The sequence below is a fragment of the Pyrus communis genome, chromosome 12, assembly GCF_963583255.1.
Source record: "Pyrus communis chromosome 12, drPyrComm1.1, whole genome shotgun sequence".
Lineage (NCBI taxonomy): Eukaryota > Viridiplantae > Streptophyta > Magnoliopsida > Rosales > Rosaceae > Pyrus > Pyrus communis.
In genome coordinates this window covers 1,118,661-1,260,850 of record NC_084814.1, presented here as the reverse complement: position 1 = coordinate 1,260,850, position 142,190 = coordinate 1,118,661, and the positions used below count along the sequence as shown (strand labels likewise).

Sequence of the window (142,190 nt, the reverse complement as noted above, 5' to 3'; positions counted from 1 at the left end):
GCTTTGAACTTTATTTTTCACACTTACGCTTGCACATGTATGTTATTTACTTTGTGTATAGCTAGGTTCATTTTTATTCGTACTTTTATTATTATTTCTTAGCTTCTGCACTGTGCACATGGTTACGTCACTTCCACGTGACGGCCAGCATGCCCTGATCTCGATTAACCGTGAGGGAATGGTAAGCCCAAAGCGGACAATATCATGCTACGGTGGTAGAGTGGGCCTGGGAAGTGATCCGCCTCGGGCCGGGATGTGACAATTGGTATCAAAGCCTAACCCTGGCCGCGTGCGTGCTGACAAAGATGTCGGGCCCCTAAGGGGGTGGATTGTGACATCCCACATCGCCCAGGGGAGTGATCCTTATATGTATATTCCCATCTCTACCTAGTACGAGACCTTTTGGGAGGTCACTGGCTTCTTGTTCCATCGGAACTCTGAAGTTAAGCAAGTAGCGCGCGAGAGCAATCCCATGATGGGTGACCCACTGGGAAGTTGCTCGTGAGTTCCCAAAAACAAAACCGTGAGGGAATGGTAAGCCCAAAGCGGACAATATCATGCTACGGTGGTGGAGTGGGCCCGGGAAGTGATCTGCCCCGGGCCGGGATGTGACAAATAATTATATATATATATATATATATATATATATATATTAATTTAACAATTTTATACCGCTAAAAACTATAATAATTATATATATTAAATATTAAAAATTGGTGACCATTTGATCGGCTTAAATATAAATACCATTCAATTTCTTAAATGTTATACGTACAAAATAAATAAATTTAAATCTACTTAATATATATATACACATACACCATTGAACTTGATGGGATACAAATTCTACAAAACTAATTTCAACGATCCAACCGTCAAGCTTGTTTGTATATGCTTCGAGATCGCATCAACAAAAAATCGCAAAAATAAAATATTTAGAGATCAAGTAACGGGACAAAACTTTTCAACTATTATCAACGAATAATCACGATTTAACGGTTATTTTAACTCCAATTGTGATGATTTTTTACAGCTACACTCCTTGACCCTATATGAATACAATTAATGAACTCGATCTTCAATTTAAAATATTTACACTAGTGGATACCACAAAATCTTATGTTATACTTAATAAAAGTATGAATAAACTCTTAAGTGTAAGTGAATCTATCGTTTTGATGGGATATGCATTCTACAAAACTAATTTTAACGATCCAACCGTCAAACTTGTTTGTATATGCTTCAAGATCGCATACGCTAAAAATCACAAAAAAAAAAACATTCAAAGATCAAGTAATGGGATAAAACTTTTCGACGGTTATCAACGAAAAATCACGATTTAACGGTTATTTTAACTCAGATTTTGATGATTTTTTATAGCTACACTCCTTGACCCTATACAAATACAATGAATGAACTTGATCTTCAATTTAAAATATTTACGCTGGTGGATACCACAAAATCTTATGTTATACTTAATGAAAGTATGAATAAACTCTTTAAGTGTTAGTGAATCTATTGTTTTGATGGAATACGCATTCTACGAAACTAGTTTCAATGATCCAACCATCAAACATGTTTGTACATACTTCGAGATCGCATACGCCAAAAATTGCAAAAAACAAACATTTAGAGATCAAGTAACGGGACAAAACTTTTCAACGGTTATCAAAGAAAAATCATTATTTAACAGTTATTTTAACTTCGATTTTGATGATTTTTTACAGCTACACTCCTTGACCTTATATGAATACGATGAATGAACTTGATCTTCAATTTAAAATATTTACACTAGTGGATACCACAAAATCTTATGTTATACTTAATGAAAGCATGAATAAATTCTTAAAGTGTTAGTGAATCTATTGTTTTGATGGGATACGCATTCTACGAAACTAGTTTCAACGATCCAACCGTCAAACATGTTTGTATATACTTCGAGATCACATACACCAAAAATTGCAAAAGATAAACATTCAGAGATGAAGTAATGGGACAAAACTTTTCGACGGTTATCAACAAAAAATCACAATTTAACGGTTATTTTAACTCTGATTTTGATGATTTGTTACAGCTACATTCCTTGACCCTATATAAATACAATGAATGAATTCAATCTTCAATTTAAAATATTTACACTAGTAGATACCACAAAATCTTAATTATGTCATGATGATCGATGAAAATTGAGGATTTTGTAAAAGGAATAGCATGCAAGTTTTGAGTTCCATTGGCAAGGTTTAAACTTTTGGGAAAGGCTTCATAACCTTGCAAATAAAAACTCTTTCATTTTGCATATCCTTGCACATTTAATATTTTGTAATAGACTAGTAATGTATGGATGTTTGTTAATTAGGCTCTTATTTTCGAGTGTAGATGTAGTACTTAAATGACAAATGTGTTTTAATGTTTTGAAGTAATATTTATGTGGCAATGTGTGGCATGTGCAAATTTAAGAAAAATATATATATTTTTCTTAACGAGTCATAACGGGTCGGGTCACTTTACCCGTTGGGTAAAATGACCCGACCTGTTAAGGACCCGTTAAGATAACAGGTGTGACACGACACGACCCGTTAAGATAACATGTGTTACATGAAAATGACACGACATGACAGACATGACCGTTTGCCAGGCCTAGAGAATAGGGTTAATTAGAGGGTGTGATTGAATCCAAATTGGACTACCAACACATCTCTTGAGTGGAGAATCAAATCATTGGTGTAATTCTAAGAAATAATGGTGTGATGTGAAATACATCGTGATCCATCATTGACAAATAACCTAGTGTTAAGGACTTCTCCATACATGTGTTTATTCATAGAAGGCAGCGTATTTGAGAGACGAGTCTCTGCTAGGCAATGGAGAATATAAGAGAAATGTATCTTTACTTGTGATTGATCAAAGAATCCAGAGGAATGTCCCTTAATAGATACTCAGGCTATAGTATTTATAGAGATCTTGAGAATCTTTATAGAGAGAATGATCCTAATTAAATTGGGAGACTATCTAGGAGATATAAGGATAAGATATCCCATCCTCCTAGGATTACGTTATCTGATCTCCAAGAGATTCTAATTTGACTTGAATTAGGGTTTCCTTAGTTGGGAAACAAGTAATATCTATAATAGGCTTAAGCCTAAATCGTCGGACTATGCTTCATGGGCTATGGGCATTCTGGTTCTTCTTGCCACTCAAGGTGCCACGTGTTATGGTCTCAAAAAATTATGGTCCTATAGTTGCCCCTAACTATGCTTCTGAGATTGCGCTCTGCTTTGAAGATGGATAGTTACCAATGAACCATGAGTGAAACATCCTAGAATAACTTTTCTAAAATACGCATTTGAATGACCTTCAAAATTCTTGTTGATCTGGATATGGCCAAGTTCGGTTAATCCTACTTTCTTATCTCTCAAATATTCGATCTTTCAGAATTCTATACCATATTGTAAACATTGGTCGAAGTTCTGGATGCATAGCTAAACACCTAGGTGCGAGGTGGAACGTGCATATATATTCTTAGAAGAACTTAGATGACTTAAGGAATGTTTTGCTAAGTGTATTTTACTCAAGTCATTAAGCCTACTAGATTCAAACACTTAGAACTTTTTATCCTTTACTTCCTAAACGCGAAATGTAGTTTAATCTAACAATCTTTTCGAAGTAAACCAACTTAGGAGTAACAAGTACTAGAGCAAAATACAAGTAGAATTGTAAGCCTAGGGGACAGAACTCGAAGATCCCTTAGTAATGTTGATTCGAAAAAGCATCATTTCCCAAGCTTAGCGTTTATAAACATTTTATGGGGTAATCGGAGTACCACTTTACTCCGACACCTAGTACTAAACCCATGAGAAATCTTTTCCCATGCTTGCTTTTATGTATTGATCGAACAAATGATGAGAAAGTGACGAATCATATTTAGAATGACCTTCATATCTCAATGTCAGTCTAACATGCTTAAGCTACCTTGTTTGTTTATAACACTTTCAAAAGATTAATCAAGTGTTGTGAAAGATTGAACATAACTCTAATTTTGTTTGTTCTTTCACCTTGCCCAATTCTAGGTCTAAGTATTTTACGTGTCACCAAGAAGGGGTTTCCTTCCCAGTTCGAATCGTGTGTCCGTCCCTAGTGAATCTTAAACAAAAGTTTGTTCGTGACTTGGTCGCTTGTATACAGGCCAGAAACACTTATGAAATCCTTTTGTCGGATCCTATGTATCGAACCTGAGCATTTCCGATCAAACTACACTTAGCTGACTTGCATAAACATTTATGTGCATCGGAGCTGCGTTGGAATAAAATCTTCTTGAAGATTTCTTAGTTTGGATGCCTCCTCCAAACTTGCATTAGACACATGGTGCCGCTAAACGTACTTGACTTAGTGCATTGGTTGGAGATAGAAGTAATCGTAATCAGGGTCGGAGTTTAAAGCCACCCCTCAAATAATTTCTAGATCACCTTTGATTATTCCCTTGAATTATGTAGAGCCCATGTTTGAATATTAGAAGCCACAACCCTTAGGTTGTATAAACTTTTCAGATGCCAAATGGTGGGTTGGACTTCTAGAATTGGTGCCCATGTCCTTGTGTTTGTAGCCCACCTATCGTAATCGCACTTAATATAGCTCGAGACTTCCAAGCTGTTAACTGAACACTAGGGAATGGGAAAAATAAGACTCTTCCGACACGATCACTTTGAATTATTGGACTTTCAATTATGAAGTGTGTTATTCTAGAATTTAGGGTATTCAATGTACCAAAAGGAATGGTGTAAGAAAGAACAAACAAAGTCACGCAAGAATCTAAACAGATCATTGCGGTATCCGATCCTAAATATGCATTTAATCATATATACAATTAAAAATAATCAAAAGTATTTATCTTTTGGAGTACTACCATGGTTTGGACCAAGGTTTTTCATCCGTCGGATGGACCTTCAAGTTATTTTTCTCGTTCAATTTCGATGAAGCATTATGTGAGACCCTAAAATTTTAGAAGTGTTTTTATGAACTTTGGAGTACCTACGAATTTTACAATTTATAGTTCATTTTAAATGGGTGATAATTTTACTTGAGTTCAAAGATTATTTTGAGGTAAAAAGATGAAAGTGGACGTCATTAACGGTTTGTAGCATTTTTCGGATTACCTTTTAGAACTAAGATGAATTTTTAAGATGATTTACATGTTGGACCAATGAGTAAGGGACACATGGCAGCCACAAGTGATGGAATTAGCCACGTGTAGATCAATTTGACGGCCATCTTCCGCAAGAGAACCTAGTAGCTTATTCATGGTTATATATTGATAAGCTCCACCATGTTGCTAATTTATAAGAATTATCAAGAAGCCTTGTTGCCAACTTTGCATGGCATGCTGATGACTAAGCTATGGACCATTTCAATACGTGCTGCATGCATGGAATAAGTTTCTCCAAACCTACACGCAGGAGCTTGTTGAAGAACTAGATAGGTCCATTGGTTTTATCCTTGCCGTCACACCATCCAGTCGAATTACATTGGTAGCCGCCTTTTTACCCTATAAATAGGGACTTCATTCCTTTGGTTTTGGTTACCAACTGGTGCACGGGTTGGACCATGTGGTGAGATACATGGTTACATGCAAGCATGCATGTTAAGCCTTTGCAGAGAAGAAAATTTCTATTAATCTTTTGAAATTCGTAATTTTCAATCCGGGTTTCCGATTGAGGAACGGTTTTCACCTACATGTTCAGTGAATCGAACTCAACATTCTAAGGTAAATTTTGAGGAATTATTATTTAGGTTTGAATAATTCGTTCAGATTGGGTTTATGACTAATTAGGTTTAAATCTTCAATTCAAGCTTGTATTGGTGAGGAATATTGCTTGCTTGGCTTGGAGACCAAGTAGGGGGATCCTCACTTACCCTAGTTATGGAATTTTGTGCATGTATGTATATGTAAATATACCAATGCCTGTGAAAGCTGCATATATTTGAAGTGATAGAACCATGAGGAAAAATGGTTTTATTTTATATCATGATATGCATGATTGTTTTATGCTACAAATTAAAGTGATGACTTGAGAGTGAAGGGGGCATAACGACCACCTTGGGTTTCGATCCCCTAAACCTTCGGAGGGGCTACTATGAAGGGATTAGTACCGCTACCTTTCTAGGAGAGGTACTAGGATATCTAAGAGTAGAGCATTAAAGGACACTATCGTTACACCTTACCATAAGTATGTTCGTTCGGAATTGGTCCAGGTAAGGGGGTAGTTGGTCATTAGACCGGTCATCAAGCATGTAGCGATTTATTGGGATCCCTATTTTCTTTTTAAAAGGAAATTGTGTGAGCATACAATCTATATTCAAAACTAAACAAAGCTTTTGTTGTGCATCAATCATTTTCCTATAGTATATGAAGTGTCATATACTATTTTCAAATCTAGCTGGGGTGGATTCCCTGAGTGGGAGCGATGAACGTTTGTGATGCTCACCCTTACTTTATTACAAGACCAGTGCACCTACAAATAGACATTCTGGACTAAAGTCGGGACAAGCGTTGTTTGTTACTTGTCAACTTCTCGGTCATTCATTGCCTCACCGTCTTGAAGGGATTTTTGTAGCCAAACTCAACGTTTTGCATTTTCAAATTGTACCAAAGAGTTGGTTTAGTACGATAATTACCTTAAACTCTTTGGTTTTGTTGTAGATTGTGAAGTTCTTTTCCTATGTAAAAATTTTATCCAAATTCAGTTGCCCCTTTATTCTTCGTTTTACCAAAATGATTTCCGCTTCCATACTGCTTAAAAATATATTATTTTATTCCCCTCAAATAGCTTTACGTTCTATTAGGAATGTAGTGCTATAGTGTTGGATTTTAACATTATAGTATTGCGTTAATAATAGAGCGTGGTACTGTTACCTGCCCCTTTTTAGGGTGTGACACATTCAAGAATCTCATAAGATATCTAGGAATAGATATTGCATGGGAATCCAGATCAAACTTCTTCATGTATAGGAATCCAGATCCATAACCGTCATGTGGTGTAGGAGTCATTTGGATTCATGAAATTTTTCTTCTTACTCCAGATAGCATGCCCTCTATCCTTTTCCTTTACAAGCTAGTAGTAGAGGAGGACAAGTGTGGAGTTGTCACGCAGTGCTTTGCTGGTGACATTAGTTTTTAGCTTGTCAGAGCGGACTTGCATTGGTTGGAACCCTTAGGTTAACTGTTAACTTGATCATGATTGTGTATATTTTGAACTCATAGGTTGTTACGGTGTGTTGTACATCGTTTGATATGAGTTAGGAGGAACAACTTGAGGAATTAGCAGAGAATTCCAATCTCCACTATAAGTGGTAAAACGACTTTTCACGTAACTCAGAATTGAGTTCTGCAAAATTCTACATAAAGTTTTCATGCGTATCTTCAATATGGTGTACGGAAAAAAATAAAAATAAATAAAAAATAAAAAATCTAACTCACTCTAAGGAATTACAGTTTAGCCTATCACTTGGAAAATTTTGTAAAAATAAGAAGCTTATAGCTCTACTTCTTAGCTTTCTAGGCATATATGGCATGTCACTGGACAAAACCATGAAGGCTCTGAAATCTTCGTTTCATCACAACTATGCAATTCTGACAGGTATGCATTGCCTCCAGAGCTTTGTGAGCACTTGACCCAGTCGAAATGTTCGAAGGACTTGGGATAGGTTGCATGAAAAGTTGATTGTAGACTTCAGATGAGAGGTCTACGAGTCAAACTTGCGATAAGGTGTTGGTTCGCATTTTGAACTCTTTATCTTGAAGTCGTGGGTGTTCCACCTATTTGCTTCATTGATGTCTACCTCCTCGACCTTTCTTTGCAAAAAGGGAAGAGTCCTATGGCGATGAAAAAAGGTGTTGCCATAAGTTGTTTTGAAAAATAACATAAATACAACTTCTTCTATGTTATTTTGGGCAAGCATAAGTAGAAACCCGACTTTGCTTCTTGGCTTGGAAGTATGATCGTTACTCTATTTTGAATTGATGTTTGTGCTTTTTCTATGGGTGCTTTGCCCCCTAGTGAATTTCTTCTCATGCTGGAGCTTTGTTATATTCGTCATAGCAGTTGTGTTGTTGTCGGAATTACTAGCTCCACCATAGTGGTGTTAAAATGAGTTAGTCCAACGATGCAGGATCTGAAAAGAAGGGATGTGCGATCGGTATATATCTCTTTCGAAAAATGGTAGCAAATAGTCAAATTGTATTCTTAAATGTTTCACACTAAAGTGATTTAAACTTTTCAAAGCAATAACATATTGGAAGAAATAACTAAGGACATTAGAAACCGTCTTTTTTAGTGTATTTCTGAAAAGCCACGGTCATTGATTACAGACAATAGTAACAACAAGTCTACTAAAAAAGCATTCTTCATGTGAGTCGTCAAAATAGGTGGCTATTACAAACTATGAGAGATTTGTTCTCTAGAGCTAAGTCAAAGCTTCGTTCAGGATCTTATAGTTTTCTTCATCACTCATGGAAAATGTCGCTAACCGGGGAAATATAAGTTCACTCTCAATAAAAGCACAACTTGTTGGAACCAAATTTACCCACATCCGCGGACAGAGGCGAAATCCAGACATAATTGCCCATGATATCCAATGAGGAGAGAATGGGGTTGACTAGGGGTGTGATTGAATCCGAATTGGACTACCTATATATCTCCAGATGTAGTAATTCTAAGAAAGAATGATGTGATGCGCAATACATCGTGATCCATCCTTGATGAATAGTCTATGATGGGGGTGTTAAGAAGATGAGTTCTCCGTGACTGTTTTCACGTAGATGGCGGTTATATGAGAGGCAAGTCTCTATTAGATGTAGAGAGAATGTAAGAAAGATGTATCTTCAATTGTGATTGATTAGAGAATCTAGAGATGAGTCCCTTGATAAATCCTCAAGCTAGAGAATTTATATAGATCTTGAGAATACTTGTAGGGAGAGTAATCCTAATTAAATCGGGAGACTATCTAGAAGTGAGTTTTGGCTAAGATATCCAATCCTCTTAGAATTACGTTGCCTAATATAAAGACACCCTAATTTGACTTGAATTAGGGTTTCCTTACTTAGGAGACAAGTAATATCTTTAGTGGGCTTAAGCCTAGCATGTCAAACGAATGTTTTCAAACTATGCTTATGGGCTATGAGCATTTGGTCCTTCTTGCCACCCGAAGTGCCACGTGTCATAGTTCCAAAAAATCATGGTCCCACGGTTTCTCTTAAATGCGGCATCATAGAACTGATTAATATTGAATTGAGTACAACCTGGCGTATTTTAGCAATAATTAATTTAAGCATCCAAAGACCACTTTTCAAGAAGTTTTTTTATTTTATCATTTCTCTCTAATTCATATCTATTTTTAAAACTTGGAATACCCTAAAATTTATATTTGAATCTAAAAAAAAATTGTTCTATTGGTGACCAAAGAATGCATTGTGATTCATTATTAACTTCGATATTAAGGGTGGAAATAAATTTATGTGCATGATATATTTGAACTAAAAATTAACCATTAACAAAATCAGGAAACAACTGGAATGCACAAATATTAATGATACAACAATGAGGACTCCCCTTTCCTCCATTTCCCTCTTGCCTGATGTGATGCCGATTAGTTTATGTCGAGGCGTTAAGAAGATGATTTCGCCATGGATGTTCTGCACATATACGTAGCGTGGTGCATATGGAAGATGATCCTCTATTAGGTGTAGAAAGAATATTAGAGAGATGTATGTTCAGTTGTGATTGATTAGAGAATCTAGAGAAAATACTCATGCAAGAGTATTTGTAGAGATCTTGAGAATCCTTGTAGAAGAGTAATTCTAATTAAATCGAGAAACTATCTAGGAGAGAATCAATGATAAGATATCCAATCCTTTTAGAATTACATTGCCTAATCCCATGATATCCTAATTTGACTTGAATTAGGATTTTCTTATTTGAAAGACAAGTAATATCCTTAATGAGCTTAACCCTAGGCTGTCAGATTATGTTTCACAGACCATGAGCATTCCAATCCTTCTAGCCACCCAAGATGCCACATGTCATGGTCCCAATAAATCAAAATCCAACAATTTCTCTTAAAATGCGGCAGCATGAAACTAATCGATATCAATTGAGTGCAACTCATATTTTAGTAATTATTAATTTAAGCCTCCAAGGAAAGTAGCTGCCATTTTTACAGAGTAGTTTTTTGTTTTCGTCCTCGCTCTAATTCATATCTGTTTTGTTAACTCTGAACACCCTAAAACCTAATGTGGATCTAAAACAATGTTCTCTTGGTAATCTGGAGACCAAGGAAGGCATTGTCATTCACCGTTGAATTCGATATCAAAGGTGAAAAGAAATTCATGTGCCTGATATATTTCCACTGCAAATTCACCAATAACAAAATCAGGAATCAAACGGAATGCACAGAATTTGGGATACAACAATAGGGACTCTCATTTCCTCCCTTTCCCTCTTGCCGGAGGTGATGCCGGTTACAAGTAGTTCAGTCCATTTCTACATTTGCAATGAGTGCAATTAATGGCGGGCAGAAAAGGACTGAACTTCCTCAAATATGATACAAACAAACATTTCTTAAAGTTGCCTCGGAAAGCTTTGCTCCGCATTTGTCTGTCCATAGGCCTCCAGAAGAAGAGTGAAAAATCACCGTCTCAGTTCTCTGCCGGCAATTCATCAGATCTACAGATATCCCTGCGACAGAGCGGGCATACCCTTCACACAACATACAAGTTAGACTTTTCCATTCGAAGAAGCACCAAAATATATGAATACAAACTGAAAATGTCAGCAACTAGTAGCACTGATACTTCAGGCACCATCAGTTAGCTTATCAGTTCGTACTTGTATTAGTTAGAGCGGTGGCACGAAGAAACAAATGGCTCTTGTAATATCTATGGTGTTCGATAAAATCAAATGCAGAAATAAAATACAATCCCAAGGCATCTTTTGAATGTACTACATTTAAACTTCCATTCTATATTGTTAGGCCAAACAAGGAAAACTGGCTGCTGCGGCATGTATGAGAATCAATGACCAAGAATTGGGCAGATGGTGCTTTACCGCAATGGCGGAAAGCAATCATGCCTATGCATCCTAGTGCGGGTTCATCCCAATCCCCCTAAAGACTAATAATTTAACTCAATAACGCTATCATTTGTCAAAATTGGGAGGACTACAAAACTTTTCATGGAAACCAAATAATGCAGCTAATCAGTGTTTCATTAGTTGCGATCAACAATCAGACAATCAGTGGCAGTGAGATACATAGGACTTGTGTTTCCAAGAAAATTATTTGAGCGCCGAGTTCAAGTACAGCTAAAAGAGGGAAATGAAAAAGTAAATCAAGAAAGAAGTTATCTCCAACTATAAAACATATGAAAGAAAGACCCATTGGAAAGGAAAGAGATGTTAATTAGAAAGCCGCCAGATCAAACTAGTGTTTTAAAAACCGAGCCTATGCAGCATTGGAGGTGGGCGACAATGAAAACGCCTCTGTCCAGCAAGAGTAGGCTTAAACTTGCCTACACGTGGTCGAGGCGCACCTGAGGCCGTTGACTGGGCATCATTTTTGTTTAAAAGTTGCTGAAATCTAAAAGTTTTAATTGCAGAGACGTTGCACTTTAAGAACATGAAGAAGACGGCCTCGTTTTTTTTTTTTTTTGGCTGATTTTTCATTTTCTTTATTATTTTTTGGCTGAATTTTTGGTTTTCTTTAAACTGATCCACTGACAGTTATTCAACACATTCCCCAAGTAGTCCAGCATATTCCTTTCATTAGACTTTTTCTTTTTAATATTATTTTATAGATCAAACTCAAAATAAGACATTTCTATAAAAGCATTTTATATCCTTAAATTATTCTTTCCTTAAAACAAGACAAAAAATATCTTTTTGTTTTTATTTTTTGTTTTGTAGCTATATATTATTCTTCTTTTTTAAGTTGTATTATCCTTGTTATTCTCTTTTTAAGACTACGTTACAAGGATAATTTAACATTTTTTTTTTTAAAAAGAATAATATATAATGTCACATAAAAATAAGTATCGACCACGTTTGTAAGGAAAGAATAATATAAGGTCATCAAATGCTTTTATAAAAATGTCTTATTCTGAGTCTCTTAAGATCTATACAATAATATTAAAAACAAAAAGTCTAAGAAAAAGGAATATGCTGGAGAATATACTGGGGAATATGCTGAACAACTTGGAACAACTGTCAATGCGACAGTTTAAAGAGATAAAAAAAAAAGATAATAAAGAAAACGAAAAAATCAGCAAAAGAAATCATTCCAAACAAGGCTCTCTTCTTCATGTTCTTCAAAGTACAGCGACTTTGCAACTAAAACTTTTCGGCAACTTTTAAACAAAAAGGACGCCCAGTCAAACACCTCGACCACGTCTAGGCGAGTTTAAGCCTACTCCCGCTGGGCAGAGGTTTTCATGGTCACCCACCTTAAGCCTCCTAGGTGCGTCTTAAGACGCGCTTTTTAAAACACTGGCAGCTCCTCAACAAGAAAAGAAGTCAAAAACCCATTTGGCTGTGCAAAGCCTGAAAACCTCATGAAGAATACACTCACCTAGAAGAGCTAAGGGTTTGTTTGAACCATTTGGTTTTTGGTCAATAGTATTCTTTTTTTTTTTTTTTTTTTTGGGCTATAGAAAGGGGAAAAGTATGGAGGAGAAAATATGAATGAAGAAGTTGAAGAATAGTTGAAGGAATGTATATGGAATGACACACAAATGAATAAAGAAATAATTAATGTAAGCTAAAATTGGAGCGTTAATGGTCCGTTTAACATATCAAAACAATTTGTTCAAAAAAAAAAAAGAGAACATATCAAATCAAACAAAATGGCCATTCCAGCAACAACTGAAAGGAATTTTCATTTTTATTACGACAAGATTTGAACCTAGGACCTAAACATTTCCCCATCCTCCCAATGCCACTTGAGCTAAAGGTCTTGGGCATAATATGCGTTCTCATCATCGTCAGGTTAACTTCAACATATTACCATGAATAACCACCATTTCCAAATTCAAGCTTATGTTACCAAGACCAGCATGTATCAGATCACCAAGCACCAACTACCATGCAAGCACTACTAATTTACTAAACACGCAAAAAGCCAGAAGGACAATTTATCCAATGATTTATTCTTTTCCAACCCAACTAGTACAATAAATTTAGCAAAACCCCCTTCAACATTATCATGGCCAGAACATATAAAAGTATACTTCAATAGCACTCATCACAACATGTTATTCAGGTTAATAAAGAACGTGTCTGTCTAAACTGGTCATATTAGAATATTCAAAAGCAGAAAATGTATTTGAACCTGTGAATCTCCTTGAGCCACTTGTCGATACAAGTTTTATGAAATTCATGATGGCAAGGCAGTATTCTCATTCTGTCTCCTTCTTCATACTCCACAAGGCATATGTAGCATCTGTTGCATTAAAGGATACACAAAGCAAAAGTTATTAAACTCTTTCTATATTAAAGGGATGCAACTTACATTCCTTTTCTTAACCTAAAAAAATGCCATTTTGGAAACAAAAAATCAAACAGAGATATCGAAACCATGTTATAATCAGCCCATAAAAATCGTCTTTCTAAAGACACTTCATTTTGCTAACAATAGAGAGATAATGTACCTACAACAACACACATATCAGATTATAAATGTAATACCAACATCCACATGTTTACACAAGTTACTAACTATTTTTGGGTACCATTTTCTAAAAACTAATGTTAAGTCAAGTAGAGACGAGCAAGGAAAGATAAAGATAAGTTCATAACCTAAAATATATAAACCATTGCATTAGGAACGTCCTCTCAATCCACTAATTGACAGTCATCTGGATGCTCCATAGGGATTGCAAATGAATTTGTACTATTTTTGGCTTGCTTGAAAAGCTTATCCATTATGGCAGTTTATTTCTTGTAAAAAAAAATGAGAATAATCTAAAACAAGGAAGTAGAACTCGACTCAGGAGGTTCAAGTATTAATTGCAAGACGATATGCTTCTTGTGATTTAGAATGCTTTTTCAAATGGACATATACTGAGATTCCATATATTTTTAGGCACTCAGAAGCCACACAGCACTAAACAATGCTGTGATAATAGCCGTTTTCATGCTTCTAGTGATTTAGAATGCTTTTCAAATATGGATAGAAACTACTGAGGTTCTACATATGGTTGGGCACGTAAGAGCTGCTCAGCAATGAATAATGCTGTGAAAATCTACTCTTATTTTAAATTTTTATATATACACAAGCTCTACTCTTATGAACTAGCACTATGAAAATCTATGTAAAATTCTTAAATATTTTGTTCAGTGATTAAAGAAAGTAGTGGAACAGATTTCCTTAGCTAAACATTCATTGCATCTCAAAAACGGAAGCAGATAGATTCTTTTACTCTGTCAACAAACTGAATCAGGCCAGCCACATCCTTAAAAGATATACAGTGAACTGAATGTTGAACATCAGATAGACTTAGATACTTACTGTGCAGCCTCCTCATACTCATTTTTTTGCAACTTCGAAAACAATTTGACAGGCAAAGATTCCACAACTTCATTAGGAGCAGGAACAGATCCAATTGATGATACAGAAGGTCGGGAAGATAAAACCACGGATTGCTGGTGAATTTCATCCAGAACCTATTTAAATTACGTTCAAACGGTTCAAGTTATATAATTAGTAAGGAAACACAACGACAAAAAGGTAATCACATATTAACATTACCTCAAACAAAGCCTCAGCTAACATAACTATTCTTGATATGCTAGCCCTAGCACTGTTGTCATCATTTGGACCGGCATCTCGATTACTCGTACGACATGTACAACGACCTGTTCTCTGTTGACCAGATAAGATACAAGACCTCTCATGTCCAGGCACGTTTTCAAAGCGGCTCCCCAACCGCTGAAGTGCACGAACCTACAACATATACATGTGCATCAGCAAACCAAAATGTTACAGAAAAAATAAAAGAGTGAGGAAAATGTATCAAGAACAGATTGTAAGAAGTTTATATGGTCCCTTTAACAAAGTTATGAACAAGTTATACCTATAAACTAACCACCAGGAACATTGGGCATAATAATGTCCATAAAAGGGCAGCCAACTGGTTGGTGCATTGGATTAGCAATAAGCGTAAGGTTGCAATTATTAAACATCCGTTTAGAAGATCATGAGCCCAATTACTATTCATTGTTCCATTGAATCTCACTCAAAGCAGCAAAAATTACTGTGTGAAAAAGAAACAAACCTGAGATCGTATTCTTCTCCTCCGCTCTAGGAAATTTGATCTGTGTTCAAGTAGATCATGATACCTAGCCTCTCTTGGTCTTGATGTTTCCACTCCATAGTCTTGAATGCCAAACAATGAACTAGAAATATTAGATGGATAACCAGACCCATTTTCGGAGTTTACAACATTACCTTCAGGTTCCAAACTCCGTGTATCATCTCCCTGATTTGTATCTCTCACTTCTTGTTGCAAAGAAGAAAATGTTAAATCAGATAATGATGATCGACGAAGTACCCTGTCACGAAGTCTTCCAACACTTAAGGTTCTGCTGAAACGAACATTCCGTTCAACAGGTTCCCGAGCCCCCGAACGTCTATCAGAAGGTCTAGTTCTGCTGCTTCCTGTTTCATTATGAATTCTAGGAGAACACGAGTTTACACCAACGCCCATTATTGAACCATTAGCATTTCTACCAGCATCACGTCTTGAAGGATTTGTTTGGTTAGCTTGCAAGAGGCCAGAAAAACCAGATCCCAGAGTATTTAATCGTGCATTGCCAGAAGTGTCGTTATAAATATGTGCTGGCATCCTATTAACCTGTGATTCTGGAAGAAAGTCATTGGTTTGTTGGCTTTCATCTGTATCTATCAAACTGTTAGCGGGCCTTGCATGTAGATGAAGCTCATCCTCATTGTTCGTGACACTTGTCGAAGATAGAGGATAAGACCTGGATGACCCTAAACTTGTTGCCCGGCTTAACCTGAAGCTTACATTACCTGGAATGAAGCTAAAGCGAGAAAGGAAACGACTTGAAGGGTTCATAGTTGAAGAAGCAGAAGGTTGGGCAGAGCTGCTAGCAGTTCTGGAAGCAGTATCAGTGATACTAGCCTGACCCCATTCATTCAGCTGAACATTTGGAGATATACAAGGCATTTCATCAGGTTGTTCAACTTTAACCTTCCTGAAATATTCAATGTTTGCATGATCTGGCACTGTGTCATTCAGGCTTCCACATGGAGCATTATCCCTGATTTCTTTGTTCCGATGATCACAAACCTAAAGCATGAGTCCCCTTTAGTTCCTTAAATAATTTGTGGCCAATTAACACCAGCCATATAAAAAAGATTAAAATTTCAAATGACAACATATCAGAAACATTTCCAAATACCAATGTTTGGTAGCAGGGAAAAGATAGAAGTCTTGTATAGGAAAACAGAAGCAACCATGAATAAAGAAAGTCCCACGTGAAAAGCCAGCTACTTTTTTTAACAGTTAAAGGTTTACAAGTAAAATGCGATTGCTGCTGGTTTATAAAATACCCTATATGTACGGCAGGCATGCTTCTCTTTGAAATACATCTTTGGTGAGAAACTTTACATAGTACCCATGGATATTGGGATTCAATATGTATTTGGATTTCATTCCGTAGTTTCTTCGCTTGCTAACAAGATAGAAAAGCTAAAAGCTTTGATGTCGGTGAACTTTGTTTAAGGGTTTGGAGGTGTAACGTTTAATAGATTTCCAATCATCACATCTGAAGGTTACTAACTACAAATTTATTCTTTAAGGTTTGGGTTAGCATTGGTAAGCTATTAAATTTTTCCTCACAATCCTAATTTATACTTCAGAAAATAAATTCAAATGTCTTGTTTCCTGAGGTTGAGTACAACCTATAAGAACTGTTCTCAGATTGTTTATAACAGGTGAGGTTAAGGAGATGACTGTAAGTTCTTACACAGGTTGTTTACAGGGACGGTGGTGGGGAGGAAGGATGACCCAGGTTGGAATAGAAAGGACTGCTAGGTTCTATACAGATTCTCATCACGAGGAGAGAATCTCTCATGCAAACAACATGTAGTCCTACTAGCGTCACCGTCCAATAAATTGGTTACATGAGAGAACCACTCCATCATGAGACCTAAATACATCCGAGAGTAGATGTGTTTTCTTACTACAAGAATGGAACGTTGCTAAAAAGGGTAGCCACCTTTCACAACGCAGCCTTGGAAGAGATTGCTACATTATTGATTTTGGAAGGAACTTTCTACATGGGAAAAGTTAATTCAGCTTCACAAGAGCTGAGGCAACATAACAAGGCTAAATTAGAAAGAAAAATAAAAAACAAAACCCTCCTTTTACTTCCATATTTTGACTTTATACCAAAACAAAACCAAAAATGGTTTAACAATAACAGTGGAATACATTTCTTAAAGCGAAACGCAACTCTCCGATCTTCTTTTCCACCATTTTAATACTCTTATCCAAACCTTGACACCGGTCCAGAACCAAAAGTACAACTAAAGCTTTATTTAATTAACATGTATATAATTAAAAATAATAGTTCAAAAACTAGTACTTTTAGGCAGCATTTTACAAACCAAGAACAAAAAAAATATTTTTTTTTGTCTTCTGTTGCTAATAAAATAGGAAGTAAAATTAAAGATTGTGCTCCAAAATCCCAATGAAAATTCAGACATGGATGCTCAAACTCAAAGAAAATTAAATAAAATTTCAAATGCAGGGGTAAAACAGGAATCAAATTTAAATCGAAAAACAAAGAGGAGGGACCTGGTGTTCGTCGTCGCTGTCGTGAGATCGAGATTTGGTTCCGAGTCCCAAACAAGAATACGATTTGAACAGTCTGCGGCATTTGGATTTGGATCGACACCTCCGGCTCCGGCCATTTCCACCAAACGACGACGTCGAGGAAGATAATGCCGCCGCCGACGACGACGTCGCTTTGCTGCCACTCGATCCCATCTTCTTCCCTCCGTCCGGCCAGGCGGGTCCACTAGTCCAATGCCCTTAAGACTTGACCCTCCAAATGTGATTCAAATTACATCATGAACCACGCATTTGAGATCTGGAATCATGGAGCGGGGGAAGCTGCGGGGAGGAGAAGATTTGGTTTTCAATAACATTTTCACCTTTTTATCGATATAACAAAAAGTGATAAAATTTAGAGAGAGAGAGAGAGAAGAAGTTATACTTTCTTGCAGAGGAGGGGAGAGAGAGAGGGAGGAGGAGGAGGAGGAGGAGGACAGAGAGAGAGAGAGAGAGAGAGAGATGGCAGATGTGGAAATGGAGGTTTCTGGCTTTTTTTGGGTGTGAGTGACTGACGACTGACTCGTCTTTTTGAGAGGACGACATGAAAGCAGAGAGAGTGGCGTTCCCTCTGCCTCTTTTTGCGGGATTCAAAATTGGTTTTCACCCCGTCTTCGTCCTTGGGCCTTGGGCCTTGGGTCGAGCCCGACTTCTTTCTATTATATTTTGCACAACTCAAAAACCGTCCATCTAAACTCAAACGTGAAAATTAAGAAATAGAAAGAACAAAAGACATGTGCACCAATTTGATCTCCTAAAATTTATAGTCTTTCTTACGTTCATGACGTGACAAGTGCCAACATCACATTAAACCTCAATCCCACATTGACCAACTCTACAAAGTTGGGCTAAAGTAAATGAGCATGATCAAAGGTGTGGGAGCTAAAAAAATTACTCTTCCACTAAACAAGCAACTAGCATGTTAAACATGGGGAGTGAGGCTAAAGTAAATGAGCATGATCAAATACATCCACGAATGTGAAACATGGAGAAATATAAGGAAAGCGGGACTTCGAGCCCAAGGCTTGAATGCATACAAAAGGCCAACAACTCCATCAGCATGGAGGAGGGAAGAGGAAAGTATCAGATCGCTTTACAATGTACTACAACCATTTTGAATAAAGACTGACTTGAGGTCGGAATGTTTTCTTACAGGTTCCCCTCCTCCCTTATTGATGGTGAGCAAAGATGGTGTCTAAAGCTTCTCAACATGGTTATAAGGTTTACTTGTTAGAGGATTGGAGGAACCAAATTTTTTCACTCCAACCTAGGATACCAAATTTTGAAATCAAATTTGCAAACCAAGTGATGTGTCACAAATAGGAAACAAACACATTAATCAACACTTAAGTAATAGTTCAATCATCAACATCCACATCATTTGATTCACAAAATTTGGTTTAGAAATTTGGTCTCCTTGACATTACCCTTTATAAAAGGAACTGAAAACTCATTCTTACAGGGGGTAATGATGGGGGGCCAAAATTTTCAAACTAAATATGCAAACCATATGATGTCCAATTAATTAAGTGCCGGTTAACATACTTATCTCTAATTAGTGACACATCATTTGGTTTGCAAATTTGGTCTCTCTAGCATTATCTTTTTACAGGTAATCATTCATTCTCAAACACCACCTTATTACCACTAAACACTGCTCATGCCCATGTGACACCCTACGCAAACTTTGCTAATGTTGACGCTAAAAACTGTTATGGTTATCAAAAGATTATGATGGTCAAATAATGTTACATGATCGTTGTAAACGAGAAATTTAACACTAAGAGCAGTTCCACCCCTAACACAAATGCGCCAGCACCCAGCGCATTTATCCACTCAGTGAACAGTGATAAACCCCAATGAACAGTAATAGGCCAAATGTATCTTCACCCCTAACAAAAAATAGCCTAGTCAATTTTATTAAAATATTATTATTTTTTATTATAAAATCGCAAAGCACACCATCCCAAAAAAGTGGAAGTTCCCCTTCCCGATTCCGGGAAATTTTCTTTGTAATTTTGTTGCATTTCTTTCCTCCTTCTCTTTTTGTTCCTTTGATGCGTCCTTACCTCCTCAGCTTTTGTAAATGGAGTCGGAGCAACACAATCCTATCACAAGCTGAAATTTGAAAAAAAAACAAAAATAAAAACTCAATTCAAATTTTCCAGTTTGCCAATCAGGTGTTAAACTTAGAAAGAAATGATGTGGATGATGGGATTGAGCATTCAGAGCTTACTGGATTTGGCAGTGGTCGAAGTTTCAGCGATGGTTGGTTTGGGGATCTTTGCATTTATTACTTCTATTCTTTGCTCTGCCACTTTCTTCCACACCGCCGAGGACATTTCTTCTTGATCCACCCCTCGTGCCACCGGGCAATCCACTCCCGGTGTTCGAGTCCTCCTGTTGGAGGTTGAAGGTTGTGGGAAGAGCTAGCGTCAGCATGGCGTCATACAGGCCAGTCCCAAGGTCTGTCAATTTTGGGATGGCCTGGAGACCAACCTAGGCTAAGTGCCGGGCCCTTTTTTTGGCTGTGTGCCGGCCTATCCCACCTTCAGTGGAACTGCTCTAAAAGATTACGTGATTCACCTAAAAATTGGGGATACGTCAACTGAGAAGCTATAAATAGTTACAAAGTATCAAATGGAGAGGGGTTGGGGGACCTTAATAGATGTTAATAGCCAATGAAATATTAGGTCTCTCTCTCTATGTAAAACACAAACTTTCTCATAAAGTCTCTTGCTCTTTTATATGCCGGCGGGCGCCTTTTTTTTACCAGAATTTCTTTGCCGTGTTTTTAAAGATTGAAAAAAAAACAAGATAGAGAACCATATTTAAAGAATAAACAATGCTAGAAACTAAAATGGTGTGACCAAAGAAGAATTTGGTATTCTTAGTACTATGGGCTAGTGATATTCATCTTCACTAATAAGTAAGAGGTATTAGGTTCGATTCTTACCAAAAACGAATTTAAACCACATTATTGCTAACTCATCGTAAAGCTAAGCCTCGTTTGTTCAAAAAAAAAAAATTGGTGCGGCCTTATCCACAACTCGAAAAAGCTTCAGCATATCCCGTCCAAATGACCACAAGACCCGCAGAAAGCAAATCCCACATATTCGGGCAACAAATTCGTAGGACTTCTAAACTGATTTTAGAAAACTAAGCAGTACTGGTGATGATGATGATGGTAAAATAGACATACTCAGCCGTCAAACACTCCCAATTAATCACATCAAAAGCCATATGGCTCACAAAAAATTAAGGTCCAATGATTGTGCGACACGACAATGCCATGGTTAAAAAGCATGTTTAAAGTGTAAAAGAACTAAAAAATTATGAATTTTAAGCACGAACTGGTGGCCCAGTGGTAAATGGCAGATTACGAGGCTTCCTTAAAAATTAGAGGTCTTGGGTTCGAAACCAGCTGCTAGTGTGGAAGCCAGACTTGTGGGTAAGGGAGGTTGAAATGCCTCTATGAGTCTTTCCGGTCCTCAGAAAAAATGAATAATCGTGATTTGCCACCAGTTGTCTTCCTTTTTAAGAAAAAAAACTTAGAGCAGCAAATTGATCAAAAAAACAAGAAGTTTTATTTGCCAATAAGATCCTCTTCGGATCCTTTTGGTGGGAATCCTGAGAATCTGTAAATCGTGTCCGTTCATTGTACATCATGCGATCAATTTTTATCAGGTATTGTTTGTATTTAATTTTAACTAAAAATATTTAAAATGATTTCTGATCGCACGATGTATGATAAACGGATATAATTCACGGATCTTCGGGATCCTCACAAAGAGGATGCCACAAGGAACCGGATTCTTTTATTTGAACTCAAATATTATCTCAAATTAAAAGTTTGCCTGTTAAACTTCCCATTTTACCCTAAAATGTAACTTTAAGAAACAGACGAAGAAACTCCACTGAGCACGATAGCAACAACCGCCGTCGACCTTCTATCCTCTCTCGTTGTTGTTCAGTTTTTCTAAGCAACCTCCATAGGGCTGGATCTTGTTCCGATCTATTTTCTTTTCTTCAATGAACTAATAATTAAGCTCGCTAATTGTTATCTAAAATTGCCTTTTTCTATTAGGGTTCATGGTTACAACGAGAGACCAAAATTGAGAGAGAAAGAGTGGTGACCTGCTACTCGACCGTGGCCGACAAGGAGGAGGTGGAGGCTAAATTCTAAGACCAGCATTCCATTCAATGGAAAACAATCAATTCATGCTTATACACTACAATTAACTACCAATTTATGCTCATACACCAAAATCGAACGACGACCAGCAGCAGCCATGTAAAATTGGAAAGCCAAGGAGGTGCGCGAAAATCAGGAGCAGCCATGGAAATTCCTTCTGCAATTAACAACAGCAGCCAGTTCAAAATTAATTCAATCCTTTCCTGTCCACGGAATTCAATCCTACCCTTAATATCAACTAAATTTAATCTGGTATTAATAACAAAAATCCCCATAAACCAATTTAATCTGCCCAAAAACCCATCGAATTGATGCCAAATTCATCAAAACCCACCAAAACCCAATACCCGAATCCTAAAAACAACTACAATTTCAAATCTTGGATTCAATTTGAGGAGAGGATGACGCTGGACTTAGCTTCCGTCGGCGACGGAGACGGCGGCGTCAATTAAATGTGAGATCTCCACTTGTGACTGCGAGGGTGAGATGCAGTCATGCAGAGCAGAGAGTTAAGAGTTAGAGAGAGACGAGAGATTGAGACGCGAGAGGAACACGAGGGATTTCCCAAAATTTCTCAAGTTTACCCGTGAATTATATGGGTTTTTACTTTTTAGGACCCGGAATTCAGTTTTATTGTGACACTAAGCTTGCTTTGATTGAATTGTTTTCAGCCGTTGAAATCAGATCCAACGGTCCGAATTTGGTCGGCAAGCAAGGTCTGGAAAAGGTAGTCCGCACTCAGAAATGGCGGTAGGTGAGAGACCCTACTTTTTTTTTGGAGAAACTGGAAAGGTTCGTAACCAAGGCCGGAGCCAAAAACACAGGGAGGCCAACCAGAAGGAAACAACCAAGGAAACAAACATAAAGCAGAGAAGAGGGGTACAAAGGCTAAAGACGCTGCAGAGAAGAGGTGACAGACCCTACTTTTGGCGGCTGGCCTTGAACGATTTTCAAGCCCAAAATTAAAAGAAATGACCTTGCTTACGGTCCCGCAAAAGTTACACTCATAAGTCGTATTTCATTGAATTGCCCTATAAATTGTCTTTTGATACTGAATCAAAGGTGGAAGAATGTGGATACAACCGAGATTTAATGACCAATTACATAAACAATGAGGGAAGACACACCCGGCACACAAGCTTCTGTGCCGTGGTGGCCTTGCCGTTATTTTCGTACTACTTGATCAATGACAATTTTCTTTTCTTTCGTATTCGACATAATTAACTTGACCTATAAATCTAGCTAGTAAAAATGAATATATATGTGTCTCACAAATTGATAAATCTATTTTCTACGTTTGATATACCTTTCTCGACATTTTGGCGAAATTACTGTGTTGGTGGTGATTTGGATCAAAGTTACGGTTATGGCAAGTGGGATTGCAAGGGTAAGGACAATCAATCTTTTGAAAGGGAGTTCGGTCATAGAACCAGTCTCCAACTGCCTTTGCAATCGTCTGCAGATGAAAATACAGTTTTAACAACAAATTAGAACTAATGTATAGCAGTAAGTCATGGAAGATGCATGAATGAAAGCTGTGTTTGATGTTTACCGTCTTGTTCAGTACCGGAGAGTCGGGCATTAACCATGTCTCCTGCAGTTCAGTTTGGCAGTGTGCATAGCAAGAGTCTATGAACATTCCTTTTGATCGAGAGCCGCTCACACCACCAATTGCACTTAAAAACTGCGCCCTGAAATCTGAAAACGAGACAAAGTATTCAACCAGGATCAACTAATTTCTGTTTCGGCTTGAAAACTTCTGAAGGCCGGATGGCCTTGGCCTGTCCGTTGATACTGGCTTAGTTTTCTGGCGTTTATAATTACGCACCTTGCATGGTTTTGAGTTGAGTGGGTTTACAATGCGTTATGTCAAGCTTGCAGTTCTGCCAAGTCCCATGGGGATCGGCAACTCCAGGTGCCAAGATGTTCTTTATCTGGATGGACACAATCAGATCAAGTAATAAGAGGAAATCAAAAGGAAAAATAGACGACGAACTGAAATTCAAGGGAAGCAACTTAGCAGAGTTCGTAACAGAAAGAATAAGCTAACCTGCCATGAATCGTAGGCTGCATTTACATAGAACATTGGCGTCCGGATTTGTGAGGCAAAATATTGCGGGAAAAAGCACTAGATTATTGTTTCAAAAGTATCATTAGAATTTACAAATGAAAAGGATATAGTTGCAATTGAAAATCTTTACAAATATCAAATACTTACCAAACCTGGACTCAATTTTGAAGTGCAAGATGGAGGCAAATTCTTCCCCGAACCCTACACAAAGATTGACAATGAGAAGCAACGTGGATTAATATTTGAACCACATTAGGAAGGGCTGACAAATAAGGGAAACTCTCTTTTCGCATCTTATATAGAGAGAAGGAGAGAGGGAATACATGTGTTGCAACCACTTGACTAAAAAACTGTTCAACGTGTCGTGCTCCAGAAACATCCTTCCTGCAATTCATTACCAGGTGGATAAGCAACTCTCGTGTAGTTTGGGAATCAGAATACAAGGTACTAAGCGTGAGCTTACGCATTAATGAAGTAACCAGCGTCTGAAACACATTTCACTTTAGCTCCAACAGGTAAGAGGGCATGGAAGTTGTCACAGTGAAGAATGGACGCCAATCCACCAGCAGAACAACCAGAGAGAATAGCCTGCAGTAAAATGTGCTAGCAAGTCATCAGAGCTGATGACAACAGAGCTGAAATGGTTGACAGTTAAGGGGTCATACATTTTTAGCCTTCCCCATTCCTTTTGCTAATAGATCTTCAATGACAGCACGAAAAATCCTTGCTCCTCTGAAGAAAAGACCGGTGGCCTGCTCAAATTGTTATTTCATTGATAATCCCACAATCAGAAATGAAATAAGAGATCCAGATTCAGGACAAATGGTGTCTGCAAACTCGGACTGCTACTTGGAAGGTAACTTACTAGGTTTACAGCTGCAACATCACCAGTGAATGATGCCCCGTCGCAATACCTAACTTTGACTCTATTCCAGTTGTAAAAGTCTGGCATGGAATATGGACTTTTAGTTCTACTGGTAAAAAGCAAGGAACTCAACAGACAAAAGAAGAATGAAAGCTATATCGATCAACTATACTACTAAGCTTTTCATCGTAAAAAAAGAAAATTGTTTAAACAATGGCAAGAAGTACTAAATCTTGATTAGCGAAAATAGATATCAAACCCGGATTAAACATATGCCTGCCGTTCAGAATCCCTGAAAATGCAATTTCCTTGAGCATTTTCTTAGATGAACCTAAACGGTTGTTTTTACGGACAAGACAAGTTGTGATATTGTTACACCATCCTCCTCCCTAAGAACAAAACATAAGGAAGAAGAATTACGGCATCAGAAATTCACGAGCTATCAAATACACAGATTTCATGAAAACTGTCGATATACCTTCTTCTTTTTGTTCCTCTTATCTTGTGAAAGAAACTGTACTGGGAGCTGAGAGAAAAGGACAAACCTCAATGTGAACCAACCAATTGTTAATTCCTGAACCATATCCCTTATCAAGGTGGTAGGCTGGGGGACTCCCATCCAAGCAAACTGCACAACATGTCAAATTCCAAATCCTAAATCAAATATTTGTTTTGAAAATGAAACTCGAAAAAAAGGAAATTACTCTCATCAGCGTATTTGCACAAGAGTTTCTCACCGGCTCCTTTGGCAACCGCACTATGAACGTAAGTTATTCCCACAGGTAATCCGGCTGCTTTCAGCAGCATGACTGCACATACTAGAACAAACAACCATTGGCCTAATCTTGCACCAGCCATCTGCCTATACGAATAAAGAAATCAATATACTAAAAACAAAATCGAAGGAAAAAAGAAAACACCAACGACACCAGAGAAATTCATTTAGAGGCATAACCAATTGACAAAATCAATCAAGAATCTACATCTACTGGGACAATCATCGATATATTGTGTCTACAACATGCATACATACATACATACATACATACATACATACGTAAGTAAAAGAAAGGGAATCTAGTTTGCAGGTTTTCCACCATAACAAAAAATAAAAAAAATCCCAGAATATCTAACTAGAACCGATCCTCCTTGAATGATCCAAACCAGTTTAATTCTCAGCTTTCGTATTGCTTAATGGTCAAGGATAAGCATTAGCAACAAAGAGCTTTTTCCAACTTTTGCAAGGTATCAAGATTTCAAGGCCATAAAGTTGGTTCTTTTCAAAACTAGGTGGCTCCTTTTACATCAAGCCAACATTATACACTCGGAAAAGGTAAAGTTACCAAAATAATAATAAATTATATTAAAGAAAAATAATAAAAACAGACTCATCGATCATATTATATATGCAAACATTTCTAAATCTAAATGCTAACAAAATCATTCAGAAATCTATTGGCTGACATAAACAAATGGATTTTTCTCAGAAAAAAGCAGAAACCCAAATGGAAGCATTGCAATCCAATCTAACCCAACAAAAAAAAAAAAACCCATCTTTGATATTGCTTCAAAGTACCCAACTCACCCGTGGCCTTGGTTCAGTGGAAAATCCAAGTTCAACTTCAACCACACAAAGAAATACACATATATTTTGATATACACACAGAAGAATTATTAATAGCTCACTTAAACACTCTCTTAAACTCTCTTAAAAAGGAGAGTGCTAACTGAAAAAATAAAGACGGCAATGCCAACGTGCTGACTGACATTAATGAATATACACACACACACAGACATATATAAATATATAATGTGGGTTGTTGATGCTGTTAAGCATAAAAACAAGGAAAAAGTGGATCCAAATTTATGAAATAAAAACGTTGTTTACAACAGAAACAAAATAGCTTATTATTATGGCAAAACCAGAAACGGCATAATGTACCTGAAATGAAATAAAGAAAGAAAACCTCCCAGTTGATCAGTTTCAGTAAATGGATGTCGAAACTCGAAAGTCGAAACAAAAGATCGAAATTGATGGGTTGGAGGAGTGATGCAATGGTAGCCAAAGGAAAAGGATGGAGAGAGTGATGAGAGTTCGTTTGCAAAGTTTTTGTATATATATGCAGAGAGAGAGAGAGAGTTTTCTATTGAGTTTTTGGAGCAGCGAACCCGAGAGCCGACACTTATTTTCGTTCCCTCCCAACCATTCCCCTAAGAAAAGGGTTAATGATTGGATATGGACTCGGGTTTGGGCCTTTCCTCATCGAGTATGACCCGACCCAGATGACAAGGAAAGCCTCCACTGGCGACTGCTTACATCTGCTGCTGCAACGAACCTTATCGTATTACGCTGTGTTTTATTTGAGACAGAGATAGTGTCTATAGGGCGGAGAATCCTCTACCTGTTTCTTATGAGAAGAACCCTCTACTTGTTTCTCAGTGAATGACAAGAAAATGAAAGTTTAGGGCGGTTGGTGAGGTTATAATTTTCTCTCGAAAGAAAACGAAAAGCCACGACAACAAATTCCACTAAAGAAGAGATTTGTCAACACGTTTTCTTGAATATAAAATAGTACATCATATATTATTATACAAGTGAAGAGTTATTTAGAAAATAAAACTCTCATCTGCTTATATAATTACATATGATGTACTATCTATATGCCTGCATACTGAGCCAGACTGCCAGGCATATAAAGCTTTCATGAGGCAAAACATTAATTCAAACTTGCAAATCGGGTTTTTTACGCTTTTTTTTCTTTTTGAGTACCTAATTCATCATATTTGGTGACTTTTTAAGGAAGCAATTATAGTTAGGCTTTTTCCCCAATTAAAAGAAAAATTAAAGATCGCCACTACAACCATTGATATGAAGTTTCAAATTCTAGATGCACTAGTAGAAGGTAACACTCTATCTACTATAATATTAAACCACATGTCAAATAACCAAGTTTTTTGAGCGAACTGACTATTATCAATTGTCGTTGTAGTTTGAGTTTACTTTTGTAACACATTATCAACATTACATTATGTGTTAATTGCACATTTTTTTTCTCCTTGAGTTGGATTCTGGCATGACCAAGATTCGTAGCAACAATCTCAATCTTAATTCTACATGGTGCGGGTGTTGCAAGTTATATATTAGTTAAAGTGTAAATAGTAGTCTGTTGTCTCACATTGATGAAGTGCATATGTAAAATCAATTGTAACTCCTATATATACTTCACTTTGGAAATTAATGTATATATAAGAAATTCCCAAATATTGTCATATATATTGTTGGTACTTACCATGTTTAGTTTAATATGGCATCAAAGCAGTTCGCTCTTGGTGACTTGTGTGCTTTAATTTTGTATCCCACCTTGTCGTAATTTCCTTTGTTGGAAAAAATAAAAATAATAAAAAATAGGAAGCAAGTGAATAGTGTCGCGCTACAGTACAACCCTTGCTACAGTGTCATGAACGGTGGTCTGCTACAGTGTTCGTAAACAGTAATCTGTTATAGTGCCGTAAAACAATTATCTGCTACAGTATTGTGAACAATGATCTGCTATAGTGTTCTGATAAATTGTTTTCATTCCACTGCGTATCTTTTGTGCCTTTATTGTTCATGATTTAGTTCAATGGCTCAATATAATCATAGTGTTGTTATACATCTTGGTGGAACAAATAATTGGATAATTGATATTGGGGCCACTGATCATGTAACTAGTGACCTTAGAGTGTTTGATGAGTTATGTGACTATGTTCGTGATCTGTATATTATTAGTACAAATGGAGCACCTTCCCCTGTGAATGGTGAAGGCACTATCTCTCTTACTCCGACCTTATCATTGGTTCATGTTTTACTTGTTCCTGATGTTAAGTGCAATCTTTTGTCGGTAGGAAAACTACTTGATACCTTATATTGTTATGCTCACTTCTACTCTACGTATTGTTATTTTCAAGACATTCAAACTCAGAAAATAATTGGTCGTGGTAAAAGAATAGGAGGTTGGTACATCTTAATTATGGAGGATACTGTTGTTTCCGGTTCAAATAATCATCAAGTTTTAAGTGCTAAAGTGGATGACAAACATCAAATTTGGTTGTGGTATCGACGATTGGGACATCCATCATTCAATTATATGAAGCATCTATTTCCTTCTTTGTTTCGCACTTGTAGTGATTTAGAGTTCAAGTGTGAAACGTGTGTCATGACTAAGAGTCATCGTGCTTCCTTTCCCATAAGTGATTCTAAAGATACTTTGCCATTTGATTTAATACATTCTGATGTGTGGGGTCCGACGAAGGTTACTTCTAATGGATTCCATTGGTTTATTACTTTTATTGATGATTGTACTCGATTAACTTGGGTGTTCTTGATGAAGAATAAGATTGATGTTCCTTTGCTTCTTCAAGAATTTTATACAATGGTGTCTACTCAGTTTTAGACCAAAGTTAAAGTCTTTAGGTCTGATAACGGAGGAGAATATATGAATCACACTTTGGCATGTTTTTTTCGTGATTAGGGTATTATTCACCAGACGACTACTCCATTTACACCCCAACAAAATAGTGTGTCTGAACGAAAGAATCGTCAAATAATGGAGGTTGCTCGCTCCTTGATGTTGGATAAATGTGCTCCTAATCATTTGTGGGGTCTTGATGTTTTGGCTGCTGTGTATTTGATAAATCGTGTTCCAAGTAAGGTTCTTGATTTTCAGACACCTCTTGATGTGCTACAAAAATATGTTTCTCTTGTTTCTGTATCAAAACCTCCTCCGAAGCTGTTTGGGTGTATTGCGTATGTGCATGTCTACTCTTATCAGCGGAGTAAACTTGATGCATATGCTCTCTGATGTGTATTTATTGGGTATGCTAACAATCAGAACGAATATAAGTGTTATCATCCTCTGACTCATAAAACTTATATTACCATGGATGTCACCTTCCACGATGAAGTTTCGTATTTTGTGAAGCCATCTTCCGACTCTTCACTTCAAGGGGAGAGGGGGAGTAAAGTGCAGATTCGAAGATATAGTATGGATGATGTGTTGCAGGCATAGTTGGGGCTAGAACCTATTATATTGTGTGATATTGATCAGTCGGCTATAGATAGTGATCGGTCACCTGTCATTCCCAAAACTATTTCTACTGACGACAGATCAAATGTGCCCAACGAGTTGCCTGTTAGTATGTCTGATGAATTACCTTCTGATGATCGGTTGCATGCTTCTGGTATGTCTAACAAGTTGCCTAATGATGGTTCGTCCAATGACTTTGGTACAAGATAGTGACATACATGAGGTAAATTTTGATGATTCTTCTACTTATCAGTTGCCTCCACGAGCTAATCGTGGAAAACCTAAAGTACAATATAAGCCTGATATACATGCCAAAGCCAAATAGCCTATCAACAGTTATGTGTCTACTCATCGTTTGTCCAAACTATATGCATCTTATATGTGTCAGCTATCTAATGTATCAATCCCAACAAAATTGCACGATGCTTTGTCTAACCCTAAGTAGGTTATTGCCATGAGAGTTGAGATAGAAGCCTTAGAAAAGAATTCTACTTGGGACTTGGTTCCTTTACCAAACGAGAAGAAAGCTATAGGATGTAGATGGGTGCTCACTATTAAGCACAAGGCAGATGGTTCTATTGACCGGTATAAAGCCAAATTAGTTGCTAAGGGTTATACATGGACTATCATGAGACTTTTGCTCTTGTTGTCAAACTTAATATTGTGCGTGTTCTTCTGTCTTTAGCAGCAAACCAGGATTGGCCTTTGTTGCAGTTTGATGTTAAGAATGATTTCCTTCATGTTGATCTCAATGAGGAAGTTTATATGGATCTCTCACCTAGTATCGGACCATCTCCTGGAAAATGTGTTGTATGCAGGTTGTGAAAGGCTTTGTATGGTTTGAAACAATCTCTTAGAGCGTGGTTTGGAAGGTTTACAAGTTTAATGAAGAAGTTTGAGTATGTCCAGAGTCATTCAGATCATACTTTGTTTCTAAAGCGACAAAATGGTAAGCTAACTGCATTGATTATTTATGTTGATGACATGATAGTAACTGGTGATGATCAGAAGAAGATACAATGCCTTCAAAAGTACCTAGCTACTGAATTTGAGATGAAAGAATTGGGTGAATTGAAGTATTTTCTTGGAATCAAGGTTGCATGATCCAAGCATGGTATTTTTCTGTTAGAATGAAAGTATGTTCTTGATTTGTTAGCTGAAACAGGTATGTTAGATTGCAAACCTGTTGATACTCCGATTGAGCAGAATCATCGTCTGGGCTTATTTCCAGATCAAGTTCCTACTCATAAGGAATGGTATCAGATGCTTGAGGGGAGATTAATTTATTTGTCTCACACTTGCCCTGACATTGCTTATGCAGTTAGTGTGATAAGTCAGTTTATGCACTCACCTAATGAAGCTCATATGGATGCAGTAATCCGTATTTAAGGTACTTGAAGATGGCTCCTAGCAGAGGCTTGGTTTTCTCCAAGAATGGTCATTTGAATGTCGAAGGGTATATAGATGCAGATTAGGCAGGTCCTATCACTGATTGGCGATCTACATCTGGATACTTTACGTTTGTGGGTGGTAATCTAGTTACGTGGAGAAGCAAGAAACAAAAGGTGGTGACTAGGTCAAGTGCTGAAGCTGAGTTTTGTGGTATGTCTCATGGTGTATTTGAGTTGTTGTGGTTGAAAAAATTGTTGAGAGATCTTGGATTTAAACTTAAGGGTGCTATGAAACTCCATTGTGATAACAAGGCTACTATTGAGATTGCTCATAATCCAGTGCAACATGATTGAACAAAACATGTGGAGATTGATTGACATTTCATCAAGGAAAAATTGGGTCCTAGGATTATTATGTTTCTATTTGTGGGATATGAAGATCAACTCGCTGATGTACTTACTAAGACTGTGTGTAATAGTGTGTTTTCCAACTCGCTTGACAAGTTGGGCATGCATGACATCTTTGCTCCATCTTGAGGGGGAGTTGCGAGTTATATATTGGTTAAAGTGTAAATAGTAGTATGTTGTCGCACATTGATAAAATGCATATGTAATACCAATTGTAATTCCTATATATACTCCACTTTGGAGATTAATGTATATATAAGAAATTTCCAAATATTGTCATATATATTTTTGGTATTTACCAAGTTTAGTTTAATAGCGGGTGTGGCTAAGCTCTTCAAAACTGGTTGGCTTAAAAGTCAATTTCTATGGTGCATTTTGTGAAACAAGCAAGAATGGTGGCTTTTAAGTAATGAAGTATGTTTTGATGATGATTATTAATTTCATCCTATTGCCTCTACTTAATTGGAGAATTGATAATTTATGTGTTAATTGTGATAGCTCGTCCCGGACTTTTCGTACCGTAAGGGTGAAATGACGATTTTGCCCCTAGCATGTTTGCTTCGTTGTGTGGTTGTTTTGGGTTTTGTTTGGCTGATTTTGGACCACACACACACTCCCTCACCCCTTTCCCTGTCCCTTTCCCTCTCTCTCTTCCTTTTTTATCCCCATATGTACGGACACACCCAAAAACCATTGAAACCTTCACAGATCGAGGAAACAAATTACATATTCGTGCTCGTGAGGTCCTTAGGAGTTCAACCATACCCATTTTAGGTAAGGATACCTTCGTTTTCACGTCGAACTCGGGATACCCCGATTTGGTCACTGTTCATGCACACGTTAATTCTTGTGTTTTTGGGAATTTCAAGCTTGTAGGAAGCTTGGTGAGGTCCTTAGGAGGCTCGGGGTGGTTCGTTTGAAGGTTTTGGGCGTCAGGATCATGAGTTACAAGCTTGGCCGGAGTTGGTGGTGTTTTCCCGACAAGTTTCCGTGGGTTTTAGTGCTTGAAAGTGGTATGGATTTGTTCCCCTTGTTGTAAGCTTCATTTTGGTACCAATTTTGTGAAATTTGGTTGAAAAACGAAGAAGATACAAGGTTTTAAAGTTTTCCCGGTTTTCCGGCGCCGACGACAGCGCTGGAATTTGGCCGGAGAAGATGACGGAATATTCCGTCAGTTTGGACGGAATATTCCTAACGGCGTTAACGGCATCAGTTAGATTTAACGGAATATTCCTGACGGCGTTAACTGACGCCGTCAGTGTGTCAGGCACGTGCGGTGTCGGAAAATTTTTCTAAAAATATGGGGATGTTCCTGAGGTTGAGTAGATCACGTTGGTGTATTCATACACCCCATTTGAGCATTGTATGAGAAGTTATTTCGTGATGTTGGTTATGTGCTTTCAAATTAACGTTTTTATAGTTGTTTCGCATATAGGTGAGACCTATCCCAAGGACGAGCGCGATCACTCAAGGCAAAGGGGTTACGACCCTTCTACATACCAGTGAGTTGGCTTTTGGTTTTCCGTATATACCTATATACTTACTTTTTCCCAGGAAGTGAATGGAAACGTTTATACATTTATATGCCATGCATTATGTTTGCCGTTTGTTATGTATTATTAGTAGCATATATATGTTTGTATGTTGGTGCTGCGGGCGCACAGGTAAGTGCCAGGTGAGTATGTTTTATGCTTATATTCAATAGTGGTTTAAGATGCATAGAGAGCTCATAACCTGCACCCCCGGTGTTAGTGCTCCCACCCAGAGTTGGGCACAGTCCTTCACGTGATGTTCACCTCCCGCACCACACGCTCATCTTGGATCCAAGTTAGGTGCACATTCCTGTCGTACAGACCACTTTAGGTGGTTCCGACTAGTGTGCAGGTATAGTTAGTGAGATGGAGATTTGAGCTCTAGATTCAGCTGTACAAGTCACGTTAGGTGACTCCGGCTAACAGATTACATGGCATTGATTTGACATTTCCTGAGCACTTGCATTTTATTTCGAGGCATTTGGCATGGCATATTTCTGAGCATGACTTATATATATATATATTCTATTTTTCTGGGAAGTATACAGGTTTTACGGCGAGGGGTTAGAATCTTGTTTATGAAATGGTTTTTGAAAAGTGTTGTTTTTGCCTACTCACGCTTTCTGTTTTGCGCCCCTCCAGGTTCTAGTTGACTAGCACTTGTGGTGGCTCCCCAGAGGATTTTCCCGGCATATCTGACAGATCATCACCAGTGTAGGACCACCTTTGGGTGTGTTTTTGTAGTGTTGTTTCTCCGGGACTGCATTAGGTCTTCGTGCTCTGAACTTTGTTTTCACATTTTCGCTTGCACATGTATGTTTCTACACTGTGTATAGCTGGTTTTTATTTATTCGTACTTTTATTATTTATTTTATTAGCTTCCGCACTGTACACATGGTTACGTCACTTCCACGTGATGGTCAGCATGCCCTGATCTCGGTCGGGGTGTGTCATTAATAGATTATATGCTACTGCTATATCTCAAAAGTGACTCTAAGGGTTTATAATGTTTCGACTATTATTTAATAAACATGAGTTTTCTCTCTATTTTCCTAGTGGACTCTAAGGCTTGCTAGTGGATTCTATCTAGAGAATTTCGTTCGATTTCCCTTGTTATATATCTTGCTGCATCAAAATAACAATTGGAATTATGATTGTCAGAATCATAACCCAAAAGCTTGACAATATTCAATATAGTACAATCAATACTAATATGACACAGTTTAGTCAATTCAATACGATATACCAATCAAAGCCTCGTGCTTCTTATTAAAAAAAGAAAAACAAAGAGTACTGCTTCAATATTCATACTTACATGAAGATGTAACATCATTTTGCTGTAAAAAAAATTAAAATCAAAATCATTCATTCTCTTTATCATCGTTTAAAGATCATCACTAGAATATTTCATTAAATTTGAAGACCTTTTAATAGTTGATATAAATCAAATGATTGTTATTCATGAATACCATAATCAAAATGAATTCCATGGGTGGTTCTAACTACTAATAGACCGGTGAATCGTTGGGGCGGGAGGGGACCCAGTGAGTTGATGAAATTTGAAGATAACACGTGATTGGCGGTGTTTAGTGGGTGAAGAATCCAAATCGTTGGGGTGTATGTTCACAATGCACAATTGCACATGATGAATCAGTGGGTCTTCTGCTGCTGCTGCTGCTGCTTCCTTAACTAGCACTTTTCATGGCTGCTTACTTCCAAAGCTGTCTGTCACCCAATCCAATCAGACCTTATATTATATAATTTCAACCATTAAATAAAATAAGTTTAATTAAATAAATATTAGTAAACAAGTGGTGGACTTGTCACTTGTACCATGTCCTCTATTTTGTAGTGCGTTTTTTATTTGTGAGATTATATTTATTTAGTTCAGTAGCAGGGATTAGGATTATTTCCTCTTCTCTTTCCATCATCTTCTATCCTCCTCTCTCACATTTTCTAATTTTGTTTTTCTCTTATCATAAAAAATTAATATAAGATGTTGACATGGTTTAACCGTGACCGTTCAAATATGAGGGGAGGAAAGGGAAGGGAAAAAAAGAGGGAAGAGAATCCTACTCCTAGTAGCAGACATTCGAACTTAGCATTTGGTAATTGGTACGAGATCCATGTTAAATCTAGGACTTCACACGTTGCTTAGTACTAATCATTTGTTAACTTGACACAAAAATAACTGGTTTCGTATTAACTTGTTAACAAGTCGAGTCATTCATCTGTTAAGAAATTGTTAACGAGTTAGGTCGTTATCAGATCACCTGTTAATAACCTAATAATATATCGTTTGTCAGATCTAGACATTAGGTATGATAATTTTTGTATGATTCGTTAACCCGACACAACCTGTTTACGAATCATGGTTGTTATTAGGTCACATGTTAAGAACTCATTACAATAGCGAGTTTGACATAACATAACCTGTTAAAATAACAAATATGACACGAACACAACTTGTTTGTTAGATCTAATTGGGAGAGTTGGAATCATTGATTCATTTACTAGAGGGACAAAAAGAGAAACGTAGAATTGGTGGGAGAAATTTTTTGAGAGCTGCTAGACTCACCCCGTTGTCTTATTTCTCCACCCACGTTATATTTACACCCATTATAAAAAGTTAAAAAATTAAAATATTAAAATATTATTTTCTCACCCACTATTATTCCTAAAATAACCCTATATATAATTAGAGATAAATTTCTCTTAAAAAAAAGAATATAAACAAATAATATTACTCCCTTCTAAAAGCCAAAAAAAAAAAAATACCATTTCCTTTCCAAATTCCAATTGGGGTGGGAATGAAGAATTATGGGTTTTCATTCTTTGCTTTTCCCCTTTTGCTTTCTTTTTCATATGCATTTTCCATTTTTGCCACATACGTTGGAGATTCTCTTACTTTGTCGCACATTTTTACTTTTTGGGTTCATTCTAGTTTTGTAAGTTCTTGGTTAATTTGTTCAAAGTGATATGTGAGCAATGGTTTCGAGCTTTTGGTCACACCTCCTCCTTCATGCCCTTCTTCTTCTCTCTCCTCTCCCCTCTATGTTTCTCACTCTAAAATACCAAAAACGAAATTAACCCACAAACCCCCAATGTTGTTGTTCCTCTACATGTAATCTCATCCTAAACCCTTTCTCTCTTCTCGATCTCCCCAAAACCATGTCTTTGGAATCTTCACTTCCTTCGATCCTAGCTGTCCGATCCTCGCCGGAGCCCAGCAGCAAGAACAACCCCTTTAGAACGATAACAAGGCATCGGCCCCAGCCCCCACGCCTCCTTTGTACAGGAGCAACCGCCCCTCCTATGCCTACACCCTACATTCCACCAATCGAATACAGCAGCAGTAGAACCACCCTGCAGAGAAACGGTGAGATGTTAGCAAAAAGGAATATCAGCAGCAGCAACAGAGAGACGACGAGCGGTCGTCGCCACAATGCAGCAGCGCCAGCAAGATTGTGACGCCACTGGTGTCCTCCGCCCTTGCTATTGCCTCGCTGGACCCTCCGCTCTATGTGGGAATTGGCTTCCGTAAACAAATTTACCCTAACTTAATGAAAACGAATTCTAGGAATTCTCATAGGAAAACGTGAAACAAATTGCACCCTAACCTAATGCAAATTCAAATAAAAAGTCACAAAGCTATGCTTCAATTGTACGATGTCGACAAATCAAGATGACCCACATAAAATTATCTTTGACCTCTTCAACGGAAACATAATCATCTACTTCTTCTATAGAAACGTCATCTTCTAAGTTCATTCTTTTTACTTTCTCTTAATGATTTTGCTTTCTCTAAATGAAGGAGATGGGAATGATGAGTTAGGGTTTAAGGGAAACAAATTTTCTAAACATAGCATGAGAGTTATCATGCCTAAACTTTTCTTTTTCTTTTTTATAAATAAAAATAAAAAAGTAATGCAAAAGGAGGTAACTAAGGTCCTTATTAGTCATTTTACAAATGGACAAATTTGTAATTAAAAAATTCATAAAAAGGTGGGTGGGAATAACACCTCTCAATTTTATTTTTTTTTATTTTTATTTTTTTTAAATCAGATGATGTTTAGGGTCGGAATTGGATCCGCTCCAGACCTTAGTGTTCGGAGTTAAATATCAATCCATTTGGGCCGATGATTGGTGTGTAAAAGAAATCAGAATTGTTGGTTTATGTGTGATGGGCCAGGAAAATGAGTTAATAGAAACTGTTGGATTCAATTTGTGCGATCCAAATTAGTTGATCCTCATGCTCTGGACACTAAAGTCTGGAGCGGATCCAATTCCTTTAGGGTCGCCTATGGATGAGACCTTAAAAAAAACTGTGAAATTTAGTTTTGTATGAATTTATTTTATTACCCATGATTTTATATTGTGGTAAAAGACTAAATTGTCTTTTCACCATCTTTTAGTTGACAAAGAGGGCTTTATTAATAGTAGTTCAGATTTATTACCATGTAGTTCAAATTTACGGATTCTATTACCTTACATAGCAAATAACAGTTCCAAAAACTGTAGTTGAGGAAATTAAATTACGTAATCAAATACAACATTCACTAACGATACCCTAGATTAGCAAAACCATCGAACCCTCAATCGTATAATTGAAGCATGAGCAAAGAAACAAACAAGTAGCTAGTCAGCCATTACTTTCGAATTATTGGTGGGATAAGATTCAACTTAAATTAGTGATGAGTAAGAATTTAACATATCCACTAGGGATATGAAAACGAAAGTTTAGAGACACAAATCATAGTTGGCTGGTCATGTAAATCTCATCTTTGCTGTTTTGGATGGAATTGAATGCGGACGCACAGCAGCACGGTGGCCAATTTTGAGTTTTGTGGTCGGACAAAGACATTTGAATTATTGGCTCCAATGGGGAGACATTTTCATCAACATAAAGCTCATGCATGTCTTGATATATAATAGGGGAAAATAATTAAATTTTTTTCTCAAAAGGGGACTAGTTGGTATCTTTGCCACGGCAACCTATCCTTCTGGAGGTCAAGAAAATTCACAGAGCCATTTTAGCCTCTCATGGCCACCCGTAGTGTGCTTCACCAGCGCCAATAATCGAATTCAAGACGTGCCGTGTAGAATATGGATCTGAAATGCTTTTCCAACCACAATTGGCTTAAATTTATTTCTTCCCACAAACTATTATACATAGAGAAATGTTTATACACACTTACTTTCACCATAAGAACATTTTTGTGTAGGGCGAGTAAATAGGATGTGGAAACCATTTTCTTCTGAATTTGGGAGATATCAAACGGAGCTAACGGACATAAGAAACATAGAAATACCAACCAGACCATATTTGCTTTTGCGCCATCACAGTCTCAAATTAATCAATGGACCTAGACACATTACTCCAGTATTAACCAAAGATGCAACGTTACGAGTCATATGATCATCATAATTATAAGGAATTTGTGATAAGCACGTAATTAAAGTATGGATAAGCTTGGACTAATGCCAATATGCCATTGCCACCAACATATCTTGTGAACCAGAATTTGCTACACGTTGTTATCTCAAAATCCATGACATGAAAAAACAAGACTAAATGATGTCGTATCAAAGTTTAATAGTTAGTAATGCACCTCTGGGCGTGGGCGGATGTATATTGGATCAAGGTGGTCTCAAGACTACATTGAGTTTGAAAAATATATGTGTGAAGGTTTTTTGAGTATTTTTTTAATGTTTGGTACAAGTCTTTTTTGTGATCAACAAGTGTTTGAGGTAATGCATGCTAGCATATCTTGACAGGTTGCGTTGACAGCAGTGGACATATTCTCTCGATATCACTCATTAGATTGCTTCGGCATATGTCGATATTTATTGACATATACCTAACAGTGTTGCTGACAACAATAGCTCACTAAATGTTCAACGAAACGCCTCACTGAATAAATTTTTTTTTTTTTTGCGTGCTTTCCGCTCTGTTTGTATTTAAAAACCTGGAACATTTAACAGTGAGATCCCAAGCATTGCAAAAGCATGTAGGAGGAATTTGCAAAATCCTACTTGGGGGTATCATCTACAAAGCACTCACACATGCTTTTGCATTGCTCATAGAGGGTTTCTCAAATTCCCTCTATATCACATTTTTGTGATCCATTTCTTCGTAACTTGACATCGATTCCTTAGGTCTTGTAAATCCTCGTCCAAACATACCCTAGGTCTAAGAAAAGGGCATATTAATTAATATGGGATACAACTGACTTTTAAATAAATATATTTGGGTTAATTTTATATTTTTCTCGGAACTTTTTTACTTTAATCCTTCAAAGAATCAAAGGTATTGAACTTTTGAAAGTGTGTTTAACGAGGGCAAAAGTCACATTAAATTTCCTTATTGCATGGTAGACTCTGGGGTGTAAAGTGGCACGAAAATGTCAGCCTTATTGAATTTCCCCGACCGCTTTCAACTTTTGTATATAGTGTCATTGTTGTCGTCGTTTAATGTATAGTGTACCACTGTTTATACGTGAGGTGGAGATCGAACGATGTGAAGTTATATTCGTACCTAAAAGCTTTGTACAATCGTATATCATGTGTTAGATGTAGTTTGAAAATGTTTTTAAAATGATTTAAAAGTGTTTTGATGAAAATGCTTTTAAAACCGATTCTCAGTAAAAATACAAGTGAGTTCTGAAAAAAAGCTCGAAGTGCTTCCTATAAGAAATACATTACTAGTACTTCTTCCAAAATACACTTCAAGTGCTTTTAAAATCTATAAACGATTTCATTAATTTTAAAAGTACTTCTACAAAATCCCAACCCTACTTCTTTAGTGGGGTAATTTTACTTAGCCTTGGGCTTTTTGGATGCTTTATTGGGGACTAGGCTTTATTTCGGCCTGCCATGCCTTTGCTGGCTTCCTTGTTAGGCCTTTCTTCTTGGGTTCCTTTCGTATTATACTTCTTGATACAAAGTGATTTTGTACCAGAACCGAGCACAGAACCTCAGGTGCATGCATCGAACGTAGAATCTCCGGTACAACCGAGCATAGAACCTCGATTACAGTTGCAAATGGCCGTAGTCGTTCGAACTGTATTGTATGTATGTATAGAATACTGCTAGATGAATTAAGCTAAATCAAAAAGGGAAAGAGTTGCCTCCCAGTAGTGACCATTTACAACTGCACTTTTAGGCGAATAAGAAGTGAAATACAGGAGAAATGTTAGGACGATAGTTCAAAAGACATTTCCATTCCATTAATTTGGAGTACACGCATCGCCGCCGATCTTTCTTTTCATACTAATATGCAGCGAGAGGAATTACAAACATAGCATTCATTACATCTGACTTTGAACTATATACCAACTACCCTTTTCATTTTCTAATCTGAAACTGCACCGGAATCATTCGACACACGTGTTGGACGACACCACACAATGAAGTTTATGTTGTTACATCTTTCTTTGGTCCGGTCCACAATTATATCAAACCTAAGGACATATTTATGAGACTTTTGAACCCTCTGCTGGTGCTTTTACCCCCGAAACCATCATGTTCACTATTTCATTTCACCTTGGAAGATATGAGCCATCAGCAGTTGAAAAGTCCATCCAGGTGTTCTAACAATCCCCCCATGGAATACTGAATTCTACCCTTAACACGATACTAGATCTTCAGCTCTCTCACCTGAAAAACACAATTGCAAAATCGTTGTAAGATTAACGCTGATCTTTTCTTTATGAAATTTATACGCCATTACAAGCTAACATAAGGGTTAAAAACCAGATACAGAGATTTACCCAAAAATAGGGAAATACAGATATTAGCAACTGCTGCTAAAGGTAAACTCAAACATGATCAGGGAAAAGATATAGCTAGGAAGAGCACTATCATGAAGTGTGTCCAATCATCCATATAATTGCTCAACAAGAAGATTATCGTAAATCAAGCCAAAAGCGTAATATGTGATGCATTTTAGGGGCAATCACGCCTTTTCCTTTCTGTATCTTTGGCAATCACAGAAAATTATGTAACAATGTTTGTAGGTCACAAAGTTGCCAATGCAAGTCATTACAAATCAAAGAAAAATGCTTCTTAGAATTTAGAATTGTCCACACTAGAAAATGGGCAATTTCAGTGCAGTCTAATTGGCAAGAAACCATAAAAAAACCATTACATGGTGTTCCTACAGCACATTTCGAATTCATGTTGTCAGCGCAGTATTTTGTTAATAATGATGCATTGAGTTAAGTATGGATAACTACCCAACCTTTTGGGGTGATTCCAAATTAGTCTCAACCTTTTAAAACATTCCAAATAACTACCTAACGTTTTGAAAATTAGACATGTTGGATCACCGGCATTAAGTGATGACTTTACCAACATTAAGTGATGACGTTACTAGCATTAAATGATGAGGTGGACAGATGATACAGTTGATTTTCACTAAGTGCTGTCTTTGGAGCTCTAATTCCTCAAATCGACCCCTTTTAACAAAGTTAAACCGTAAATTTGCTTAGCTAAAATGCGTCGATTTGGAGATTCAAAGCTCCATAGATGACTTGAGAGTTAAACAGGCTTTAATATTTGTCCATGTCATCAGTTAATTCAAAACGTTAGGCAGTCATTTGGAGTGTTTTAAAAGATTAGGATTTAGGCACCAATTTGGAATCACCCCTAAAGGTTGGGTAGTTATCTTGACTTAACCCACTCACTTTTGACATTATTATTTTAGGGCCGCAAGAAAGTATGAAAGGCATTTTCTAGTGTGAAGGAAGAAATAATGAATGAAAAAGCAAATAAAAACTAGAATATCTGAGTTTGATGCTAATATGCCCTGTTCAAACATTACCGTTCAAAAAAACTTATCAGAAAACACGAACACCCATCAAATTTATCAAGAAACACCACCAAATTGAATTTTTCTGACCAAATCTCTCATTGCTGTGTGAGAATACTTACCATGCATGCACTTAATGAAAAAATCCAACTCAGGAAAGCAAATTGTGCCTTGAACTAGAGGAGATGGCTGCTGGTATACGAAAAATGAAAAATGGTGGTGATCAGGATCATTTCTTGGCTTCACCATCTCAACTATTCTCATGCACCCTTCTCTATCATAACATGAAAGTGCATTTTCCCCAGCTACAGTCAATCCTCGATCCCAGGCTAAATTTAAAACCTGTAGAAACAAATGAGAATCTAGCATCACACAAATTGATTACAGACAAACATATCCACATAATCAAACATTATATTGAAAAACTGCCTACTTTAAAACTTAATATGTGCCTTTCAATTTTTCAAACACCAGGAAACTCTAGGGGTAATACTTAGAAACTGAAGATCAAGTAAAATGTGAATTCGACAGGTTGGTTTCCAATAATTTATGAAGGAGATTCTCATATTCTTACGATTCAATTAGACATTACATCTAAAAACATACGTTTTGTGGTTGACACTATAACAGTTAAAGAGCCCAAAGAGAAGGGATATCGGCAAGGGCCTTTACCTGCCAACTCAAACCTTCCGGATCAGCCAGTGCTTCATTATCCTGAATAGAAATATGCGGACCTGAGCAAACAAACTTCACCGTCGCTAAATGTTTCTTCAGAACTTCAAGAACGGGAGAGTACCCATCCTGGTTTGTTGGGTTATAGTACCCAGAAGTTACCTCCGCTGCATGGCTAGTAGTCTTATACCACCAAAAAACTGAAGGAACCTACCCATTGGCATATTTTAATTAATTTTTCATTATGTAACAAGTTCACCATAGAGCACTTTAAGAAAAACATCACAACCATGCACCCCTTGATTCAGTTCTAGGTACACATGATTATACGAAATAACAATGTTAATGAACATCAGACAATTTAAATATAACCAATCACTATACTACTTCCAGGTTTGATGCTGGGATTTCTCAATGTAACTAATCTTTATGGCCATTTCTAGGTGGGACGCTAGTGTAGGACTACACTGAACATAACAAATCTGTAAACCATTTAGGGTGCGTTTGTTGCACCAGACTATTTCGGACTAGACAAACTTTCGAGACTAAGCTGGACTGATTTAGTGAAGCATTTGGTGCAGTATCGGACTAACAAGCAGCATAACTAACAAACTCTAAAATTATATTATTTTAATGCATATCTAGAATTTTTTATAATTAATTATTCTTTTTTTTTTCCTTCTAGAAACCCATTTTCTAGAATGCTCCATCTTCTCTGCCTCTCAACTCCCCTTTTTTCTACATCCGTAACCTCAATCCTCTCTACCTCTTGATTGTTTCCTTCATCAAGCTTGGCCTGAACATCTGTTGCTTTCATGGAATCCGTTTGCAAAAAAATCAACCAACGAAACACCTTTCAAAATCCCATTTCCTTTCATGCAATTCCCCAGTTCTTACTAATTGCCATTCCATTTTCTTTTGTTTCCTTCTCTCAATTTTCTCACCAACCAAACAACTTTCAAAATCCCCAATTCCAAATAATTGCTCACCTTGTCTGGCGTATCGTATTCAGATCATGGTCCGCTGAAAACGACAGAGTCGGAAATTGAATTCCAGCAACGGAACGGGACTAGTGGGGGAAGAATCAGCAGAAGCGGGGTGGTTGGTAAGTGAGAAAATTAAGGGCGTTTCTGAGAGAGACAGAGAGCGATGTGGGTGTGTGCGAGATCTAAGATGCCAAAAGACCCAGATGGTGGAAGACCCCAAATCACCGACCCAGATGACAAAAAATCCTTATTTCCGAGGATTGAGATCTTGTAAGTTCGAACGAGGCACAAGGTTTGGACAAGCCAAATGAAGCAGCGCGGGGGTCTTCGCAGTCCTGGGATATTTGGGGGGTCTGGCTAAGAACTTTAGTGAGAGAGTCAGACTTAATCCCATTAAACCTAATCCTTCAGCCTAACAAACATGGGACTACAATAATAGCTAGTCCAGTCCAGTCCAATCCAAGGAGAGTTAGTGAGCCCAAACAAACGCACCCTTATAATACTAAAGGTATGATTTAACAAATCCTAATCATGCATAATCTGCATTTTATACCTAACATCATGTAGACAAACAGAAACCAGAGAGTTTTTTAAGGAATCATGAACCCAACAGCCTTTCAAGTTCTATCGTTTACATATCACTCTTTGTTTTTTGGTTTCAGTGTCCTGTGCTGGTCATAATCACATTCAAAGGAAGAGGAAGACGAATTCATTGTCCCATGAATGCATAACAAAATTATGGATTTTCTTTGGAACATAGATGGTGTCACAGAAGGATTACTTCATTTCACTGGATGTTATACAGAAACAGAAGGAATCAAAGTTTCTTGTAGTGATCAATATGTTATCCAACTTATTTACTTCTCTCTCGGAAGTTGATCGTTGAATTAGAAATTAGAAAATTTACAACAGATTTTACATTCTATCAACCCTTCCTTTCCACTTATAAGTTCTAACACAAAATTGGGGTCATAATGGAGTGCATATTCCTTTATAACCAATCAACTCCGCCCTATTAAACACTAAAACAAAGGAACCACAATGGTCCTGCCTATTTTTCCTTTCGATCTAAATGCACTGTTAGTATAATATTGCTAATCAGAGGAGCAAAACCAGAAGAAAAAAGAAATTTAGAAAGACGAGAAGTGAAGAGAACATAACACCATCTAGCACAGACAGTAAAGGGTGGGGCATAGACCAGATACATACCTTGACAATTAATTTGGTTTCATCAAAGGCAAGGCTTGCAAGAGACAGTACACTATCCGCGTGATCAATTAACGACTGTGCATACCAATGAAGGAAAAAGCGTCCATAATAACTATCATAATCACCACGTTCACAGAAAAAGCCAGTTTCATGTGGCCGAGAATTGTATTCCCCAGCATTCTCAGGTCCCCTGGCCCAGAATGAGTGCCCACGCAATTTAGCAGCTCTCTGCAGACTCTCTTGTAAATATTTATCATAACACTGCAAAGAAGTGATCAAATGTTATTCAGCACAATTGCAATGCGAGTCTACAATTTGAAGGAGCATGAAGGAGCAATCTTCTTCAAGAACAAAAGGTAAATAAATGCCACAAACTGTCTAAAAACATCGCCACTACAATATACGCAAAGAGGGAAATAGTTCGAGAAAAGAGAGAGTACTTTCAAATAATTATTTCTTTATCTCATCTATTTTAACCTGAAGAATATGGGGACAGAAAGACTCTAAATGGATATACAATTAGCTCCTCCAAGAAAAGAGACAAATGGATGGCATGGTTTAGATTTAATGGATACCTGAAACTCACCGATACCAGGATACCTCCACCCCATCCTTTCTGAAAAGGAAGGATACTTGAGCTCCCCAGATGCTCCAAGTCCAATTTCCACAGCAGAAATGAGACCCTCAGCAAACAAGTCGTCAAACTCAGTACGAAAACTTCTCATAAAATCAAAATAGACCTGCATAAAGAAACCAATTGAACAACACAGACAAAAGGTAAAGAAGTTTCAGCTTAAAACAAGGCCAGACAGAACAGGGATAAAAAAAAAAATATATATATATATACAGACAATTGAACAACACAGACAAAAGGTAAAGAAATTTCAACTTAAAACAAGGCCAGACAGAACAGGGATAAAAAAAAATATATATATATATATATATACACACATATATCAATTCACCATAAAAGAAGAAATGGTACAGAGGCACATAGTGGAGGACATAATATATGATGAAGTAAATCAAAACAAAATGTGGATGGAATAGTTTAATGTTCCAAGCTAAAAGGCAGCTCAACATTCTGTACATATTTTCATACCTCGACACCAGTTCTTCCTTGTAAAACTCTTTCTTTATCAATCCCCAGAGATAGACATTCAGTGTTCCTCCTTCCTTCTCGATCTGTAAAGAATATGTCTGGGTTTTTCTTACCAATCTCTAAGATCCATTGTGGAAGAGGGATGAGGGCGTCACCAGAGTCACTTCTTCCATACTCATGAAATGCCATTACAACCTTCAAAAGAATGATTTCAGAAACTACTCGTCAACAGAATGTCAGATGCTCTAATATAGCATATGAAGTGTTAAAATAAAAAATTCTTAAAGTTACAAGATTAGAAAGTAACAATAATGCATCTTAACAAAATACAATCTCCCTTGTTTGACACCACAGTAGATTGCGTAGGAAGACATAAAACTAAATGGTACAAATAGCGATGCATTTTCAACCACTCAATGTGTTCAAGAAAACTTGAGACAGCAATAAATAAGTTCATAAGGAAAGGCACTGAAAATAAAAAATATTTTCGTAGGTCTAGCCATAGCTTCATTAAGCTTAATTCAATCGTTTTTTATTCATAAAATTGTGCTTTCCTAAGCTTACTAATTTGAAATGTCTTGAACTCATAATCTAGCAGATACTATAGTTCTACATATGTCCTTAGAGCATCTCCAAATTCCAATGGAGTAGGCAAACTCATTTTAATGAGCCACGTAAGCAAAACCTAGCTCCAACGGTATAGGCTATAAAATGGGTAACATAAGTCAGGTAGAGGTACCTGCAATTTGAGCTTGAACTCCCGGACGATGTTAAAAAGAGCTCTGTAACCAGACCAGACATATTTCTGGGGGCTCCAGCCTTCGACAATCCCCCACCAACAATCCACAACAACACCATCTATATTCAGAGATTGCACATGAGCTAGCTCCTGTCTCAATCCTTCAGGATCAACCAACTGACAGTAACTGTTGATGAACCCAGTCTGCAAAACAAGCTCCAAGAATTGTATCACTTAAAAAACCAAATTTTACCAAAATATGAAAATACAGGGAACATGGGTTTCTCTTAGAATCAGACAATAAGCAACGAAAACAAAATGCAAAGGGAAAAAGAGACTGAAAATTTGGCTCACGGCAAGGGCAGCATAGAGAGGAACATAAGCCAAGGCAGTGGTGGGAATGCCATGGTCCCCGGAACTGATGGAATTGGAAAGGTGATGCATGAGCTGATCACCAGCCTCCATTTCCAAGCATTCAACGGAGTTGTTGGTGGCGGCAGTGACCGTGGCGGTGGCTGTGGCGTCTCTCTCTGCAATTACTACAGAATCAAGGGATGCCGGTGACAAGCTCTCATCAATTCTCGCCATTGATGATGAGTTCGTTGCTTTTACTCCTGATGAAACTGGGCTCTCCACCGACCTCATCCCCATGGGGTTCTGGTACGCCGCTGCCTGTCACCATTTTCTACAAACTTTGAGTCCTTTAAATTGACCCTAATTCCGAAAATAAAAAAATGAATTACTTAGAAATGGGATGTACGGACCATTTGAGAGGGAGGAGGAGTGTGGCGGTAAGTGGTGCCATCGGGCTCGACGACCCAGCCAGCCTCACGTGCGAGGGCTGCGAGCACATCGTTCATGTCCGCACGCGCAGGCAGCGGAAAGTTACCGTACTGGCGGAGGCCGGCGAGCATCCGGCTAGTGATGGATCGACGGAGGCGTTCTCGAAGCTTGGTGCGCTCCTTCTCCTTCTCCCTCTCCCTCTTGCCCTTGTTAGTGGTGGGGGTGGAGGAGGGACTGGTGGGACCCGCTGAGCCAGCCGCAGTAGCGGCGAAGCCACGGGGACGGCGGGGCTGGGGCTGGGGCTGAGGGTGGGATTGTTGGGGTTGGATAGGATGGGACGAATGGTGGGGGTGAGGGAGGTAATCGGAGCTGTGGTCGCTTTGTGGGTCCAGATCGTGGCGGAGACTGTCGTCGTCGTTCATGTTTTTGAGAGGTGAAGGCCGGAAAAGGGCATATAATTTGAATGTGCACTTCTCAACGCTAAAAGTTATGTTCGCTGCTCAGTCGCTGATCCAGCTTCTTCGTAATGTGCTTTTCTCCGAATTAACTCTCTTTTCACTCGAAGTGCTTCCATGTGTTTGTGCTTCTTGAACTGCTTCGAAGTTATTTTTCTAAAATTAATTTATATTTTTACTAAGAATTAACTTCAAAAATCACTTAAAGTATTTTTATAAGAATCATTAAATTTGTGTTTATTGCATGAAGCACAGTACTTTTGAACTCCAAAATATTTACTTTAAAAGTGTATTCAGTCATTTAAAAATAATTTTCAAACGGCCTTTAATAATGTGATCTTTTTCTTTTTTTTTTTTTTTGAAAAAATAGGTGAATTTCACTTTCGAAATATGGTTGCAGATATAATTAGCGTTTTTGCAATAGGATAATACTTGCATTCCTCTTTGGGGATGAGCTCATTCCACATTGAGAATAACACACCTTAATCGTAAATATTTGGTAATCAAAATCATTCAATTTTTTAATCTCATTTGAAGATCACTCATACAGAAAATCATTTGTAATCGGAGATCATTCCACATTGAGAATAACATACTTGCATTCCTCTCGGAGATCATTAGTCATACAAATGTATACAACAAATTGACGGTGTAGGTACCAAGTAACACATTCATGATAAACCGTCCATTTATCTGATGTTTTTGGATGATTAAATGATCTCTAGTTTTACTAATTTTTTTTAAGGGCTATCCTCGATGAAAATTGATAAATTGAACGGTTCCGATCTTTGATTTTATTCGGTCAAGATACCTTATTCGCAAATGAAAAGGCATGCGCATCTCTCACACAGAGGGATGCTATATTTTTAAGGTGAGAACCTAATGCTTTTCGAACGTCATTTTCTCATAATTCGAACATAAAATTTCGCACTTATAGGTTAACATATATAAACTTGATTGTCCCTCATCTCCTTTTTTGTATTGTCTTCACCCATCTCCCTTATTCTTTTCCCAACATAACCATTTCAACTGAACAAGGAAAAAAATGATGGTCGAAAAATTCAATGTCCTTCACGCTTCACCCTTCTCTAACCTAAACCTAATATGCCTTCACTATTCTTTTTCTTCATTTTGAAATGTCAAAGCGTCCAACACCCTAATTTCAACTAAAGACAACACAACCAAATTGTACCTAACCCCGATATATGGAGTGAATTTGAGTTTTATGGGATGTGTTGCTAAAGGTTTTGGGTCACCGAAGTGGGATCAAGTCTAGGTAAACAAGATTGTCACAATATTACACGTCCAAGTATCGTTTTATGTGGATGCAAATTGAGGTCTTAGTAACATTTATGTGGATGCAAATTGATGTCTTTGAGACCATGATTTTTTAGTTTCCTAACACGTGGTGCACAAGACAACCCGAAGGGCCATTGTATTCCAGAGTGACTTATGTGATATGAATTAGGTCTTCTGGATTGGGTTGTCGGAGCAAGGCATTTTGATAGGCTCCAAATTGGTAAGGGAGATTTGTCTCTTCAAGGAAGACTTGCTTGTCATCCAAGAAAGGGAAACCTAATCAAACCTTGATTAGGTATGCATCCTCAAATATCTTGGGAATCCTTGTTATGATAAGATTAGCATGTGTCTCATGCAATCATTATTCTAGGAGGAAAATTGTAACAACCCGTCCTAAAATAATTTTACAGACTTTGGAATAGAGGGCAATTTGGTAATTTCAGCTAAGTTGGAAGATATTTTTAAAATGGTTGCTTTATGGGGCTTATTTTGTGTGCCTTGTGGGACCCACTTGGGGATTTTTGTCACATCCCAAACTAACTCTGTTGTAGCATGATATTGTCTGCTTTGAGCTTACCATTCCCTCACGGTTTTGTTTATGGGAACTCACGAGCAACTTCCCAGTGGGTCACCACCCATCATGGGATTGCTCTAATCCAAACTCGCTTAACTAAGGAGTTTTGATGAACTCCGAAGCCAGTGAGCTCCCAAAAAAGCCTCGTGCTATAGGGAGGGGAGCATGTACATATAAGGCACATCACGCCCTCTCCGTTGGTTAATGTGGGATCTCATAATCCACCTCACTTAAGGGGAACCTGGCGTCCTCACCGGCACATCTGCTGAACGACAGAGTGGCTCTGATACCATTTTGTCATATCCCAGGCTCGACTCCGCCGTAGCACGATATCGTCCGCTTTGGACCCCAGTCACACCCTTATGGTTTTGTTTTGGGAAACTCACACAAGAATTTCCTAGTAGGTCATCCATCCTAAGAATACTCTTGCTCGAACTCACTTAACTTCGGAGTTATGATGGAACCCGAAGCCATTGAGTCCCCAAAATGCCTCGTGCTATAGGGAGGGGAACATGTACATATAAGGCACATCACCCCCTCTTTGTTGGTCTTAAGCGAGTTCGAGCGAAAGTAATCCTAGGATGGGTGACCCACTGGGAAGTTGCTCGTGAGTTCCCATAAACAAAACCGTGAGGGAATGGTAAGCCTAAAACACACAATATCGTGCTACTACAGAGCCGGTCTGGGATGTGACAATTTTGATTCGCTTATCCTTTCCTACCCATGACCCCCTCCCCTTTTTTCTGATTTTATAACACTTTCTCTCACAACTCCCTCACTTCTCGCCCATCTCATTCTCTCTATAAAAACCGGCCCTCACTACAAGCAACAACAATGACAACACTCCCACCATCGCCCAAACCAAAAGCACCACAAGCTTCATCTCGTCCTCGTGAGCCTAGAACACCCAAACTAACCTTGAACTTCCTTTGGGATCACTTGATTTCGTTGAGTATTGAAGAAGTTATGAACGCTTAAAATTTACCCATTTTCCGGTGAGCACCGCCACTTTTGAGGCGTTTTTTGGCCAATCCACAACGAGTTAGCCATAGTGCAAGGTACCATTTTCTTCATCTCATTGAGTACTACAACTTTGATTTTTGAATCACTCGATTTGGTTGAGTATCGATGAAGTTATGAGCATTTGAAGTTGTGCCCATAAACCGGCCAAACCTTGGCCTGAAGCCCAGATCCAAGATCCAATCTTGCAGCCGGCCTAACCTAGACCCTTTGGGCCAAGCTACTAAGCCCAAACCTATAATTATGACCCAATTACCCAGCCCAAGTGTAAACCCATTAAGCCTATGACTTTGATCGTTGACCTGTCAACGTTGACTTTAGGTTGACTTTTTCGTGTTTCGATCGAAAACCCTCCTAGACTAATTTCAGCATCTTGATTCCAAATTCATGCTCCGTTTTCCCAAATTCAATCGTTTGAATAGAGTTTTATTAATTGGTACCATTTACGTACATATGTGCGTTTGTTAGTGGTGTTTCCGTTCTTCCCATTTCGCACGGCTCTTCGACGACTGAGTATCTATGAGTAGATCCCTTCTAAATTGCATATTTTACTATTAGAAATGCATACATGAAAAACATGATTTTATGTCTACGTTTTATGAGTAAATTGGTTTCACGCTTTTATGAATTATCATGCTTTATCGACTTTATGTTCATTGTGGTATATATGATTGATGACTATATACATACTTGTTCACATAGCTTTATGATATGACGTTTTAGCTACTGAACTCCAATTAAGATAGATATATATATTAGAAATATTATGTACTTACTTAGTGGTTTTTTATATGATTTGCCTACAGACGAATATCATGCCTATGGGCGTATGTTACTGCCTACGGGTTAATGGTCCTGCCTACGGGCGAATGATACATTTATATTGGCTTCGGCTGGGAGATGTAGTGCCTTCGGGCGAATGAAGATATTTGTTTATATATATACCCTGTACTACTACTACTAAGCACATTATATATGATATATGTTTTATGAAAGGTTTTATGGCATGCTAAGGTTTTCGGAAAAACCTTTTACTTATGATGCTATACAAGTTTTATAAACCTGGGGGTTAGTACGTTAAAGATTAATTATTTTAGTATTACTTATATATCAACTTGGTCCACTCATGATTTGTTTTGCACCCCCTCAGGACTTAGATTCGAGGTGTACAATCTCGGCGTCAAGGCACTCCCGCATCGCCATCTTTAAGTCCTTTCGGTGTAGAACCCATCTCTTTGTTCATTCAATTTTATATTATTCATTTTTAGTGTCTCAGATTAGTTATATGCTCTGAATACGTCCCTCAATTACGTATTCATTATAATTAAATTTACAAGTTTTATTTATGTCGGTTAATTGTTTCTAGTTCTCATGCATCCTAATATGGCTTCGTCACTTTCGGGTGTCGCCTAGCACGTGCCTACCTTGATGTTTGGTGAATATCAAGGTCCGGCGTGTCAAAAATAAATCTCTCCCTATGTTCCCTCTAGGATTCCTTCAATTATTCATAGATTACTATCCTTACAAGGACTATTCTCTTATTAGTATAAGTATAAATACACCTTTTAGGGTTATCACCAAAGGTACGAGATACATACGCTCTCAAGTCTACTATTTGAATTCTAGACATTTATATTGACTTGATCATTAGAGAGTCCTTTAGTGGACCTTTTATTGATGAATAATGCTAGGAACACTCAATTTAGAGACTAAATTTTGGAGACTAAAGGAGATGGAAGTTGATGATTGATTTATTACTTAAGCATTGATAAAAGTGCTTATTTCTATTGGTGATACATCATTTAGTTTGCAATTTTAGTCTTCAAATTTAGTCTCCCTATCATTACTCTTTATTGATTGATTGATTAGTTAAAGATTGTGAGTGTTAAGAATTTACAAGTTTTGAGAATTGAGTTCCAAATCATAATTCCTAATAAGTGAAATCTAAAGAATTTAAAGTGTTTAATTTGGTAGCAAGTGACCATTTACCATAGTGATGGAAATGAGTTGAGCTTTTGCATGACAGTGTGAGTTCGAATTCTATCGGTGACTCATCTAACAAAATCTATCGTTTGTAAATAAAAAAAAAATGTTTAATTTGGTTCAATTAATCGAGAATAGCAAGAGAAAAATTGTGTATTGAATATTTACATCATCTCTTTCCATTTGCTATTATTTAGTTTTGTATGCCTATTGGCCAAATATGTTTATCTTGTGGTTTATAAGGCATTTCTCGATAGACTACAAAATTGAGTATGATACTAATTATAGAGGTATTAAATTTTTATAGTGAGCCAAAAAATATGAGATGAGTGTTATCATAATGATTCATATTTTTGAGTTAAGTATAACTCATGAATGTGATACACATACAATGACTACAAAAAAAAAAAAAAAAACAAAGGATGATAAAGCGTCATAAATACTAAAAATTCATCACATAATGATTATTTGTGTCGAATTTCTTTGTCACAAGGCCCGTCACCCAAAGTGTGATGAATTTGTAATTCGCCACCTGTACTTTTGGATGCATGACGTGATTCTAAGTTAGTTTATGATGACCTAGGCGTCAAAAATCCTAAAATTATGTGATGAATGCTTATATTCACTACTCTTTTGAATTTTTATTCATTTATTCTCGTACTCTCTCTCTCACTTTTATAATTTAGTCCCACAACATATTCTTAATATTATGAAGAAGATTCTTTTGTATTTAAATTTATTATGATAAAACTATTTAAATCATGAAAAGTGAGATTTGAATACAAAATTTTGAATGCATGAACGAATACTTTTAACAATCTGAATTACAAATCACTTACCAATTAACTTATGATTTAGTAAATACCATCATGTGGCCTTAGAAATAAAATAACAAATTCTTTTGAAAGGAAATATGACATAATTTGTATGTAATCAGGGCACTGGAGCAAACTGAATATAAGAAGCAAAATAAAAAAAATAATAAGCAAATTTAAAACTCACGTCTCTCTGTATTTTCCAAGAGTGTACTTTTCTAGGTCTGCACTACAGTTTCCTTAGGGCGGTGACTAGGTTTGACGACAGTGTTAGGGCATTGGACTGCGTTTCCATGGCCATATCATCTTCCCTCCCAAAATAATTACCGCACTCAAATCACAGGTTAAAATATCCCTCATGGGATTTTAGCTGTGGCGCCATTTTTTCAAAATTCCCCCGCCCTCCCTCCCCCTCTCTCTCTCCTCTCCCACCCACTGTTTTGTTTTGAAGTTTAAACTGAGGCACTGACCGACCCATCGTATCGGTACTTTCCACTCTCTCTCTCTCTCTCTCTCTCTCTCTCTCTCTCTCTCACCCCCATAACACCTTAATAACCGGGAGACATTTAAGGTTCCCATAAATAGGTTTCTTTGAGTTCTCCCACAAGCAAACAACACACTTTTTGCTTTCCTTTCCAGAGCCAGAGTAGAGAGAGTTGAGGATTTGGGTCTGTGATGGCGAGGGGAAGAGGGAGAGGCAGAGGGAGAGGAAGACCAAGAAGGGTGCCGGAAAATCATGGGTCCACCACCAGTGTCGAAAAGGATGGTGCTTTAGAGGCGGAGGAGGTGGGTTTGGAGAATCAGAGTGAAGGGTTGAAAAGGGAAGTGGCAGAGGTTGCTGCTGTAACTGAGAAGAAGAAGCGCGGTAGGAAAAGGAAGACTGATTTGGAGGCTGAGAAGGCCGCGGAAGGCGGCGACGGAGGTGCTTCTGTCGCCAAGGAGGAAGGGGAGGCGGAGGAGGAGGGGGTTTTGGGAAATCATAATGGAACACGAGGGGAAGAAGCTAAGGGAGTCGAATTGAATCAGAATGGAGCACAACGTCGAAGCAAGAGAAGCAGAAATATGGGGGTGGAGTATTTGGAGAAAGATGAGCAAGAAAGCGGGGACGAATGCAGACACAATGGCGGTGCTTCTGTGAAGAAGCGCGGCGGGAGAGGTCGGAAAAAGTTGAGATTTGTAGAGGGAAGGGGAAGAACTGTTGGTTTGGAAGAGAATGGTGTAGTTGATGAGTCGAAATCGGAGCGCAGAGGAGACAATGGAAATAGGGCCCCTAAAAAACGTGATAATGGGGATAGGGAGGATGCAGAAGATGAACAAGTGGGGCATTCTGATGACACCGATACGGGGAAAGAAGGTTTGCGAAGAAGCAAGAGAGCAGATTATTCAATTAGGGGCGTCAAGTATCCTATGAACCAGGGAGAAGGAAAAGTAAATAAGCAGTCCAAGAAAGTAAGAAATTTGTGCATTCTATGTTTATGTCATTTGTTGTCACTGTTGTGGTTTATAATGTAATTGTTGTTTTGGATTTTATCAGTTTGTTGAGGAGGTGTCGTTGATGTGCCATCAATGTCAGAGGAATGACAAAGGCCGGGTAGTTCGCTGCAAAGTGTGTAAGAGGAAGCGATTTTGTATTCCTTGCATACAGAACTGGTATGCATTTATCTGCTCTATATTTGTATTATTTCTGATCTACTAAAGATGCTGGGTTGTCTGAGTTCGTTTTGTCGAACTAGTCACCGTCTTTTGGAGTTTGTATGAGTAGAATGCAGTCAATGATGTTTGATTTGATTTCTAAAGGACAAAGGGGTTATAGTTTACATCTTAATTGATTGGTGATGGAATAATGTTTTCATTGCAAAAATAGTTATATAAGGCGAGTTTCAGAATAAACTTTTCTGTTAATATATTTATTTTTCTGTAATAAACATGAAGATCTGTTAACATGGGTTTTAAAATTGTATTTTAATGGATGAAACCTGGGGTGCATTTGGATTGGATCTGGAATTAGGGGTTTACGGGTATGTCTGGTTGTAAATCTCTAATTATTTTGAACTGAAATGCTAGCTTTCTCTTTGCATTAGTTTTTTCTTACTATTTATTGTGTTTTTTTGTGTTGTATAGGTACCCTTGTACATCAGAGGATGCCATTGCCGAATCTTGTCCAGTATGCCGAAAAAATTGCAATTGCAAAGCATGCTTGCGCTTGGATTATCAGTCTGAGAAGGTCAGCTACCTCTCCTTGTGCAAAGCTCCTGAGTTTTGGCTTTTTCAGTTGTTCAGTTTCATACACAAGTGAAGTTTTTATAAAATGTTTTGGTTTTTAATGCAGGATGTTTACCCTGAATTTGAAGTTACCAAGGAGGAGAAAGTTGAGCACTCTAAGTATTTGATCCATACTTTGCTTCCATTTTTGAAAAGACTTAATGCTGAACAAGTGACGGAGATGGAGATGGAGGCTACAAGACAAGGTATTTTCTTTCTGGTGCTTATTAGAGGAATAACTCTTGTTTCTAATCATCTTTTGTTATGATTTTAAGGCGAATAGTTTAAACTTACATTGTAGTCGTTAAAATATGTGTGCATACATGAATACAATCTGTTGTGCGCGCGTGTGTGTGTGTTTTTTTTGTGGGGTTGGGGGCTGGTTAGAAGATGAGCTCACACGGATACAAAAGTTATATCTTTTATTGGGCCAAGATAGGTAGTCTGCAGATAATGTTGCCACAGATTCAAAAGAGACTTATTACTCTCAATAGTTTGCAATCATTTATGAAATCAGGGATATTGGATGTTATTGCTGTCCTTGGCTGGGATTGTTTCTCATTGATGCCTGCGATTAGAAGTAATCACTGTCTCACTCATCCCATCTGAGACCTACCACACAATATTAATGGAACTTCTATTATTGTTTTAATTTGATCTTGGATGTTCTTTGGGACAGGGATATCCCCTTTGGAGCTAAAGACAGAAAAATCAGATGTAGATCCTGATGAGCGTGTGTTTTGGTAGAATCTTTACCAGGAACATATTACTGTGTTGCATATATTCTGTAGTTTTTTCACTCATTTGATAGTAACTTTGTTGTTTATTTTTCCTTTGTCAGCAACAACTGCAAAACTTCTATCTTTGACTTTCACAGAAGCTGTCCTGGATGTTCATATGACCTCTGCCTTATCTGTTGTGGGGAGATTCGAGATGGACGCTTGAAGGGAGGTGGGGAAGAAGTGATTATGGAATATGTGAGTCGAGGCCTAGACTATTTGCATGGGGGGGAGGGAAAAGTGAAACTGCCCTTGGAAGCTTGCCCCAAGTCTTCTGTTGGATCAACATTTGAGTGGAAACCAAATGACAATGGAAGTATTCCTTGTCCTCCGAAGGACATGGGTGGTTGTGGTGATGGTATATTAGAATTGAGATGTGTGTTTCCCGAAAATCACCTTATGGAGTTGGTAAAGAAAGCAGAAGAGATAGATGAAACTTACAAACTTATGAATGCAAGTGAAACTGCTGCAGGGATGTGTTCATGTCTCAAATCTGTTGATGATGTTAACTCAAGCACTAAAATAAGGAAAGCGGCTTCTAGAGACGCTTCGGATGATAACTACTTGTACTGTCCAAGGGCTGTAGATATCCAGCATGAGGATCTGAAGCATTTCCAGTGCCATTGGGTTAAGGGTGAGCCTGTAATTGTGAGCAATGTGCTCGAAACTACTTTAGGCTTAAGCTGGGAGCCATTCGTCATGTGGCGGGCTTGTCGTCAAATGCAACATATAAAGCATGGTCAACATTTGGATGTCAAGACTATCGACTGCTTGGATTGGTGTGAGGTTAGTTGTTCTTTGACTTTAAAAGTATAAATTTTATGGGGATTTTTTCATTACTTATTTCCTGCCTGAACGAGCAAGGATAGACATCTTACTGGTCAAGGGTCTAAAGTCTACCACAATTTCTTAGAATACGTTTTGCGTTGCCTATGGTTCATGAGTTTCAACCTTCAAGTATTTTTCGTTACTTATACATGCTGAACAGGAAATAGTGTTGGTCAGATGGTTTGAAAATTATGAACACCATTCTAGCATGGTCTCAGAAAATCTTGTTCTCTTCTCAAATGAATTTAATGTTCTCCGTTTGATGTGAAACAACTCATTTATAAACTTATCTACCCAACAAAACAAACCATGTATGAAATAAATATCATCTGAAATTGTGAGAAATGGAGATTAAAAATGGTGTCTTCCCTAAATGAAAATGCTAATTAACTAAATGATTAGGCAGGGGATCTAAATGTGTTCCTTTAGTTATAATTCTTCAGAAAAACTTCCATTCAGATCTTCTTAATCAGTTTTTAAAACGGTGCCTGATGTGGTGTTACTTTTTATATATATTGATTCAACTAATTACCATCTTGTAAAGATGACCTCGAATCTGGATCCATATTCTTTATTGAGTTTCAAGTGTCATCAAACATAGGAGTTGAATGAGTTTTCTTCCTCCATTGCATTTTAAACACAGGAATTTGTTAATTTAGCTGTGGAGAAATATCATATATATTTCAAAGGTAAAAACCCTGTTTTTGCAAGTTGTTAGAATCACAAACCTTCCTTAGATCAATGTTAAAGGGGATATGCCACTGGTTAATTGAGCCTTCTCAAACTGTTTCTTTTTAAGAGCCAAAAGGATTTGCACATTGTTTGTTGCTCATTAGTTTTCTCCACTTTTGTCCACCAATTATTGCCATTACTTTGTTCAAAAAACTGAAATGTTTTATGGTTATTGATTTGAGTTTGATAAGTGTTATGAACTTGTGATGGAATGCAGGCGGATATCAATATACACCAATTTTTTACTGGGTATTCGCAAGGTCGGTTTGACTGGAAAAAGTGGCCCCAGATTCTGAAACTGAAAGATTGGCCGCCATCTACTTTATTTGAGAAGCGCCTTCCTCGTCATGGTGCCGAGTTTATAAATTGTTTGCCATTCAAGGAATATACTCATCTTAGAAATGGTTATTTGAACATTGCTACCAAATTGCCTGATAAATGTGTAAAGCCAGACATGGGGCCTAAGACATATATAGCTTATGGTGTTGCACAGGAGCTTGGACGTGGAGATTCTGTTACAAAGCTTCATTGTGATATGTCGGATGCAGTATGTTTCCTTATCTTGGATTCTACTACTGTGCTTCATTTGTTTGTCATAGTTCAATTTTTGGATCTTTGATACTTTATTGCTTTTCTTTTTCTAGTTTGAGTCATTGTTGATTTTTTTTGGATCCAACTTTTAGCAGACTCATGTCTTTAACTTTTGTTCACCTTATAGTTTTAATCATATTTTTCCCACTAATAATCTGTTTCAGGTCAATGTCTTGACACATACCACTGAAGTGACTCTTAATCCTAAGCAGCTTGCCACTATAGAAGAGTTGAAGAAAAAACATTTTGAGCAAGACCAAAGGGAACTTTTTGGGAATTGTCAGACTCGGGTTGACTGTGTGGAGAGTGACAATCCAGATAGTGGTACATCAGTTCAGGAGTCGGATGAACCAACTGTTCGGCATGATGGAGAAATTTCAAAGGGGTCTCAGAGTGTGGAGGAAAAAATGGATCATGATGAAGGTGGTGAAAATTGTGAGGATTCGCGAAGCAGTGTGAATAAGTTGGAAGGGTCAATTGAAGCTGAGGGAGGTGCTTTGTGGGACATTTTCCGGAGACAGGATGTTCCTAAGCTGCAAGAATATCTCAGGAAGCACTTTAAGGAATTCAGGCATACACACTGTTGTCCGTTGCCTCAGGTAAATTGCTTAGCAACAGTTATTAATCAAGAAATTCTTCTATCTCTTGAAGGTGAAGCTGGGATAATCATGGTTTGGGCTTTTACATGATCAATATTTTTGTTTCAAATTATCAATTATGACATTATGTTGCAGTCTTTTGCATGCCCACAATTCACAGGACGTTGTCTTTAAGTTAAAACGGTTTTAGGTGAATTGCAGACAAATCGCGTTTAGTTTATTTTTTTGTGTTTTTTAGAATCTTTAGCCTTTCAAAGCTTTTGTCTTCGGGTTCTACAGCATTTATTGTCTTTTTTGGTGGTGTAGGTTATTCATCCCATACATGATCAAACCTTTTATCTGACCGTGGAGCATAAAAAGAAGCTCAAGGAAGAATACGGTTAGTTCACAATATACTTATCTATGCTAAGGTAACCCTCTTTGTGAACCAGAGAGGATAAACTTACTCTTGTACACTTTCAACTTTAATAAGTTGAATAATAGAATCGAATGTTAAGGCCAATCAAGTAATATTACCCTCCATGCAGGCATGCACTTGCCTTTTTTTCCCTCCCACACTTAAATTTTTCTTTCTGCAAGTGATATTATTATAAATCTATTGTGTTTGTGTATTCAAGTTTTGTATGATATGTTTAAATGCTCTCTACTAGGAATTGAACCGTGGACGTTTGTCCAAAATCTTGGGGACGCTGTCTTTATTCCTGCAGGCTGTCCGCATCAAGTCAGAAACTTGAAGGTAACTTATATTACAAGCATAAATCGTATATTCAGGTTTACTTTTTCTTGGGTAGTTGATGCTCTATCTGTTTGTTTTGTTTGTTATACTGTTTTGAATTTTTCTGTTGATGCTATGAAATATTAGATTGTTTAGATTTTTTTACGTTTGGGATTTTAGACACGTTACTTCTCTTTGGAAGGCCTTTGTTTATGCCATCAATATATCATTCTTTGTTGCAATGAATAGTACACAGCCATTCTATGGCTATGTGATTGTGGATTAAATACCGGCAATGATATGTGACGCTTATGTGAAATTTCACATTGTATTTCATGCATATATGGACTATGTGGAATGTCAAGAAAGGTGCTAACTTTGGCTCTATCATGATTAATTGACTTAGATCTTAAATTAAGGGCCATTGATTGTTTTTGTTTCACTTCCCAATTGACTTAGGCTTTCTTACAAGAGTCTTTTTAATCATTTTCACTAACACACATTGTGATGGGAAATATTTTATCATCAATATTAAACTTCTTTCTCTGTTTGTGAAATATGTAATTGGTTTGTATGATGGACTAGTTTACATACATCTATTGTATATAAATCTTACAAGTCATCCTTTTATTTCTTCAGTCATGCATCAAAGTTGCATTGGATTTCGTCTCACCTGAAAATGTTGGTGAGTGCTTCCAGATGACAGAAGAATTCCGAAAACTTCCACCAAATCATAGGGCCAAAGAGGACAAGTTGGAGGTATGTAGTCTTGTTTGTCTTAAAAATTGGCTTTCGTTTTTGCTACATTGACATGTTCTTAGTGTAGATTTTGTTAACCAGACCAACTGAAATTTCATTCCAATTTCTTGAGTTGCTTGTGTTTCTTTGGTGATTTGGTGGGTTGATTCGAATGCTTAGAATTACGATGAAACTTCTTCCTTTACACTACGTACTTTTCTATTCATATGCTCAGATTTACGACTACAATTAGTGTCCTTGACACTATGCACTTATCTATTCATTTACCTGGGTGATTTTGGTGTTAATCTAAGATAAGATTTTGGTGGTAATATAAGATTTTGTTTGGATGCTATATTGATGTTTTCGTTTTGAATATTATTTAGAAGCCTAATTTGGTGGTGGGTGTTTATGAATGTACAAAACTATGCCTAAACGTGAAATTTTCTATTCATTTAGTTGGGCAATTTTGGTGTTAATTTAAGATTTTGTTTGGATACTATGTTGAATTTTTTTGTTTGTTTTTGTTTTGAACATTATCTAGAGACCTAATTAGGCATTCATTTCGTCTTGAACGGTATAGAGTGCTACTAGGATATTGTGATATGCACGAGTATCATATATGTGATACATTTTGTTACGGAGGACTTACTATTCTGCTACTCCTAAAACAGGTCAAGAAAATGATTGTTCATGCTGTTGAGGATGCTTTGGATCCGAATGCGAGGTTAGTTGATTAGCATACATATGCAATGCCTTTAGATCAGAATGCTGGTTAGGCTCTACTTGTCTAAGGGGCCAATGCATGATTGGAACTGTGCTGTTCCTTTCTATTCCTTAATATCTGGATCAATGAACTTGCAGATCATACTTCCATTAGATTGGTTTCATATATTACTTACATTTGACAAAATACAGTTTGGTTTCTTGATCTTAGGATCAACTATTCTGAACGAAAAACGTTGTTTCTTAATTTAACTGCCTTCAACACACACACACACACACACACCGTACTCATCAATGAGCATGAATGCACATGCATGCAAGCACACCTTTAAACATGTTGAATGCTGCAAGATACTAAGATGGAATCCTGATATCCATCGTTTAAAAGTGAAAAATTATTTTTCTAAGAGTTGGATATCAGTTCAAAATCTAACGACTAGTGAGCAAGGTTTCCTTGTTACGGTAGTCCTTGTGTGTGTATTATATTGCACTGCTTGCAAAATGTAGACCGAAAGCAGTGGATGGACAAGTTAAGCACATGATAAAGTTCTGTTACCGGAAATTTAAGAAAGTTTTAGTAACACACTAATATTTCCTTACTCTGCAGATCCTATGAGCAATAAAGTTATATGAAAGTTGTTTCTCTGTTCTTCATATCCTATGAACTTTAATATTTCATTTGGAGGACATTGTCACAAAGAAATTGGTAAAAGCTTATCTACAAACATTAGATTGTAATTAGTTTATTCACTGGTAATACTAGCAGCTGGAACATTGAGTTTTAAATTTCATTTTTGTCTATTCAAGTACCTTTGAATTCTGTTGAGACAACCCGTTCTTTATGGTTTGATATCCAGGTCCAAGAAAACTACTGGTCCATCACCGAAAGGTAAGAAAGGTCAAAAGCGAGGGCGAAAGAAAGCCAAGACCGTGAAAGGTAAGGGAGGTTCCTCAGCTGTCATCGAGGGATGAAATCAAGCATTGAAACAGCTTCCTTAACTGGTAGAATGGTTCTGTTGAGCTGTGTATGCTGCTAGGTCTGTACCATAAGAAGTATTATCCTACTTTATGCTACATATTGACTGATGGAATGTGGTATTTTGTACTCCATTCTCACATTCGACTCGTTTGTTGCTCGGGAGTGAGTTTGGAGTTTATTTTGTTTTGCTTAAAATCCACAGTTCCATGCTCAATTCGCTACGTTTTTCAACTCGTGTAACACAGTTATGTCATTAGTATTTGAATCTGTGTTGCCACTATTTTGAGTGGGCCTTGTAAAGTGCAGAAACTACGAGGTTTTTGGTTGCATTCAAAAGTTAATTGCCCATTTATCAATCTTCTTTATTTATTTATTTATTTTTAATTTCTTTTAACAGACGTTAATGGGGAGGGTCGAATCGGGGGCATTAGAGATGCCGGAGAGAATGTACCTAACCAACCTCTTGCATTTTTATAAAGAATAAGAAGGAAAGAAACATACATCTTTGGAAAAGGGTAATTCAAGACAGCCCCGTATCACGCTTAGGATTTGAGGTCGGTGAAAAAAATAACTCCGCGCTCGGAGAGTGATTGCCGGGACAAGGATAAGTTGAACCATCGTATCCCAGAATAGACGCACCAAAAACAAGGAAGTTGTGTGTGCCGCACATTCTGTTAAGGACTAATTATATATGAAGAGAAATATGAGATTAATAAGATAAGAAATACAAAGAGGGTATTGGGTGGACTGAGGGAGGGAGGGGAATTGGATTTGCTTTGGATCTTAGTGTTTGGAGCTTAAGATCAACACATCTGGATCGTTGATTGGTGTGTAAAAGAAATCAGGGTTATTGGTCTGTGTGTAATGGGCCAACGAAATGAGTTAATAGAGATCATCAAATTTAATTTGTGCGTTACAGATATGATGATCTTTAAGCTTTGAACACTAAAATCAGGAGTGGATCCAATTTCATGTGGGAGGCATTGGATTTTTCCAAGCACTTGTTATATTTGTGCGGTAGATTAGAATAGGAATGTGAGTGTTGTTGGAGCCGCGATGCAAAAAGCAGAAGGCAAAGACAAGCACAAGGACAAGGCGCGGGTTTCAAAATTGGAAAGTGAGACAAATTGGAAGCATACACCTCTATTTACACCCAACTAGCCTTCATGCAAGCGCTTATGCGTGTGTAGAAGACATTTTTTGAATCACGACATGCTACGCATGATTTACACATTTTAAATGTATTTATATGTGTAAAATGACAAAAGGAAAGTCAAATATTTTAAGTAAATGAATAATCTTAGATCATACTAGAAGAAATCCCTTATAAACCAATTAAAACGGCTGAATCCACATAACAAAATCGATCTTTATTGAATTTATATTAAGAATAAAGAAAATAATATTCAATAAACAACTAATTGAATCACATTATTGCTAGCACATTATGAGACTAAGCCCATCCATCCACTTTAGTGTAGATAATATCGTTTGTTAAAAAAAAAAAAAACAATCATTTGAAAACTAATTTAATCACATTATTATCCGCGTGGGAGTGACCTTTTTTATAACCGACATTACACGCTTCTTAAGAAGTTTTTAATGTGTTTAAAAATAGAGAAAATAATATTTAATGAACAACTGATTGAATCATATTATTGCTAACCTATTGTGAGGTACTAATTATTAAAAAAAAATTGTACAAAAAAATTTAATTATTAAAAAACACTGTTAAAATGATGAAAATACCCTTGCCACATTTGATGCATTGTTTTGGGTTGCTTTTGAAGTTTTTTGTTTGAGGGACATTTTTGTCCCATTATTTTTGGTGAAGCTTGTGACACAAAAAAACAGTGTTCATTGAGCCCATGACTTTATATATAAAGATATGCAACAAAAGAAAAAGGAATAGTATTCTGGTACTATAGGATAAGTAAGAATTCTCATTTAAAATTTTTTGTGGTTGATTATAGAATTTTGTGTTTATTATTAGAGTTCGTTATGTTATTGTTTAGTTAATTAGCCGTAGTATTTCGCATTATTTATCACAATTGATTAACTAAATGATCCTAATTTTTATTGATTTTATACAAATCTTGATCTTTATGGAGTCATTTATAACATGACTAGTTTCGATCATAAGCATGACGTTCTCTAAATCGATAACAAAGAGTTTTGAGTAAAGATTTGTAATGATTCCTTACAAGCCAAGTATTTTTTGAGAAAAAAACAAAGCCAAGGAACAATGATGGGTATGAAACTTGAAAGGGCATCGACAGCTCCATAAGTGACAGGAGAGAATTAGACAAAGCCCCTACCCACCGGCGCCTTTCGTGGCCACTATTTTTCTACTTCGGTAAAGTGGGGGCCACACACAAACGTTTGCAGTTTGGTTTTGAGCATCCCATAGTTGTAACCCAAAAACACAACAAAACAAAAGAACATGCCGGAGAGAGAGTTCCACTCAATTTTCATACTTGATTATTTTTTCACACTTATTTTTATTATTTTTATTTGTTATGTTGAAGGGAATGCAACCTCGTACTCTGTAACTTATTTTGAAACGCAACGATAGTTGTTTTATTATAATATTAAGAAGTGATACAAATATTAAATAAGTCATTCGAGATAACATTAAAGAAATCATCAATCTAAAGTCTTGAAATTATGCCCGAGAATAACTAAAAGAACACATCTAAGTCTTAAAATCATCCACATCCAAATTTAGAGGATTGAGATGACACTCTAAAGCCCGAGAAACTCCATTCCTAATAAAAATGTCAAGCACTTTGTAAATTAGCATTTGAGAACTTCTACACACAAAGCCTTGCATATGAGGAACATGATGACACTCTTTGATAACGAGCAACACCGACCATGAAGAGAACTGAAAATGAAACCAATTGGTGTTGATACTAACATGAATTTTGTGCCCAACACCATCATGAAGATACCACGACCCAAAAGGAGCCGATAACGCACCAACACAAAATTAAAATATTCACAAAGAAAGACTCACAAAAAACCTCACCGAGGAGGTACTTATTGACAAAAACACTAAGACGAAGAATAGATAAACAACAATCCATAAGAAGATAAATAAGGGAGGCTAGAAAAATGGGGAGAGGGATTGCCACCTGCCCCAAGTCGGTTCAAGGAACCGACTACTATGGAGTTTGTAGATTTAGGATTTTGTAAGAGGAGATACCTCGATAACATTTATAAACATTTTCAACCACTTAATAAATTTTACGGTCATGCTTTGTTTTAATTTTCATTTTTGAGAACTGTACAAGTGATGTTAGGTCACACAATGAGTTAGTCACTAACTAAGTATCAAACTCATCACAAATGTAATAAGTTCTCATCATCTATTTGATTCGAACATAAAACCTTTTATTTTATAAAAGAAGAAAAATATTACTGAACTGTAGTACTTGTCAGGCAAATAAAATATTGGACAAGAGATATTTATTGTGAGAAATACTATTTATGCATGTGGGCAGGATAAGAGAGACTAGAGAGTGGTGGGTGGATGGCATTAACAAGAATGTGTTTTATTTAATGCACTCTGCAATTTCCTCCACCTACAAATTAGGAAAACAAACATTTCAAATCCTTTAGAAATATTTAACACGAATAGCATCTCCGTCCAATTCTTACACCTTTCGGTTCGATTCAAATAATCAACCAAAAAACAGATAACTTTATAATCTTGATGTAAAAAAAAGCGATGACTTTATAATTACTCGAACGACAAATTCTTTTCACTAAATCAACTCGTATTAATGTTGGTAAATTGCGCAAACTATATTCTTATTCCGTTTGACATAAAAGTGATGCCAATTTCAAATAAGCTTCTCTTCGATTTAGAAAGCGAGAAAAAATAATCATAATTTATGGATCCGATGAGTGATTTTGAAATTACAAATCGGCGCTGCTCACTGAGATCTCATCACTAATTTCACGTAGGAGTAGGACCCACTCGCATCAAGTCAAGTGGGACCTTCACCGAATTACCCCATACAAATATCTACCGTCAAAACATGATTGCGGGTCCCACTGGTTATGTCGTGAACGGTTCAGATGAAGAGGAGGAAGAGGAGCCTCTCAAAGCAGCTCCTTGATATCCATGTCCTCCTCCTTCTTCTTCTGTTGTGTTCTTCTGCCTCTCCCTCTCTCTCTAAACATAAAACATCCTTTCCCCTCCACTCAGTGCCGCACCACACACACACACCCCCTACATACATTCTCTCCTCCTCCTCCCATCCCCATTTCTTTCTCTCCTCTCTCTCTCTCTCTAGAATAATAGCTCCAGTTGATTGCAGCAATGGCAGGTGCTGAGCTGGAAGAGGAACTGATATGTTTTTGAAGATTGATTCGCACTTGCAAATTAAAAGGTAAGCAACATATGATTTGTTTAAGCTTTTAAGTGCTGTCTTAACAATTATAATCAAGAATTGTTGATAAAGGTTGAAGCTTTGTCCAATAGTTTTGGGATTATTTATTTATTTATTTGTTTGGTAATTTCTGTTTAAATGCAGGGATCTAACAGACTAACCCTATATATTCTAAATTAAGCTTTTCAATCAGTTCGATAAAATATTACATAGGTTTTGTGGAAAAGTCACGTTTTCCAAAAGCACTTTCCGCATCTTTTTAAGATTTGGCAGTCATCGCAATTATCACTTCCTTTGTATATGTCTTTCCTTTTTGGTCCTAAATTGCTTTTGAAGTTCCTGAAAAGGCTGTTGAGTTGAGTGTTTGCCCACAAAAACGAAGCTTCATTTGAATCACCAGGGAAAATAATTGCACTTGTGGAGCTAACAGTCAAAGACATGGATACTCACGCACACGTCTTTGCTTGCTTCTAAACAATTAAAAAAAAAAAAATATATATATATATATATATATATATTTGCAGCGCATACGTGAATTAGTTCAGTTAACTTGTTACGCAGATTTTAGTTTAAAAACATTTGTAGTTTGTTCGTGAATCAAGTTGGTTCAGAGGAGCAATTTGTGCGTACAAGTACAACTATGGATATTTTCATTTTTTTTTTGTAAATTATATAGTAATTTAGAGGGAGTGCTGTTATCGGCACGTTAAAAATTCACTGTGCAATCCAAATTTCTATATTACAAAAAAGATTACACTTATAAAAGGTACGTAATCATTTTGTTAGAATGCTAATAATCATATGAAAAAAATAAATAGATGTGTATGGTAAAAATATGAAAGAGAAGAAAACGAGTGTGAACAGGAAAGGGCGAAAATTTCACACTGCCTTGACTTTTACAACTTGTCATTAGCTAATTAGCTTGGTAGATGTGGAGTGTGGACTTATGGTGTTTTTGCACATGGCTTGCAGGCCCAGTGGGTTTTTATTTTATTTTATTTTTGTATTTATCTGTATATTTAATATCTTCTCTAAGCAGCCACTGCTTAAGCGAGCTTAGATAAGTGATTAAAATATACACTTAGTCATAGATGCGCATGTTAGTGAAGTGAGATTAAGACCCTAAGGCAATCATTAACATTTTCCCTTTAAGAAATGCATTATTTATTTCGATTTTTACAATATAATGTACACTAATACGTATTCTTAATCTTAATTGTTCCTTAGGTTTTATTGATTGAGTACAATACCCCAATAGCAAAAAGATCAAAAGGGGCAAAAATAAACAAGGATGAGGCGAAGACTTGCTTGTTGCACCCGCGACCGGGAGATTAGCATCGACTTTGACGACCAAGAGAGTAAGTGCTTTTCAAACCTTTTTTTCTTCTCTCCTATGAGTTGGATCGCTCGTGTTTCCACGATACAAACTTCACTTGAAATGGATGGTGCGAGTTTGTCAAATACTCGTCAAGTCGCTACATTAGCGGCGCATAAATCATCTTGGACAATCAAATTTGCTGAATAATCGTAACATAATTGATTAGTGAAAAAAAGTGATGAAGTGATATTCTAATCTATTTCAGTTTCAAATTATTTAAAATTTTCGGTGATTTAAGTTGAATGGTCACCTTTAGTAGGTGGAATATGACAAAAAAGTTGCGCAATTTTGGCCACTTTAGGGTTTTCAGGTTTCATATCAAATGCACCCACTACCTACCACATTGGTGCAGACAGCAGGGTCACTCCAGAGCTTTTATTTTAGAGGGAATTTGAATCCTATCCGGATTCTCTTTCTAGGATTCTCAAATTTTTATTTGTTCATCGTATATCGTGCAGTAAAATTTTATTTAAAATTTTTTATTTAAAATTTAAACATAAACAATACCTAATGAAAGTTGGCTGCACGATGTACGATGAACGGATAGGATGCTAGGATCCTCATAGAGAGCATCTGGAGAGGATCCTCACCCATTTTAAAGTAGTGCTATTTACAAACTTATTTTTATCTCATGCACACTTTGCCAATTTTTGTTCATTTATCTTTTTCAATTCATTCGATCCGACTGCTGAAAATTCAGAGAAGTGTAAGAAAGATAGTATGCGAATAGCGCCACCCTTATTTTATTGTACTTTTAGGGGATGGGAAATGCAAACTTGGACTTGTTTTTCTTTTGGGAGATTATATTCACACATCCCAAATTACTTCTCTCACACATTTTTAATTTTTTAATATTTTTTATCAAGCGTTAGTAGTGTGTAAAAAATTAAAGAGATGAGGGAGAAGTAAATTGGGTGTGTGGATATAATCTCTCTTTCTTTTTCACCATATTGCAAGGCTAGGTTTGAATCCAGGGGAGGGGAGGGGTCCCAATGTGCATTTTGCTTGCCATGCATCCTCTGCTGTCTGCATTTATATGTTCTGACTAGAAAATTTATGGTACTATTGGAAGATTTAATATTTTATTCCAGAAAGGGAGAGTAAGTTACTGTCATTCAGCGTCTTAGAATCTTAATTAATAATGCAATATTACGTATATAAAAACTTAAAATTAAAATTGGTTTATTAGATTAAGATGCTACAGTAACAATGAACTTGCTCTCTGTCATTTTTGTCGGAGAAGACCAAATGCAATTTCACTAGATCAACCAAATCGAATTGTAGGATGTTTGGTAGGTATAAAAGATAAAAGTTAGGTACTAAATTGCCCGAATTTGTAGGGCAATAGGTATTGTAAGTGGGCCGGACTTGTGGGTCCACGCACCTTTATACGTCCAGACCACATGGGGCTCTATCTCATAATTTGAACCGTTCGGCTTTGTTTTAGCGTGGAAAGTAACAATCTTCCTTCTTTGTTTTTTGTTTTAAAAAAATTTATTTCTTGAATTTGCAAAAAGGGAGGTATACCAAATAGAGTGACTGATTTATCAAACATTCTGTTTGAAAGTGCTTATAAAATAATTAAAATTGTTTTTAACTTGTTCAAAATGTTTCCGGTCATGTTTGGTATAAAATGTTAGAAGTGTTTATGAGTTCAAAATAGCACTTGAAGTGCACTTGAAGAAGCTCCTGTTGTGGTGCGCTTCTTTCAAAAAGCACCTCAAGTGCTCTTCTAGATAACACTTGCATTTTTATTAAGAATTTCAATGTACTTGTAAAAAAAGTAAGTAACTTGTAACTCAGTTGATTAAAAATTTAAAATATTCAGCCTTGCGTCCAACATCTCATTATTTGATTTAGAATATAGATTAGTGGACCCGCACCGTATGGAAGCGTCATTTTAATTGGAAACACTCCTTATATGAGACAATGAAGTGAGTGGGTGGTGGAGCGCAATAAAGCCATTGTCTTTGTCTGCAAGACTTTTCAATTAAAAAAGTTCAATGATTTCCTTCTAATTTTTGCATGTATGCTTTAGGCATGTGTTTCATATCAGATTCAAATCTTAACCACCACACAATGTAATCGTTAACGTTTGATGAGTTTTTTGGCGTGCCAATAATAATTTGATTGTTAAATTGAACGAAAAACGCTTTTTCCCCTGGAAAAGATCCTTTTGCTTGATCCAATTTGAACTGAGCGAGGAAGCTTCTGCTTTCAATTCAAATCTGTATTTTTAGTAGGAAAAAAATGAACAATGATCATGGGATCAAACAATAACACTATGCCACTGCTTGTTTTTAGTGCTCACATCTCACTCTCTCTCCTGCTAAAGAGGGACTTAGGCAGAACGGGTTCACCGTCACTATAGTGTTCAGAGCCAATAATAGGAGGACAGATTTGACTGATTATGTCTTTTCCTCGACACGGCGTATAAATTATCTTGTGTGTTTTTACTTGAAGTTCTCTGTGACAGTTTGGTAACAGTCCAATTACATTGCTGCCTTGCTGCAAGGATTAAAGTTTATATGGGATGATTCATCTGATATCTGTCTAAAAGTAGAAATGACGAGATTAAACTTGCGCGTTTCAGGGATAATGACATACAATGGACTTGAAAATTGCATTCTCAGCAGTCAATCTTTTGAAAATGAAAGCAGAACAAGTAGAGGAGATGGCTTTATAACTGACTCACTGGACGATGATGCATCAACCTGTTCTTCAGGAAAGGATGCTTCTGGATCTTTCTCGTCAAAATGGATGACGGTGAACAAGGATGAACAAAGTCTTGATGAATGGGATCACTTGGACAGACCCCAGCATTTCTATGTTAACCAAAAACCTGATTATCCGCTTCAGAACTCAGATGTCGAGGCAATGAAAGAAAAATTTGCAAAGCTGTTATTGGGTGAAGATGTCACCGGAGGGAACAAGGGCCTCAGCACTGCACTTGCACTGTCAAATGCCATTACAAACCTAGCAGGTTTGCTTTAAATTTGCTTCTCACCATGGCACATTACGTTACCATATTGCCTGCACCATGTAGCCGGTAAGATTGGCATTATTCATGAACAGCCAACTACTCGTATGATCATATAAGAAGATTTGGAACTAGTAGCATAAACTATTTTTGTAACCGTTAGACATTGCATTCATTACACTGATATCAATATAAAAATGCACTTGCAGCAACGATTTTTGGAGAACTGTGGAAACTCGAACCACTACCTGAAGAGAGGAAAAACAAATGGCGACGAGAAATGGACTGGTTTCTTACACCTACAAACTATATGGTTGAGCTGGTTCCTGCCAAGCAAAATGGTGCAAATGGTAGAACACTAGAGGTACGTTTCAATTAAGTTGGTTTGTATTGACTATACAAATGTAATTCAGGGTAATGAGATTGGTGTGTGATTCTTAATGCTGCAGATTATGACCCCAAAAGCCCGTGCAGACATACACATGAATCTTCCAGCACTTAAGAAGTTGGACTCCATGCTTATTGTGGGTGGTCTCTTCATTGCCAATGATAACCATGGAAAATTTACTTGTTCTTTTTGCTTTTCACTTTAACTAATAACTTTTGTTCGCCTTATTAATCTTCAATTTATCAGGACACACTTGAGGCAATGGTCGATACTGAGTTTTGGTATGCAGAAGGAGGTAGCCGGGCAGAAGGGAGGAACAAAATGACATGTCAGAGCAAGAGATGGTGGCTACCAACACCCCAAGTACCAGCTACTGGGCTCTCTGATACAGCTAAAAGGAAATTGCTTAGTCATGGAAGGATAGTGCATCAAGTATTCAAGGCTGCCAGATCTATCAACGAAAGTGTGCTGCTTGAAATGCCTGTGCCAACCATTATCAGGGATGCACTTCCGAAGGTAATACAGCCTTTTTTTTTGTTTCATAGCATTCTTAATCATTGATTACATAGACAATTTAAAATCAAATCCTTGTAACTTCATCACGTGCTTGATGATTATACGTCTAAATGTTCAATACATCATTGATATTAATTATATCTCTTTTGATGTATTTAGTCTGGAAAAGCAAGCCTTAGCGAGGAACTGAACAAGGTCTTGACTGCTGAAACAAACTCAGCTGAGGAAATGCTCAATTCACTCAATCTAAAATCCGAGCACAATGCCCTTGAGGTCATTAACAGGCTGGAAGCTGCTGTATTCTCTTGGAAAGAAAGAATCGCAGAACAAGCGAGCAGTAAATCTCCTGCTCGAACATCTTGGTCCTTCATTAAGGACCCTTTATCTGAGATTGATAAGATGGAGTCACTATTGGATCAAGCCGAAGTACTAATACAGCAGCTGAAGACCAAATACCCCAACCTTCCCCAAACTTTTCTAGATGTTACAAAAATCCAATACGGCAAGGTAAGCTTCGTAAGTATATCCGTTCAATTCCAAGAAAAGCTTGAGTTTATCTGCCTATTGCTTCAAAGTTCAAACTATAGATAAGCTTCTTGATATTTATTTTGTGGAGTTTCAATACACAAACAGCTTTGATTGGAAAACCGACATTTACCATATGAACGTTGATAAACTTGTTCAGATACTTGGAAAAGTGGGATGTAGATTTTGGTGATCACCTTCCTTTACTTTACAGGATATTGGTCATTCAATTCTGGAAGCATATTCACGAGTACTTGGAAACTTGGCATTCAGCATACTGTCCAGAGTAGGAGATGTTTTGCAAGAAGATGCTTTACACAATCCCGACTCATGTACAGAATCATGTTACTTTCCGGGGACTAGTCTCAGCTGTAACTCAAACAGTTACTCATTCATTGATGGCAACAGTGGGGTTCCCCGGCATTCTGATTCTACTTTGGGTAGCATCGTTTTAGAATTTTCATATAATGTAGCAAAAGGTAGCCCTGTGACTGCAACACCAAGCCGATCACGTGTATGGTGCATTGGTAGAGAGGCTTGTGTAAGTGTTTCCCCTACAAACTCCCCTTGATGAAAATGTATGGGAGCAGCAGAAATCTTATTGTAAATGGTTATCATTATATTTAATGCAGTACTACAAATCTCAATTTAGCAACTCTCTGAGTAGTATAACACACCATTGCTTATGTGCATCCAGTCGGTAGAAAAAATTTGGCACAAAATTAGCCCGGCCACACACACACTAACTAAAATTGCAGATCACGTAAAAAAAAATCGAACTTTTAGAAATTTGGCATAAAATCAAGAACAATGGATCCATCACAGTTATTAATGCACTTTTTGTAGCAGAGAGAATCAAGTGTGCCTTCTAATGACGGAAAGCACTTATTCTGGCAGAGAGATTCAAGTCTGCCTTCTAATGACGGAAAGCACTTATTCTAGCGGAGAGATTCAAGTCCACCTTATAATGACGGAAAATTCTGTTTATGCCCAATTTTCGTCTGTGGACACTACTTTTGTCCCAAGGTCATAGCCTCGGCCACCTTCTTGAAAGCAGGCCTAGATGAAATGTCCTCCCACCAAGCCTTAACGTGAGGACTTTCATTCACCAACGACGCCCACGGAGTCTTCATGAAGTAGTAAGTGTAGGGAAGGTGGTGGAGATCAGCAAGGCTGTAGAAATCACCAGCCAGGTACTTGGTGCTACTCAGCCTGGCCTCGTACACATCCAGAACTTTCGCGAGCTTCTCCAAGTTGGCGTCGATGACGGCCTGATCCGGTGTTTGTCCGCGCATGGGGACGATGATATGTTGGAAGACAATGGGAGAGATTGCAGGGTGGAAACTCTGGGACTCCACTTCTGTCCAGACCTTGACCAGAGCTGCCTCATTGAGGTTGTTGTGCCTGATCAGATCAACACCATTTTCCTTGAATTTCTCAGCCACATATGCAGTGATAGCTCTTGACTCTGCCATATAATTATAAACAAATGTTCCAAATGAGTATCATAAAAAGGTAACAAATGGTTCGAAACACGCACCAAATAATTCCGGATTAAATCCAAAACATTAAATATTATTACTTACGGAGTAGCATTTTAGTAAATATTTATGTGAATTAAAAACAATGAAAAGTATCAAAATTTGAAAACAAATACACATGTGATGAGGCTAACTTTATATGTTTAGCCTCATAATTGAGGCTCATGTGCTAAGAATTAACGGAGAATTGACGAAACTTTTAATTTTGGGCTTAACAAACATTGTTACATAATTTAAGATGCCTTGTTTTCAATTCACACATGCACATACATAATTTAAGATGCCTTTTTTTTTATATATATAGTGAGATTTAAAAAATTATGATATAGAGGTAAGTTCAAATTTTCTTCAAAAAGTTAAAATTTGATAATTATAAAAATAATTAAACATCAGCAAGGGATGGGTTTCAGGAGACTTGATGATCTTAATTTGTGAAACGTTTTGTTTATTAAAATATTTCAAAAACTGGTAGAAAATCACCATGGACGTTGCCCGATGAGTGACGTATATTGAAAAACCAAAAAATAAATAAATATAGGAAATGAAACATTCGATATTGGAGGAGGAATCGTGATGCTAATCAAATTCATAAATATGATGCAATTGCCAGAGAAATGTGAGGTTTGAAAATAATTACATTAAAAATTTGTAAAAGAGAGGTGCATATATATTTGTAAAACCGGATCTGAAAGGAGAAATTAAGGGAGCGAAAATTATGGAAAACCGGATCTGAAGGAGAAATTAGGGGAGAGAAAATTATGGGGTAACCATTGATACATACGTTAGAGAAAACAACGAAGAATATTTACCAAAAAGAGTGAGATCACCATCTTCGAGCACTGGAATCTGTCCAAAGGGCTGCAGAATTGTAACGAAAACGTGATCAGAAATATAAATCTTTACATATGTTACGATTAAAAGATCGATTCGATCGATCCAACGGATCGATCAATTGACGAAGAATATAAAGAATTTGATAATTAAACATATAATTGATTAGTTACATTTTTGGCGAGGAAATGGGGCTGCTTGTGTTCTCCTGCAAGAAGGTTAACAGGGAGGAGCTCAAAATCAATGCCTTTTTCATGGAGAATGGTTAAGACACGAGATGTGCATGTCGAGAGAGCAAGACCATGCACTTTCACGCCCATTTTCTCTTTCTCTTTCTTGTGTGTAATAGAAAATGGAGATATGAAGATGAGAAGTAAGAGGGAGGCCCTAGTTATATATATAGGATAAATTATACAAAATTAACTCAACTATAGGTCGAACTATAATCTCATACCTCATATTTTAAATAACATAGTTTTATACCTCATTTTATATATTAATTTATGAATTCATAGCAATGTCAGATCTTCATTAATTTTTTTGTTAATTTAGCTATGGAATGATAACGTGTCAGAAGCTAGACCCACTCTTTCGTCAACTGGAATAAAAAAATAATTAATTCTTAATAAATTAAGAGTTTTTTATTTAACAATTAAAATTAATTAAAAAAGAAAAAAATTGTTCTTCTTCGGTTCTCCTCTCTCTGTACGGTTTTTTCCCAAAAAATTCCATTCCTTAAAAACCAGAGGGAAGTGGAATCAAAACCCCAGAAAACGCATGAAAACCAGCGGGACTTCGAGATCGGAAAACCCCTCTAAAAATGGAAAATTCGGTCGGTCTACGGTAAAGATGAATTTCTCCTCATTCGAAATCGAAAATCTTCAAATTCAAAACGGTTGATAAGTTTTTGGAAAAAAAAAAAAAAAAAAAAATTAGGTTTCTAAAGTTGGGTCGTCGTCATCCGGGCGAGAATCTCGGTTGCGGCCTCAGATTGCCCTTCAGAAATGGCCTTGTGACTGCTTGGAACATGTGGAGGTAGCAGGAGATTCCACGGAGGACGAAGAAGAAAGAGGCTTCTGGCTTTGACCAGGAGCCGCCGGAGAAACAAATTTGGAAGGTTTGAGAGAGAAGAAGAGGAGATTGAGGGAAGAAGGAGGAGGAACATGAAGGAAGGTACTTTGACGGCGGGGGTGAATCTAGGTTCTTGCCGAAGCAAGAACAATGGTATAGAAGCAAACCTGCGATTTTGGTTTTTACTTCTTTTTAAAATTACTTTTAACCAAGCCTTTTTAATTAATAAAATGTTTTTTAAATAACTAATTAAAATATATTTTTTAATTAATTTTAATTGTTAAATAAAAAATTCTTAATTTATTAATAATTAATTATTTTTTATTCTAGTTGGCATAAGAGTGGGCCTAGCTTCTGCTACGTCATCATTTAACAGCTAAATTGATAGAAAATTTAATGGAGGTCTGACATTGCAATGAATTCATAAATTGATATATGAAATTGTAATGTTTAAAACAGGAGGTATGAGATTGTGGTTCGACTTATAATTGATGTAGTTTTGTGTAATTTACCCTTATATATACGAAAAACTAATGATAAACGCTTCAAAATTTTGAGTTTTAACAAAAAATCATGCAATAACTTTACTTAATGGTTAGGACAAAGCTTAACCTAAATCAGTCCAATTAACATGGCCCAACCAAAATAACCTAATGAGTTTCCAGTTTTACCCTTGACAATTTTTAATTCTTTCATTGTTAGTTTTTCGTATGTTTTTTTTTTTTGTTTTTAGTACAATGATGTACTTTACACTAGGGAAGGGAAAGTTCAGCTAAACCACACAATGGGCAACCTAATTTGATATCGAATTTGCCATCCATGAGATTTGAACCTAAGACCTCTCACTTACAAGTGAAGAGAAATACCACAAAACTGTAATACTGAATGACTAGTTTTTCGTATGTTAGGCCATCTCCAACTGATCTAGCCAAATGGCTACAGGGCTAAAAATAGCTCGAAATGACACAAAAATTGTCTCCAACCGAGGGCTAGGCCAATGGGCTCGTGGGCCCCACCAGGCTAAAACCACCAAATCAAGCCAATCGGCTGGCCCAAAGGAGCCAGCCAACAAACCCGAGGTCGGCCTAAATTTTGAACTATTTAGCAACGGCTACCTGGCGTCAACATGACGCCAGGTTACCGTTGGATTTGAATTTTTTTTTTTCTCAAGACAATTTTTTTTTAAAAAATTAATAAAAAATTCTAATTTTTTCCCTATAAATACCTAAGCCATTCCTACACCATTTCTCACATAATTTTCACAATTCCATACTATCTTACTTCATTTTATTTCAATTCGTCACATTCTGTTCTCTTACTTCTTCCAATAATCTTTCCTTCAATTTTTTTCAATAATTTTCAAATGGCTATATCTGCAATGAAAGGTAGGGCTTGGACCTGAAAAGAAGATAAAGCTCTTTGCAGGGCTTATAGATGGGCCTCAAAAGATAGTGTGAGGGGGAGTTCTCAAACAAGTGAAGGTGTTTGGACTCGTACGCCAAAAAAGTACTATGAGTTCTACTAAGGCACCACTCCATCGAATTCCCGAAACCAAGAGAGTTGTTCTTATGGAAAAAAAAAAACATCTTCATCCAAGTTTGAATAAATGGCATCAAGCAGTGTTAAAGGCCGGAAGTAGACATGAAAGTGGAGCCAATTACTACGACGAAGTAAGTGTTTTCACAAATTATTTTAAATATTTAATTATATCACATTCAATTTCATAAATTAATTTCCCTTAATTTTTGTAACCATATTTTCTAGGTATGCCAAGTGAAGGAATTGTATATGGAGGACAACTCGAAACCCTGTAGTTATCACGGTTGTTGGGAAATTTGTAAAGGGTGGTTGTTATTTGAAGATCCACCTCAACAAATAGTTGATCCTATGCCGGTGTTCGGAAATGTTTCCTCAAATGTAGATGGGGATAAACATGAATCTCCTACTATTCAAGAAATAAGGGTAGAAAATCCGTCTCCGGGTGAAGGTTCCATACCTAGGGCTACGAGACGAAACAAGGCTAGAAAATTGAAGGAAGAGGGCAATGCAAAGGATGATTACGCCTTTCAACAGGAAATTGCATCCTCATTGCGATTAATGGCGGAGCAAAATGTCTTTTCTGTGGAAGAAAGGAACCGTATGCACGAAGAACGGGTAAAACTAATACAAGAAGAGATGGATGATAGGAACATGCAAAGGAACACTTTAGATTACACTCTAATGAGTAAGACATAATTTGATAGGAAAAAGAGGGAAATTATGGCCCAAGAGTTGTTTACATCCGACTATACTCCTACAATGGCGGATGAAGATGATGATTATAGTCTTTAAATTGAAGTTGTAATTTTTAAATTTAAGTTGTAGTAATCTTTAAATTTAAGTTGTAGTTTTTAAAATGAAGTAATTGAATATTTAAATTGAAGTTGTTGTAATTTTTAATATGTCCGAAAACCTTATTTTAATAAAGTAGTTTAATTTAAGTAACCATATTAATTCAATTAAAATAATAAATTATGTTTGGCCCATAGCCCTTTGGCCTTCTTGGTTGGAAATGATTTTTTTTATCACATGGCTATGTTTGGCCTATGACCATTTGACCCCCTCGGTTGGAGATGGTAAGAAATATGGCTTAACATTGTTCATTAAAATATTAATTTCTTAGAGGGCTATAAGGCTAAAGGGAGCCCTTTAACCCTCATTCGGTTGGAGATGGACTTAGTCTTCCATTTTGCTACTGCAGTGGAAGCTCACTGCCATCATCCACACAAAGGCCAAAAAGCCAACCCCACTCAAATCAAACCCTTATTTTATATTGGTTTTTTTAGTCAAAATGGTCCATGAAATTTGCATAACACATAACTTTGGTCCCTGAGATTTAAAATCAATAGAAGTGGTCCTTGAGATTGTCCACTATCCATTAATTTGGTCATTCCGTTAAAAAACTCCATTAAGTTAAGGGTATAACATGTAACTTTGGTTCCTGAGATTGTCCACCATCGATCATTTTGGTTCTTCCATTAAAAAGCTTAGGGACCACTTAACAGAATTTTTTAATGAAATGACCAAAATAATAGATGATGAACAATCTTAGGAACCACTTCGATTGTTTTTAAATCTCAAGAACCAAAGTTATGTGATGAAAATCTCAGGAACCATTTTAACTAAAAAGCCTTTTAGAGCAGATAATATGATTTGGGGGAAAAAGATTCAATCATATATACCATGATTCCTTGCTACTTGGCAGCTCATGAATGGCAAGGGCCAAAGTCATTAGATTATTAGGTTTCCCCTGTTGGAAGAGGATCTTTTTTTATTTTATTTTATTTTATTTAAATGGGGATCCGGGAGATCCTGTAATCATGTCCATTTATCGTACATCATGCGGTCAGAAATCATTTGAAATTTAAAATTTAAAATTAAATATAAATAGTACCTAACGAAAACAGATCGTACGATGTACGATGAACGGACATGATTACGAGATCTTTCGTATCCTCAGAAAAAGAATCCGGCAAGGATCCCTTTCCTCCCCTGTTAACCCACTAGCATAAAAAAAAATTGAAAGAATAAAAAATCAGTACAATGATTTCATTTAAAAAATAAATAAATAAAGCAATTCACACATATAAATACATTAAAAATATGTAAATTGCATATAACACATTGTGATTTAAAAAATATCTTTTACACTTGCGTAAGCACGAACATGAATGCTAGTATTGCTTAAAACTTAAAAGTATACTTCTACTTACACTCCACACAACCCGAATCCTTTTGTTTTGAACAAAAACTTTCAACTGTTTCATCTTTTTCTCCCAACTTCATACTTTGCCCCATATACTTTAACCAAGTACATGTATGAGTCAAATGGTCGTTTTGGAATCGTAAAATGAGGTACCAAACTTTACTTTTCTTTTTTGATTTTATATTTACAGTCTTGTTTTTTTTTTTTCCTTTCGAAATTATGTAAATATTCATTTTTGTATATCTCTTCCGGTGAATAAATATTTTACACCCTGTCATTGAATTGTTTTTCAGCCCTCTAAATATGTAAGGTAGCAATTTCAAGCATATTACATCTTCTATTGAAGAGGCAGTAACTTTAATTTTAGAACCTTATAATTTAAAATTAGTATTTGCCTACACATAAAATGTGCGAAATTTTTGACTTTTGTTTTTAAGGAGAGAGGAAGGAAGTGAAAGAGAACGTGGGGATGAGGAGAGTGGGAGAGATGTTTGTTTTTTTATTTTTTCTTAAATTGGAGATAATAAAATCACCTCTGGGTAAGCCTTAAACAAAAAAAAGTAAAATTTTGTTTTATAAATTTGTTCTTAACTTTTTTATTGTGATAAAGGATAAAAATATATTTTCATCCTTTTTTAATTGAGTAATTTTTTTTTTATTAATAGGTAGTTTGGATGAGAAATTTCAATGATACGTTTTGAAAATCATCTCAAACTTAAAAGTTAATTAGTGTTGTAAAATCGACGATGTGTGTACAGTGGAATAAATAAAATAAGACACAAAATTTATGAGGTTCCTCTACAGTCAGTGTGACTGGAGTATGTCATCGGGCAGCAGTAGTGCTTTCATTATAATTTGAATAATAAGAGTACAAAGATAACTCTATTTATTCTCTCCTCTCCTCTTCCTCTCTTTCTCTTCCCTCATCTCTTTTTCTCTGTGCTCTGTATCCATTGATAGTAGTCGGAGTGCTCTATTTATAGAGCAACTCCGTATTATTACATTTTGAATAATTACACCACACCTTTGACAAATGATCTCCACATATCAATATTCTGCCAAGGTTTTCAATAATGTGGCAATGTTTTCAATGCTATGGTCCATTGATAGTAGTCGGAGTGCTCTATTTATAGAGCAACTCCGTATTATTACATTTTGAATAATTACACCACACCTTTGACAAATGATCTCCATATATCAATATTCTGCCAAGGTTTAATGTGGCAATGTTTTCAATGCTATGGTCCATTGATAGTAGTCGGAGTGCTCTATTTATAGAGCAACTCCGTATTATTACATTTTGAATAATTACACCATACCTTTGACAAATGATCTCCATATATCAATATTCTGCCAAGGTTTTCAATAATGTGGCAATGTTTTCAATGCTATGGCAAGGTCTTCAATACTGCGGGCATTCATTACCCACTATTATTTTCAACAATTAGCCCTAAGTAGAGAATTTTCAACAGGAAAAGGCTACGACATATAAACATCCGGAGATAACTTTGCAGTTGCCGTGGAGCGAACACCATTCATGGGTTTAACACGATTTGGGCGTCCAAAGGGAGGAAAAGGGCAGTCGAGCCCCAACCTATACGTGGCCAACTGTGGGCCAGCAGTGGGACTCTCCTACGACACCATAGCGGCGGTGTTTGCGGCCTTCGGTGAAATCAAAGGAGTCTACGCGGCTGACGACAGCGGCGCTCGGGTTGTTGTGTCTTTTGCAGAAGAGGGTTGTGCCCAAAACGCCTTGAATGCATTGGGCGGTCGGCCTTGCCCTGAGCTTGGAGGGCGCTCCTTGCACATTCGGTACTCTGTGATTCATCCCACTTCGCAGGTTTGGAATTCAACTCGTTTTTGTTTGTTGGGTTGTTTTAATTGATTTGGTAAAACTGGATGCTCGTCATTGTTCTGGTGAATCTTTAGGGTAGCAGGAATAGTGTGTATTTTTATTTATTGTATTGAATAAATTAGCTACTTTTAGCAAGGAATGACCCCGCCGAGTTTGTAAGGAATGAACTAGGAAGTGTTAGATAGCGGAGATTAGAAATGACGTTCATGAACATTACAAGGGCATGCGAGAGGGATTTGCAAATCACTATTTGGAATAAGTCGTTGACAAATCGCTCTTACATGCCTATCGGCTATTGCAATGCTCCCTCTATCTAACAATTTGTAGTCATTTCCTTACTACCTTGGCATCAATCTCTTGGGACTTAGAAATCTCTTACCCAAACAGAGCCTCAATGTTTTTTCCGTGATGTTGTATATCATGGTTCCCACTTAGGAACAAAACGTTACATTGCGTGGTTGCTCAAATTGTTGTTTTTAGTTTTGATGCATAAATTGATTTCCCAGAATATGTCTATCATTCCTCAGTTTCTTCTCACATTAATGTATTTGATGTCTTTATAGGGCCGAGCGAATGATGCAGTTCCCGTATCTTTGTTGGCTTCAGATTTAAACATTCCTGGCCTTTACTTGTTTCATGACTTTGTCACTGCTAAAGAAGAGGAGGTGTTCATTCCTTGTCCACATACACTTTCTTTTTAAACTTGTGAGGTGTCAACATAGTTTTCTGCATTACACCTTATATATGTATCTTATTTCTGTTTCTTTAGGAGTTACTTGCAGCAGTTGATGAAAGGCATTGGAATAATCTTTCGAAAAGAAGGGTTCAGCATTATGGCTATGAATTTTGTTATGAAGTAAGCCTTAGATATTTCACAGCTTGCCTCCTCCTAAACTTGATTATTTGTTCGTAAACTACACCATTGTGAAAGTATCCAATTATTTTGTTGGACAGCAATATCTCGTTTGAAATCTAATCATTACATTTGACGTATCAGTCCATGGATGAAAATATTGACATTTTGGTCCGGTGTTTGGCCAACATGTTAAAACATGGGAGTGGGAATGTTTCTTCTCGTGAATTTGTCAAAATTCTGTAAATTCCATTATATTTTTTTCCATATCAGTTTGAAACAGAGTAACAACTTGGAAATTGGTTGAAACAGAGCTAGAAATGGGAAATTGGTTAAACCAGAGGAAGAATTTGGAAGTTGGTTTAAAACAGAGCAATGATAAAGATATGCTATTGGAATGTTAACAACTGAATCTCCTTTTTTTCTTGAAACCCGTTATATTGATAGTGGTTTCTTGTCCTATTTACAATTTAGTTTAAGATGTTGGGGTTCTATCATCCATTCTAATATAAAATGATTTGTAGTTGTGTTGGAATAGTTTCTAGATATTATGTTGTTTTTTTTACTCTTTGTTTCTTCTTATTTTTAAAGAGAGGGTTAAAGCAATATTGGATTGCTAATTAAGTAAGGAATGTGAGGGACTTTCCAAGCGTTTCTGAGTTTCTGTATAATTCTGTTTTTTTTGTTGCTACAGACAAGGAACGTTGATTCTAGAAAGAACTTAGGTGAACTTCCAAGATTTGTATCCCCTATACTTGAAGGGATATCTATGCTTCCAAACTGCAAGGATGCTGAAGCTATTGTTTTGGACCAATTAACGGTATGAGACTATATATTCTGCACTTTATTTGTGATAGTTCTTTCATTTGACAAAATAGATCTTGTTTTCTTACTTTTATTTTGTGTTGAATTGAAATTATTGGAAGAAGATAGCTGTTATCTTTTGTTAGATATGGAATATCATGAACTAGTATGTCTTAAGAATACGAGTTATTGCATCATCATATGCATACTGAAGCTAGACTATTATATTACAGGTTAATGAGTACCCATCTGGGGTGGGTTTGTCCCCACATATAGACACCCATTCTGCTTTTGAGGGATTAATTTTCAGCCTTTCATTAGCAGGACCTTGCATTATGGAGTTTAGAAGATATCTGGAAGGCGGGTTGCCTCCTAGACCTTCCTCAAGTTCTGATTTTGAAGTGGAATGTTCTGAAAAGAATTCAAATTTTTTAAGAAGGGCAATCTATCTTCCTCCACGGTCTATGCTACTGTTATCTGGGGAGGCGCGCTATGCGTGGAATCATTACATTCCACACCATAAGGTATTTTATATAGTTTCTGAATTATCAACTTGTTGTCTGCTGGGGTCTTGCCTGCTAGTCACCTAAACCATTTTACACTACTGTAAGATTGTGTTAGCATTGTTACTTACCATTGAACATATATGGCATCAAACACAATCATCTCATCATCACACCATTCACCACCACATGCACACACACTCTCTCTCTCTCTCTCACATTGGTGGATTGTCATTCTCATTGATGGAAAAGGTTCATTAATTGCTTCTTTCACAGATTGACATGGTGAATGACAATGTGATAAGACGAGGCTCGAGGAGGGTGTCGTTCACACTTCGTAAGGTACATAACATTCAAAGTCCTTGGCTTTTGTTTTTTTTTTTTTTGGCTGCTACTGTGGAAACTCAAATTCATACTCGGAATCCTTGAATATGAGTTACAGAAGGAAATAAATTGCTATGGCTTAGACGATACAGAGTAAGCATCTCAATTACCACTTTGATATATGACCCTCTTTTATGTATGAAAAATCCGTCAATAGTGTTGTATGACTGTTTTTGAAAACCATCACATTTGTACTTATAGTATGTTTGGATTCGGAAACTTATGATTAAAAAACCCTGCCTTTTCTGGAAATTCTGGAGGTCAGTTATGATAATTTGGCTGTTTTGTGTAATAGCTTAGAGTGACTGATGTAGGTCGTGAACTTGTGATATAGAGTGCAAGAAAGTGGAAACTTAAAATGAATTTTGTTAAAAGGGATTCTGCTTTGCAAGATCCCACGTCCATTCAAAATTAATTATATTTTTCTATTTTATTCTTTTTATATATGGCTTTCAGGTTTTTGGTTTTCAATGTGGGATCAGATGTCATTCAATCCAATGGCTCGGAATCCTAATAATCTATAAAATTACAAGCTGTTGTATTGAATCATATGATTGTCTCACAGGCTCTAGCAAAATGGCTCCCATTATGGACAGCAGTGTGGTTACCTTTCTCACTGATTAGAAATAAGGAGCCTTAATGTACGTGGGCACATAGTTGTATAGAAAAAACATTCCTACTCATACTCGATTTTGTTATTGTTAAATCACTGTTGTCGTCATAATAGATATGTAGCATATGTCGGCACATATTATACATGCTATATCTGCGATGATATAACACGTATCAGGATACATAAACCTGTTTAGTTATACGTTAAAATTATGACTGAAGATGCTGCAAGAACCGAGCAAGTATGTGCACTAATGAAATATCATCAGTTTTATTTGTTACTTCTTATATTTGCTACCATACTTGAATGGCTGTGCGGGTGTGAATTCTAGTGCTTCAACTGAGTTCCTTGCTTTCCCTTTCTTCCCCTGTGTTCATAGTTGTATTTAAATACCAAACTAATCTCCTTCAGGGTACATTGCATGTGCATGTAGTTCAATACCTTAAATTGTTTCCATGCTATCCAGTTTTGCGCTATGTTCTAATAATTAGATTTATGATGTTAAGCTAAGTTCTTTCGTGCTTTTCAGATTAGAACAAGTCCATGCCAATGTGAATTCCCTGAATATTGCGACTCTCAGAGATTAAATGGGTACGTTTCTTGAAGGTAGAAGATGTTGCTTTGAATTCTGCTTCATTCAATAGCTTAATTTCATAAGAGATGGTTAGCATGGTCTAAGGTGATTAAGCGGACTTGATTCTTTGATCTCTGAACAGGTAACCCTGTGTTGCTAACAGTTGGTCTCTTAGATCTTCAAGGAAAGAGTTTAGCAATCGATGATCCCGCGTATGACTTTGTAGGATGAAATTCCAGGATCAGTAAATGGCAATCCATGTAGCAAAAATCGCTGCTGGTCTTACAAGGAGTAGAAATCACGAAAAGAGGAAGAGAAACTTAGATTTCGTTATCCGAAGCATTTACAGATCGGTGTAACAATTTCTTATACTTTAGACTTGTCGAAATTTACCTGAGGAGAAAACATCAAGTGAAATCTTTTGGCCATTTTTTTCTTTCTGAAAATTGGAAAATGCTGTCACTTAAAGCAATTGCTAGAGCATAATTGTTGAATTTCAAAATGGAATGAAGTGATTTGAGTCATTTTGCAAAGGGTATAACAGGCTCTGACATATGGGTGTGTATATCACATCGTACACATACCATTCCCATTTCTTTGTGGGTAAGTAAATGAACTTATGAGACAAAGAACCGACCAATTACAAGCCCGTACAAAAGGAGAATTTTTTCATTGTGATCGGAACACGGAGGAGGGTACACAACGTGTTTTTATTTAAGTGGTGGGAAATTTTATTTTTTAAGTTATTAACCTTTTAACACATATATCACACCATTTGTATAGTTACACGTGATGTACCATTCCGTGTACTGGTCACATTGAAAAATTTTTCGTACAGAAGAAAGGCCAATTCCTACAAAATTCTAGTTGGAGATTTGTGTTTCTTTTCTCAAGGAGGCACATAAAAGTGAAGACAACTTCTGTATGTGCATCTATTCTATTTCATATTTTAAAAAGAAAAAATGAAAAATATTGGGTTTCCGTATGAGTCTTTCTACAAATAGTGTACTATACATCACAAATCCAACGGTGATTATTATTCTAAAGCGCAAAAGATGAATCAAAAGTAAAACCGTTATGTCTAATCATAATAGAATGAACGTATGGAAGACATTTTTTTGTATGATTCTTAGTCATATTACATTACATGGTAGAAGTTTAATGTTTGGCACATCTGCAAACAGTTGAAAGGCAACAAGTGTACGTGGCAATGCAAGTTTGGTATATTTTGCTTTATAAGAGCAAAGTAGTGAGCAAGATACCTAGATGGATATATATATATATATATATATATATATATATATATATATATATATATATATGATATTTATATAATATGATAAATACAGACAACACAAATGCTTTCAAGCAAGGAAAGGAAGATACCAAAACCTTCCCTACCATTAAGAACTAGGAACAACCTCAACTGAATTCCACGTCTTTGGGGGAAGCCGCTCAACCCTAAAATCTTCACCACCACCACCGCCACCTGATCCAACATAAAACTGCCCATAAAACCCTGAAACGCTCTTGCCCTATATGTTGTCGCTCTTCGGGTTGGCCCTCAATGAAAAAAGCAGGAAGATTAATCCATGGTCCGCATCACCAAAGAACCACACACCCTTTGGTTTGGTTTGCAGCCATCATCTGCACCGTTATAGCCGTAGCCGTGATCATCGCGGGCATCGCGGTGTTTGTCGGCTACATGATCATCCATCCGAGGGTGCCTTTCGTCACCGTCACCTCCGCTCACCTCGAAACCTTCCAATACACCGTGGCCGGTCTTCTTGATACGGAGATCACCATTGTGGTAAGGGCGGAGAACGACAACACCAAAGCGCACGCAATGTTTTCGGACACGAGCTTCATTCTAAGCTTCCAAGGGCTGAACATTGCGAGGCTGGTGGCGTATCCGTTTGAAGTCAAGAAAAATAGTTCAGTTGATTTTCATTACTTGGTGCAATCATCGCCGATTCCTCTGAGTCCGGAGCTGATGGATCAAGTCGACATTTCGTTGAAGCGGGACAAAATTATTTTTAACTTGAAGGGGAACTTGAGGGCAAGGTGGAGAGTAGGGCCGCTTGGTTCAGTGAAGTTCTGGGGTCACTTGAATTGTCAGCTCAAGTTTCATCCCTCAAATGGAACCTACATACGCTCTCCCTGCAGCTCAAGGGCAAAATAGTATTCAATCAATAGATTAATTCTTCCTTCTTTTTCTTTATAATATTATAATTACTGTCTTTCAGTTTTTATGTACACAAATTGAGTTCTTCTTTCTTCTTGTTCATCTATCTCTCTCTGCTCAGGCAATTGGCAATAATGAACACTTTTTGAGATTTAGTTGCAGAAGTAATAAATTTTTAGTAACGACTACATATAATTGATCCTACAAACTTTTATACTTTCTGGAAAAAAGAAGAAAGGGTTAATTGTCATTTCATAAACCTATTGGAAGAGCACAAACACAACTTTTATAAGAAGCTCCTTAGGCAATCAAGAAAAAACTTGGGTAATTAGCTATAATAAACAAATTTTAACATTTAGTTGCAAAAAAAAAAAAAGTTTAGTGGTTGTTATGTCATTATTATATCATTGTCGTGTTATCAGTATGTCACATTTGTGTCGTTGATATATAATCAATATGTCGGCATTACTAAAAATAATCATTTCTGAAAATCAAATGAAAAATATGTTTACTATAGCTAATTTTCCAAAAAACTTTTTTACGAAGATTTCAGCAATCAAATGATGGATTTGCTAATGTAGCTCTTAAAAATGTTTACACCTGTATTTAATTTCGGAATGTTTATTGAGAAGCTCATTTAGTCCTCAACCAGCAACAATGAAGGGCCAAGGAGAATGCTATGTTTTAGCTCCCTATAGTTTTATTTTTGGGTGTAGTCTCGGTTACATTATTTTCATCTCCACTAATGCAGGACTATACTGTAATAGTTTATTTTACTTGGAGAGAAAAAAAAGTAAAAGGTAAGAAGCCCACAAGGGCTCCACAAAGGCTTTGTCATAGTACTAAAAGCAGCATGCTCGAGGGTACAAGTGGCCAACCCGAGAGCTACTTGTAAGTAACATGTTTGCTGATTAAGATATAGTCCTTCCTGGCTAGGATATAACTTTGAGGATGACCTTAGGCAATAAGAAAAGAAGCAAAATACATGAAGCTTTGCGCATTCAGTAATCAAATAGCAAGTTGTGACCCACGACAATCGTGCATATTAAGCAAAAGAAGGTAAAGCTACCTAGAAGCAACTAAAGATACCCAAAAATCTGTGTAAATGGGGCCTAAAGAAAGCACCTTTATTTTCTTTATTTTGCTTTTGTGATTACCTTTTCTTGGCTTTTTGTTTGGAGGTCTTTTGGAGTTGCTTCGAGGTGGTACTAATGAATGAGGCCAATGGTGTGCCTTTAACCAATTTGACTATGACCTAGACCAAATTGATAACACGTGGAAACTGAACAACTCATTAGCTAGCAACATGGCAAGATCTTACTTGGCAAATTATACGCACTTATAGAACTTAATTGTCATTAATTTGGGTTTTGAGAAAGGTGCATTATGCACATTGTTGCGAGTTGTATGTATATATTTATTAAGTTGTAAATGGACTTAATGTCTCACATCGGCGAAACAACCATTTATTCACACTTATAGAACTTACTTGTCATTACTTTTGGGTTTTGAGAAAGGTACATTATGCACATTGTTGCGAGTTGTATGTATATATTAATTACGTTATAAATAGGCTTAATGTCTCACATCAGCGAAATAACCATGTAACAATACTTCTAATTCCTATGTATACTCCATATTGGAAATTAATGAAATATATAAAAAAAATTCCAAAATATAATTCAACTGTTTTAAGTTCAAGTAATCATCGAGTTCTAAAGTGTCAAAGTGGATGACAAACATCAAACTGGGTTGTGGCATAGACATTTGAGACATCCATCATTCCGTTATTTGAAGCATCAGTTTCCTTCTTTGTTTCACAATTGTAGTTATTCAATGTTCAAGTATGAAACATGTGTCATGGCTAAGAGTCATCATGCTCCATTTCCATTAGGTGATTCTAAATTTTCTTCGCCATTTGATTTGATACGTTCTGATGTGTGGGGTCCATCAAATGAATTTTGCTATACTTTTTTACTTTTATTGATGATAATGCTTGAATAACTTGGGTGTTCTTGATGAAAAATAAGAGTGATGTCCCTTCTTTTCTTCAAGAATTTTGTGCAATGGTGTCTACTCAGTTTCAAACTAAAGTTAAGGTCTTCAAGTCTAATAACGAAGGAGAATATGTGAATAACACCTTGGCATGCATCTTTTGTGACTAGGGTATTATTCACTACACGACTACTCCGCTTACACCCAACAAAATGGTGTGTCCGAACGGAAGAATCTTCAAAAAGTGGAGGTTGCTCGCTCCTTGATGTTGAATAAGTCTGTATATTGCATGCTGTTGTGGCTGCTTGTATTTGATCAACAGTGTTCCAAGTTGGGTTCTGGATTTTCGATTGATGTGCTACAAAAACATGTCTCTTATGTCTCTATATCCAAACTTCCTCCTAAGGTGTGGTGTATGTGCATATATACTCTTATCAATGGAATAAACTTGATGGGATGTGTGCTTCTTGGGTATTGTAGAAATTTGACTCCTTAATTGATTACAATGGTTACAATATATATAGGGTTTGACAAAAGCCATATGTGGAAGAATCCTAAAATAAATACAATTATCAAATTACATTCTTAAAATTACGAAGATGATTGCTGTTTAATTAACACTCTTCTAACACCCCCTCCCGCAAACTAGACAAGTTGGATCAGACAGGTTTGGAATAAGGAACACCATGGCAGGTGTTGATGAAGAGCTTCGGTAAGGTCAGCCGACTGATCAGTAGAGGAAATATAACAAACCTGATGACTGCCAAGTGCCGCCTTTTCACGAACAAAGTGATAATCAAGTTCAATATGACGGGTGCGAGCATGATGATAACAAAGTGATAATGAAGTATTTTCTTGGAATTGAGGTCGCAAGATCCAAGCATGGTATTTTTTTTTATCTCAACAGAACTATGTTCTTGAATTGTTGGTTGACACAGGTATGTTATATTGCAAACCTATTGATACCGATTGAGTAGAATCATCTCTGGGCTTTTTCCAAATCAATTTCCTACTCATAAGGAACAATATCAGAGGCTTGTGGGGGCAATGAATTTATTTGTCTCACACTCACCATGACATTGCTTGTGTAGTTAGTGTGGTAAGTCAATTTATGCACTCGTCTAGTGAAGTTCATATGGATGCGGTAATTCGTATTTTGAGGTACTTGAAGATGGCTCCTGGTAGAGACTATGTTTTTTTTCTTTCAAGAATGGTCATTTGAATATAGAAGGGTACAGAGATGCATATTGGGCGGGTTCTATTATTGACTGACGATCTACATTTGGATACTTTACTTTTCTAGGTGGTAATCTAGTTACTTGGAGAAGCAAGAAACAGAAACTGGTTGCTAGGTCAATCGAGAAGCTGAACTTCATGTTATGTCCCATGGTGTATGTGAATTGTTGTGATTGAAGAAATTGTTGAGGGATCTTGAGTTTAAACCCAAGGATGCTATAAATCTCTATTGTGATAACAAGGCTGCTATTGAGATTGCTCATAATTTGATGCAACATGATTATATAAAACATATGGAAATTGATCGACACTTTGTCAAGGGAAAATTGGATGCTAGAGTTATTGCTTTTTGTTTGTGGGGTCTGAAGATCAACTCGTTGATGTGCTTACTAAGGTTGTGTCTAGTAGTGTGTTTTCCAACTCGCTTGACAAGTTGGACATACATGATATATTTGCTCCAATTTAAGGGGAAGTGTTGTATAGATGTATATACTAGTCAAGTTGTACATAGGCTTGTTGTCGCACATCGGTAAAATAACCATGTAAAAATACTTATAATTCATAAATAATGAAATATATTTGGATTCCCCAAAATATAAATGAACTGAACTCACATACATAGTGTGAAGAGACTGAAACGCAAGCAGCTTGGAAAGGTACACAAGAATGAAGATCTAACCGCTCACCATAAAATTCTGCAAGAAACAACTTTTTTTTTTTTCATTTTCCTTCCTAGAAGGAAGGGAACTTGATTTTTTCAGAGCAATTTGACGGCGGCAGGCCAAGACAGTCAACAATTTTAGTTCCAGTAGTGTCTCCACAAAGAAGAATCTGGTAGAGCTGTTTGTTTCCTGATTTGTCCTCGTTACACATTATTGCTGGCATGTATGTCACTCTTGATTGTATGGCATCAACAATTTTACGTAGACTATAGCATGACCCGTTTGGATGGATTCCTGCAATCAAATTTATTTCTGTGCATATTAATCCGCGTAAGATATTTTTTGAAAGGATCTGCGTAAGATATTGGTCTAATGATATTTATTTTTATTTTTCAACGACCAAAATAGGTTCAAATTAAAGTTCCAAACTAACCAAACTCCATCGATTAAAAAAGAAATTAATTATACATGTAACATTAGATATAAGAGAAATATAATATATATAAAAGTGAAATTGAAGTATTTCAAATGACCTGCACTGCTGAGCATCTCCAAGATGTTTACTTTGTTCCTGAGGTTTAGAGCTGCATGAAAGTAATGATATTGACCACCGAAGAGTGGTTCTGAACAAGTTCCGTACTTCGTCCATTCCTGCTCCCATAGTTTGCTACTGCCACTTATTGGGCAGGAAAGGGATGGCCACTCATTTTCCAAGCTCTTTGTCAGGTTTGAGATCTATTCAATCAGAAGGGTAATGGTCAAGTATAAGTCCGTGTAAAGTTTGTTTATATACTACTGTTGACCTTAAAAACTACCAAGCCTACATGGCGCGCAGGCTGAATAACTAATGGGTTAACTACGTTCTTCGGTTGATGCAGGCCGTGCCAACTCGTCGGCCGAGCTCGGCCGAGGAGTAAAATTTGTTGATGTTGCGTTGAGCGCGTTGCTGACTTCTTGATCTTGCAACTACGACCGAAGAAGGAACACGTCTTGACCTTCAGGTTCTCGAGCCTGAAGACAAGGCTGCTGGTTCTGCGAAGTTCATGAATCGTCGGCACCAGGTTCAGTCATGGTGATTATATTCGTAAGAGTATAAGCACATCGAACCGGCTCCAAATTATACGGACACAGGTACTCAAAAGAGATGTATGTCTTGATGGTAAATGTGGTTCGGCCGTCAGAAGGCCGAACTCTGAAACTCACTTATGAGTATCTAATCATAAAATCACTCGGCGTTCAATGTGCCGAATGTAGTAACTTGTAACACCTTACTTTGCCGAGAAGGCTAATAAGATGACTTCTGCCAATAAGGATTCGGAAATCCTTCTCGACCGAGACTTGGATAGGTAACCAGTCGGTCTCGACGCAGTGCTGTTTATCCAAACTGAAGGTGCTCCTCAGTCGACTGATTCTACGGCAACAGTGCTGTTTATCCAAACTGAAGATGTTCAACGGTTGCCTTCACAATGCTATTTATCCAAACTGAAGATGTGTTGGTGGAAAAAGAAAATAAGAAATCTCAAGATGTTTGAGAGGTTTGTGCAGGGCAATTTGTGTGTTGAATTGGGGAGGGTTCAAATGATGCATCCCCCTCTTATTTATAGCATCCAATCTCATCTTGGCTGAATTAGAACTATACTCGGATTAGGATTCTTCGTCCTAGTCCTACCAGGGCTCGGCCAATCCTACTCCTACTCGGACTTTGAACTAAACTCTTTATCCGGCCACCTTCACTTCTCAAATCTTAGCGTCCTCACTCCACTGAGACTCCTTATCATACTAGGACTTCGACCCATCCGCTCTTATCCAAATCACTCATTCTTGTAATAGGACTCGATCGCCTTAACTGAGTGGCTTATGACCACTAGACAACCCATAATACATTTGGAAAAGTTTTGGGCCGAATATAAACCTACGCTTGACCCAATAATATTATATTGGGCCCAAACAACTACAGAAGAGAAAAAAGAAGCTAAAGCTTCTAGCTACAAAACCAATTGGCAATGAGAATAATGACACAACTCCTTATACGTTTTTATAAAGTTTGTCCGATTTTCGGTGTGGGACATTTGATCACAACACATGCACGCTGAGCCGTTTTAAATAGTTTTAATTTTTTTTTATTTTATAGATGCTTCTAACAAATCAAAGAATGCCCATATTGTGGAAGTAAAAGCAAGATCATATATATGGGTTTGTTTTTGGTAGTCCAGAGTATTCAGTTGTTTGACTCTTTATCAATTAGATTGGCAACTTGAGGAAAAATAATATTTTCTCAATTCAGTTCTGATCGTCTATTTTTTATCATATTGAGTAGTTCGGACTATTAAAGAAAAATATTTCATATGTGTACATTCTGTCTAATGAACCATGGTAATTAAAAGTTAAAACAGTCTCAAAATTAAGTAAAATTAGTTATTAGTAGAGTGATAATGGAAGAGGGTTTAGGGTACCTACCTCAGATAAACGGAAATGGGTGTTGGACTCGCAGTTGGTAGGCATTTCTCCGGTAAACGAAAGGGACCATATCCCACCAATCTTGAAATCTTTGGTCGGCTTTCCTGTCTTTGGGTAGCAACAACCCTGCTTTGCTGCTCCACAGTAAGATCCTGGCCACTAATTACAGAAAGGGATATTCATATATGCTACTGGATTGAAGATACATTGAGCTGAGTTACATGGAGTTGCACAGAGAGAGAGAGAGAGAGAGAGAGAGAGATACCTGGAAAACCATGTAGTAGGAAACAACATTTTCAAAAGCTATGGAGAGAGTAGTTGTTGATAGGATTACTGCAAAGACTATCAAACGCCCCAAGAGAGAAGTGAATCTTGTCATGGTTTATGACTTAGTTTCTGTTGTTATACGGGACTCTATCCATATATAGTTGTTCTGATGAATCACAACACGAGGGTCATGGGTGTGGACTCATGAATTTCTGCATCATTTATCACTCATATCTGTATGAGGTAATTTGGGCGCAGAGCTGCAGAGCCAATTATAAATATCCTGATAAGAGCTTGCATGGAACGAATTTATCGTCAGTGTGATATTATTAAATAATACAATGTTAATTTTTGTACATATGACATTACATTGTGAATCAACAGAACAGTATCTGATAATCAATACGTTTACTCTATTAAATCTCAGCTACTTATTTTTGCGTTTTTCAGTTGTAATTATTATTGTACACTTATTATCTACCAACCAAAAAACCATTGCCATAAAATATCCATATCTGATTTTTCTCGAGAGTTTCAAGAGCATTTGTGCCAGAAGAAGGCATTCCAAACCCAAAGCATCCTTCCCATTTTTTTACTTTATCACATGAAATGTATGCTTTGAGATTAATAAATCCATTTGATGTTGCCAGAAACAAATAGACTCGACACTCCCTTTGTTCCATTTCATAGACCCCAAAATCCAAATTTGACGTGAACCTTCCCTTTATAGAATTGACCTGCAACGAATTATATCACCGACATACTGTCTTAATTAGTATGATGTTCTAGCAAACTGCTGTTTTTGTCATTTAACATTCGGCAGAGCGGTTACTTAGTACTATAGTCTAGTGGTGGAATAGGTAATATTGTTTGGAGGGGCGAACACGATGTCAGTGAAATGCAAATTTATGAAGTTTAATACTACGGTATAATGATATTATTCTTCACTTGTAAGCGAGAGGATCTTAAGTTCGATTCTCGATTAAGACTTGGAGAACCTATAACGCTCCAAGACAAAGAAGGCTCTCTCTCACACTCACAATCATCGCCACACTTAAATTCTCAAACACTCTACACGCTCAGAAGACTCAAAAAGTTCTTATTTTTAATTCAGTGGGAATCGTTAGTGGGTTAATATTTAGTTGGTAGGAGGAAGGCGAATCAGTGGGAATCGATTCTGCATCAGAATGCGTAGTTATAATTGCATTCAGCTATTTCGGTAAAGTGCTAGTTGCATTTTATTATTTTTTTGTTTTTGTGGAACCATATTCGTCAATTTGTTTCATTGCAAATAAATATCTTAATAGTTTTAGATTCGTCTAATTATTTTTAAAGAATAATTTATAACTGCTGAATTGAAATATAAGCGGCTAAAATCCTTAAAGAAATAGAGTGAGCTAAGAAAGTGTTTCAGAAAAATGTGTCCCCACTATCTTAGCCTCTGTGGTCTAAACAAATTGTGGTTACTCACCATTCATTCTTTAACACAATAATAGGTAGTTATTAATTTTTTTGTTGTATTTTTTCCTTCGTTCTTAAATTAAAAATAAAACTCTGGGTGATTGACAATTAGCATGAAGCCTATATATAGAACGAAACTCGCATATAACATAGCATGTGTGCCCGGAAGTAGAAGGCACTCCAAGGTTCCATTCCCAAAGCGTACTTCCATTTCCAACGTCCCAAAATTTTAAATTTTGATGCCAACTTTCCAGATATAGAAATCTGCAACGAATGATGTCACCAAGTGATCCAAACTCTGTAATTTTTCACTTAGAAAGAAGATTAATGTTGGATGAGAGGATGAGGGAAGTTCGATCTATTTAAAGTCCCAATATATGTTTCACCGAAAACGTGTCACTCATTGGCCATGCTCCTGCTGCCACCTCTGCATTCCCACAACTGCTTTTGATAGGAACAAGCCCTGCACGTATCCACTCTCACTCCTCTCTCTTCTCTCTCTCTTTCTCTCTCTCTCTCTCTAAGCTCAACTCGCACCCTCTGCGCCCTGCTGCGTAAGTGTTCTTTTCCTCTTCTGTAGTATCGCCATCGTCTTCCGCTTTTTTTTGTGTTTCATTGGTTATCTGAAAATTCTCGGTCAGAGTTTCTTTTCGTTTTTTTCTCGTAAGAATTTCCTAATGGATGTGCTTTTAATGGTTCCTCGGCATGCTTCTGTGGTATTTTTGGGTTTGAAGGAAGATGGGTTACTGGGTTTTTCACATATTTGTTCCCCAGATGGAATTTTTTGTGGTCTGTTGCTACTTTTCCGGTTAACAGTTTTGGGTATGATTTAATTCTCTGTTTTATTTTGTTTTTAATTTTTTGGGTTTTCTTTCTGCATTTCATTTTAGTTAATATAGTCCGAAGTAGTTTGATTCGATTCGATCTGAGGCTGAAGCATTCTTTATCTTGGTTCAGCTTTCTATTGAATCGCGTTAGTTCTGTTGTTAATAGTTGTTTTGGTTACAAGCGATATTACTGCTCTAAATTACACTAAGACACTAAGGGGATTGGAAGGGTTTGAACTCGGATTGCAGTGGGTTGAACAGAAAGGCGGCAATCCACCACTTGCATTGTTAATATTTGTTGAGATGATTGGGAATGTTTTATTCATCGATCTTCTTTGTTTCACCATTACTGTTATTACATAGTGCAATGGGGAGTTAGTGGACCAGAAGTCTCATTTTTCAGGACTTGCAATGGAATTTGACACTTTGTTGAGCACTGTGATCATTTAAAGTTACCAAATTTTATGAGACGTGTAGTCGATATATTTTTGAGATCTCTATCATCATTAGAACTGAAATTCGGATCTGTGTTTCTGAGAACCTTTTCAATTATTTATTTAGTTTAGTTTTCTTTTGTTTCGTTTTTCATAAGCATTCATTGATTATGCAGGATGGTAGGAACTCAAAAATAAGTTACATCATGTCTTGCAAACTGTGACAAACTAATTGATTAGAAAAGGCACTAATACCGGTCGATGTGATGGCATTGCTTTCCGAGTTAATAACTATCACAATAATCTTGGTGACTCGGCCTTTCTCACTTTTGAAGCTCTTATGCTTGTTTGGCATAAAGACTACTTTTATTGTCATTCATGCATGGTTGGATTTGTTGAGGGCAGCAGTCGGCTTCCATGTGAACATATTCTGGAGAATCATGATATGGACATTGGCACTTATATCCCTGCCTGGGCGTGTTTTGACTGCCTTACAGAGGGAGAGGCAGGTTGGTTTTATCTGCTTTCTGTCAATTTTACTCTCCTATTTTGGAAACACATATTTTGAGCATGACATTTACTAAGATAAGTAGACTGGCATGTTGACATGTAATTATACGAAGATTCTCACTATGTGTGTTTTTCTTTGGGTTCGCTTTGGTATGTTGGCATGTAACTATATTAAAAAAAATCCCATCCTCACCCATTGTGTTTTTTGTTTTGGTTCCATTTACGAGCAGTTTACTATAAATTTTTGTTTGTTTATTTGTATGTTGTTTGGTTGCTTGTGTGATTGAGCATAACTTTCTAATAAATCTCACGCTTGTAAGTTTTTATTCATTTCAGATCACAAATGTTTAGGAGAAAAAGGGAGTCCTGTAGTTCATTTCACTTCATTTTTAATTTCCAATGAAAGAGCCACGAACCAATGAGGGAGGACGATGACTACAGGGTTAGGGAACGGTTCTAAAGAAAAGTAACTAGGAACAAAAATTATAGAGACTGACTCAATGTATAGAAACTACGACATAAACTCTGAGAGTGCTAACCTTCCTGTACCTCTGATACATCACTTGCTGCATACTACTACTACCAGTTTGTTTAACTCTGAAAGTTTGCAAAAGGATTGTGTGTACGTGTGCATGTGTATAGTGTGGGGTCATTCTTGTGCCTCTTTTCAGGTTTGAGAAAGCTGACTAGAAATGTTACCGTTGTTTTCTCTTGAGTCCTTTTTCTGGATTGACTTTATAGTCATAGTTACATGAATTAGCTGTCTGTTATTTTATTTTTTTGGTCGAAGGGATTAACTCTTTTATTACGAGACTCTGTAAGGTACTCCTATTTGAAATCAAGTGTGTCAAAGATAATGAATGGTTATGATTTGTGCTCTAGCTGGAGACTAGGGTGATGGCTTTTGTTCGTTTACTATGTCTGCTCCTGCTTTTGATGATGTTTATTTCCACTAGTTTGGCTCTTAGTTACTTCGCATCTGTTTATGCTTCATCTGCTAGATGGTTATTTTCCTCATGTATTGTGGTTCCTAAATTTCATCTTCTCTCAGTATGTCTTAAGCTACGAGAAATGTTGTTGTGTTAACAGCTGGAAAAACATTTACACGATATGCAAATTGAGTTGGAGAATCTAGAATGGGATAGAAAAGAACTTCAGGAGCATCTAATTACAGCCATTAAAGAACAAAGAATGATGGAGTTGATATTAGCAGAACTTGAAGAGGAACATGACAAGGCCATTGCCAAAATTGATCTGCTAGTGAGCAAGGTAATGACTTATATCATCCCCTTGCATGCCTTGAGCTAGTGGCAAAAACCGCATTCGACTACTCTTGCTGCACTTTAAGTATTTCTTACTATGCCAAACATGACTAAACACTTCTAATTTGTAACTTCTCTAGTATAGTTTGCGGAACAACAGTTTCGCGTGTCCTCTGGCTCTGGTGTTTGGTGTGCCAATATTTAGCGATCCAAAATAAGGACATGCCAATATGTATGTGTGAGCCTGCACCTTTTTATGAGGAAATAGAAAGGATTTGAATCTATATTTCTTGTAATGATTAAATTTAACAATTGAAACTAAGAATCCCCTTCTTAAGAGAGTCCATTTTGATTAGAACCGAAAGAGATCTTATTCTTGTGGTTACCCTGCACCATCTAGTTCTTAGATCCCATTTAACAGTTATCAATGACAAAATCAGCAAACGTTGAAAATTGTTTGATCGTTTGATATTATCACGGGTATCTCAGTTTTTGCAATAAACATTGTCTACTATTTTTGTGATGTTAGATGACTAGGTGGTTTCCGAGCGGTTTGGAAAATTGGGTCGCTTTTCTTCTGATACTAATTTAAGTTGAATGATCAACCACTTACAGACTTTGCTCTTACTTCTGAAAATGAAAACAAGAAACCCTTCTCTCAGTTCTTAAACAAGACACAACAAGAGACACGGTCGCTAAGTTGCTTGCAATGAAAATTTAGATTCTCTTTCTATATATATATGCATTACTATGTCCCGTTTTACACTTCACTGAATACTGACCCTTTTATGTGCTTTGGCAGTTACACGATCTGAAAACTGAAAATCTGCGGCTAAAAGAAATTCAGGGCAAAGGATGGAACGACAAAGGTCGAGATCAAACAGGCAATGCACAGAGTACAGCCATTGGGATCCCATCATGGAAATCCCGTTATGGTGGAAGTGAATTCATCCGTCAAGACCTTCTGATGCACAAAGATACATGGGGGGACGAAAGCAAAACTAATATGGAGTTGCTCAAAACCTTAAGAAATGAACCAGTATCCAGTGGACCTATACATCCTGTTATGCCTGAAATCAGCCTCAGAAATTTAGATATGAGTGAAGTTTTTTACCAGCGAAGGGGTATTGCAATCAAACAGAGTCTTTTCAGTGCAGTGTTATCAGTTTTGGTTGGGATTATCATTTGGCAAGCGGAAGACCCTTGCATGCCCCTTGTCGTGGCTCTCTTCTCCGTGGTTGGTCTGTCACTCAAGAGCGTGGTTCAGTTTTTCTCGACCATAAGGAATAGACCTGCTACCGACGCCGTTGCTCTCTTAAGCTTCAACTGGTTCATACTTGGAACACTTACCTACCCGACATTACCGAAGGCTGCGCATATGGTGGCTCCATTGGCATTAAATTTTGTCGACCGAGCGTTGAGCTGGCTTGGTTTCTCTTTTTCCCTAGCTTAAGTCTGTCTCTCCTTTTCATACACTTGCATGTACTATATAGCCCTTGGAATACGACGATGGTCTTTTGTATATAATCGTTTTGAGAGCTTGTATGTTGAAAGGTTGCTCTACAGTATTTGATTTTATCTTGCTCATGAATTGGTTTGTTAAGTTCCCTCGGAAGAGCACCGGAGAAATGGGTCAATTTTGGCGTACTCCTCGTGTTCGTTCAGCTCTCAACATCCAACTGAGTGCTGGAATTGTCCTCCTTCCCACAAGCATCCTTCGCTCTCGAACGCCACTTGGGGTTATTCCGACAAAGGATTCCCGAACCCCTACGTCCACAAATTCGATAAAAAGTGATGTTGGCTACTCTGTTAGTGATGTTGGCAACTCGATTGTGTTTTTGAGCTTCAAAGCACATTCGAGTCACCAAAATCAGTGGTGACGATGATCAAACCACATTCGAGTTGCCAAAATCAATGGTGACGATGATTTTGCCCTATAGGGAAGCAATGTGGTGAAATCCAATGACTATGGTCTATTCGTTGTGCATTACCGCCCACACAGAAATGTGAAGAGTTATTTCTAACCACACAATATGACCGGTCATATCCCGATTAGACCTCAGGTGTTTGAAAATTAAGGAAGTGTGACCAGACCGCTTAGGCACTAGACTAGCCCACCTAAACTCACTTAGGCACCCGCTTAGATCACGACTTTGACTTATACAGAAAATGGACAACTTTCATTTGGCATTTTATATAGGTCACGACTCTGACTTAGACTTGTTGAGTACTTGGATGAACACTCATTATTGTTCTCCATATTTTCAATATGTTGTATACTCTATAATTTATATGACATTTCATTTTGCAATTTATGTGTCCAAATATATTTATGTATTTTTTAAGTATAAATAGGCACAATATATAATAAATCTATTTAAATCCGCTTAGTCCGCCTAAGCCCCCTACCTAGGCCACACATGGCCCTTAGGCACTTGGTCCCAAACTGAATGACTATTTTTGTGATTATATCTACGTGAGAATTGCAAACTAAGTTGAGCCAAGTGGTAATTGGTTTTTAGTTTCATTTGGCATACATAAAAAAAAATTGAAGTTCTATCATAAATAAGACATAGAAAAGAACATAACATCGATTTTAACGACATTCATGGCATAACCTTTTGAATAGAAACTTAGTTTACTTGTGGTGCAAGTTTACATTCAATTGCACTTCCTTCTCCGGGCACACAAATTGAATGAGTAAAGTCTAAGATCACGACGAACATTACAATTCAACTTTTCTGTTGGTATTGTCAACAGTGGCACGCTTGATATAACAAATCACTCATTTAAAAGAGTTTCATGCCTACTTAAAGTGTTACAAGACATTTTAACACTCATTTAAAAGAGTTTCATACCTGCTTTAAAGTGTTACAAGATATTTTAAACTGATAACAGTTATAAATACTCGCATAAAACATAATGATATCAACACATGAGCGATTGACGCTAGCTAAATCTGAATCTGTGGATAAGAAAGCGGGGACATGATGAGTAACGTAAATGAAGGAGTGATGCACACGTATAAGTGATTGGATAAAGAACTGACGCAATTCTTTGTTTCTGGTTTGGTGATGGAGTTTATTTTCCCCTCTAGCTAGTGACATCTGTCTGGCTACGACTCTCAGTTATTAATTACCTAAATCGGTGTCCTAAAAGGAGGAGATGGTATTTGACTTTCCAACTCCCCGTCTTAATCTGTGCAATTAAATCTGGAAGTGGACTTGTCAACTTGTCAATTTATGCCAATTTCCTTCACTCGAAATATACATTGGCACTAGTTAGTTATTCCTTGGTTTAATTGGCAATGGCAAAGTGCCTTTTCATCTTTGCAAGCACAAGGTGGACAAGTTTTTTCAAACTTTTCAAATTACATATAAATGGTTAGTTGTAATAATTCAGTTTGAATTTAGTATTGACGGTATTTGACTTTAAGATCTCGTAATTATAAAGAAAATGAAATTACTAAATTTTATTGTTAATTGACATTTTTTTGTAAGCAGCTCTCCTATGATCTTCATTTTGAGGACATGAATATCGTACTTGCACTTAAAAATAAAGCAAAACCAACTTAAAACTCATGAACTAATAGAAAACTCAGTTTCTTATTTTGCTTTATTAAATTGTCAAATATTTTAAACATTTTGATCTAAACTAATATAATCTTGTGACTAGTATGTATTTAGTTCTCACAAGACCTCAAAATAAAAACCTTAAGAGAGCAGGATTGTTTGTGCAAGTTTTGCAAATTAGGAGTTTTAATGTGGCCTGCACTCTTGTTGTAAGATTTCTCCACAGCAAATGGTTTGTGGGGCAACCGATATAATTAGCAACGGGAACGGTTGAGCCAACTTATTTCCCTTTAGGAATTCTACTGTAAGTTGAAAAAAGTAAGTGTTATATCATTACATTGAATTCATATAGGAATCATATTCTTACAGTGGATTGGAGAATTTGAGTGTGATATCAATTTGTTGAACTCATGAGTTCGATATATTATACTCATGATGCTAATATATGAACTCACACTTGTGTAGCAGTCTGCTACTGTTCTAAAAATCCCCACCTAGCACTGCCGAGGCGCTAGGTGGTTGGTCACCGCCTCAATTAATGCCTAAATGTTTGAAAATTAAGAAATGACGCCTAGAGCTGTTGAGGCGCCCGCCTAGACCGCCTAGCCCGTTTAGACCCGCCTAGGTTGCAACTCAATTAGACAGAAAATAGATAACTTTCATTTTGCATTTTATTTTTTTTCAATAAATTGTAAGAAACTTGTGGAATGCTTAAATGAATGCACATTATATGCATGTTCCCCATGTTTTAATTATGTTCCAATACTTCATAATATATATATGTCATTCTATTTTGTAGTTTATAATGAAATTATATATATTTTAAGTATAAACACACTTATTTACACAAAATATAATAGATTTACTTAAATCTGCCTAGGTGCCCGCCTAGGCGCTAGGCCCCAGCTCGCTGCCGATGAGCGCCTAGCGTCTTTTAAAATCGTAATGTTATAGATCAATCTCAGGTTGAAACAATACTTAGTAAGTAACGAAGTTATATTCTTTAGACCTTTTTATACACACATCTGAAATGGTCTTGATTATAAAATTGCAAATTGAATATTGACAACAATAGTTAGTGACTATTGCGAGACTTAAAAAGTCCTTGTTTGAAACAAATGTATAGAAATTAGCATGCATTGGGTCATTTTTTCCACCCAATCCATAATTTCATGTTTAGAACTTGATTTCACAATGCACAATTTATTCAATTTCATTCCTCTACTAATTGACAGTGACATGTTTACATCTATCAAATTCAAGAGTGAACGACTATGCATTAATTTCTTAAAAACTACTTCACCAAGATAACATGTGTGTTCGTTTAATCTTAAATTACTTCTACTAACATGACTAAGACATTATAAATTGCAAATATATTCAATGATCTTTCAGGAAAGTTACTTTTTCTCAACATCTATGCATGTTTTGGAATTACCACTTGGGATTAAGAATCATCGAGTGATTCCTTTCGTTGAGGAGTGATCGTCATGATTTGTCTTCTACTTCTAGTTAAACTTCCTCTATTTCTCGTATATTGAAACCACTTACTGTTCTCTTCCGGAATCTCTTTCTAAATTCTAAATTCTGGTGAGTTGTTTTACATCAATTAGCATAAAAGCCAAACCTCCATCGGCGGCACCTTAATTTGTTTCGATCATCCATCTCCTAAATTCTAGTTTTCGGCTACTACTGCATTAAAAAAGAAAAGTGACAAGAACCATGAAGGCCAATAATTTCGTGCAACTTTAGCTGCCTCAATTGGTGGCTAAACAAGCTCAGATAGTTCAATATGATGAATCAACGATAAAGACAATATCATGTGTACTCGAGACACAAGATGTTTCAGTCTTAATTTCATGGTCCGGTAGTCAACCAGGACACTCTTAGTATTCAATTGAAATATAATTGTTCTTGTTCTACAAAGTATCACCGTTATCATGCTACACATCCTGTTCTAGCTTCTTGCGTCCTACGTACTTGCATTGTAAAATTTTCAAGCAACACCATCAGACAATTATGGTAAGGAAATGATTGGAATCCTATATTTTCCCCATGATGTTCATGTCTTGGATCCGTTTGACAATGGCTAGGCAATGATGTCCTTGACCCCTCCTTTAACTCGAATGGAGTCGAGTTCTTATTTTCGAAGGAGAATGAGGCTGAATAATATTTTAGGAATTTATTAATTTAGTTTCCTATTTATTTGTATTTTTCTTTGCAGCAAGTAGGTTATTATAAATATGTGCTCTGTAATTCGTTATTGATACGGTAGATTGATGAATGAAATTGTCTTCTGCTGTGTTCTTTGACTTCTAAACCATCATCTCCCATTCTTCTTAAGGTTAATTTCACTTCGATTTATCTTTATTTATTTATTTATTTTCCTACTAGTTCTTAAATTCCAATGTTTCTTGCATCTGAAAACCTAACTCGCGCTATCTTCTAGAATCTTGTTCTAAACTATGGTTAGTTGTTTTTTTTTTTTAAATGAAAATCAATAATATAAATATTGAATAAGGACTATATCCAAATGGAAGAAAACTTAGTCAATGTCACAGAAGATTAGGCGAGCCAGACCACGCACCATGATCTTGACCATGGTTACCAGCAACCTATCCTTTCCCCGAGCTTTAGAGAAATTGGAAGCTGCTGATTTCTCTATAGAACCCCTAGAAATGAACAAAGTAGCTAACAGAAGCAGGACAATTAGAAGCACCCCTCCAAACCTCATGGATACAAATGGATTGCATAATGTGTAATCCCATCACACATCATGATTCTGACAGAATGGACAAGAAACATAGATATGTAACTATTATATCCATAAGTGATCTTGAGATTAATTTCTATTTGGACAATACTATTAACAAATATTCCTATCCACTTGTCCAATGATGAAAGATGTGCACAAGCCAAACTATACTACCAATTAAGGACGGTGTTTGAGTAGCCAATGTGCATTGGGAATTTATGAGCACATGGCTCTAAACCTAACAAATAAAGCTATAACGCATAAATAAAGCATAAATAAACTCATGATTCATCATGTTGTGAAAGTCCTATTCACGTGTCAGATGTTGAATTAGGTTAACAAACCATATCATGCAACTAGTCAAGAAAGAAGTAAAGTAGCCAATAGAAGCACAACTCTAAGTGGACTACATAATGTATAATCTGCTCACACATCTTGATTATAACAAAAAGGACAAGAAACATAGATAAGTAACTGTCATAACCATCAATGATCTTGAGATTCATCTGCATTTGGACAGTTTTATTCACAAACGTTACTACCCACTTGGCCGATGATGAAAGATGTGCACAAGCCAAAGTACAACACCAATTAAGGAAGGTGCACAAGGAGCCAATAGGCATTGGAAAGTTATGAACACACCTCTAAACCTAATAGATAAAGCTGCAATGCATAAATAAACTTGTGATTTTAAAAGTCTTATTCATGTATCAGATGTTGAACAAGATTCACAAACTATATTATGCAACCAGTGAAGATATGAACTAAAGTACCCAATAGAAGCATGACAATTAGAAGCCACCTCCAAACCTCACAGACAAGAGGGGATTGCACAATGCATAATCCTCTCACACAAACTGATTATGGCAAAAAGAACAAGAAACATAAATACGTAACTGTCATAATCATTAGCGATCTTGAGATTCATCTCCATTAGGACAGTACTATTCACAAACGTTACTATCCACTTTTTCGATGATGAAGGATGTGCACAAGCCAAACTATACCACCAATTAAGAAAGCTGCCTGAGTAGCCAATGGGTGTTGGGAAGTTACGAACACATCTCTAAACTTAATAGATAAAGTTGCAATGATAAATAAACTCGTGACTCGTCTCGTTTGAATGTCTTATTCACGTGTTAGATGTTGAACGAGGTTAACAAACTATATTATGCAACCAATCGAGATATGAACTAAAGTAGCCAATAGTAGCATGACAATTAGAAGCACACCTCCAAACCTCACGGACAAAAAAGATTGCATAATGTATAATCTCTCGTCACACATCATGGTTCTGATAGAAAAGAGAAGAAATATAGATACGTAACCGTCATAACCATCAATGATCTTGAGATTCATTTCTATTTGGACAATAATATCAACTATCCACTTGTCCGATAATGAACGATATGCACAAGTCAAACTACACCACCAATTAAGGAAGGTGCTCGATTAGCCAATGGGCATTTGGAAGTTATGAACAAACCTTTAAACCTAATAGATAAAGTTGCAGTACATAAATAAATTCGTAATTCATTTCGTTTTGAAAATCTTATTCACGTGTCAGATGTTGAACGAGGTTCGCAAACCATATTATGCAACTAGTTGAGATATGAACTAAAGTAGCCAAAAGCGGATTGCATAATGCATAATCTCATCACACATACTGATTATGACAGAAATGACAAGAAATATAGATATGTAACTATCATAACCATCAGTGTATTGATTTTTTTTGTCCATCCTGATAAAATTTATAAATTCGAAGTTTCATTTCAATTCTTCACGATTAAGAAGTTAATTGGATATTTTCAATTTATTCATATATATTCGTATCTTCCCTTTTTGGAAGTTTAATTGAAAGAGTCTTACACATTCTATTTCTGTGGTATCCAAAAGTAACCTAAAAACTATTAGAAAGGAAGCACAAAGTAGTATCCGAAAGGAAGCACAAAGTAGTATCCAAAAGTAACCTAAAAACTATTAGAAAGGAAGTACAAAGTGGAATACAACCAGGATGTGTTAGAGATACCATATTTTTTTGGTGCAATTTTGCTTACCATTCTTAAATGATGGTAATACTTTCCAACTTACTTAGTTTTATTGTGAGTTTAAATTTTGAGATTTGATCTACAATATAGATCTTAAAATTTAAATTCAACGAGATAATAAATAAGATAGTGAGCATCACCATCATCATCACTGAAAAACGGTGAGCCAAAATATTCTCATTTTTTATACTATAATTTATATATCACGTGATCTGACGGAATTGATGTCTGGATTCCTACTTAAAAACACAAATCTGAATTTACCACAATTCGATTGATGTGGCAATACCGGATTTGGACCTCTGAAAAGTTCCACGACCAGAAACCAAAGTGGAGAAAGATCAGCCGCTGGATCCCAAATCGGCGAGACTGACAGCACCTACCACAAAACGTCCTGTAGCACCACACACACGCACGTGCATGCACGGGTACACTGAGCTCAAACATGATGGCATACGCGTAAATAAACCCAACTCTGTGGTCCATTCCGATACCGCTCACGCCAGACGCGCAACTTTAACTCAATTTCCTCGTGAGGGAGGGCCCACTATTTTGAAATAAAAATCACCTGTAGCGTGAGGCCATCGGAGCTGGTGGTAGACCACGTGGCGCAATCGCCTTGGTCTGCAACGAGTATATATCGCTCACGTCCGAGCTGCTGTCACAGATTTCATAGGGTTAGATTAAAAGCCTCTTCCATCTATCAAAACAAACATAAGTGTTTTTGCCGTGAGAGGCGTAGGAGGCATAGGGCATGATGATTCATTTCCTGGCTGTCTCTAATTCGCTTGGTGCAGGTCGGGAACCGTCTCGTCCCGTTTGAGCCTATGAATCTGCTGGCTCGAGGCTGCGGGACGAAACGGATCCCGCCTTGCATCAACTGAATCGGAGACCGCGGTGAAGGCGGTTTCATGGATCTTGCGTTCCTGCTTTGCTCGTTCGTCAGATCTCGTCTCAGGTTGGCCACCTCCAGAGAATAGTTATTATTTTTATTTGATTCAACCACTTACTGCTAATGGCAATGAATTAATATCGGTGTTCAGATGAATTTAGAGTATATTATCTTATTGTTTTTATAAAATAATATCGGTTTTTTTTTTGTTAGTAAAAAATAAATAAATTTATGGATGGAATATTGATAGATCTTGCTCATTTAATTCTATGGATATAGCACCAGAATTAAATATTTTAGATCAAATTATTCCCATTAGTTAGACAAATTGCATTTGGTGTTCATTTGGAAATATAATTCATATCTTAACAGGGTATAATTTTCTGTTTTAATTTCCAGTCCTGTTTTTGTGTTAATAAGCAGATTATCGAGATTAATTATTTATGTAAATGATTGATATTTCTTGTCACCTCCTTCACCTTTTTGCATTTACATAGAGAAACAGAGTTACTGTTTTGGGGGAATTTGAGAAAAGCATAGAATCTTTCAAAAAGAATGAGCAAAGCATGGCGTGTTCAGACACTCACTCGGAGTCTTTAGTTTTTACTAAATAAAAAATTGTTGTAGGGTTTCGACGAGGCCACTAGCATCCCCTTGTGTTAGGGGAATTGGATCCCAGGATCCCATCCGGATTCATTTTGGAAACATCATCACATTTTAGCTATTTATCATGTATTAGTAAAAAATTATATGATTTTTTCCAAATACAAATAATATCTGACGAAAACTAACCGTACGATGTACGATGAACGGCTAAGATGTGGGAATCCTTAGGGGGTTCTTTGAAATATTAATGACATTCTTATTTTTGATTAAGAAAAAAAAACAGGACAAAAAAAACCGATTTAAGTGCTCGCTTGATAATTAATTTTGTTTTTTATTTTCACGAGTGCACATAAAGGAATGACGAACGAAAAAAGTGGAAGGAGAAATAAAAAAAATGTGTGAAACAAAAACTTAAATACGCTTAATTGGTTTAATCGATTATAATCTTTCGTAGTTTCATGTACAATTCTTCCACTTCCTTCTCAAGGCTTTATTTACCTTTGCTCCTTATCTTTTATCTTGAAGTTGAGAAAGGTGATACATTCATCCTTTCAAATTAACGAAATGTTAGGTTTTTATCACAAAGGGCTTTTGAAATAGACATATCATCACTTTCGTTCCTAAATTTGAAATGGATAAGTTTCGTCTCTAAAATTGACTTAACAAATCACTTTAATCCTTCATGTCCAATTTTGTTATATTTTCTATTAGTTTGTTGATGCGGCACAATACTGAAACCACAACGCCATTCATATATCGTTAATTTATGATCATGATTATCATAAATGTTTGTATATCACTGTGACGTCGTGATCGTGATTACCATGAACATATCATTACGTGAAAAAGAGAAGACAAACATGAATAAAAGTGACTGGCCGTAAGCTTTTGGCAATAAATAACACAACGTATTTTTTGAGCATTAATTTTCCTTGAAAAAAATGAAGTGAGGTATGAAAACCCTTTTTTTTTTTTTTTTTAATGAGAATTTCATTAATAAACAAATCGAGGAACATCGAATTCCAAGCTTACAAGCCCAACATTGACAGGGGATCCGCACCTAACTAAGATAAATAAACTTAAGCTTTATAAACCGGATCCAGATGTCAAGACTCAAAAGAAACACAACAAACAAAAACCGAACGGCAAATCAAACATAAAATCTCTCTTCTGAAGGAAAAAAATTGTTCTAGCTAAGAACATGTGAGAATATTTGAACACATAAGCAAACTAATAACACTTTAAAGTAGGCATGCATTAAAAAACAATTCTAAAAACCCATGACTTTCAAAGCCTAGTGAATGGTGAATCAAAAGACTCTTTAAGAGAGAGTTTGAATTTCATTACCCTTGAAGCTCATCCTTGTTTACACAAGGGATTCACCCAAGTGGAGGGCCTTTAAGTCACCTCCTTTACTCCTTGGATGGTTGCTTCTTTGCTTCTCCTTTGCTCCTTGAGGATTTGAGGAGAGGAACTCCAAGAACACCAAAAGTTTGGTGTCTCTAAGTCTCCACACCAAGGATGAGGTGTGAAGATGAAATGGATGGCTTAGAGGAAGGAAGATTGCTAGCTATTTTTCTCTAAGTGTGGCCGGCCTCTTTGGAAGACAAAGAGAGAAAGAGTTTTGCTCTTTTGCCTCAAAGAAAACCCTTGATGTGGTAAAGCTATAAAGTTATTTTTATAACACCTCACATTTGAGTGGCAAACTTGCAATTATGCCAAGTTCACTACCACTCACCCTATGGCCGGCCATCCTTTAGTTATTGGGCTAATTGCCCATTTTGTTTTAGTTATCATACAACTTAAACATAATGGGCCTTGTGGACCAAAACCCTTTTGGGGCCTTGAGACCCGAAACTAACTTGAAAAAACCTTTCGTATAATTAATTAACTAATTAATTAATCTTGATCATTCTCAATTAAACCATTTAATTGCTTATCCATCTCATTTATATTTCTTCATTTTCATCCTTACTCGGTGTACAATCCATTAGGTTCCAATTAGCGAGGCAGTGGGCGATTGTTACTCTTAACGATCGATTATGAATTGAAACTACATTTCAATTCTCCCTTTGATGAAGATTAGTGTTTGCTAATCTTCAGGGCTTCCACAAACCATGAATGACACCTAGTAGTATGTCATGGCTACCCAAGCTAAGTATAAGTGGTTGGAGAACCTATCCAGTTACAATTACAATGCAATATGGTCATTCTCTAATACAATAATCTTAATCACATTGTTTGAGTGATAGTTTGTTTCATGTCTACTATCCAATGTGATACTTCTCTATATGATTCAATTGAATATGATTTGGAACAAACGTACTAAGTCATATTCGTATGCTTTGGCCAAGACTTCCGAATCATATCTCAGAGTATTATACCTCCACCATGGAAGGTTAGAGATCCTTTGTTGTGCATTCATATGCCTACATGACTAGATAGCTTGACCCCAACAATGTGGTGGACACTCTTAATGGAATGCCTTTGACATGATCAAAGATCAAGGATCTAACCATTAGACATCTATGATTCCTCAGGTCAAATGACTACTTTGCATATTGCAACTTACGAGTTCTTACATGACATGTATGTTTGAACTCTCTTTTGATCATGGTTCAGTGTACTCGATTACCATTTTGAGCACCTATGTGTTTGTCTCAGTGTCCAACACTAAATGACTTGAGACTAGTCATATTCACGCTTGAGTTAACATAACACATACTAACCTTAGCTAATTGTCAATGCCCAATTGGCAATCCTATGGTTAGGAACGTTTTAGGAACGAACATAAGAGAAATGTCTCGTTAATCTAACTTACTTAGATCACTTCTCTCTTAGATTAAATACATTCCTTGGATTCCCTTATTGCTTAAACACATAATACAATAAATAATTATTAACAATAAGCTTTGCCCTTCATTAAACATATAATATTTAACACAATAAGTATTCCAAAAGCTATTACATCAAATGAGTGGCTTTGTGGGTATACTTCCAACATCTTCGACAAAGTGAGAGAGCAACCCAAATGCAACCTCAAACAGTAACCCAACGCAACCCGCAACTGAATCACCATAAACCAAGATCTCGACATTTGACAGAGACCCAACAAATATAGTACCCCGAGCAAGACCACCCTCACCCAAAATCGCCTCAATTGAGACCATCATCTACCACAGGCCAAGTAAGGTGGATCCACCATAGAATCGACTAGGCAAGACGGAGCCACCACAAAATCAATCGAGGAAACTAATTCCTCCATTAAACAGGAAAGAGGTAGGAGACGGTGCAGAGGTAGGGAAAAGCTAGGGCAAGACACGAAAGAACAAGGCAGAGGGGAAAAGGACTAAGAAGGGGTTGTTGTCGACCCTAAGCCAGAGTAAGGGGCCGACATCTAAGAGTTTATAGAGCTAGGGTTTAGATAGGAGAGGGGAAAAAATAAGCAAATGGGTGGAGAAGGAGATGAGAGAAAATGAGATGTGTTAAGAAGTGAAGAATTGTTGAAGCATGATAAATTAAGTAAATGAGCACCTATTTTCTAGTAAATACATCTTTGCACAAATATCAGATCACACTCTAGGGTATTTGGTACAATACTCATGTTCTACACAAGGAATGTAACGTTTAGGTGCTACAGTTGAGTCAATAATGACTGTTAAATCATTAAAAAAGTGTTTCAGTTTTGTTCATTCAGATTGAAGAAATATGATAAAATATTAAAATACGGAGAATTGCAAAATAAGCACAATTGACGAAGTGTAGTACATGCATAACATCTTGAATCAAAAGTCCAAAAGGAGTTAACCTGGAATCCTTCCTAAACCTGTTTTGCCATCATTACGTAGGAATTTTTGACAATACGAGAGGCAAATGTTTTATCTTTCCCAACTTAGATCCAAAAACAACAAAGAAGACACATATTACAGTTAGAAGGAATATCACAGTTAAAAACATGTGTAGTCCGGGAATAATGCTAGAATAAACAAATAACTTTTGATTTTCTCAAAGAATGATCCCTTGGATGCAGTTGAACTTTAAAGCGATGGGCTTTAGACTTATAAGGGATGCGGTAAAGGTACGAGTCATTCGTAAAATGAAAAACACATTTAAATCTCACCGATCGCATACCTATTTGTTTATCGGTCCCCATCATGGATAAATGAGGTGAGGGAATACGTTAAATAGTGACGGCCGACACTTCATTTCTCATGTCGAATTCCTATGATAATGAATCTTAAACAAAATTGCGCTAAAACTAGACCGTCACCCAAAAGTGATGCGCTATGTGGCCCATGCACAATAAAAATTTCTTTTTGAACGACTTTACTCAAAGTTGTTTGGAAGCATCTGCTAACATCAACTTTACCCAAGATAGTCAAAAGAAGTATTTTGACCTTACTGGAGAGGTGAGGCCAAAGAAGATAGAACATGAGGGTAGGGTTCAAGAGAGTAAAACGCGTGAAGGAACGTGGAATAGGAACCTTACCGAAAAAACTAGGGAAGTAGTAGAAGTTATAGTGAGGAGAAAGATAAGTATTATGTGCCTCCACGAAACTAAGTAGGTTGGTCATAAGGTAAATGATCTCGAAAACTCAGGTTTTAAGCTTTGGTATTCGGACACAAACAGATCGAGAAACGGTGTTGGCATCATCGTGGATAATACTCTAATAAAAGATGTTATAAATGTTAAGAGGCTCGGCATAGGATTATAGTAATCAAGATTGTGATAGGACAAGAACTCATCAATATGATTAGTGTGTATGCACCTCAAATGGAGTTGGATATGAGTCTAAAGGAGAAATTTTTGAAAGACCTTGGAGAATTGGTTCAAGGAATCTTTCAGATGGATTAGTTACTTATGGGAAGAGATTTAAATGGATCACTTACAAGAGTAGGTCATTAAAAACACAAAATAGATTTCTTTTCAATGAGGAAGAAAGATCGTATAACTTATAAGATAGAAAAGATACTGGCGGAGAACTTGGCTAACCAACATCGATTGTTGGTAATAGATTTGTATAGAAAAAAAAGATAAAAGGAAGAACCAGACCTTGTCCCAGAACTAGATGGTGGAATCTAAAAGGAAAAAGCAAGTCACTTTCAAAGAGAAAGTACTCACCAATGCGTTTGGGATATCGAGAGGAACGCTAGCCAAATGTGACATTCCATGGCTAGTTGTATTCGAAAAGTTGCAAAAGGAGTGTTAGGAGAGTCCAAGGGTTTTGCTCCATGTCAAAATCAATCTTGGTGGTGGAAGGAGGAGGTATAAGAAAATTTTAAGGCTAAGAAGGAATGTTGTAAAGCCTTATACAAGGATAATACCGAGAAAGTTGTGAGAGGTATAAGATAGCTAGTGAAAAAAGAAAAGTCGAGAGAGAAGCGAAGCTAGTAACTTTTGATGATATGTATAAGCAATTCGATACCAAAGGAGAGTTTGATATATATAAACTAGCTAGAGCAAGAGAAAGGAAGACAAGAGACTTGAACCAAGTAAGGTGCATGAAGGATGAGAAAGGAAATGTACTATTTTCTGAGAAATGGCTAAAGACAAATGGAGATCTTATTTTCGTACTCTTTTCAATGAAGGACACGACGGGAGTACTTCTTTGGGTTACTTGAGGAACTTGGAAGAGAGAAGAAATTACTTATTCTACTGCCAAATCAGGAAAGAGTAAGTGGTTGTAGTTTTGAAAAAAATGAAGCATAGAAAAGCAGTGGATCCTGGCAATATGCCCATTGAAGAGTGGAAGGTCTTGGGAGAGAAAGATATAGCATGGCTCACAAACATTTTCAATAAGATTTTGAAAACGAAGAAGATGCCAAATGAGTGGCCAAAAAGTCCACTGGTTCCTATCTACAAGAATAAAGGCGACATACAAAATTGCATGAACTATATGATTATTAAGTTAATGAGTCATACATTGAAGCTTTGGGAAGTATAGATTGAGACAAGAGACACGGGACTCAGAGAATCAATTGGGGTTCATGTCAGAGCGCTCGACTATGGAGGGTATCTAGGGAAGTGTGGGAATATAAAAGTCTTTACCTAAGTTGGTCAAAACCAGCGTATAAGTTCAGTGGGAATGAGGTCCAAATGAGATAGAGGTGAATATTGGAGATCAGAAGTGCCAAAGAATGAGCACTTTAATTATCTTGGATCTATCTCGTGAAAGAATGGAGAATTTTTTTTTTTTTTTTTTTTTTGAGTGAAGGTAAAAGAATGGAGAATTAGATAGAGATCTAAGTTGCACATGGCATTCGTGTCGTGTTTCTCATGTTCATGTCGTTTTGTGATATATCCAATATCTTAACGAGTTGTGTCGCGTAATACACGTTAAAATGAACGAATAATATGATCCGACCCAAATTCGACCCATCAATATTAACGGGTAATATGACCCGACTCGTTACAGTTAAAGAAAATAATTTTAAAATCAATAAATAATCAAATGGAAAACATAATGCTAAATTAGTATCTACATATCACATTATCGCATAAATATTACTTGAAAACATAAGAGAACGAGATAAAAGATATAAATTATAATCATACAATTGAGATAGAATCCAATGGTAAGGACTATGTTGTTGTAAGGTATTTTAATTGTTTTTTAATGATTTTTTAACCAAAATGGTTCCTAAGATTTGCATAACTCCTCACTTTAGTCCCTGAGATTTGAAATCAATAGAAGTGGTCCCTAAGTTTGTCTACTATAAATCATTTTGGTCATTTCCTATAAAATTGTGTTAAATAAGGACCAAAATGACAAAAATACCTTCAATTTAATAAACAATGGGCCAAATTGATTTTAACATTTTTGTCATTTTATCTTTATTTATTTGAGATTTTTCAGGAAAAGACAAAAATGATTGATGGTTGACAAACTCAATGACCACTTCTATTTATTTCAAATGTCAAGGATCAAAGTGAGGAGTTATGCAAATCTCAATGAACATTTTGACTAAAAAGCATTTTTTAATTAATGTAGAAGTGTGAAAAAACAAAAACAAAAAAATAAAAATAAAAATAAAATAATATATATATGTGTGTGTGTGTGTGTGTGTGTACAAATGCTTGTATTGACAAGTTTTAGAATTTTTGTGATGAAGTCAACACCGAAATTTGCCACTATAATTCCATAAATCATAGATTTAAATTTTAACCGTTGATTCTCTTTTAAATTTACGCTCCGCTCTTTGATTCTCTTTTAAATTTACGCTCCGCTCTTTTCCCCGAAATTTACCACTGCTTGTTGTGACCATCTTCCAAGCATAGAGGATGCAATTTATATATTTTTTCACATTTTTCACACTTGTACTTAATTATTATTAATTATTATTTATTTTGAACTCTCATAAAAATATTATTCACGAGAGTTTGTTAGGTTTTAAAAACTCAAAGTACAGGGAACACGCTCACAAGCGCTTGCGTAGTTTTCATATTTTGTCACAATAGTAAATTAATTTTTATAAAGAGCAGGGGGATGAAGGCTGCCATCGGGCCATGATTTTTCTGCTTTTATGACTTACTTAGGTAAGAACCATCAATGTGCCACCTACAGTTAACTATAATCTTGTAGAAGCTCGAGTGGCAAAGCGAAAACTTTGCCCACTTTTTTTTATTTTTGATTTGTGTAAACAGCATTCTCCCTGATCCCTACGGTCTGAACAACAAAAATGAAACAGCAATCAGTAAAAATTGGGGTTAAAGAACGACAGATTCCGTAGCACATCATAAAGTCCCCTGAATGGCAAAGTTGTATAAATGCACAACTCTATGGCTCAATGTTGAGTGCATCCTTGGTCGAACAAGAAACAAAATCATTCATACAATGCTTGAAATGTTCACCGGCCACCTCTTCTTCCTCTTCCGCGATGCCCTCCTCTCCCTCCTCTTCCTCGGCCTCCTCTTCCTCCTCGGCCTCCAAATCCAGGCCCATTTGGTTTTAGTCCTAATGATTGAACTCCCCTCCTCTTTCCACGGTGTTCGTCATCCTCATCCTCTTTGTACTTAGAGTTGCTTCTAGCCCTAAAAGAAATCTCACGCGAACCTCCAGGTCCAAGCTTAACATCATTCGGGATGGCAGAAACTCGCCGATCATCTCTGAGGGCTGCCACCCTCTCCCCCAGTGGAAGTGATTCCTCGTTTGCAAAAGACTCGCGATTCAAGAATGCTTCTGCATGCCGCTCATCCTTAACTTCATACAATCTATAGAATTTTCAACAAACAGATAGTTAATAACTCAAGTTCAAGATTGAAAACTCCAAATCACAAACTCACACAAAAATACACAGAAATCGATAGTGTTAGCTTAAGAAAAAATAAATAAATCAGATTAATGACTTTTGACATGGGTTTAAGCCACCAAAACTAGCTAAATTCCTCCGTGTCTGATCATTATGATATTTTTAACACCATAGCCAATACTCGTATGATTCAAACCCACTTTATAAGCAAAATCTCCATGTCCAACACTAAGGTATTGTGTAATCCCTTGTACAAGGCAGGAAAGAATGAGTTCTAAACAGAAGAGGTTAGATTTCACAAAACCAAGGGAGCTTGGATGTACTGTAATCAGTAAATAAATGTTATGGCGAACGTCAACAAAAGAACAAGAAACCCTCACCTTGGAGTTCGTCCCTTCATTCTCAGTTTACTGTTTTCGTGGCCAGGCTCATCCAAAGATGTCGCTGAGGCATCAGAATCACTCAAGTCCGGATCATTATCCTCCATGGAAGGTCTGAAATGTTCCTCTACCAAAGATGGTTGCTTCGTAGAAGGCATAGGGTGTAGAGCCCTATACTCTTGCGAGTACTCATCAATTTCAAAATCCTGGACACATCTCATAGAAAGCATTATAACTGTTAGGGATCAAGAAAATTAATGAACGTGGTGCAAAAGTAGGCCCTAGCTTCTTATCAATTTTTTCTTTCTTTTAAATGAAAGGACATCATAAACAGAAATGGAGCTATACAGAATATATCCAGCAGTCCACTAAACTAAACAGAACAAAACAGTGCAAGTCAGGATGCAACAAAGCCAAACCCATAGGTATAGCCGTATAAGAGGTCTAGTTCCCATACAAATTGAAAGGAAAAAAAAAAGAAGAAAAGGCAATCAAACTTTGCTTGTGCATCTGCACATGGTGCATCAATGGCGAAAAAAAAAAGAGGGGAAAAAGAAAAGGCTATCAAACTTTGCTTGTGCCTCTGCACATAGTGCATCAATGGCGAAAAGAGGTGACCGATTGAAGAACACAAAGTCTAACATATTATCAAGCATCAGACCCACATTATAAGTCGCCATTGACACGTAAAATGTATAGATCCACAAAATCTAGCACATTCTATGCTACAATCATATAAACGCAGAAACCAATTAGGTAAAAGTTTGGTGAAATTAGTATAGAAAATTATAGAGGAAGGATGGTGAACTGTGATAACAAACTTCTGTTTTAAATACTTGCTCTTTTTCTACATGAGACAGGTTGAGATTATATTACCTCATTTTCAAACATTTTTCCAAACCGCTCGTCTTTGAGAATATCACTAGCAAGTGCCTTCTTTTTCTTGGCTGGCTTCTTAGTCTCATTGTCATCAACATTAATTTCGTTCTCTGCATCTTCATTATCAAGAATACTCTTTGCAAGAGTTCGATTGACCTTGGGCAATTTCCTCTTAATCTGCAGTAAAAAATGGAAGTCATGCCTAGTTGAAATACTTTGAAGAAAGACTCACAAAAAAGGTTAAGTTGCAAAAGTTTTATCGCAGCTAGAAAATAGCACAAACCGTAGAGGATACCAGTTTCGAACTTCTCATTAAAAACCATCCTCAAGGAATAATGGATGTAGACATAGTATACGCAAATAATATAGAGCTTTGAAGAATTTTAACATGCAGAATCAGAAATCCTTATATATTGTGATTTCCTTGGTCACAAGAGAGAAAATTTCTTGGAATACATAGAAATTAATGCCAGGCACGTGTCTAAATAGACCATATATATACAAAAATTAATAATCATAGATGAGAATAGCTAACCGTAATTCGCTCTCCTGCAAGTTCTTTATCTAGCATCTCTCGTTTCCGCTGTTCTCTGTATTCAGTATAATCAAAAGGCTCTGCCAAAGCTTTTGCCTGCCAGAATGTATATACTATAAAATAATGCAAACTTTGTACAATAACTAAAAGTAATCAAAGAAATACCCTAATCGAGCATGGAGAACGTCAATGACTATGAAGATATGCATTTATTACTGACACAAGATTTAAACACTAACCCTAACTTAAACACATTAGCTCACTAAATCCTTTAACTGCCCGAAACATGCATTTCAAAATAATATCTATAACCAACAATTTGCCCGTGTGATCTCTTTTCATGTTTTCCATATTTGTCCCTGGATTCGCTTCTCCCTAAAAAATGTTTCAACCTAACTGTAAATGAAAGACAGAGGAGGCTATACACAATGAATGATACGAATTGTTTTGTTTCTTGTAGCAATCATGGCACCAATTGCTAAAAAAATACATACTTACAAAAGGAAGGCTAACCTTTCTATATAACCGATAATCAATAAAAAACCCATGCATGTAAGCTCGAAGTAGACTGGTCCCAATGAGACCAGTCAACTTCAACCTCTCGAGGTCTTCTTTTGTCAAAAATTTGAAATCATCATAAATGGTAGTCTGTTCACCCTCCTCTAGCTCCTCCTGTAAAAAAGAACTCGAACATTAGAATATAACTGAAGACCTCAAACGAGATGAAACTAAATCAATGTAGGAAAGATGTAAAATAAACCCACAGTAAGGTTTTGCAGGTAAGAACACCAATTCGGAGCAGGTCCAAGTTCAGGTATAAAATAAGATGGAATCTGACTGCAGTCCAGAGCAAGCAACATCAACCCACTGCCAGGGAATGTACAAATATCATTAATTGTGCCAGCCGTTGGCTCAATGCTGGTCATGCCTTCACCCTACAGACAATGGGAATCTACTTAGCAAAACTATAAAATCCAACATCAACCCCAAACATAATATAAAAACATCTACGCCGTAAAATAAAAATAAATAAATAATGTGTGTTAAAATATAATTTCTTACCGTGTCAGGATCCCATATTCTAACAATATGATTATCAGTGGTAATCAACTTTGGCCCCTCAGAGTTTAGAGTTTGATGCCATTTAATGTCTAATATCGGGCTACCATACCTATACACCAACGACAGGGTTTTCAACAGCAAGTTATAAAAAGAAACAATTCAGACTCCCTCGGTGTTCTAATAATAAAAAATTAAAATAAAAAAAAACAGAAGGAGGTAATACTCACATGTGATCCTTAACCTGTATAGGATGTGATGAGCGCAAGTCATAGATGAACACCTGCAAATTCAACCACATGATCGAAATTAGATTTCTGTGGACATATGAGAGAAAGGATTTGGATTCAATCTATAGCAACCAAAATGTAAATGAAAGTTGAATTCTTTTTTGAACATTGGGCATGCCTCAGACAGGTCTTTACAACTTAATGGGAAAGCAAACAATGTTTCTCGAATATGGAAACCAGATATGCAATAAAATAAGAAATGGTGATGCCAAAACTAGGATACAGACACAGATTACAATGTAGGACAATAAGAAGAGATCCTGACTCACTCCAGCCTTTGGCATCACACCAAAGTTTTTCCAGCATAGAAATCAGAAAAAATCCAGCATTACTCCAAACATATGCCTCACATACACCACCATTAATCACATTAACACTATTTTTAAAGATCACAAAGTAGCCCCTTTATAGAGTGATTGGTACATGGATCCAGAAAACTGAAGTTCCACATTAATATATTTAGGAACTCTAAAGATGTAATTTGACACCTAAAGACTTTACCATGTAAAATCAATACCTACCTTATGCTTGGCAAGTTATCTCTTATCTTGAATATTGATTACCTTTTTTAATCAGAGATGATTACCTCGTTTTCTCTTCAATGCTAATGTTTTTGCCAATGAAAAATCATCATCCCATCACGTCAAGACCATATCGATTTGGACAAATAATTATGCACTCTCTCAAGGATTACAATATTAAGAAACAAAAAAATATGTTCACCTTGTGCAGACAAAAAGAAGACAATTCACTTGTCAATAAGAGAAAGGTTTATGAAACATCGTTGATAATTTGACAAACAGTGCTGATTAGCTTCTAACTTGGTTAGTGCTTTTGTTTTTCACTTGAAAGAGTACTGGTCACCCTTTCAAGAGCCACTAGTTTATCTCAAGTTTCCTTGTCCTTACGTGTCACGGAAACAAGTGGCTGTCTTAAACAATTATATGATTGTCAAGCCTACCCATACAAATACAGATATACAGAACCAAACAATTGTTCAAATTACATTTTTTGAATCACAACTGAAGAAAACTGCAGTAGATATTGCATTGTTAGCAATGAAAAATATGGCACAGTTCTCAACTTCTGATAACATGCATAATTAAATTAAATCGAAGCTATATCATCACAAAAATGTGAAATTATAGGATAACTTTTTAGTAAAAAGAAAATTGACATAATACCTTTCCACCACTGCTTCCAACAGCCAATTGGAAACCCGTTTTTTCATCAAACTCTAATGCAGTGACTTCCTGCAAATCCAGGAGGAAGTCAGATTAAGGACAGCCATGTCTGATTCAAAGTTGAAGAGAAAATGCAGTAACAGCAGAAACATAAAAATACCACCAATGCCTATGTCTTAGCAAGTGGAATAGAGAGCAACAGAAAACTTTATTTCCCGGCCACGCATCTGTTCGTTGGACTCGTTAACCGACCAAATCATTTAATCCAATTACAAATGGGAATTTTGGTTTGGTTTGGTTTAAACTAGGAGACGGCCTCCAAGAGTAAATTTGGAGGTGGTTTGGCAGTTGGAAACTTGATGGTTAGAAATAAAGCTCTTCTAGCTAAGTGGTTATGGAGGTTTGCATTATGTGCGGGAAGCACTACGGCATTCTGTAATAAATATTAAATATGGCATTTCATCCAATGGGTGGGACTCCAACTTTGTTTTGACCGGAACTTGTCGTAGCCCATGGAAGGACCTTACCCATGGCTACAACTCAGTTATTATGAACTGTCATTTTGTTGTCGGAAATGGTGAAAGAATCATGTTTTGGGAAGATACATGGTTGAGGGATTCGCCTCTCAATCTCAGTTTCCATCCCTCTACAATTCGTTTGGTTGTCGGAACACGGACACTTCTTGCTTTGTGGACTTGTCCAATGGTTGGAGTGAAAAATTAATCACCGCAGAGATGAAATATAAACAAGGTATATCATTTTGAAAAGCCAAAGGTTCAACAGGTTTTTACAATAATAAGTTCAGAATGATATAAATAAAACAAAGGAGGAAATAGCAAAGAATGCCGTAGTGCTTCCTGCACAAGAGTTGTGAATATTAGCCCCACAAGAGTTTGTGAATAAGTGATTAAAGATGCATTTCTATGTCTATTCTTAGAATTGAAACAAATTACTTTATCTAATTATATAATTCGAGGAAGAATTGGAATTTAAGGTTCAGGAGAAATTTGAATGACAGTGAGGTGTATGAGGATTCTTCTGTTTTGTGCTTAGTGGACAGTGTCCATTTTTGTCTGTTTTGTGCTTGCTGGACAGTGTCCTGACCCATTCATCTAGGATGGACTCAAGAAAATGGTTTCTGGATAAAGGGAATTACTCATGCCAATCTGACTAGACTTTTCCCATGTCATAATTATACTGATAACCATGAGTCAAAACCACACTAGCTCAAACCACTGTTGCACTCCATAACTATCCCACACTTATCCAGGACATTGACTCCATTGCAGAAACCAAGTACACTTCTGTCTGTAGAAAAGAGTACTTACTCTAACAAATATATAAAAAGCCTCTTACCTGGTCAAAGTCACCAGCGGGTGCGACAGCATTAATCCTGCCAGCTGAAGATTTCATTCTCAAGTCAAAACATTCCACGGCACCATCCTCACCACCACAAGCAACAAGACCATGAAGCTTGCTGAAATTTCAAAACAAAATATCCTTAACCTAGACAGCTAAGGAAAAATAACCAATATAGCTATATAAGGGTATCCAGCATGTGTCTGATAACTACAGAATATAATGAACCTATAATAGAAAGAAAACAAAGATCAACAAGCCACCTCCGAGAAACTATATTTAGTGCAGGCGATTGTGTGCTAAGGGAAGAGAGGAATCGCCCCTGCAAACAATTCAAAACTGTTATCGACAGACTTTATAAATTAAAGGGAATTCAAAGGAGTCTATTAAAGCAAGAAACCTGTTCCAAATTAATCCTGTATAATTCTGGAGAAGAGGCAGCACAAAGCAAGTCACAAGACCAGCAATCATATGCAAGATCCCTTCCCATTCTGTACACCCAAGTTAAATAAAATCATTATACAATGAATACCAAACCTTTATAACTGGTATGATTATCTTATTCTGCAAGGAAAATTTTTTGAAATGTCGAGGTAAAATTTTCATCTACGTATAAAGAGGGCAGTGGGCACAAACAAAGTACATATTTGGAAAAATGCTAGACATGCAAAACTATGTTTTAAAACCAAAAAAAAAATAGATGCAAAAATTTTTATGTATTTATTTTACATTTATTTTTCATATTTTTAATATATGGGTAGACTTTCTTTCATGAGTTGGTGGTTTTCCAACTCATTAGATGATAGAAATGGTGCTAACATGATGACTGTAGAGAGTAAATCCCACATCCGGGAAATGGGGGAGTAGCCCAACTCCTTATAAGCCCACGCTAATCTTCTTTACTTTCCAATGTGAATAATAAAGGAGTGAAAACTACAAAATTTCAAATTTTGAGTGATACAATAAAGGGCACTCTATTTTGTGGTGTGTTCTATGTTAAAAATTTCACCAAGATATTTGCAGACGCACACAAGCACCTACACACTAATCTAAATACAAAAACTTTGTCAGAATCTGCAAGAGTACAAACCATAAGCAAGGCAAAGAAAATACATGGTTTACACAACATTTCATGCATGGCCCACAACCATAAGCAAAGCACAAAAGGAAACCTTGGAATCCGCAAACTGTAATGCTTTCCATATTTCGCATGTAGATAAACAGAACGGTCAGCACACAAAAACGCAAGCTTTGAATAATCATCGGCCAAAACCTAAATGAGCAAGTAAAGGTTAGGCCAGTATTATTTCAAACATCAAGTGAACATCTCAAGAACAGCACAATACTGTCATTGTTACATAGAAACTATACAAACTTGAATAACTGTGGATTTCAGAAGGAGAAAACAATTTAAAAGGAAACTGTATTTAACCAAGGGGGAAAAGGGGCTGCACTTGAAGGATCAAATAGTAGGGTTTGAGCCCATATGGTGTTCTTAAGTTGCTTAAGAAAGAATACCCAATAAAACTTACAATTTTCATTACTAGTTAATAAAACTCAAAACTCTTGTAAGAACAATTAATTGATTTCTTTTTTTCAAGTTCATCAGATTCCATAGAAATGAACAAGAACGACTGACTGACATTGCAAGCAGTAAGGCAGGTTAAAGAAACAACCAATGGCACAATATTCAATAATAAAAAATTTGAGAAATATTTACAGGATAGGAGAACTTGAATGATAAAATACTGATAAAACCGGCGCAAGCCAAAGACAGAGTGGCAATAGACCATGAAAAAGTATTTCAAATACCATTGTTACATCAGATATGAATCCAATTGGTGAAACTAAACTACCTGAAAATCAATTATCTCTGAGTCCAAGTGCCTTTCAAACTTGAGTGAAAGTTCCCTCAGCTCATAAACTTTGACTTGTGGTGGGTAAATACCTGGATTTCAATAGTAAAAAAACGTAATTAAGAAAAGTTAGTATTTTGCAACTCTATTTTGCGAACATACACACAAACACACATTCTGTGCAGAATTCCCTTTAGATTGTGAAAATAAAACTACATACCAAACACGACAGAAAGTAACTTTAAAAGCACCTGCTGCAATTAGAAACTCTCCATCAGGAGTTGCCTTGATTTTGGTCGTTGCAGTTTCAAACCTCAGATCCTGGATCAAGTCCACTCTTTGCATATAGTCTGAAAATAAACAGTGAATAAAAGTCTCTCATTACGTAAAATTGGTGCTAAAAGCATCTCTATTTTAATTTTTTTTGGAAATTGAGACAAATTTTAATTGCACAAAACACTAAAAATACAAGGGCGGCCAAGATGTCCACAAAAACAAAAAAGAAAGTTCTATGGATACAAAGTACTACATAATAGTAAAGTATGTCAACTTTTAAAGATATAGACATTAGGAAAAAAGAAACACCTTATCTCAATTAGCTAGTGCGTGTATGTATGTATGGTTAGAAAGATAAGTAGAAGGGTCATGTTGAAGGTCTTACTGACAATTATCACTACGTAGAAGCAAGTTTCTTAAGACGGGACCTATGAAAATTATAACTTATTACAATGTGGAGTTTATTCCTATATATAATTGGCCCGAGTTGGGACCAAAATTGTGTATAACTAAATAGAGGTTATCCTCACATAGAGTATCACTATAAACAGGTTTTATTTTACATAATAAACATTAAACATTTCATTAACAGAGGATCTTTCTATAAGAATTGTTATTTTTCCCTTTAACAGGGATTCAATCTTCACACGCAAATTAGACAACGTTCGGTATAATCCAAAGACCCAAACTGACAAATTTTAAATGTTCAATTTGTAAAGCACATATAAAATTTCAAAAAACAAGAGAAAACAAACATATAGTGCTCTATAGCATCCAATTACTGATCACAGATTCCACCATAATGTTCAAATCATTTTACAAATCCAAAACTTAGCAGCTGAAGTCGAGAACTAAGTAAAAAAAAAAACGTACTTTGGTCTTTGCGAAGAGCTCGACGCTTCTTAGGGTTAAGCCAGGTGGCGAGAGAGCGTTGCTGGGAAGCAACGCTGTACATCTTGACACCATTGATGGAGGTCGACTTGAGTTTGCCTCCGTCGTACGCCATGGAACCGGAAAGAATGAGATTCTGAGAAAGTGAAAGCATAAACAAACAAAAAATAAATAAATACAAGAAAAAAAACATCAATAATTAATCCAAATAGTGATTCTTAAAAAACAAAAAAAACAAAAAAAAACCAAAAATACTCAGAAATCAAATACAAAATATCATCTCTTTGAGGTTATTTCTCCTATTAATACTATAAATACAAAACCCTGTACCGATCAAACAAATAAAAATTTAAACAAAAAAATGAAAAACCAAGAAGTGTATACCTCGGGATTAAATCGGTGGTGGTTTGGAGATGATAGTTAGATGGGAGGAACTCGTGACAGGAGGTACGGCTGGCGGTGGCCGCGGCGGAGAAAGAGAGAGAGTAGGGAGAGACGGACAGCGGCTCGTCTCTATTACGGAGTGGGGATGTGGTGCGGAGCAGCAGACGATTACAACACCACGTTTTTTTGGTTGAGGGTTTAGGGTTTATAACACAAACCGACCCATTTCTATTTGACCCGGAACCAACTGGAAAGAACCCATTCTCCTATCCGTACCTGTTTAACAGGACTTGTCCGGATCATGTAATCCAAACCGTCCCCTCAGATCTTGTGGTCACAATTTGATTTTTCCATTTTTTGGGCTGGTTTCCCAAGGAACGACGTCGTACTCCGAATGTTCGTCTACCCCCTCTCTTTCACTTGGCCTTCAGGCGCAGGCGCGCCCCCCCCCCCCCCCCCCCCCCCGGCCCCGCGATTTCTGTAGGGTTGGGTTTGTGTTCTTGTTTTTTCGGTTTTTGAGTCCGAGTGGGATTGTTAGTGTTTTCAAGAAAGCTATTTAAAATTCGTCTTAAGATCAATTTTTGAAAATACTCTTACAAGGGTTTTTGAGTTAAAATGTTAGGCTCAAGTAGAAGATCAAATAGGATCTTGAGATGTAACCATGTAAGTGTGTTACTACTAGGTCTTTTTGGACTCATGAAATAATACAAGCTTGAGAAAGGTCCAAATAAGGCCCAAGGAAGGAAGAAGACCAAGACAAGGGGACCATTGACCAGCCTAAAAGAACTGGAGGAAGTAGCTTCGAGCACTATAAACGACCGCTTAATGGTATGGTTTGACTCTCAACAAATAAGCCGAGCACCTTCTTATAAAGTATTTTCCGACCGTATTAGGCAAGTTGGCAAATTGACAACATTATAGCACGAAGTCCCAAGAGCCGACCTACTTAGACACTAACCCTAAGCCATGTGGGCACCATCCAGCCTATGAAGGGACGTAAAAGGTTGTCACACCTGCTGCTCGAGATGCGTACCTTTGATTCAATAGGGCCAAACAAGTCACTCGGTACACATTGGTCCATGAAACCATGCAATTGGGCCTGAACGAATGTCATTTCACCACTGCATGTCAACTGAAGAACAGAGGAGTACCCAACAAGCTATGTCAACATGTTTGGTTCATTATATGCAAAAGTGGTGGAATACTTGAGCACAGGGCTTTTGAGGCTCATTGAGGGCCTATATATGACACACCCCAACCAAAATCAAGGCGTGCTGGGCGTCACGTGAGAGTGATGTAGCCATGTGCGCAGTGCGGAAATGATATTGATAAAAAGAAATGCGAGTAACTAAGAACCAAGATAACTAATTTACACTAAGCAAATATAAGTGCAAATCCCGATATTTAAGTGTGATACACCATAATCAGAGTATAGGTAGCCTAAGTGCGGTCCAGCAGGACAAGTACTAATTATACAATACCAAAGGTGATCCTACATTAGTGATAATCTGTCAGAACCGCCGTCAATTCATCGTAAGCCACCAACAAGCACTCCTACCCAAAACCTGGAAGGGCGCAAAACAGAAAATGTGAGTGGGCTTTTGGTTTTCAGTATATATATTTGCTTGGTATTTTCCCAGAAAACGTGTTTGAATGGACTTGTGTTTTAAAATGCCATGTCAAATGTTTTATATTTAGAATATGCATTTAGTAGTTGCACCTATTTATGTTTGACGTTGCGGACGCTCAGGTAAGTTCCAGGTGAGTTTATAGATTGTGGATGTGAGTCGCATGATTATGTTGAGATGTATCTATAGCTCATAACCTGCACCCCGGTGTTAGTGCTCCCGCCCGTGGTCAGGGCACAGTCATTCACGTGATGTTCATCTCCCGCACCATACGCTCACCTTGGATCCAAGTTAAGTGCACAGTCCTGTCATACAAACCACTATAGGTGGTTCCGACTCGTAGGTGACCCGCGATCATTCGCACAGTCTTCACGTGATCGTAGCACTTAAGCGTATTTATTTACACCCAATCCTATCGTACATACCACTTTAGGTGGTTCCGACTTGTGTGCAGGCATACTTGTTGAGCTATTGGTTGAGCCATATAGGTCATGTTAGATGACTCCGGCTGATATGTTACTTGTCATTGACTTACTTCACCTAGTTTACCTAATTCGTTATACTGAGATTTTTGGCATGGTATACCTGTGGATTTTGCTATTCTGAGCATGGTTGTGTTATAGATATGTATTCTAATTTCTGGGAAATTATACAAGTTATACGGCAAGGGGTTATTACCTTCGATAATTGAAATGGTTTTGAAAAGCTTTACATCGCCCATGGGAGTGGATCCTGTAAGCTTCATATGTATATTCTCATCTCTACCTAGCATGAGGCCTTTTGGGAGCTCACTGGCTTTTGGTTTTGTAGGAACTTCGAAGTTAAGCGAGTAGCGCACAAGAGCAATTTCATAATAGGTGACCCACTAGGAAGTTCTCGTGTGAGTTCCCAGAAACAAAACCGCGAGGGGGTGGTAGGGGCCCAAAGCGGACAATATGGGTGCTACAGTGGAGTCGAGCCTGGGTTGTTGTGGGGGCCCGGGCTGGGATGTGACAATATAAGGGGAATGAGCACCTCTTATAAACAGTCGAACACGAGAAAAGAAAAAAAAGATTAGACTCTTACCGAGCATTTCTTGTAACCAATCTTCAAATATATACGAGCACTACAATGAACACACCCAGTTGTAAGGGGTGAACTGCTTAATCCTTGTTGTCAAGTTATTATAGTTTTAATTACGAGCCCACTAAGGACCAACCTTACTGGTCTTTGTTAGCCTCCCATCTTTTAACGTTAATAAAGTATATTTATTTCATACACTTGAATGATTAAATGATCTTTGTTTCCAATGATTTTTTGTAAGGATAATTTTTTTTTTAATGAAGATTACAAAATTGAACGATTCCGATTACAATTTATAATGTGAATTAAACAGAACAACGTAGAGACTAAAAGAGACCTAAAAAGAATTAAACAGAAGGACACGATTTGGGAGAATTTCCAAAATAGAGTCCAACAAATTCCTCTTTTAGGAAATCAGGATCATGCCCTGATTAGAGTCGGAATGCATTTACCAAGAGACTACGGTCACAAACCATTACCAATAGCTATATTTGTATGAGGATGAGTGAGTCGTCGAGATTCGTAGCTATCTCTCGTTGCATATCTCTGTACTTCGCAAGGCACCTGAGTCAACTACTGATAGATATGTGTCGATGCAACGTCTAGTTATAAGGAATTGAGATGGATTAAGCAAGCATGTGGATGTCTACTCTGTGGGTGCTCGGTGTTGATTACCGTAGCATACCAAAGACTTCTGGGTAGCATATTGTATGTTGATAACAATTAGGTCATAACTGAGAGCACATGAAATATCAACGTTATCTAGATTATATATCGATGACTTAGCGACGACATCTTTATTGTGTGTTGATAAGTAGTAGGTTGTAATTGACACATGAAATATCAAGCAAATTGCTGAAAAATAAAAGAAAACGATGTATATGGTCAGGTACATTGCTGAGACTTCCTGCAGTGAATACACAGGGGCAGCCAATATACGAATGTAAGTTTCAAAACAGACTTTAAATATGAATAACATCAACTAATGCACTGGGACAATATCATGCGCAGCATGACGATTTAAGATGAAAAACAAATCATATTCTAAACAAGCAAATGCGCAAACAACGTGCGAAAGGAAATAGATTCTTGTTGATGACGGGTTATAAATAAAAAGGCAGAAGAACGGAGTGTTTAATCTACTCATTATGCCTCATGAAGTAGGATTTTGAGTTGCACAACCCATATAACACACAGGCAGCAGAGGCGTATGCAGAAGTGTCTCTCAACTGTGCACGGGAAGGGGGTGATGTGATGCATTGGTGAGGCATAGCATCAGCGGCAGCATCTGGTAAGTTGGAAGTGGGAGGGAAAGGGAACATAACAAAACTTCCCTTGTTTTTTGGCAGTGCTTCGTTTGGTTGGCGGACCACTGGTTCACTAAGTCATGAACTGAGGTTTGAGATCTTTAACAAAATCTCGTTTCTCATTAAAAAAAAAAAAAATCAAAGAGAAGAAAAAGGAGAGATGCATCATGCAATTACTCTCAATCTACGGTTTAAGGACAGGAACCTACAAGTCTACAAGGATAAGAATCCATCTAGAAAAAGTCAAGCATAGATACTGTCAACAAGGTGCTTAAAGGACCAACAACAATCATAAAAGAACGAAGCACCAATATGCAGTAAAGAGAGCAACTAATACCCTCAGTATGTATGTCCAGCCTGGTGATTCTTTTGTCAAAATAAAAGCTCCACAACACGTAACAAGAAAGCTTTCGTATCAGGAACTCAATATAAGAAAGAATATGACAAGTAGAAATAGTCACATTGAAGATTGAACGCTAAGAAATCGAAATCAAACTGAACTGAATATGTCGAAAAAGAAAAGCAAAATCGAAAACAAAGACAAAAGGAAGGAACCAGAAGATAGAGTAAAAACGAGGTTAGACAACCAAAAGCAAAATCAGCTTGTTATGGAAAACGAAATATGCACTATTCACCAGTGATTATACAATGCAAGGAAAGCCTAAAACGAAAAGAACATAACTTCTATATACATCAAAATAATATTTCTACCGAACCAGTGAGGTCTTCCACCTCCTCGCCAAGCCATCATATTTCTCCCTTGCACCTCTCCCATCCTTATAGTAGGCACTCTTCAAGCTCGCCATAGTCGATTCATATATGTTGATCCTTCTATCAAGCATATCATCAGCGTTCCTCTTCAACTCCGACAACCTATCTAATTTACAAAGGCCCAAAAGCAAAGCATTGGCAGCGGCGTCAAGAGGCTCGACGTTGCTTTCAAGCATAGAGTTCCAAAGCTCAACCCCCATTTCTGGGTCGTCCCCATCAAAAAACATGGTGATGGCCGCAGCAAAATTAGCATGCGTCGGAAGCCACTCATTCTTCACCATCTCCACAAAAAACTTACTGGCCTCACGAACCTTGTTGTTCTTAATCAAACACTTAAAGATCGCATTGTAAGTGAAAGAATCCGGAAAAGCACCATGAAAAACCATCTGATCAAGGAGCCTAAACGCGTCATCGATCTCATTGCAATCACACAACAATCCAATCAATGCATTGTACATTGACAAATTAGGCATTAATCCATTACCAACCATAACATCCCAAATCGAAATCGCATTCGTTGAATCCTTCCGCTTAACTAGAGTATCAAGAGCGTTGGAAAAGAATCTCAAACCTGGCAAGCAGCCATTCTTCTTCATCACTGTCAAGAATTTGACAGCCTCCTCCGCTTGTCCCCCATTCACCAGCGTCGCCAAAAACGCGTCGTAAGCCGCCACGTTCTCCGGTCCCCACCCAACCTTCACCACCATCTCCCCAAACGTAGTCTTCGCCCTCGCCACCTCCCCTTTCTTCTCCAGTCCTTCAAGCAAAATGGCAAACGAATCGCCATCCGGACCGAATTCGGGCTTCGATTTCATGGTCTCGAGGAAGTCCAGAGCCCTCTCAACGCCTCCGTCTGCGCGGCACATTGCGCTGAGGAGAGTATTGGCGGCGACAACGTCTTGTGGGATGTCGTATTTGTCCATGACTTGAAAGGTCATGACGGCGTCGTTGAACTTCCCGGCAGCGCAGTAATTGGAGAAGGCGGCGGCGAAGGCGGGCAAGGAGAGGGTTTTTTCTTGTCGCATTGAGCGGATGGCGTCCCACATGGACTCAAAAAGCCGGTTGCGGCCGAGGACGTCGACCATCAGGTTCCAGGCCTGAGCCGAGTGCTTGTGGGCCAACCCGGCCCATTGGAAGAACTTTACGGCGGAGAAGGGGTAGTCGTAGGAGAGTTTGAGGACTTGGATGACGACTTCGGCACTGGGGATGATTCCGGTGGAGGCGAGGGCGGCGCCGATTTGCTGGGGTGAGGTCCGGATTAGGATGTCGAGGAAGACCTTGACGGCTGATGAGATGGATTCCGGTGAGATGGGGATTTGCGAAGAAGGGGGAGGGCGAATTGGGTGCGGTGGTGATATTTCGTTCTCCGCCATGCCCTCCTCCATTTTAACCTTGGAGATGAAGTTGGACGAGGACCTCTTTTCACTTTTTCCATGTTGATAACTTATTCTAATTCGTTAACTTAGCGGAAACATTAACCCTAAATATTTTGGGAATTGTCAAACTTTTTATAATAATTAGAAAGAAAGAAGGTAAAATGAAACTTTTAGAGTGTTAATAACAATTCTTAATATTTTAAAAACTTCTATTTACAATTACATTTTTACCATATTGGTATAACTTCTAGGAGCACTTACACTGTTACTAGGTTCCCCTGGGCTAAGGCAACCAATCCCCTAAAATGAACAGTAATTGTCTTTAGTGAATAGTAAATGTCTAAATGCATCTCCATCCTTAACTGAATAGTCAAGATAATTCGTAATAAAATATTCGTTTTTTTTATTTTATAAAATAATAAAAAATAATTTTATTTTCATTATAAAACAATTTATTGTATTTTTAATTAATTTTTTTGTAATTGATTGTATTTTTAATTATTTTTTATAGTTTATTGTATTTTTAATTAATTATTTTTTATTTTTTTATTTTTTTTTATTAGTGGCTGACGTCAACCTTGTGTCATATCCCTTAGGTGTTGGGGTGTGGATTTATGCCTGGTGGAGAGCCCGAGCTCGCCTGGAGCCCCAGCTATTAGAATGCGTTGGAGCCAATTGTTGGGGCATTAGGTCATTAAACAGCCAATCCCCAAGGAAATTAGGGCACAATGGAAGTGCTCTAAGGTGTCATATGTCATGCCAAAAGGGGATGTACATAGGATCATGTGGTCTCGGGGTCACTGGAAGGGCGAAAAAATATTGTGAAGGTCCTCTGCACACTCTCCAAACATTCAGGGTGAAGTGTCGATTTAGTCCCTAAACTATCACCTTAGTAAAAATTAGGTTCCTGAATTATTTTTCGGTAAAATAAGTCCCTAAATTCATTAAAAATTACTGATTTCATCCCTACTATCATATTCAAAGCTATTTTATCCAATTTTTCGTCAACTTAAGTCACTTGACACACTTTAGAGTGTAATATCGTTATTTTCTCGCCTATAAGCCCTTAACATTTCATATAGGTTGGGAATCTAACATCTAATTTACCCTTCAAAGTTAACTCTATACAATATTTCTTTATGAAAAATTACCAATCTATCATCCAATGTATATCACATGCAAATAAAGTGACTTAAATTGACGAAAATTTGAATATAGTAGCTTTGAATCTATTATTTAGGGATTTAATTGATAGATTTTTATAATTCAATGACTAATTCTTCTAAAACAATAGTTTAGAGACCTAGTTTTCACTCAGGTGATAATTCATAGACTAAATTGGTAATTCACCCAACATTTTGTGTAGGTTTTCTGCTAGGCATATCTTGACAACATTTGGTAGACTGCGTTGACTGCATTCAACAAATGCTCTAGATAACACTTATCAGATTGTTTCATTATATGTCGATGTCTGTTGACATGTGCCCAACATAGTTCAGCGAAAACAAGCTAACTAAGTGTTCAACGAAATACCTTAATGAATAAATTGAAAATTTTCTTGCACACTTTCCTTTTTGTATCTATCTAAAAATTTTGAACCTTTAACATTAGGGAACTCAAGATTCTAATGTGTGATCCGCTACTTATGCCAATTTATGTGTTTATTTCATTAGATATGGATTATTAGCATTCTTTTGTTGTATAATATAGTATTACGATCTAGTGATATTCCTCTTAACTTGTAAGTGAAATGTCTTAGATTCAATTTTCGTCAAAAACGAAGTTTGAGAAGAAGTTTCAGATGAGGGAGGATTGTGATGCCTCTCTATCTGATGAAGAGTTGGAATGCTATCCAACTTGTGCTGTTGGGTTGATGAGCAGAAGTTGATTAATTCAAACTGCTGGAGTTGATGCTGACTTGGGGAGTCCTTTGCCATGGATTGCTGACGTGGAGATACATCTTGAATATTAAGTTTATCACATACAATAACCAATGAACTAATGCCACATGCACCTCTACATTTTATCATCGTGTTCATCTTTACTAGTATAAAAGGGCATCACATTTCACAATGGGAGGTTAATGTCGTTTATCAAGTCTAACTTAGATATTCAAGAGCCTTTAATTTACACCACATTAGAGTGACGAGGCCTTTTATTGATCCTTTCTTGGTTTAACTTAGTTGTTCTCGTAAAGGTCTCTAGCAAAGACCCGCTTACAGTCGAGTCGTCGACTCGAAATTGCTTTGCAGGTTTTGGAGGTCCTTGAGTTGCGTTTCACCTATAAACGTAACTACTACGGTAAATACAAAGATCAAAAGTAAAATCGTGTATTTGTATGAAATACGGTCATTGAAGGAACTACATTAAAACTGTCGAATTTGTAGAAACAAAGAGTGTATTAGGATTTGGCACGTCGAGAAACCTAAAAAGCGACCTCAGATTCCTCAACACGCCACTGCACATGCCCTCACGCTCTCCAACATGGGGGCAACTCGCGCCGAAACGCACCAGAGTTATGTCGCCAAAAAGTTCCCTAGACTTTGCCGTGGTTGTCACCGACACACCTCAAGTGGAAGGTGCGTGTACCCCACACGCAGGCATTGCAACTTCCACGAGCACTCACGTGTGCAAGTACAAAGTGTACTCGCCTTCTTTGCGAGTTCTAAGAATCGGCTGATTTCCAAAGCTCGAGCTATGTTGGAATGAGCTTTATCTTCAGTTAATTCTCTTCGCGTGATTTTTATGTATCATATATTTACACTAATGAAATGAAAGAATAAATTAGTTACGAACTCATCATTCTTGATATTTAAATCTAAACTTTTTATTTATAAACGAAGAGAATATGATCATTAAGTATCTCCACGTGTATAAAAGTGAAAAATTATGAGAATGTTAAGAAAAATACAAAGTTCTTTTGGGCCCCCAATGGGGCAAAATTTCCAAATGAGTTTTGTTGTTTTCCCAAACATACACGACTACTTTTACCTTCCAATTTTAGGCCGTTCCTTCCAAATTCCCAACCGCTTTTCAGTTCCTAAACCGAAACCGACTCGCCCGAGTCTCAGAACTCGAACTCAGCAAACCAAACAAATAGTCCTTCATGACACCGCCTCGGCCTCTGCTCTCAAAACCCATCCGACCAGCGACACCTCCTCCGCCGTTGCCATCATCCTTCAACAAAGCCTCAAAACTGAGCCCAAATTGGAATAGGGCATCTGGGTACCGTCTCCATGCTCTCCGACCCATCGTCTTCATGGCCGCCAGCTCGAGGCCTGGCGTTTCTTCTGCCCCACAACACTCATCCTCCCTGCCCATCAGTTCCGATATCGTTTCCGATGCCGGAGTCGGTCAGAATTCAGCAAATTCACCAAATAAAGTAGAAGCCGTCGAGGAATACTTAGACAAGGTACGAAAAAGTTTACATTTTTTAATCATGTAACTTCTACCGGTTTTGGCATACTTTGATTTTAACTTCACTGTTTTTTTGGGTGGATTTGTAGGTGGTATACAGATTTCGGTTCTTAGCGTTTATGGGAGTTTTGGGGTCTTTGATTGGGTCATTTCTTTGTTTCATCAAGGTATGATTGTTAAATAAGTAAGAGGTCTTATGTTTGATTCTCGACAAAAGCAAATTTGAACCACCTAATTGCTAACCCATTATGATATTTAGCCTACTCCTCTCTTAGTGTAGATAATTTCGCTTGTTAAAAAAAATAAAAAAAATACAACGAATATATTTACATTAAGGCTGGGGCATTTGGTATCGAACGTTCAATCAAGGAGAGTCGAACCTAAAACCTCCAACTTTATATTGCAGTACTAAGTAGCTCATTAGCTGAACCATGTTTTAGCTATGCTTTTCGTTTTTGTTTTATTCGCTAAATTATGATTGTTATTTTTACTTGACATCCCCGAGTTTCGTTCCTCTTTCTATCAAAATATATAAGGCAACCCAATTTCCTCTGTTGTTGAGAGGTGTCTCACAATTGGGACGATTGCCAGATTTGCATGGTTGATAAGGCTAGAATGCATTATGCAAGAAAAGAAGATTTTGGTAATGGTAGAAAATATAGCGTAAGGACAAAATGAGGTAAGCTCCTCTGCCACTTAATAAAAGACCAATGAATGCAAAAATAAGGCCTTGAAAAGAACTCATTTACATCCCCCCTCAAAAATGTCAATTGAGCCAAGCTAGGACAGTACCTCTTGAATTTGAGCTGGTGTTATACCTTAGTTGTTCTTCACTAGGAACGTAAAGGCTTTAAATAGTGCATGTTTCTTTTTCTTTTTGTTTCAGTAAACACAGGATTACAAGCAATATGTAGGTTAGCTTGATTGTAACAGAGCATATGCATAAGCCATGATTAGATGAATCCAAAGTTGTTAGCGAACATGTGGTAATTAGCTCGCTAGCTTTATATGCCGTTGCCTATATTCTGTTTCAGTACTTGAGCGTGAAACAACATTATATTTTTAGCTCTTTCAAATAACCAAGTTTCCTTCAAAGAATGTGCGTAGCCAGTTGTGGTTTGTAATTTTGTAATGAAATTAGCAACCTGCCAATCTGCATTTTTATACCCAACAATTTGGGTATCACTTGATATGATTATGCATGGTGGTGTATGTGGCTGTCGATGTATAGCCATCCCGTTGTTCGATTCAGGAAGTGAAATGATTACAGGATAACATGATGCTTTTATGTTGATCTCTTGACACATATGGGCTTTCTCTTCTATGCACTGATTTAAAATCTTACCCAAATATGCAGGGCTGCACTTATGTGGTACAGTCTTTCATGGAGTACTCTGTAAATCGCAGTAAAGTAATCTGGTCGCTGGTTGAGGCTATTGGTGAGTATTTAAATATTATATTTTTTTCCATGATTTATAGTTTTTTTTTTTTTTTATTGTCTTTGATTTAAGAACCATGAAACAAACATTTGTTTTACTAGAGATATTTTTCAACGTAAAGACAGAGCAAACAAGAAGAAAACCTAGAGAGAAATTTTTTTCATTATACGGCCAAGAAATTTAAACTTCTAGAGGAATTGATTTTTTTGAAGCTCTAAAAGTCCCTATTATATTATTTAAAACTTAATAAAACCTTATCACATCCCCAAAAGTAATGGATTTTCACCAATCAGATGTTAGAGATTTGGAAATTAAGAAATAAATTTGCATTCATTGGGCTTTAACTAAGATTAGTTGAGTTATGACCAAGACAGTTGATGATTTCCTCTCTTGTCAGACAATCGTTATAGTAGTTGCACAACTCTTTTGTAGTTTCTGTTCAATCACGACAGTCTGCATTTTGGTCGGTGAATTTAATTTCTTTGTTTTTCTTTTCTTTTTTCCGGGTTATCTGACCCATTATTCGGTTTAGATTGTAAACTTTTACCATAATCCCCACTTGCACTGGGTGGTCATTTGTGTTTCTAGAATTTCATGTCTTTAAAAGTTTCGCATGCAAAAATGGTTATAAAATAATTCTAATTTAAAAAATAGGACTAACATGTCCACTGTTGTTTCAACTTAAAGAGTTCCAAATTGATATAAGGAGGTGATATGTAGAGTTCTTGACTAGGCGTAAAAGCACTTTAAGGAGGAGCATATTAGGGAGGGCTATACTTGACACCATCAATATTAGATATTGCACTTCCCGACGACCTTGAGATGGTAGAGGACCAACATCTGTTAATTTTTCTTGTAATACAACATATGTTTCTGCAAATGACTCACTAACTATTTTCTTATGGCATGTTTAGATGTTTATCTTTTGGGAACAGTGATGTTGGTGTTTGGAATGGGTCTTTATGAGCTCTTTGTCAGTAATCTCGGTCCTTCGGAATCTTCGGCAGATGATAAAGCTTCTCACAAATCAAATCTTTTTGGCATGTTCACTCTAAAGGTCAGTCTCTGAATTTTCTCGGGATGCAAGCCGTTTTCTTTGCTTCATTTATTTTTATAATATTATTCCTTTGTAGAATTAGTGGACAATGCTAGCAGATAAAAGAACGAAATTGTACGTGTGTCCAACTAACAGGTATTTACATAGAATGCTAGTAGTTCATTATCCAGTAAGATGCTCTAAGAAATCAGCCTTGCATCATAAGAACAGGCGAGAATAAGTGAACAAGGTAGCCCTGAATTAAGGAAATGTAATATGCTGTAAACAGCCTATCTTACCAACACTTCAAAGCTATTCTGCAGTCAACCGAAAAATAAAATCTTATGCAACTTGCCCTTAATATTGTCAATCCGAGCTCACTGCACCGGTCAGCAGGTTGGGGTTCAACCTGATTTGAAACAGTCGATGCACACCCCTAGCCTTAGGTTAAGTCCTTAGTTTATTTATTCTCTCTCTCTCTGTGCAAATTCTCAGAACTGGGGTAAAGTTGCTATTGTGGCTGTAGGATTGATCGCAAACTTGAGAAACAGTAACTTCACGTAAGAGTTGAGACTTGAGAAGAATTAGTTTCTAAACAAAGTAAAACACTACAATTCAGGTGGGAACAAATTTTATTCTTCAAGCTTCTTAAATTCTTCGAGGTGCACTCTCTGTTCTTGTTGAAGTTCTTATTCTGGCTCCTGAAGTTTTCATACCCTAGTTTCAGACTAAAATAAAGATCTGTGGTTCTCAACTGGAGCAGCTTTCTTATGACATCCATTGGGGAGGGTAGTACTGATTTCGGTCTTTGCTTTCGTAAGTGGTTATAAAAATTGCAAAATCAGTATTCATCAGACTTCTGTGGTTGGCTTGGCCAGTGGTTCAACCAGATTGGTCTCGCTGCCTCGGCATGCCCATTTCACAGCCACCATAGCCATTCCAAATGACCAAGTCCTTGACCCTTGTTCTGAAAGCTCACAGAAGAGAGTGGAAAAGAAAGGGGAAGGGAGAGAATAAAACAGGAGAATAAAGATAGGAACTGAAATATCCTCAATAGGGGGTCGCGTGGAAGTCACATATCGAAACTAGAAGGAAATTTGATTGATTTGGTTTCCTTAAACTTTTCCCTATATTGAACATTTCGTTTCATTTCGTTTTTACAGGAGCGACCGAAATGGTTGGATATCACAAGCGTGAATGAGTTGAAAACGAAGCTTGGCCATGTAATAGTGATGCTACTTCTAATTGGGTTGTTCGAGAAGAGTAAGAAAGCTGTTATACAATCTCCTCTGGACTTGCTTTGTTTTTCCGCGACTGTCCTCCTTGCTTCTGTTTGCCTCTTTTTATTGTCTAAGCTCAGCGACTAGACTTGAAAAGCCACAATATAGACACAGCTACATGTATCTTTCATACAGCTTGTAATGAAATGTGTACGGATAAAGATCACTTGCGAGAATCGTCCTTTTTTGAGCTGTTTCGAATCGTGTATCATAAATCCAGGCATATAAACTACAAGGAAGAGATGTAATCCGTATGTGTTGACGGGTCTCACCTCTATTAGAAAAAAGGTACAAATATGTGGTAAGTGTAGCATTACTAAGAAATTTGATCTCCACGACTCTTTAAAGGGTGTTTTAACTTAAGAAAATGAAAAATGAACAGTGGCACTTTTAAGTCTAGGGGGTTCTTTGGTAGGGAAATCGGATTGGAGGGTGAGAGAGGGAGGTTGGGACCAAAGCGAGGTAAGGTTAGCATGACAAATTAGAGCGGGTGGATATGTGTTTTTTGTGTTTGGAGCTTGCACGGACACGGAGGAGGAGAATAGGAGGAAGAAGAGCTACATATTAAGAGTTTGTTAGAAAAGAGAGGATGTTAAGCCGGGTAGCTAAAATAGTTTTTTAACCACGTTCACTAGTAAAACAAAAATTTAAAGAAGCTCTTGGAGAAGCTCTTCATCTCCACGCTGCCTGGGCTTGAATGCTTGCATTAGAAGCCCAAAAATGTCCTTTTGAGGCTAGAATCTAATTCGGCCTAGGATCTAATTAGAGCAAGTCCAACCATGCTTGTTTTATCAAGGCAATTGGTGGGCCAGTTCAAGCCCAACATGTACCTTTTTTTTTTTTTTTTTTGAAAGAGTGCCCAACATGTAGCTTAGGCACACGATTAACACGAATCCCAATCTAGTGGGTCCAAACGCTAATTAGATTTACCACTAATCCATGCATGATAAGGAATTAACATAAGAAGACGAAGTTAGTGAGATCCACTTCCTATCTGATTATCCTAAAACATCTCGATCATTGGATATCGATGATTTTTATAAGATCGGCATACCCTATTTTTGTATGAGAATGGATCCTCTTTGGAGCTAAGCAGCCGGAGCTTTCTCATCAAACAATCTGGGCCACATAAATTAAATCCAACGGTTTTTATTAATTCATTTTCTTAGACCACTACACACAACCGACGATCCTGATTTGACTTGCACATCAATCAGCGGCCCATATTGTTTGATGAGGAGGCTTCGACTGCTTAGCTTTGGAGAGGATTCGTTCTCTTTTTGTATAAAGTGGTTTGATGCAGGGTGCATTGGTGGTCTCAAATCCATTAGAGAGGATCCGCTAAACAAGTGTGCATGGGTGGTATGCACTGCTTTTGCTCCGTTTCTCTAGCATGAATGTAAAGTTTAGGCTTCTATTTAGCTGTGATATTAGAAATTGATTTCGATCTTATTTTGTTGCTTGAAACTCAAGAGTTATTATTTTATTACTTAAAATTCAAAATTCGCTCTATGTTGATTTGTATTTGTTTCAACAGTCGAATTTGCTGACATGTATTAAAAAATACAAATGCATATGTATATGTCACCATAAAAAAGTGACCATAAGCTTGACACCTGTCTAATTCATTTTTAAAATTAAAACAAAAAAAAAACCCCAACCAACATTCCTTTATGTAAGTGACGTCAGACACCAATTATGCATCGACCACCCACCTTCTTCTTGTGTTCTCAATCTCACTATTCTACCTCATTTTCTCTCTCTTTCTCTCACTGTTACTTTGGCATGAAACATGAGGGATGATCGGTGGAAACATGGGTCGAGTTACACTAGAGCATAGAGGGATGGTCGCCCTTTTGGTAGTTCGAAATTCTGAAGAAAAGTGAGGAATCTACCCCTCTAAACCTGCACGAAATATGTTTGACGGAATGCTTGAATAAAGGATGTTGTCCTTGCTACTGCGCTATGCGTGCCATATTTATTTTTTTGATCCGATTATTTTATAATTCGAAATCAAAATTAGATTTCTGTTTTTAAAACCCGAGAACAAAAAAAAAAAAAAAAAAACATAAATATGCTAACTTAAGCATTAGAAGGGCATTTCTTAAATGTGTTTTTAAAAACAATTAAAAAAAACAAACATAAATATGCAAACTTAAGCATTAGAGCCTCCACGCCAGGAATATTAAAACAACAATTGAAAAAACAAACATAAATATGCTTATTTATTATCAGAATAAATAATTGACAAAAACAGAAGAGAGCCTACATACTATAATTGACAAAAATACTAAAGAAAATATATCATAATACATAATACTTATTTGTACGATATACAATAAATTATTTAAATCCACCTAGTTTGTTTAAGCACTATTTAGATGCTAGGCATTAGAGCACGTCACACCACCTAACTAGCGAATAACATCTGTTGGAGCCGATTTTCAACCGTCAAGGAGTGAAACCTGCGCAAGCCAAAAACAGGCAAACACCGTGGCCCCAAGCGTTGGGAAGGGTAGTTCCTGGCGTGGAGGCACTAATGTTTAAGTTTGCAGTTGTAAAGAGAAGGA

General features: G+C 37.0%; 12 protein-coding genes across 15 annotated transcripts; 6 read left to right on the top strand and 6 right to left on the bottom strand.

Moving 5' to 3' along the window:
• Window positions 1-10,365: 10,365 nt before the first annotated feature.
• On the bottom strand, window positions 10,366-18,461 carry LOC137710987 (uncharacterized). The gene is made up of 6 exons (XM_068450175.1): window positions 17,867-18,461; window positions 15,317-16,354; window positions 14,791-14,985; window positions 14,551-14,705; window positions 13,372-13,482; window positions 10,366-10,748 (listed from the first exon to the last, which is right to left on the bottom strand). Exons 1-6 carry the CDS (start codon window positions 18,056-18,058, stop codon window positions 10,688-10,690), a joined length of 1,752 nt encoding a protein of 583 aa, XP_068306276.1. The 5' UTR covers window positions 18,059-18,461; the 3' UTR covers window positions 10,366-10,687.
• A 4,688-nt stretch (window positions 18,462-23,149) lies between these two features.
• LOC137710402 (pectin acetylesterase 8-like) lies at window positions 23,150-27,463 on the bottom strand. Of its 3 annotated transcripts, none has more exons than XM_068449410.1 (13): window positions 26,976-27,463; window positions 25,771-25,891; window positions 25,579-25,661; window positions 25,293-25,422; window positions 25,034-25,113; window positions 24,834-24,920; window positions 24,632-24,756; window positions 24,492-24,552; window positions 24,316-24,369; window positions 24,148-24,225; window positions 23,926-24,031; window positions 23,650-23,795; window positions 23,150-23,553 (listed from the first exon to the last, which is right to left on the bottom strand). In XM_068449410.1, exons 2-13 carry the CDS (start codon window positions 25,889-25,891, stop codon window positions 23,389-23,391), a joined length of 1,236 nt encoding a protein of 411 aa, XP_068305511.1. In that variant the 5' UTR covers window positions 26,976-27,463; the 3' UTR covers window positions 23,150-23,388. The 3 variants fall into 3 exon arrangements, with proteins under 3 accessions (XP_068305511.1, XP_068305510.1, XP_068305512.1); XM_068449409.1 differs by having other exon boundaries at window positions 25,771-25,895; window positions 26,976-27,461; XM_068449411.1 differs by lacking the exon at window positions 26,976-27,463 and having other exon boundaries at window positions 25,512-25,661; window positions 25,771-25,901.
• A 13,174-nt stretch (window positions 27,464-40,637) lies between these two features.
• Window positions 40,638-48,286, bottom strand: LOC137711583 (beta-amylase 8). Its single transcript, XM_068450835.1, has 9 exons — window positions 47,715-48,286; window positions 47,305-47,622; window positions 46,951-47,154; window positions 46,212-46,406; window positions 45,685-45,849; window positions 45,110-45,370; window positions 42,915-43,124; window positions 42,365-42,584; window positions 40,638-41,089 (listed from the first exon to the last, which is right to left on the bottom strand). The coding sequence occupies exons 1-9, from the start codon at window positions 48,153-48,155 to the stop codon at window positions 41,058-41,060; spliced, it is 2,046 nt and encodes a 681-aa protein (XP_068306936.1). The 5' UTR covers window positions 48,156-48,286; the 3' UTR covers window positions 40,638-41,057.
• A 5,814-nt stretch (window positions 48,287-54,100) lies between these two features.
• LOC137710844 (lysine-specific demethylase JMJ29-like) lies at window positions 54,101-63,171 on the top strand. The gene is made up of 13 exons (XM_068449986.1): window positions 54,101-55,328; window positions 55,414-55,529; window positions 56,001-56,103; window positions 56,209-56,347; window positions 56,821-56,884; window positions 56,983-57,706; window positions 58,698-59,027; window positions 59,236-59,670; window positions 59,977-60,049; window positions 60,321-60,406; window positions 61,025-61,144; window positions 61,798-61,850; window positions 62,707-63,171. The coding sequence occupies exons 1-13, from the start codon at window positions 54,555-54,557 to the stop codon at window positions 62,819-62,821; spliced, it is 3,132 nt and encodes a 1,043-aa protein (XP_068306087.1). The 5' UTR covers window positions 54,101-54,554; the 3' UTR covers window positions 62,822-63,171.
• A 3,836-nt stretch (window positions 63,172-67,007) lies between these two features.
• Window positions 67,008-73,648, top strand: LOC137710769 (rop guanine nucleotide exchange factor 14). Its single transcript, XM_068449893.1, has 8 exons — window positions 67,008-67,228; window positions 68,456-68,586; window positions 71,200-71,589; window positions 71,796-71,950; window positions 72,036-72,110; window positions 72,221-72,490; window positions 72,650-72,997; window positions 73,230-73,648. Exons 2-8 carry the CDS (start codon window positions 68,520-68,522, stop codon window positions 73,584-73,586), a joined length of 1,662 nt encoding a protein of 553 aa, XP_068305994.1. The 5' UTR covers window positions 67,008-67,228; window positions 68,456-68,519; the 3' UTR covers window positions 73,587-73,648.
• Window positions 73,649-73,779: 131 nt separating this feature from the next.
• On the bottom strand, window positions 73,780-75,752 carry LOC137710770 (glutathione S-transferase F13-like). Its single transcript, XM_068449894.1, has 3 exons — window positions 75,561-75,752; window positions 75,366-75,414; window positions 73,780-74,483 (listed from the first exon to the last, which is right to left on the bottom strand). Exons 1-3 carry the CDS (start codon window positions 75,705-75,707, stop codon window positions 74,026-74,028), a joined length of 654 nt encoding a protein of 217 aa, XP_068305995.1. The 5' UTR covers window positions 75,708-75,752; the 3' UTR covers window positions 73,780-74,025.
• Window positions 75,753-81,665: 5,913 nt separating this feature from the next.
• On the top strand, window positions 81,666-86,329 carry LOC137711337 (alkylated DNA repair protein ALKBH8 homolog). Of its 2 annotated transcripts, none has more exons than XM_068450567.1 (8): window positions 81,666-82,043; window positions 82,622-82,723; window positions 82,828-82,914; window positions 83,606-83,731; window positions 83,949-84,239; window positions 84,495-84,560; window positions 85,745-85,806; window positions 85,932-86,329. In XM_068450567.1, the coding sequence occupies exons 1-8, from the start codon at window positions 81,741-81,743 to the stop codon at window positions 85,933-85,935; spliced, it is 1,041 nt and encodes a 346-aa protein (XP_068306668.1). In that variant the 5' UTR covers window positions 81,666-81,740; the 3' UTR covers window positions 85,936-86,329. The 2 variants fall into 2 exon arrangements, with proteins under 2 accessions (XP_068306668.1, XP_068306667.1); XM_068450566.1 differs by having other exon boundaries at window positions 85,745-85,821.
• Window positions 86,330-87,144: 815 nt separating this feature from the next.
• Window positions 87,145-88,111, top strand: LOC137711743 (NDR1/HIN1-like protein 12). Its single transcript, XM_068450998.1, has one exon. It carries the CDS (start codon window positions 87,357-87,359, stop codon window positions 87,969-87,971), a length of 615 nt encoding a protein of 204 aa, XP_068307099.1. The 5' UTR covers window positions 87,145-87,356; the 3' UTR covers window positions 87,972-88,111.
• An 8,270-nt stretch (window positions 88,112-96,381) lies between these two features.
• Window positions 96,382-100,644, top strand: LOC137711619 (uncharacterized). Its single transcript, XM_068450875.1, has 4 exons — window positions 96,382-96,606; window positions 97,490-97,822; window positions 98,913-99,092; window positions 99,888-100,644. The coding sequence occupies exons 2-4, from the start codon at window positions 97,580-97,582 to the stop codon at window positions 100,536-100,538; spliced, it is 1,074 nt and encodes a 357-aa protein (XP_068306976.1). The 5' UTR covers window positions 96,382-96,606; window positions 97,490-97,579; the 3' UTR covers window positions 100,539-100,644.
• A 15,894-nt stretch (window positions 100,645-116,538) lies between these two features.
• Window positions 116,539-126,658, bottom strand: LOC137711090 (uncharacterized). Its single transcript, XM_068450293.1, has 17 exons — window positions 126,305-126,658; window positions 125,903-126,056; window positions 125,005-125,103; window positions 124,754-124,845; window positions 124,070-124,170; window positions 123,298-123,388; window positions 123,161-123,219; window positions 122,895-123,015; window positions 121,539-121,607; window positions 120,295-120,347; window positions 120,068-120,176; window positions 119,770-119,940; window positions 119,519-119,677; window positions 119,006-119,101; window positions 118,468-118,647; window positions 117,592-117,797; window positions 116,539-117,173 (listed from the first exon to the last, which is right to left on the bottom strand). Exons 2-17 carry the CDS (start codon window positions 126,033-126,035, stop codon window positions 116,810-116,812), a joined length of 2,103 nt encoding a protein of 700 aa, XP_068306394.1. The 5' UTR covers window positions 126,036-126,056; window positions 126,305-126,658; the 3' UTR covers window positions 116,539-116,809.
• A 3,862-nt stretch (window positions 126,659-130,520) lies between these two features.
• Window positions 130,521-132,498, bottom strand: LOC137711349 (pentatricopeptide repeat-containing protein At1g77360, mitochondrial-like). The gene has a single exon (XM_068450576.1). The coding sequence runs from the start codon at window positions 132,455-132,457 to the stop codon at window positions 131,009-131,011; it is 1,449 nt and encodes a 482-aa protein (XP_068306677.1). The 5' UTR covers window positions 132,458-132,498; the 3' UTR covers window positions 130,521-131,008.
• A 2,953-nt stretch (window positions 132,499-135,451) lies between these two features.
• LOC137711304 (uncharacterized) lies at window positions 135,452-139,855 on the top strand. Its single transcript, XM_068450532.1, has 5 exons — window positions 135,452-135,860; window positions 135,955-136,032; window positions 137,223-137,304; window positions 138,219-138,361; window positions 139,504-139,855. Exons 1-5 carry the CDS (start codon window positions 135,555-135,557, stop codon window positions 139,705-139,707), a joined length of 813 nt encoding a protein of 270 aa, XP_068306633.1. The 5' UTR covers window positions 135,452-135,554; the 3' UTR covers window positions 139,708-139,855.
• The last annotated feature ends 2,335 nt before the right edge of the window (window positions 139,856-142,190 follow it).

What these genes read in the sequence shown, in the direction of transcription:
- LOC137711337 (XM_068450566.1), top strand. Translation starts at nt 81,741, where the DNA reads ATGGGTTTAACACGATTTGGGCGTCCAAAGGGAGGAAAAGGGCAGTCG. An exon ending in GCTATGAATTTTGTTATGAA is followed by an intron (nt 82,915 to 83,605) that starts GTAAGCCTTAGA and finishes TTGTTGCTACAG; the next exon opens with ACAAGGAACGTTGATTCTAG. An exon ending in TGTCGTTCACACTTCGTAAG is followed by an intron (nt 84,561 to 85,744) that starts GTACATAACATT and finishes CGTGCTTTTCAG; the next exon opens with ATTAGAACAAGTCCATGCCA.
- LOC137711349 (XM_068450576.1), bottom strand. Translation starts at nt 132,457, where the DNA reads ATGGAGGAGGGCATGGCGGAGAACGAAATATCACCACCGCACCCAATT.
- LOC137710769 (XM_068449893.1), top strand. Translation starts at nt 68,520, where the DNA reads ATGAGGCGAAGACTTGCTTGTTGCACCCGCGACCGGGAGATTAGCATC. An exon ending in AGTTGGACTCCATGCTTATT is followed by an intron (nt 72,111 to 72,220) that starts GTGGGTGGTCTC and finishes TCAATTTATCAG; the next exon opens with GACACACTTGAGGCAATGGT. An exon ending in TCAGGGATGCACTTCCGAAG is followed by an intron (nt 72,491 to 72,649) that starts GTAATACAGCCT and finishes TGATGTATTTAG; the next exon opens with TCTGGAAAAGCAAGCCTTAG.
- LOC137710770 (XM_068449894.1), bottom strand. Translation starts at nt 75,707, where the DNA reads ATGGGCGTGAAAGTGCATGGTCTTGCTCTCTCGACATGCACATCTCGT. An exon ending in CCCATTTCCTCGCCAAAAAT is followed by an intron (nt 75,415 to 75,560) that starts GTAACTAATCAA and finishes ACAATTCTGCAG; the next exon opens with CCCTTTGGACAGATTCCAGT. An exon ending in TGGTGATCTCACTCTTTTTG is followed by an intron (nt 74,484 to 75,365) that starts GTAAATATTCTT and finishes ATTATATGGCAG; the next exon opens with AGTCAAGAGCTATCACTGCA.
- LOC137711619 (XM_068450875.1), top strand. Translation starts at nt 97,580, where the DNA reads ATGGCATTGCTTTCCGAGTTAATAACTATCACAATAATCTTGGTGACT. An exon ending in CCTTACAGAGGGAGAGGCAG is followed by an intron (nt 97,823 to 98,912) that starts GTTGGTTTTATC and finishes TTGTGTTAACAG; the next exon opens with CTGGAAAAACATTTACACGA. An exon ending in TTGATCTGCTAGTGAGCAAG is followed by an intron (nt 99,093 to 99,887) that starts GTAATGACTTAT and finishes GTGCTTTGGCAG; the next exon opens with TTACACGATCTGAAAACTGA.
- LOC137710402 (XM_068449410.1), bottom strand. Translation starts at nt 25,891, where the DNA reads ATGGCTGGTGCAAGATTAGGCCAATGGTTGTTTGTTCTAGTATGTGCA. An exon ending in ATGTTGCAGCTGTAAACCTA is followed by an intron (nt 24,921 to 25,033) that starts GTAAGTTACCTT and finishes CAATTTGAGCAG; the next exon opens with GCCACCGGTCTTTTCTTCAG. An exon ending in GCTGGTTACTTCATTAATGC is followed by an intron (nt 24,553 to 24,631) that starts GTAAGCTCACGC and finishes AATGAATTGCAG; the next exon opens with GAAGGATGTTTCTGGAGCAC.
- LOC137710844 (XM_068449986.1), top strand. Translation starts at nt 54,555, where the DNA reads ATGGCGAGGGGAAGAGGGAGAGGCAGAGGGAGAGGAAGACCAAGAAGG. An exon ending in ATTCCTTGCATACAGAACTG is followed by an intron (nt 55,530 to 56,000) that starts GTATGCATTTAT and finishes TGTGTTGTATAG; the next exon opens with GTACCCTTGTACATCAGAGG. An exon ending in ACTGCTTGGATTGGTGTGAG is followed by an intron (nt 57,707 to 58,697) that starts GTTAGTTGTTCT and finishes GATGGAATGCAG; the next exon opens with GCGGATATCAATATACACCA.
- LOC137711090 (XM_068450293.1), bottom strand. Translation starts at nt 126,035, where the DNA reads ATGGCGTACGACGGAGGCAAACTCAAGTCGACCTCCATCAATGGTGTC. An exon ending in CCGCTGGTGACTTTGACCAG is followed by an intron (nt 121,608 to 122,894) that starts GTAAGAGGCTTT and finishes CTGGATTTGCAG; the next exon opens with GAAGTCACTGCATTAGAGTT. An exon ending in TTGGAAGCAGTGGTGGAAAG is followed by an intron (nt 120,348 to 121,538) that starts GTATTATGTCAA and finishes TTGAATTTGCAG; the next exon opens with GTGTTCATCTATGACTTGCG.
- LOC137710987 (XM_068450175.1), bottom strand. Translation starts at nt 18,058, where the DNA reads ATGGGATCGAGTGGCAGCAAAGCGACGTCGTCGTCGGCGGCGGCATTA. An exon ending in TAGCTGAGGCTTTGTTTGAG is followed by an intron (nt 14,706 to 14,790) that starts GTAATGTTAATA and finishes TAATTTAAATAG; the next exon opens with GTTCTGGATGAAATTCACCA. An exon ending in TGGCTCAAGGAGATTCACAG is followed by an intron (nt 10,749 to 13,371) that starts GTTCAAATACAT and finishes TGTTGTGTGAAG; the next exon opens with GGTATGCCCGCTCTGTCGCA.
- LOC137711583 (XM_068450835.1), bottom strand. Translation starts at nt 48,155, where the DNA reads ATGAACGACGACGACAGTCTCCGCCACGATCTGGACCCACAAAGCGAC. An exon ending in AGTTCAAGCTCAAATTGCAG is followed by an intron (nt 46,407 to 46,950) that starts GTACCTCTACCT and finishes ATTCTTTTGAAG; the next exon opens with GTTGTAATGGCATTTCATGA. An exon ending in CTGGTATCGGTGAGTTTCAG is followed by an intron (nt 45,371 to 45,684) that starts GTATCCATTAAA and finishes ACTTCTTTGCAG; the next exon opens with TGTTATGATAAATATTTACA.
- LOC137711743 (XM_068450998.1), top strand. Translation starts at nt 87,357, where the DNA reads ATGAAAAAAGCAGGAAGATTAATCCATGGTCCGCATCACCAAAGAACC.
- LOC137711304 (XM_068450532.1), top strand. Translation starts at nt 135,555, where the DNA reads ATGACACCGCCTCGGCCTCTGCTCTCAAAACCCATCCGACCAGCGACA. An exon ending in TCGAGGAATACTTAGACAAG is followed by an intron (nt 135,861 to 135,954) that starts GTACGAAAAAGT and finishes GTGGATTTGTAG; the next exon opens with GTGGTATACAGATTTCGGTT. An exon ending in CATTTCTTTGTTTCATCAAG is followed by an intron (nt 136,033 to 137,222) that starts GTATGATTGTTA and finishes CCAAATATGCAG; the next exon opens with GGCTGCACTTATGTGGTACA.